The sequence below is a fragment of the Panthera tigris genome, chromosome E2, assembly GCF_018350195.1.
Source record: "Panthera tigris isolate Pti1 chromosome E2, P.tigris_Pti1_mat1.1, whole genome shotgun sequence".
NCBI lineage: Eukaryota > Metazoa > Chordata > Mammalia > Carnivora > Felidae > Panthera > Panthera tigris.
The window spans coordinates 27,124,499-27,268,677 of record NC_056674.1 but is presented as its reverse complement, the minus strand read 5'-3'; the positions used below and the strand labels follow the sequence as shown (position 1 = coordinate 27,268,677).

General features: G+C 41.8%; 1 protein-coding gene and 2 long non-coding RNA genes across 5 annotated transcripts; 2 read left to right on the top strand and 1 right to left on the bottom strand.

The window, feature by feature from the left end:
* Positions 1-29,156: 29,156 nt before the first annotated feature.
* LOC122234302 lies at positions 29,157-52,640 on the bottom strand. 2 transcript variants are annotated; one of them, XR_006212067.1, is made up of 4 exons: positions 49,352-49,923; positions 48,078-48,117; positions 47,068-47,152; positions 29,157-29,383 (listed from the first exon to the last, which is right to left on the bottom strand). It is a non-coding gene; the product is annotated as an uncharacterized LOC122234302 (long non-coding RNA). The 2 variants fall into 2 exon arrangements; XR_006212068.1 differs by lacking the exons at positions 48,078-48,117; positions 49,352-49,923 and adding an exon at positions 52,600-52,640.
* An 11,304-nt stretch (positions 52,641-63,944) lies between these two features.
* Positions 63,945-66,797, top strand: CBLN1 (cerebellin 1 precursor). The gene is made up of 3 exons (XM_007096915.3): positions 63,945-64,208; positions 64,350-64,469; positions 65,746-66,797. The coding sequence occupies exons 1-3, from the start codon at positions 63,945-63,947 to the stop codon at positions 65,941-65,943; spliced, it is 582 nt and encodes a 193-aa protein (XP_007096977.2). The 3' UTR covers positions 65,944-66,797.
* Positions 66,798-93,680: 26,883 nt separating this feature from the next.
* On the top strand, positions 93,681-118,038 carry LOC102958997. 2 transcript variants are annotated; one of them, XR_006211903.1, is made up of 6 exons: positions 93,681-93,771; positions 97,078-97,234; positions 98,939-99,072; positions 101,349-101,479; positions 110,635-110,707; positions 117,672-118,038. It is a non-coding gene; the product is annotated as an uncharacterized LOC102958997 (long non-coding RNA). The 2 variants fall into 2 exon arrangements; XR_446903.2 differs by lacking the exon at positions 101,349-101,479.
* The last annotated feature ends 26,141 nt before the right edge of the window (positions 118,039-144,179 follow it).

The following is a 144,179-nucleotide window of genomic DNA, read 5'->3' as shown; positions in this document are numbered from 1 at the left end:
TGACACTTCCCACTCCCATGATATAAATGAGGAAATATGCAGACTGGCTAGGAGCTGGTGGTGTTTGGAGACCCCTCTTGGAGTCAGCTGCTGTGTGGAGCAGAAGCACCCCCAACCAATAAATGGGTATTGACTTGCATTGGCATTAATGTCTTCTTGTATTGACACCAGTATTTTATCAAAACTTGCCTGGGGGGGAACATCCGTCTTCATAATGGCTTAAAATAGAAGATATTGCAGGGTGGGTGTTCTGTCTACACAGTATAGACCTCTGAATACAAATATAGATGTGTAATCAATATTTCATCATCAAGCCATGACTAGCTATCAGTGTTTTGCAAAAGAACCTCAAGATGAATATTGAAGCACAATAATTTTGAAATGCATTTTTTTTTCCATTTTAATAAGAGCTGGGGGCTCCCATTGGCTATGCTGTGTGGGGAGCAGAAAAAGACCCCTCTGTAGGAGGGATATGGGGGACAAATTTGCAGACCAGAAGGCTGCATAGGCTTTGCATAGGCAATTGTGGATGCACCCAGAGCCTGTTCATTCATGTACCCACATCCAGGCCCTCTTTGACCCTATCACTTCCATGTACCCTTCTGCTAACTCCACTGTACTTTTTCCTCCAGTGGTCAGCAGGTGCCACTCTTGTGCTCCTAGAGCCATTTTAACTGTAAAAGCTGAGAGCTGGGAGGAGGCTTGGGTGTTTATATTCCCCTGGGGTGGCCCTTAGGAGAAACTGAGGAGTGGGATTAGGAAAGGCCAGCCCCCTTGCCACAGGGAGGACAACTAAGGAGAAGTGGCTTACACTCCGGAGTCCCCTTGGGGATCAGGTGGAAGTTTCCCCAGGGGGCATCAGTTAAGCTTGCCCCTGTGCTTACTTTCTCTTTTCCTTGCCTCCTTTAGCTTCCTCTTATTGGTCCCCCTGGGAGCATTTCCATAACACAGCACATTCTCCTGAAGATATGTCTCCAGGTCTGCTTCAGGAGACTCTGACTTAAGACATACCATTCATTCCACACTTATTGAGCATTTACTATGTACCAGGCACCGGAGTAGGAGCAAAGCCACAGGGTATATGTCTCTGTCAATTTTGGTGCTTTAGGTGGGCTATAAAGAAAGGGACATTAAATAGTAACTTATGATCTCACATGGATGGGAAGTCGGAGGACTCCAGAAATGGCTGATACAGTAGCTCACTGGTGTACAGGGCCCAGGTTCATGCATTTCTGCTCAGCTTGTGTGGGGTTGGCCTCGCTGGGAGCAAGTGGCTGCAGCAGTTTCAGCCATCACATCCAGACACGACAGCATCCAGAGGAAGAAGAGAAACCACCTCTTCCTGTGGCTTATTTTAAAGCAAAGACAATTTCCTTAGAAGTTCCTGCCTCCCTAGAGGAACTACCTTTGTGTCATGGGCCTGAAACGAGTCATATACTCCTTCTTGAGCCCATCACTGTCAAGGGGGTGGAATTGCCCTTGGGCCAATCAGGTCCACCCTCAGACTTGTGGCTCAGGGTGGTTTCTTCTGAGGCCCAAGGGATATTTGAGGGGGTGACCACTGAATGCAATTGGGGTGCTGTTAGAAGGAGGAAGGAGGGTTGATGTCGAGTGGGGAACTGCCCACTGCTTCCTCCATCACTCTGCCCTCCTCCCTTCTTTCCTGGCACTCTTCTGGCTACCACCTGACATTCTTTCATCCACTTATGTGATTTGGTTTGTTGCTTTTACTACACAGCAGCTCCCTGAGGACAGCAATCTGTCTCTTCTGCTCACCACTATGTCCCTATGAATAGCACAATGATACACACATAATTAAGCTCAATAAATACTTGAGAAATAGGCATATGGTAATAGGGAAGGAGATGAACAAATGGGTGAATGAACAGGTGCAGATTCACAAGACATGAAGAGGAGGCTAGGATGGAGTTTCCATTCCCTTCCTGTGGGCAGTGTCCTGTGATGATGGCAGGGGCAAGGGGCCTCTCCTTGACAATGGAGCCCAAGGATGAAGCAGGAGGGGGCATCCTTCCTGAAGCAGCAGCTTTGGGTGAGAAAGACTGTGGTTCTGATAGTGAATAGTTTGTTGAGCACTTATGTGGAGATGCTGGGGATGCACCCAGGAAAAGTGCAAGGTGTTAGGCAAGCATTTATGGGGATCTAGCGTGGGGCTCAGGGCCAGGGCCTCACACTGAGGTGTGAAGGATCAGTGGGTGTTAACAGGTACCTGGATGTGGAAATGGTGGACAACGCATTGCAGGCAGAGAACAAAGCAGGTTGAGGCCTGATGTGGGGTCCAGGCTTGTTTGAGGAAAACAAGTTTGGTGTACCTTGTGGGGTAGGGAGCATGGTGTGAGAGGTGGCAGTGAGGTTGGCAGGGGCCTATCAGGGAGGGTGGCACAGGCCATCGCATAGATGTGCACCCCGTTCTAAGGGCATCGGATGTCACTGAAGAGGTTCACCTGTCAAGTGCAAGAGGCGAGAACAGATGGCAGACGGCTAACCAGGACCAGGTGAGGGGCTATGCAGTTTCCCAGCAAGAGTGGAGGTGGCTGGGTCTGGTGCATGACAGTGGCAAAGGACAGAAAGGGGCTGATCCCGGAGGTTTTTGAGAGGCAGGTCTAGCAGCTGAGAGGCCAAAATCCTGCCCTGGCAGGGCTTCAAGGACACTTGTTCTCATCTGCTTATTGAGCAGCATATAGCAGCACCTGCCCACCAAGGGGGATGAAATCCAGGCGTTTTCAGAGGGAAGCTTTCTCCCACCCTGCATGGGGATATGAAGGCAAGAATCAAGCATAATGCAGTTAAGAAATACTATGTGATCAATCACACTAGCTTAAATTAAATGCAAGGTCCAAACATGTTGCCTAGCATTTTTCTACACCAAACAGAGGCCAGTGTGGATAACCTTCCTATCTAGAGTGTCACTCTTTGAAGCTGAAGAACAAGAGCCTTGTTATTTTTTGTGGTTAGGAAGATTGGAAGGGAAAACATAAGGGAAGTGTTTGAGGGGCATACGTTCTGGAAAAACTAACACTCTGGTCAAAATGTCACAGAAAGTGTATGGAGCTTGGAGTTGGAAAGCCTGCCTTGAATGCCAGTCATGCTACTTATTAGCTGTGTGAACTTGGGCGGGTCACTTGGCTTCTCTGGTTCTTCTTTTCCTCATGTATAAGGCAGAGATGATAATAATTGCTTCTGAAGGTGACTATGGTATAAAATGAGAGCATGTTGGTGAAAATGCTTTGTCAGCTGCAAAGCACTCAAATGTCAGGGATCATCGAGAAAGTATTTTTAAGCAAAGAATTAAAACAAATTGGGTGACATTATTGAATTAGGGTTAATTTTGGAGCGTTATGTAGGAGAATGTCTTTATCCTTACGAGATGCATGCTGAAGTGTAAAGGAGTGAAATGTCAAGACGTGTAAACATTTAAATGGTTCAGCAAAACCCAAAATCGTACAGGTTAGTGAATTAGCTATACATAGCTGACCCTTGAACAACTCAGAGGTTAGGGGTACCAACCCCCGGTGTAGTTGAAAATCCACGTATAACTTGTGATTCCCCCAAAACTTAACTACTAATAGCCTATTGTTGACTGGGAGCCTTACTGATAACATAAACAGTTGATTAACACATATTTTTTACATTATATGTATTTTATACTGTGTTCTTAAAATAAAATAAGCTAGAATAAAGAATATTATTAGGAAAACTATAAGGAAGAGAAAATACATTTACAGTACTGTATTGTATTTATAAAAGAAAAAAACCCACATATAAGTAGACCCGTGGAATTCAAATCCGTGTTACTCAAGGGCCAACTGTCTATTTACATATCTATATTGAGAGGCATAAAGAAAGTGTGACAAAATATTAACCACTGGGGAATCTAGCTGAAAGATATAACTATTTTATTAAGTTATTTTTAACTTTCCAGTATATTTGGAAACTTTCAAAATAAAATGCAGAAAGAAAGTATCAATTCCAAGTGGACTGTAGATCTAAGTAGGGAAGGTAAAGCAATATTCCAGAAGGTAACAAAAAGCCATGTCTTCCTGATCTTGACCTTTAGTAGGGAAATGCAGACACTGCCAAACTGTGGTCTGGCAGAGATAGAGCAGAAGGAAGAAATACCCCAACTTCTCTCGTGCTCCCTTGCATCTCCTTCTGTGCCTTCCCTGGGCTGGAACCCCATCAAATGTTGAAGGGCAAAGGCTGGTTGTGAAATCTGTAGATATCAGCCTCCAAGGGCATGGAGTAAGGAGCAGGGCAGAAAAGGGCAGAGGATGAATCTGAAGGGCCAACTGGAGAATTACCAGTACCCCTCCTTTTGCAGGGACTGGCAGAAGCCAAAGTGCCAGATATTAATTTTCCCCAACCTTCCTTAAAACTAAGTAATAGGAAAGTGATGCCTGGTCAATCCTTCACCTATAGACTCTGTGCCAGATCTGGAAAATATTTTCCTTTTTGACTGGAGAATGTTGAATGAGGAAAAGCCAATCCCCCCTTTCTGAATTTGGATATTATTGTGTAAAAATATAATGCTAGAAGCCATGCAGCCACCATGATGGATGGAAGGCCAAGAGGGTGGCAGAGAAGCCCTTTATAAATCTGCATCCAATTTCAACATGTGTGTGTTGGGGGGCACTTCTCACACCATCGAGTAGTCTTCCAATACCAGCTGGTGTCCTACAAGCATGCAAGTCAGTTCTCACACTATCTACCTGGAGATAGCATCTAATCCCACAGGTCAGGGGCTCAGTCCCCTAAGACTGCCCCTCCCCCGCCCCACCTTAGATGCCAGTTGCACGCCCACGTTGTTACCTGTGCTTCTGACCAAGTGGCTATAGATTGGAGGTTCTGAGGATGCTCTCCATGGGTTCAACTTGTTAGAGCAGCTCACATAACTCAGAGGAACATTTTACCTGTTGGATTATTGGTTTATTATAAGAGGAGAGACCTGAACACCAGGCATTTATCTGAAAAAGATGTCTGTCCTGCCCCTTGAAGTTTCTGAAGGGCAAGAAGCAGTCAGGAAGTCACAGAAGGAAGGGGACATTTCCCCCGGTGTGGATGTATTCAGCTTTTCCCACCAAAGTGTCTCCCTTGACGATGAGTCTTTCCCTTTGCCGATCCCCAGAGCTTGAGCTCTGTGAACTGTGCCACCAATGTTACTTCCCTGGTTACCCACTTTGGTCACTAATCTGGAACATTGGTGGTTCCCAATTCTGGATGCACACCGAATTTCCCTGGGAGCTTTTACAAAGTACATTAGACCTAGTACCCCCAACCCCAGGAATCTGGGCAGGAATCAGGCATCAGTATTTTTCAAGCACCCTGGGCGACTCCAGTGTGTAGCCAGTGTTGAGACATGCTGCTTTCCTGGATGGAGCATGTTCTTAGGGGGCCACCTGCAAGGGGCCAGGCTTCTTGGTCACACTTCATTTCCGGAGAGGCTTCTGGGTCTTCATTGCTTCCCTCCTTTCACTCTCCCAGGTCACCCCTCTATTTTGTAAAATACCACCTTTCCTTTTTGTTTTTTAACGTTTTTGTCCTAATGTTTATTTTTGAAAGAGAGAGACAGAACACAAATGGGAGAGGGGTAGAAAGAGAGGGAGACACAGAATCCGAAGCAGGCTCCAGACTCTGAGCTGTCAGCACAGAGCCCGATGTGGGGCTCGAATCACAAATTGCGAGACCATGACCTGAGCCGAAGTCGGATGTTTGACTGAGCCACTCAGGTGCCCCTGTTTTTTAACTTTTAATTTAAATTTTAGATAGCATACAGTGCAACATTGGTTTCAGGAGTAGAATTCAGTGATTCATCACTTACATAGAACACCCAGTGCTGATCATAACAAGCACCCTCCTTAATACCCATCACCCATGTAGCCCATCCTCCCACTTCACTCTATCAACCCTCAATTTGTTCTCTATCATTAAGAGTCTCCTGTGTTTTCTTTCCATCTCTCCTCTTTTTTCCTCCTTCTCATATGTTCATCTGTTTTGTTTCTTAAATTCCACATGAGTGAAATCATACAGTATTTATCTTTCTCTGATCAACTTATTTCACTTAGCATAATACATTCTAGCTCTATCCATTGTTGCAAGTGGCAAGATTTCATTCTTTTTGATGGCTGAGTGATATTCCATTATACACACACACACACACACACACACACACACACACTACATCTTCTTTATACATTCATCAGTCAATGGACATTTCAGTTCTCTCCATAGTTTGGTTATTGTACATAATGCTGCTATAAACATGGGGGTGCATGTACCCCTTTGAATCTGTATTTTTGTATCCTTTGGTAAATACTCAGTAGTGCAATTGCTGGATCATAGGGTTGTTCTATTTTTATTTCTTTGAGGAACCTCCATACTGTTCTTCAGAGTGGCTGCATCAGTTTGTATTCCCACCAGCAGTGCAAAAGGGTTTCCCTTTCTCCACATCCTTGCCAACACCTGTTGTTTCTTGTGTTGTTAATTTAATCATTCTGACAGGTGTGAGGTGGTATCTCATCATGGTTTTGATTTGTATTTCCCTGATGATGAGTGATGTTGAGAATATATATATATATTTAATTTTTATGTTCATTCATTTTTGAGAGAGTGAGAGATAGTAAGTGGGGAGGGGCAGAAAGAGAGGGGGACAGAGTATCCGAAGCAGGCTCTGAGCTGACAGTAGAGATCCAAACTGGGGGTTTGAACTCAGGAACTGCAAGATCATGATTTGAGCCAAGATCAGACGTTCAGCTGACTGAACCACCCAGGCACCTGAGCATCTTTTCAGGTGTCTGTTGGCCATCTAGATGTCTTCTTTGGAAAAATGGCTACTCATGTCTTCTGCCCATTTCTTCACTAGATTATTTGTTTTTTGGGTGTTGAGTTTGATAAGTTCTTTATAGATTTTGGATACTAACCCTTTATCAGATAATGTCATTTGCAAACATTGTCTCCCATGCCATCGGCTGTCTTTCAGTTTTGCTGATAGTTTCCTTCCTGGGTAGAAGCTTTTCATCTTGATGAGGTCCCAATAGCTCATTTTTGCTTTTGTTTCCCTTGCCTCCGGTGATGTGTTTAGTAAGAAGTTGCTCCAGCTGAGGTCAAAGAGGTTGCTGCCTGTGTTCTCTTCTGAAGTATCACTTTCTTTACAGGAGACCATGGGGGAGAGGAAGTGGGGTGAAAAGTTACAGAGAGGGAGGGAGGCAAACCATAAGAGACTCTTAAGGACTGAGAACAAACTGAAGGTTGATGGGGGGTGGGGGAGAGGGGAAAGTGGGTGATGGGCATGGAGGAGGGCACTTGGGATGAGCACTGGGGGTTGTATGGAAACCAATTTGACAATAAATTGTATTTAAAAAAATAAAATAAATATTTGAGTATGCGGTTTCTCTGAAACTGTGAGCATTTCTCAAGATTCATCCATTATTGGTAACTGTAAAATCTAAGAAGACAGTGTGGCAGCACAGATACCTGGAGGTTTGGGTGCCTGCTCTTCTGGCGTTAAAGGTGTTCATTTGAGTTTATATGGTGGATGGAAGCTTCTGTCTTCCCTGTGACGAGAGGAGTGGGCAGAGAGCATGGTAGAGTAAGGAAGGCCAGAAGCCAGGGGATGAGATGCCGCCTGCAGTCTTCCTAGCTGACTTTTGTGAAGTGCCTATTGGATTGCAAACATTGCTTTTTAAAACCTCCCAGTTTATCACCCCAGGACAGGAATGGTTGACAAATATTCTACTTAGAAGTGCCACTCTGAACAACAAGTTAGCTTTTATGAAATTACTCTTTCTTGTTCTTTGTCACTCAAATCAAGGGGTAAGGAAAAGCAAAGCTTGATCTTCAGCTGAAGAAGCTAAACCTCAATTAATTACCCAGAAAGGTCTGCCTTTTTTCCAGTCTAAACACTTCAATGCCCACCATCAAAGGCACAGGCAGGCTGAGGAAGAGATTTTCAGATCACCTTCACCAACACACTTCAGGAAATTCTGACCTTTTAAAATAATTTTAGAGGACATGTTAATTCCTTCTCTTTGACAGTTACCCTGTGGATTCTCATATTTTCCTTTCTCTCATGTCTGCCAGTTAGGAAAGACGCTATGTTTTAATTAAAATTCTTTATTTGCCTAAGGATACAATATTCAACTCCTGGCTTATATAGAAAAATAAAATCTGTTCGGCCCCATGTAGGAAAAATAATCATTTAATGAATGGTGATTGTCACTTTTTGATCAGTTTTGGGGGAGTGGGAGTGGGTAATAAATACACGCAATGTTTATCTGTTGCGTAACCAGGTCATCTGGCCTCCAGATTCCTAAAAACATTTCTTTCTGAGTTATGCACCAAAGAGAAATACTGCCATTTTCCAGTGCACGCCTACCAGCTGTTGCTATGGCTCTTGTCCTATTGCCTGCGATTTGCTCTATATGTGTCCATCCTTCTACTAGACCAGTGGGTTTCAACTTTGGATGCTTGTGAGCAATACTGGGCTTTGAAGATATGACTGTGTAAGGCCCTGGGCCAGAGATTCTGAACCAGCGAGCCCGGAAGGGGGCCCAGACGTAGATATACAGAGGACCCCTGGGTGATTCTAGGGTGTGGAGGCGGGGGTGGAGTTTGGAACCACTGTTGTTTGCCCACCAGCTCTTCCTGGTGGCAGGGAGCAACACTGCCTCCTTCACCTGGTACCCCAGCACCTGCCACGGAGTCTGGTACATGACAGACACACATAGGTCTGCTATGAATCATATCCTGGAATGAACGTGGGGTCTGGTACCACCATACGACAATATCACCCTCTTCTGATAGATTTTCCAGATGCTATGGATTAGGTAAGGAGTCTTAGATCATCAATTCTAAAAAAGCAGAATTGCCATAAAAGTCATTTGCTATGGTTCATCCTGGGCCTCCGTTGTATCACTTGCAAATATAATAACATAGCATTTAGCCCATAGAAATGAGTCAACACATTGAAAAGAAATATAAATTACTTAAAAATGCATAGCAAGAGATCCTAGACACATGAAGCAAAATAGCACAATTACCAATGTTACCTAATTATTTTCATTTGTCACAAACTGTAGAGAGCACTGCTCAGAATAGCACGATTTCTTCCACATGGCTTTCAGACGAAATCTTAAAATATGTACCTGAATACAAAAGCAGAAACCAAACTTTGTTCTTATCTCTATTTTGGCTGATTAGTTGATTGACTCATCAACTCACTCATTCCTTCCTTCCTCTTGGATCTTTGAGCTTCTTTGTGCCAGGCACTGGGATATGATGGCGAATTCAGGCGACGTGTGCCTGATCTCGTGGAGCTTATACTCAAATGTGGGAGTTAGACAAGAAACAAGCAAGCAGAGAGCATGCATTTTAGATTAACAGTAAGGGCCATGATGAAAACAAAGCAGGAGGACCTAACAGCAAGGGGCTGGGAAACGACTTTGGTCTGCTAGTCAGGGAGGGCTTCTCTAAACAGGCAACCTGGCAGCGGAGGTCTGAGTTTCTGAAGGCAGACTGTACTGGGCAGACAGACTGCAAATGCACTGGTCCTGAGGCAGCAAGGAGCTAGCAGTGTGAACAACAGAAAGGCCAGGGGATGGAACTTAGCATGAGAAGAAAGACCAGTAGGAAATGTAATACAGAAGCCTGATCACCTAGGGCATTGTGGGCCATGATGAGGACTTTGGATGCATGCAATTAAAATGGCAAACCATCAGTTTTCACTTTAACAGAATTGCTACCACAGAAGAGGGCAATAGTGAGATGATTGATAGAGTTTTTCTAGCTGTGGAGAAGCGGTTGCATTGGGTCATGCCAATAGAAAGAAATAGAAGGATTCTTTTATTCTTTTTTTTTAATGTTTAATTTTTAAAAAATGTGTCAGGATTCTTTTATTCTTGAGAATTATGATAGGTGTTGAGGTATTAGCCTAATTCATATGAATGAGACACTCTTATGCCACCTCCCCCAGGTAGCCATATGGCTTGTCTTCTCTCTTCATTTAAAAGTCTGTTCACATGGGCGCCTGGGTGGCTCACTCTGACTCTTGGTTGGTTGGTTAAGTGTCTGATTCTTGATTTCCACTCAGGTCATGGTCTCACAGTTTGTGAGTTCGAGTCCTGAGTCAGGCTCTGCTTGGGATTCTCTCTCTCTCCTCTTTGCTCCTCCCTGCCTCAAAATAAATAAATAGATATTAAAAAGCAAAACAAAAAAACCCCTCTGTTCACATATCACTTCCTCAAAGAGGCCTGACCTCACTACCACTCATTGTTCTCAATGCTCTTCTCTTGTTCCTCACAGGTCTTACCATGTACTGGATATTATATATCCATATTATTATATATCTATATCTGTATATTATAGATCATTTCACAATTCTCCCTCCCCACCCACATATAAGCCCCCGAGGCTGAAGGCTTCATTTATTTTGTTTTCTGCTGTGTTCCCAACACTCAGCACAGCCCCTGGCACACAGCACATGCTTCACAAACACTTATTGAATGAATTTGTTGGAATAAATGCTGTTGGATTTTGCTGCATTTATATGGGCACAAAGCACCTGGGAGCACCCCAGTGTTCCTGGGCTTCTACTTCCCAGGCTCATTCATGTCCCTTCTAATCTTTCTGCCTTAATCACTTTAAATGTACTGACAAGCACAATTGACCAATTAATAGTGCTTATGCTCGTTACATCATTTGTAATCCATGATGCTCTTTCTATTTGTAATGGCCTTTCAATTTTTCATGACTCAAAATGGAGGACATACATAATGAATACAAATAGCAAATTGATTAAATGTAATGCATATTCTACTGCTTGCTGGGTTTATGCCTGTTATTAATGACAGAAATCCAGCAAATTCTCATGAAAACACTGATGACATACAACCTTTAATGCAAGACGCTGGAGCGCTAGGGGTCCTAAATTTTCCTAATTACAGAGCAGCAGCAGACACTAATTTCCCAGACGGCAACCTTTGTAAATAAGAACATCAGCATCACTGCTTTGTCCAAGTCCTTTTTGCTGAGCACAAAACCCATCATGCAACCCATTTTTACTTCACCAGACTATTTGTGTTGTGTTTCAAAAAAAAGATACACTTGAGAGATTGCCTTATGAGCAAAGTATAAAGGATGCCACTTGTGCAAAATCAAATTTATTGTCTACTCAGGGATTGCATGTATTTTGGAATGCTAATATACTGTGATACAGATTTCACAGAACTTCAGCTGGTGTGCTGAGCATTAAAGCATCACAAAGGTGATAAAGCAAAACAGGAAAGAAGATAGGGATAAGTCTGAAATGGAGAATATGGTAAAAGAGATGCTTTTAAGAGATCCACCTGGTTAAATGGCAGTCTTGGTCTCAGACTGCCAAAGGATGAGCTGGCTTGCAGTAAGAGACCATGTGAACCAACCTGTTTTCCCCATTAGCTACAGAACCTTATAGGAAGCAGGTGTTTTCTCTGACACAATGGTGGGTATGGTGGCTGGCTCTGCTAGGTGGGTATGAGAATAACAGCAAAGCACTCATCTGATAGACCTGTAAAGAGAGTGGATGAAGTGGATAGAAGCATTTGCTTAGGTCCACCCATGCTTGGAAACCAGAATTCACAGCATGCTGGATGCTAGAAGCCAGTCTGCTGCTACTAAAATCTTCCTCCCCCAATCAAATTGGCTGTCTTGCAGACGGAAGGTTGAGTGAGTGAATGAGTGATTATGGTCCTTGCCCACTTGCCAATAGTCTAAACCTTGACAGGTCTGTGTCCATGATAAACCGTGCTCTCAGTGGGTAGAATTTCAAACCCAGGGGAAGCAATGGTCTGCTGATTGTGCCCTGCCAATACGGGGCCCAGAGTGGTTTTGACAAAACCTAATCTAGGCTTAGCAGATGCCCTTCTGCCTTTACGGTGTGTATACCATCTTAGAGGAGACCCAGGCTAAGGATCTAAGAGCCAAATGGTTTCTGGGGGTAATGGAGGGAGCCTGGGGAGGTGATGGGAGACATGAGACAGAGAAGGGAAGAGAGCCAGGGAAAGGGGGGCAATGGGAAGTCGGTGACCCCAGTGGGTGACTCAGAGGGAAACTCTGGAAAATTGTGCAAAATGCATGCCTTGGAATTCTCTCAATCAAGGTCTGAAGGAACTGGAGTATTTATACCCATATACCTGGTAGTTGTTGGTTAAGGATGTCCCTAAGGAGATCCAAACTTTGTAGGTATTTTCAGCCTCCCATGCTTATGGACAAAGTGGGCTGTCTGACAAAGGCACAGTGAATGTAAGTACAGCCCCCAAAGAAACTGCTTAAAAGGTCACCCCAAGGGTTTAGGACTCACTCTAGGATATACAAAATCCATACCTCGCCCCAGACTTGGAAGATTTCACCATTACTCATGATAGAAATGTCTGATTAACCTGTCAAATGGGATTTGAAAGGGGAATGAAATTAACAGTCTCTCCTCGCTGAATTTTCCACTGTATGGAGATGGCAAGACAGAGTCCTTGCTGAAATTTAAGAAATGCACATCCCTCCTCCCCCACTGTCATATGTCTGTATGAGAGAATAAAGACTTCACAACTAGTTCTAAAAAAAGAGCCAAACTTGGAAGAGAGATACACTCACAGACCACAAGTAAGAGACAAGACTAAGGGAGGGAAGGTCAGAGAGGAATGGGGATTTACTTTATTATAATTTGAAAAAAAACACAAAATGATCTTTGGCACCTTTAAACATTTTCCCTGGCTGAAGCCTGAGGTACACATATCTGCGCTGGACCATTCTGTCATATGGATCTGGTTGTCAGATGGGGCCTCATTTCACACTGGAATTTACCCTGTAAAGCCAAAGAATTCCTCAACATTTATACCTTTAATATCTCAGTTGTGAAAATCCTTTCTTCATACTAATATTAGTAAATATTAATAAAATCATAATGATTAGCATTTATTTAGTGCTTATTATTTGTGAATTATTTTGCAGGTATTAACTCATTTAACACTCATTACAAATGTATGATTAGCTTTATTTCTCTTATTTTACACAGAAAGAATCTGAGGCCCAGAGAGATTAAGTGACTAGCCTGAGATCACTCAGCAAGTGGACCTGGCATTTGAAACTAGGTCTTCTGACTCCAGAACCCACATCTCTGCCTTTTCTTTCTTCTTGGTACACTGATTACTTGCTTTGATAATCAAATGTTTTTAACAAACATAAATCTTGTTTTAATTGCTTATATCCCAAGGATACGACGATTTGATGATATTTTACTCCATGGTAAGTATAATACCCTCACATGAGGAACATCCTGGAACAGAGCCCATTCAAGGAGGGAAGAGACTTCAACTTCCCAAGGGCCACGTTAGTCTTCTCCACCATCATTCCCTGGTCACTGTACTAGCAAAACCTTTCCACTGTGTTCTCACACTCCAAAACACCTGTCCCCTAAACCTGTGGACACTCATTAGGGGATTCATGAAATCAGTTTTGTTTGCCTCTCTTGGCTCCCAGATGAGACTATTCAACCACTGGACCCCATATTGAGTAAGAGTATGAAACATGCAAATAGCACTTCTTTCTTATTAGCTTTTATTGGCATTTACTAAATAAAAGAAGGATGTGATTATCAATGCAACCATTGCTTAGAAAGCACTTGAGCCACTGCTTAGATTCACATTTACTATCATGTGATTCTGAGTCTAAAAAGCAACTGACATTTTTTTTTCCAGTAAGGCTTATAAACACAGAGCTAGAGAGTCCTCTTGTGCTTCTAAACATCAATTTAGGAGAAGATGAGAAGGAAAAGCTCATGCCTGAACAATGTTAAAAGCTTATGGTTTGCTTTTCCACAGTGTTTCAATTACAGTGTAAGTGTGTAGATGGCATAAGCACGTATGCACATAAATGCTATTTGCTAAATTCAAAAGACAGATGATTTCCTCACTTCTAACACTCAGGGATTTATAAAGATAATGTCTCAAGAGCCGGCAAAATCCGCTACTACACACACATAAAAGATAGTCTCTTATTTCCCCAAATATTTTGAGAATTCGTCTAGAGAAGGACCACAGTAGAAACTACCACGGTTTGGATAAAATGGTAAAGGTGCACCCAGTTCATGTATACAGGTGCATGTGGCTGTGGTGTGTGTGTGTCCATAAGTAAGCAATTTTTTAAAGTTTATTTATTTATTTTTGAGAGAGACAGAGACAGCATGAGCAGCGGAGGGGCAGGGAGAGAGAAAGAGAGAGAGAGAGAGACAGAGAGAGAGAGAGAGAGAGAGAGAGAGAGAGAGAGAGAGAGAGAAAATCTCAAGCAGGCTCTGTGCTGTTAGCACAGAGCTCGATGCAGGGTTCTCACTCACCCTGGGAGATTATGACCTGAGCTTAAATCAAAAGTCAGACACTTAACTGACAGAGCCACCCAGGTGCCCAGGAGACTAAGTAATTTTAAGCAAAAGCATTCAAGAATTTCATCATTCTGCTTTGACTTCCTCATGTTCATGGTAAGGAATACCAGCAGCTTCAGAAGTGTCTGGCCCAAATCAGTCAGGAGGATTTGCTTAGAAACTGAGACCCATTGCAATGTGCTATTATTTAATTACACTTCATCCAGCCCTCATATACATGCTTGTTACTGCACGGGGCTGCTGTGTGATGAAGTGGAGACTGCATTACTGAGGTTCTCTTGTCAGGCACCCACAGAGCCTTTGCCACCTGTACACTGAGAACAGCGACTGCCCCACTGAGGCAAGCAGGCAGAGGTGGGTGCAGCATGTGTTTGAGATGCCCTCCTGACAGCTGTCCACATCTCCTGGTGTTGGACAAGACTGGGCTGTACTGAAATTAATTCTAGTTAGGAAATTTTTATTTTAGGCTCATCTTTGTTTCAGACTTCCTTATGAGTCCCTCTTGCCTCAAATATCCAGCTAGAAACAAATATAAGGATATTCATTGTGCACAGAAGTTACCAAAGATGGCATTAGATAGACTGAGATGACAGAATAAAAAAATAAATCAATATAAATTTCAAAAAGCCATTAGCTGAGTCATATAGTAACAAAATAAAAGTCAATCATTTACTCCTGATTAAACTTTCTTAACAACTTCTTAATAATCTGGACAATGAGGGACACCTGGGTGGCTCAGTTGGCTAAGCATCCAACTCTTGATTTCAACTCAGGTCTTGATCTCATTATTTGTGAGATCGAGCCCTGTGTTGGGCTCTGTGCTGACAGGGTGGAGCCTGCTTAGGATTCTCTCTCTCCTTCCATGCCCCTCCCCTGCTCTCTCTGTCTCTCTCTCTTAAAATAAAAATAAAAAAAATAATCTGGACAATGAGATGCTAGGACAATCATGACTCAATGATGCTAAATAAGCAAACAATATCAACTATTATTAAACTAAGTACACAATAAAAATCATATCATAATACAAAATACAGAATATAAATATAAATTATAATAGCAAATGAAATAATATAATAGGGGCCTCTGGGTGGCTCAGTCGGTTGGGTGTCTGACTCTTGGTTTCAGCTCAGGTCATGATCTCACGGTTGAGAGATTGAGCCCCACATCAGGCTCTGAGCTGGGTGTGGAGCCTCCTTGGGATTCTTACTCTCTCTCTCCCTCTGCCCCTCTCCCCCACTCTTTCTCTCAAAATAAATAATATAACAGACAAATAGACTTAACAATTGGAAAAGGATAGTAAATTAGAAGTATGTCTCTAACAACCAGAAATAATGCTGTAAGCCTTAGATACCTGTGAAATTGGAATACTGTAGAAAATAAGGATGTTAAATTAGTGAGAATGGAAAACATATTGGTGGTGTTAAAGTGTGCCAGGTAATAGCCACCTAATAAAGGTGACAGATATGCCATTATGATGGGAAATCCTTAGCATCAACGTGGTGGTGGGGAGGGGACAGTTAAGAAGCAGAATTTAAGGTGGAATTGAGGAAAACAAAAGGTTTTGACTAAAGGAAAGGTGAAGGTTCCAAGGAAAAAGTCTTGGTAAACATGACCCAGTGAAGTAAGTAGGGAGACAGGAATCATTGCCACATAAAAAGTCTAGAAAAGGAAATTAAGAAAGGTTCTTTTACCTTTAATATTCAATTGATTTCTCCAAAGGAAGACTATTAAAGTAGGAAATATTTTGATAAAACAGACAGTAGAGTTTTTACTTCTTGGTGAAGGCAGATTAGATAAAATCCTAAAAGATGGAGTAAGGTTTTATTCTTATTTTATTCTATTTCACCTCATTTTATCTTACTTTTATTTACTTATGCTTACATAATACTATGTATCAGACACCATTTAAAGAATTTCATAAGCAATAACCATTTGAATCTTCGTAATAGCTGAGAATGTACTATTACTAGCCCATTTTACATAAGGTACACTGAGGCTTGGAAAGGTCAAGTGACTTGCCCAAGGTCATATAGCTAGTAAAAGATGAAGCTGTACACAGGCAATCAGGCTCCACAGTTACTTGAGACCACTATGCTATGCTGCCTTTATAAGCCAAGGAACAAATTTCTCAGATTAGAAAATGATCAGGATTAATGGCCAAGAACAAAATTCCCCCAAGTGTTGTGGACACATTCTACCAAAACAATGTATGAAAGTATTTTATTTATTTATTTACTTGTTTATTTATTTATTTATTTAAATATTTACCTATCTTGAGAGAGAGAGAGAGAGAATGTGCTAGCGGGGGAGGGGCAGAGGGAGAGAGAAACTCAAGCAGGCTCTATGCTGTCAGCATTGAGCTTGACACAGGGCTTGACCCCATAAACTTGTAAGATCATGACCTGAACCAAAATCAAGAGCTGGGTGCTTAACCGACTGAGCCACCCAGGTGTCCCTGTAGGACAGCATTTTAAAGAAGTGCTTCCTGTCACAAAGGCAGAAGCAGGTGCTGATGTTAACATATCCCAAAAAAGCTGCAGCCTAAAAGAATAATGTCCCGAAGGGTAAACTGCATTTCCCTACAAAGCGCTTAACTGAAAGCACCCGTACCTTCAGTCTCAACTCCTTATATCTGCAACCTTACCATTAACAACACCATTCACTCATTCATTCATTCAACAAATATTTATAGAGCTCCAATTTAGCACTAAGATAATCCCAAAATGAATGAGTCACAGTTTCCACTCCTCAAGGAGTCCATTCAGAAATTGCGACTTTGAATAAATAATTACAAGGACATTAGCTTGTGTTAACAGAGGCTCTAATACCACAAGCAGCAGCATCCTTTTTTTAAAATATGAAATTTATTTTCAAATTGGTTTCCATACAACACCCAGTGCTCATCCCAACAGGTGCCCTCCTCAATACCTATCGCCCACCCTCCCCTTCCTCTCACCCCCCATCAACCCTCAGATTGTTCTCATTTTTTAAGAGTCTCTTATCGTTTGGCTCCCTCCCTCTCTAACTTTTTTTTTCCTTCCCCTCCCCCATGGTCTTCTGTTAAGTTTCTCAGGATCCACATAAGAGTGAAAACATATGGTATCTGTCTTTCTCTGTATGACTTATTTCACTTAGCATAACACTCTCCAGTTCCATCCACGTTGCTATAAAAGGCCAGATTTCATTCTTTCTCATTGCCACATAGTATTCCATTGTGTATATAAACCACAATTTCTTTATCTATCAGTTGATGGACATTTAGGCTCTTTCCATAATTTGGCTATTGTTGAAAGTGAGCAGCATCCTTTTAAATGTGTAGACTGTGCTTCTGGTTCAATACAGTGGAATAAGTACCTTCATTATTTCCTCTCTTGATTGAAACCCCACTATAATGAGAGTAAATGACAAATTTCTACTTCTAGCCAAAATGGAATAACAAGGACTTGATTTACCCTTGTACCTAAGACAACTTAGAAAAATGGATAAAATGTAGGAAACAATAGGATTCAAGTTACTAGACATTAGTCAGCAAAAAACTAGTGATCCTTGAGAACAGGGAAACGAATCAGGAGAGCCTGTGATTTCCCAAGCTTACTGCCTGGACAGTGGAGCGGGGGATTCCAGACCATAGCACAAAGAGGGTGAACCCAAGTGGAGCCAGGGGAGTCCTGGAGTTGAGTGGATGCAGATGAGTATAAGAATTGACCTTGGCAGCTAGAGTTTACGGAGAAGAGTACCAGAGGGAGAGCTGCACACAGAGAGAATTCCAGAGATTTGAACATAGTCCTCCTTGAGTACTCAGCTGAGGACATAAAAGTGTGTGCATGGGAAGACACTACCCAAGGCCAAGTGAAAACCCATATAAAAGTATAGAGAATCCGAATTGCTTATACAGGCCTGGGAATAGTGCCAATTCCTAATCACTGAGATTGGTAAATTTCAAGATTCATGGCACCTTGTGTTCATACACAGAACAGTTTGCCTCAATTGTGGGGAATAATTACCCTCAAACAAAACACTGCTTTGATCTCACCTACCAAATATTTAAAGCAAACTACAATATCTAAGATAAAAATTGCATTGGATAGGGTTAGTGGTAGATGAGAGACTGCAGAAGAAAATATTAGTGAATTTGAAAACATGGCAATAGAAAACATTCAGAACAAAAGACCAGGAGGAAGAGAATTTTACAAAATGAGCAGAGTAGCCGTGAGTTGTGGGATGACATCAAGCCACCTAATACGTGGGGATTTGGAGTCCCTGAAATACAAAAGAGAACGGTCAGGACAGAGGAAAGTGTTGAGGAACTAACTCATGGCTAAAAATGTCCAAATTTGATAAAAACAATGAAACCACAGATCCACAAAGCTCAATGAACTCTGAGCACAAGACACGTGAAGAAAAAGACAGCAAGGTATATCTCAATCAACTTGCTTAAAACCAGTGATAAGAAGATCTTAGATAAGGGTTCCTGGGTGACTCAGGAACGTTAAACATTAAACATTCATTAAACATCTGACTTTGGCTCAGGTCATGATCTCACAGCTTGTGAGTTCAAGCCCCGTGTTGGGCTCTGTGCTGACAGCTCAGAGCCTGAAGCTTGCTTCAGATTCTGTGTCTCCCTCTCTCTCTGCCCCTCCCCTGATCATGCTATGTCTCTCAAAAAATAAACATTAAAAATTTTTAAATAAAAATAGCAGCTTCAGATAAATAGACACATTATATAGAAAGAATCAAAGGTTAAGGTTTACTGTGGCTTTCTATATAGAAATAATGCATGGGAGAAGACCATGGAATCACATTTGAAAAGTACTAAAAGGAAAAAAAAAAACCCTGCCAACCTAGAATTCTGTATTTAGTAAACCTATCTTTTTTCAATGAAAGGGAAAACAGAGACATTGAATGGGTTGGGCCTCTGCAGGTGAGTGGCTGAGGGTCCAAGAATGCAGGTGAGGCCCTTTGAGGCACGGTATCAAGAAGGGGGCCTGGCCATCCACATCTCTCCCCTGCATAGATCTCTACAGCACCCATGCTGTGACCTCTACAGACGACTGGCACATGGAAACAGGAAGATTTCAGTAGACTTGTGCCTTCCCGGAGCAGGTAGGAAGCCTCTGGCTGTAAACAAGACATTTGCTTTAATCAGTCAAGTGTTCTTACAGAATTCTTAAACTCAGAAATGTTTTATCTTGAAGGAAATGAAATGAAATGGCACCAAAACCAATGCCACCATGGTCAACAGCACCAAATCAGGCAGCACCAAAGCCAGGGACCTAATGTACAAAATGGCAATTATGCCAGTTTGGCATACTTCATATCCTTATAAATGAAAATTTATGTATTTAAGACCCCAGTCTTCATCATGTAGAATGTGTTCAAGAGGTGGTTTCCAAAATATGTTCAGGCTTTATTTTTCAAGTGAGTATTCATGATCAAATAACACTAACCATAGATATGTGTATTTAGTATGTATCAGGGTCCATTCAAATGCTTCACATGTGATTTAATCCCCATAATAATTCTACAAAATAGATTCTATTATTGTTTTCTTTTTATTGCTCTATTATCATTTTCTATGTGGGGAAACTGAGGCACAAACTGATTAAGCCACTTGCCCAAAGGTTATACAGCTTTTAAGTGGCATGGTCAGGATTTGAACCCAGACAGTGTGATTCCAGAATCCATGGGCTTAATTACTGTGTTAAGTAGTATATATAAGTACTATAAATAAATACATATTTTATACACACACACACATTCTAGAACTACTATGTATACTGTTTAACTCAGTTTTTAAAAAATAGACTTTACTGTTTTTTATGAATTTTAATTTCAGGGAAAAATTGAGTTAATGTACAGAGTTCCATGTACCCTCCTACTCCTCCTTACCCTATTATTAATATCTTACATTACTGTGGTACCTTTGCTACAATTGATAGGTCATTACTGATATATTATTAACCAAAGTCCACAGTTTACATTAGAGTTCGTTCTTTGTTTTGTACATCCTATGGGTTTTCACAAAGGTATAACAGCATGCGTCCATCATTCCAGTACTACACAGAATAGATTCACTGTTCTAAAAATCCTCTGTGCTCTGCCTATTCATCCCTACCCCCTCACCAACCACTGATCATTTTACTGTCCCCATAGCTTTGCCTTTTCCATAATGTCATATAATTGGAATTATACAGCATGTAGTCTTTTCAGATTGACTTCTTTCACTTAGCAGTGTGTTTCAGGGTTCTTTGTGTCTTTTTGTGGTTTGATAGTTCATTTCTTTTTATTGCTGAATAATATTCCATTGTTGAAAGTACCACAGTTCATTTATCTATTCACTGTAGAAGGATATCTTGGGTGCTCCCACGTTTTGGTAATTATGAATAAAGCTGCTATAAACATTCATATGCAGGGTTTTGTGTGGACATAAGTTTTCAATGCATGGACACTTCACTCAGTTTTATAGCAATAAAATTAGACATTATAATTTCAAAAAAGGTAAATAGAGACTTTTTCAGCTATACAAAAGTTAAAATAACTCATTACTAGCAGACTGCATTAGAAGAAATGTTAAAGGAAATCATTTAAGAGGAAGGAAAATGATATTAGATGGAAATGAGAATTTACAACAAGGAGAGAAGAACAATGGAAATGGATACACACACACACACACACACACACATCATAATTTTTAAAATCTCCTTAAAAGATAACTGTTTAAACAAAAATAATAATATACTGTGGGGTTTGTAACACTTATAGAGGTTAAATGTATAGTAATAAATGAACAAAAAGTTGGCGGGGGGGGAAGAAATATACTATTTCAAGATTTTTATACTATATATAGTGGCATAAAATCACTTGAAAGTGGACTATGGTGGGCTAAATATGTATCCTTATAAACTCTGAAGGAACAAGTAAAAGAGCAAAACATAGAGTTATAGGTGATAAGCCAACAAAGGACGTAAAATAAAATAATAAAAAATAATTAATCCAAAATAAGGAAAACAGAAAGAAGCGAAAAAAGAAGAGATGGGGCACATAGAAAACAAATAGCATTTAAACCTAATCACACATGTCATGTTAAATATAAATGGTCTAAATGCCACAATTAAAAGACAGAGATTATCAGATTAAATAAAAAAAGGAAGACTTGACTATTGCTTATAAGCAACACACCCCAAATATAATGGTACAAGTAGGTTAAAACTAAAAGAATAGAAAATATATCATACTCAGATCAAAGGAAAGCTATATTAACATTAGAGAAAGGAGATTTCAGATCAAAGAGTATCACCTGGGATGAAGAATGTCATGTCATAATGAGAAAAGGGTCAATTCATTAAGAAGGCATAACAATCACAAACCATAAATGTCTATGCACCTAATAACAGACCTTCAAAATACATGAGACAAAACTATTATAACTGCAAGAAGAAATAGACTAGCCATAAATGTAGTCAGATATTTCAATATTCTTTTCTCAATGATATATAGAACAAGTAGACAGAAAATCAATAAGGAAACAGAAGATCTAAACAACCCTATCAAACAACTTATTTAATTGACATTTATGGAACATTTCACCCAACAACAGAATACACATTCTTTTCATGAGCATATGGACATTTACAACAATAGACCATATTGTGGGCTATAAAACAAGTCTCAGTAAATTAAAAAAGATTCTATGCATATTCTATGATCATAATGGAATTAAATTAAAAATCAGCAACAGAACAGTCCCTGAAAAACCCTTGAATATTTGGAAACAAAACAATATACTTTTGAATATCTCATGGGTCAAAGATCAACTGGAATTTAGAAAGCATTTTTAACTGAATGAAAATTAAAATAATATAGACTTTGGAGGATGCCACTAAAGCAGTATGGAGGGGGAAATTTATAGTACCAGCTGCCTATATTAGAAAAGAAGAAAAGTCTTAGCTTTCCCTGTGAAAACAACAACAACAACAACAACAAAAACAAAAAAAAAACACCCCAAAAAACAAAAAAAAATCTTAAAAAATAAGAGCAAATTAAACTTAACTATATAGAAAGAAGGAAGTAATAAAGACAGGAACATAAAATAATGACATAGAAAAAAGGATAACAGAAAAAATTCGATGAGACTAAAAGCTGGTTCTTTGAAAAGATCAAGAAAAATGATAAACCTGCAGTCAGTCTTATCAGGAAAAAAAGAAAAAGAAGACAGAATTGCAGATAACAGGACCAAGAGAAGTGGCATCACTATATACTCTACAGAGACTAAAAAGATAATAAGGGGAATATTGTGAAGAACTTTATGCCAACAAATTTGATAACTTAGATGAAATGGACAAATTCCTTGAAAGACACATATTATTACCAAAGCTCGCTCAGGGAGAAACAGATAACTAATAGCCCTATATCTACCAAAAGAAAGTTTTAAATAAAAAAAAATCTTCCACAAAGAAAACTCCAAGCCAGGTGGCTTCATTGGTGAATTATATCAAATATTAAGTTAGAAATAATACCAAGTCTATACAACTTTTCCAGGAAACTGCAAAGGAGGAAATATTTTCCAATTTATCATAAAAGCTCAGTATTGCCCTAATACTAAAACTAGACAAAGATATTGCAAGCAGACAAATATCCCTATGAACTTATAAAAATTCCAAGCAAAATTTTAGCATATCAAATCCAACAATATATAAAGAGTATAATATATCATGAAAGGTTTTATCCCAGAAAACAAAGTTGATTTAACATTTAAAAAACAATCAATGTAATTCACTATGTTAGCAAGCTATAAAGAAAAACCATATGGTCATCTTAATAGATGCAGAAAAGGCTTTGAAAAAATCTAACATACATTCATTTTTAAATTTTATTAGGTTTTAAATTTTAATCCCAGTGTAGTTAACATAGTGTTATATTAGTTTCAGGTGTACAATATAGTGATTCAACACTTCCACACATCACCTGGTTCTCATCACAAGTGTACTCCTTAATCCCCATCATCTGTTTAACCTATCCCCCCCACCTCCCTCCCCTCTGGTAACCATCAGTTTGCTCTCTATAGTTAAGAGTCTCTTTCTTGTGTGTGCTCTCTCTCTCTCCTCCTTTGCTCATTTGTTCTTTCTTAAACTCTGCATATAAGTGAAATGATATAATATTTGTCTTTCCCTGACTGACCTATTTTGCCTAGCATTATTATTTTCTAGCTCCATCTATGTCATTGCAAATGGCAACATTTCTTTCCTTTTTATAGCCGAATAATATTCCATTTATATATATGCATATATATTTATTCCATTCCATATATATAATATACATATATAAATATTCCATTCCATATATATAATATATATGCATATATAATGGATATTCAATTCCACATATATAATGTATATGCATATATATATATATAATGAAATATTATATTCCAATCCATATATATATATACCACATCTTCTTTATCCATTCATCAATCGATGGGCACTTGGATGCTTCTGTATCTTGGCTATTGTAAATAATGCTGCTATAAACATAGAGGTACATGTATACCTCTGAATTAGTGTTTTTGTATTTTTGGGAATGTACCCAATAGTGCGATTACTGGATTGTACGGTAGTTCTATTTTTAACTTTTTGAGGAACCTCTATACTGTTTTCCACAGTGGATGCACCAGTTTGCATTCCTACCAGCAGTGCCAGAAGGTTCCTTTTTCTCCACATTCTCAACAACACCCATTGTTTCTTGTGTTGTTGATTTTGGTAATTCTGACAGGTGTGAGGTGATATCTCCTTGTAGTTTTGATTTGCATTTCCCTGATTACGTGTGATGTTGAACATCTTTTCATGTGTCTGTTGGCCATCTATATGTCTTTTTTGGAGAAATGTCTGTTCATGTCTTCTTCCCATTTTTAAATGGATTATTTGTTTTTTGGGTGTTTAGTTGTATAAGTTTTTATATATTTTAACATACATTCCTGGTAAGAGCTCTCAATAAGTAGCAATTAAACGGGAATGCCCCCAGTATGGAAAAGGGTATCTACCAAAAACATATGCTAGCATCATACTTTAATGGTAACAGACTGAATGTTCCTCCCAAGACCAGAAACTAGACAAAGATATCTACCCTTACACTTCTATTAAAGAGTACCCTGGGATTTCTAGCCAATGGATGAAGTTAAGTAAAAGAAATAAAAGGCCAGACTGGAAAGGAAGAAGTAGTAAAACTGTCTTTATTTACAGATGACATGATTGTCTATACACAAAATCCAAGAGAATGTACAAAAATGCTATTATAACCAATAGGTGAGTTTAACAAGGTTGCAAGATACGGTAGCATTATGCAGTGTCAATTGTATTTACATATGCCAAAATGAATAATCAGAAATTAAAATGTAAGAAAAGATACCATTTATAACAGCATCAAAAGATATGAAATACTAAGAAATGACTGGAGATAACTGAACTGATATCTTTACAAAAGTCTGAAATACTTGGGCATAAATCATGTGTATACATAATGACAAAATTTCAGAACCATAAAAATGAAGGATCCTGTAAATTTCCACAGGGACTAAACAGATCACCTATAAAGGACTGAGAATCTGACTGGCATTAGACTTCTCAACAGCCAGGGAGCCTGGGTGGCTCAGTCAGTTAAGTGTCCGACTCTTGGTTTCCGCTCAGGTCATGCTTTTGCGGTTTGTGAGTTTGAGCCCTGCGATGGGCTCTGTGCTGACAGCATGGAGCCTGCTTGGGATTCTGTCTCACTCTCTCTCTGCCCCACCCCTCCTCACATCTCTCTTTCTCTCTCTCTCTCAAGAATAAACAAACATTAAAAAAAATATTTCTCAACAGCCAAAACATACCTGAGACAAGAGGAAAAGAGGAGGGGTGATGTTATTAAATTCTCATCCAACACAGCAGAAAGTTGATAGGCAGTGTTTAAAGATCATGGGGGAGGGTAAGGGGAAAAAAAGTTACAGAGAGGGAGGGAGGGAGGCAAACCATAAGAGACTCTTAAATACTGAGAACAAAGTGAGAGTTGATGGGGGGTGGGGAGGAGAGGGGAAAGTGGGTGATGGGCATCGAGGAGGGCACCTGTTGGCATGAGCACTGGTGTTGTATGGAAACAAATTTGACAATAAATTATATTTAATTAAAAAATAAAGGTGTTAAATGACCAAACAAAAGTAGGAACATATTACATAGAAACGTGGAGCTTACCACCAGAAGGCCTACAAATAGAATGGATTTAAATTGGCTGCCTCTGTGTAGGACTAGAAGGGGAGAAAGATGGGGCAAATGCAATAATTTAAAAGCCATTTTGTATTATTTATTTTTATTTTAGAGAGAGAGAGAGAGAGAGCATGAGCAGGGGAAGGGGCAGAGGGGGGGGAGAGAGAGAGAATCTTAAGGAGGCTCCACGCTCAGCACCGAGCCCGATGCAGGGCTTGGTCCCATGACCCTGGGATCATGACCTGAGCCGAAGTCAAGAGTCAGATGCACAACTGACTGAACCACCCAGGCACTCCTGTATTACTTATTTTAAAAAACTATATGCATGATTTCAAAATGTTTAAAAAATACAATGGGTACATGTTAACATCTGAGCCCAAAGCAAGGTAAGCAGACTCTAAGGTAACATGGAAGCACTTTTCGAAATATGGCGATGACATCCTATGTCACTGCCAGATGCCAGTTGTTTTCTTCTTAAAATAGACATCTATTCCACTGAATAGATTTCCCATTCCCTCCTACTGTCTCCCTCCCCCCACCTTATGCTCCCTGTGAAAAACAGCATTTGCTAGGTGTGACTCTGATGGAACAGTTCTTCTATGTGAGGCCCACAGGTCTAGGACCAAGAAAAACCCAGAAGATAATCTGATCTGGATACATGGAGCAATGATCTCACACCAATAAAAGCATGCAGGCACCCAAAGGTCAGTACAGTTAATAAATTCATTTGAAGGTGATGTATTCAATCAATGCCATTCTAAGGGGATATAGGACAAAGCATGTGTTTTGGAGGAAGAGGCACCTTGGCCTCAGAATAACTAGGAAAATTACTAGGACATATCTTGCACTCTCTCCTAGACTAAGATATTCTACTTCACTGGGATATTCTAATCCATTGGCCATACCAATATTTTCCTGAATGGGGGATAGTGGTGATTCCCAACATGCTTTAGGCAGTATAGCACTGGACCTCATTTCAGTTCTCTCTCAATTCTATTTATATCAAGGATAAAATCTTAATTTGGTACCATTATGTATTTAACACCATTTCCTTTTTGTAATAGTCGCTAAATCTCCCCTTGAAATAAGACCTAGCAGACCACAGGTGCAGAGTATATCCCTACTACATAATTCTTGCGTTTGTATTTATGTTCCTGGTTACTATTTTATATATGACAAGTGAAACATCTGTGGTCATGATGAAGGTTAAATGTATCCTTTTAAATAAATTTATTTACAATCACAGAATAGGTGATTTAAGAAGAATATTAAGTAAAAAAATAGCACAGGGGGAAAGTCATTATGGCAAGATTTGTAAAGGTGGTTTCTAAAACACTGACATTTGGGGGTCACTGGTCTAACCAAAGCTCTGTCCTGGTTTAACTTCTTTATATGTCTCCTTGCAGGACAGTGGAACACGAAGAATGGCTTCATTTAGGCTGGATACCAGCAGCATTTTCTGGGTGAGAAACTCTGAATTTGTGCATGCTTTTTAATAATCTCCCAATTAAATGCAACCGTTGTGAGATATATCCCAATTTGAAGTGCACAATAAAATCCAGAATACAGCCTTGGGAGTCGTGGGCCCATAGTTTCTGAAACGTAGATGGCAGGTAAACTGCTGAGTTGGTTTTTTTTTCCTTCCCAATTATACCTTAAAAAAAAAAAAAACCAACCTCCCACATATAATTGCACTCACCATCCCTATATGTATGTTCCCTTGAACTTCAAGCCCTCAACCTAGATAAATATGTGGAAGAAAAGTTGCACATCAAAGCTAGGCTGTTGCAATGGGTTTCAATAGCAGTTACTATTCCCTTCTCACATGAGCCTCTTCTATAGCTGTGAGTGGCAGGTGGTGACAAGGTCAGCAAAGAAGACTCAACTCCAAACCTCACATGGATACGATTATTTGGAAAAGTAACCACTGTACCATGGGCTCAGGATGATAATCACAGCATGCTTACAAGGAAATTTGGGGAAAAGAAGAGCAAGATTGAGAAAAAGAAATCTAGGTCAAAAGCAATGATGACAAAAAGATACCATCAACAAATTTAAATGACAGGCCAGGTCTAAAAGACTGCAATGTATCTAGCAGGTACAAGATTACACACAGTGGGTGTATGTGTATATATATATGTACATATATATAGATACACATATGTATATGTATATGTACATGTACATATATATATATACACACACACATATATATATATATACTGTGTATGTATATGTCCATATATACATACACTCACACAAACACACAAAACTCCTACAAATCCATAAGGCAAATAACTCAATAGAATAAGCAAATCATAGGGAGGAAATGCCAATAGCCAATAAACATATAACAAGCAGCTTAATCTCATTCGTAATAACAGAAATGTACATTAAAATAAAAAACCCCACCATTTTGCACCCACTGAAGTGGCAGACATTTTAATGTCTGATAATTTTGGTGAGGATGCTGAGAAACTCAAACCCTCATACCTTGCTGGTCGGAATGTAAGTTGATGCCCCCAGTTTGGAGAACAATTCAGCCCTATCTGTTAAACTGTAAAATATGCATGTTGTGTGGCCCAGCAATCACACTCATAGGTATGAACATAGAGGAGCACTCTTGCGCACAAGAAGTCACACACTAAAGAGGCATTTTTAGTAGTGGAAAATTGGAAAAACAATTAAATGCACCTAAGATAAAAGCTAAGTGACTACACAGCACAGGCACACCACGAAATATCATGAAGCAATAAAAACAAATAAAGTAGATCTATATGGATTAACATGGAAAGATCTCCAAGAAATGCTAATTTGTAAAAAAAAAAAAAAAAAGGCAAGTTGCAGAAATATACACAGAATATTATACCGATGCAGGCGGGGGGAAAAATACCTTTTAAAAACAATCCTGTCTAGTCGCTTAACACTATTGACTTGCAGGTACTGTGTAAGAGTATGTGAGACATTTCCAAGGAGGCAGAGGAAACTGAGCATGGTTGCTGGATGGGGGTTGGGGACACTAAAGGAGAGGATGGCAAAAAGGAGCCTGGATTGATGGTCGGGATCCAAGAGGAAATTTAACTTGTCTATAATCTTATAGTTTTCCCCAGAAGTTGATACTTATGTGTTACTTGAGTAATTTAGATAACACAAAAACAAAAGTTTAAAAGAATAACAGTCATGCCCTAAGAAGCCCAACAGTACAGAGAGTGCCTTTTATCCTACTGAAATGCAGGAGAATAAGTGTCTGAAATTCATCATGTGGAAGGCCTTCCCTGTGGAGTTCCCCTCCCTCTGGAAAGGAGTCCTCTCTGTGACCTTCAGGGCTCTGGGCTCCTGGGCCACATCTCCCTCACTCAATGTGACAAAGGTTGAGGCCTTACTAATAAGACTCAAAGCCCGTCTTTGAGGAAACGCAAAATAAAGACACGCATCCGGTGCAAGAGACTCTTTCTATGCTCTTTTATTAAGTTGTTATATCCACATACAGCACTTCAGCCGCCAAAATCAAGTCCCCTAATGTGGTTTCCTTGCAATAATATTGTAAAACAATAGAAAATGGCAATAACTCCACCGTCTCCTAAGGTGGAGGTTTCCAATCTGCAGTGCTTTTCTCAGGAACTACACTTGGTCACATGCAGAGCTATTAGAAAGCAGAGCCTCTTCCTAAGTGTCTTGAAATTCATGTCCTTTTTAATTGCCCGGAATTCATGTCACTCGTGCAAAGGAGCTATAAACATACACAATCATAAAAACGCATTTAGACACCCAGAACAAAATCAATGCCATATTATTTTAGTTTATTATTCCTTGTAGAGTTCACACTGGTCTTCCTACTTTGATATTTATTTATACCAAAGAAGCGAAAGAACATAAATGCCACACTTGGGATAACGCTAATGCTAGAATTGAGTAGAATACATACAGCTTCTGCCTTAATTTAAAAAACTAAAGCAGTCTTTATGAATCAACCTCACATAATACAGGACAAAACTGAAGGTCACTGTATTATTCATTTAAAAAGGCACTGATAAAGATTAAAATGAAGGTTCATGAGATTTGAAGAAATGTTAGTTTGCATAAATGGCTTCTTCCTTCTTAACGGGGCATGAAGGGGTGGAGGGAATGATAAATAGTATAAGAAAGAATATACTTTCCCTGCCCCCCTGGGCTTTGTTATTCTTCTCTCTTTGGAACCTCTAAGCTCTTTATTTAAGAGGTCCTCTGCTATTCACAACTTTTGCTGCTCTTATGAAAAATTAATGATTGCTTTCTCTTCAACAGAAAACTGCCTTATTTTGCAGAAGATTAACAAAGAGGACTTAGTGCAGAAGTGAGTCCCTCAGCAGGAGAAGCTTCTCTCACACCAACCCGTTTATGGCCAGGGGGTGGGGGGAATACCCCGTTAGTTCAAGGATAGCGAGTAAATAGATGGTGTGCCGCCTGACACCGACTGCAGAACAATGACTACATCCTTCACAAAAAGGACGTGCCAACCAAAACAGCCTGCCCCCAACAGCAGGCTGACCCCACGCCCTGCTCACTGACTTCTTTATGCAGCACACAGAGTGCCACGCTGTGTTTGCAAAGCTATTGTGTGGCAGGCGGATTTTCTGCTAGGGGGTTAACAGGTGAGAGCAGTTATCCTATATGCAACAGCGAGAAGAAAAATAGAGAGGACGCTTTTAGTTAAGCTGCCAATGCTCAGAAAACACTTCTGAAAACATTACAGGTTTGCATCATTCTTGAATGGAGATGGTGAGCTTGTCTCAGAATGATTTACCCAGGTAAGGAGAGAGTATAGACTGCAAACATAAAGTAATTCGAGTTCATATCCTGTCCTGTGTACACATCAATCTTCATTTTAATATCCCGTGATTGTCATCAAAGGAATTTCTGGTGAAATTTCACTTTGACCATTTAAAAGTCCTACATTTTTATATCACTTTACATGTTAATTTCACTCCATCTGTAACGATAGCAATATCCTTTATAATTGAAGAAACTGAAGTGTAGGGAGGTTATGTCAATTATTGGTCAGTTAGTGGGGGGCCAGGACTCAAACTCAGCTCTGGTCACTCCTCACCTAGTGCTCTATGGTAAGCTGGTGGACGAGAGTCCACATGACTAACCAGGCATCCAGCCACCCAGGGACTGTGGGCAGAACACAGGGTTCACCAAGCTGATTCTAAATACACGTCAATGAGTGGGTTCAACTGATACACAATTTGGCATCTATATTGCCTTGGCTTTCATGGAGCTTACAGACTAGTGGGGGAGGGAGAAGTGAACAAATATTTACACCAGACAATTGTACAATTACGCTTGTGAAGGGCCACACTTTTGGGGATGTGGTTCAAGGTTATATCTTTTGTGTTTTGGTTTTTAAATTATTAATTTTACGTGTTTGGAGTAGACAAGCACTGAGCTTGGGGGGCTGAAAGGGTGTCATAGAGAATCTACGGAAGAGTTCTGGGTTAATCAGTGTTGTCAGCATTTTTTGTATTTGTAGACTTTCTGATATCACTAATGGCACATCACATGACAATTAGAGGATTTCTCTAATTAGCTGCTCTTCAGCTTGAATACAATTTTCAGAGAGCACTAAATCTACAACGTGTTTCCTCATTTATAAGAACCTTGAAAGATCTGAGAAACAGTGACAGCAGGCATCTGTAGCGTGCCTTCCCTGTGCCACCCACTGCTCTGGGAACTTCTGATGTGTGATGACGTTTATCCTTCACACAAGTCCCATGACTGGTACTATTATTACCCCGTTTTACAGATGAGGAAACTGAGAAACAAAGAATGAAAGTAGCTTGCCTAAGGTTACTGGGATTCAAAGCTGGTGGACTGCCTCCAATCTGCTACAATTTCTGCCTAAAAGGAGATGTTATTTAAAATAATTTTTAAATGTCTGAAACAATTTGCAGCATAATTATAGATAGCAGATCCAATAACTAGAAAAAAGGAGCTCTGAATAAACACTTTCCAAGAGTATACAATAAAAGGCAAAATCAATTCTCACCATAAAATCTATTACAAGGATTTTACCACTGTCAACATTTTATTATTAGATATCAAAAAAATCATTACCACAACAACACAACATTCAAAACAACATAAAAATGAACTCTGTTTCTTAAGGAAAATGCTATAAATATGCACAGGATAACATTTTTCTCTCCAACATGGCACTCAGCTAATAAATCACCAAGTCATACACATCAGTTTTTGTCTCTTTTCGTAGAACTTTACACGTGAAGACTTGGTAAGACCTGTAATCAGCTCAAGAAGAGAAACCTGTTAGAAGCCACCAGTAGAGTCTAAGACTTAATTAAAACTTTTGGATGACAGACGAAATCATAAAAAGGATAAAAGACAGGTTATAAATGAGGAGTAAATACTTGCAACATATCTGCTAAACAAAAAATGAATCGAAGTTATAAAGAACTCCTATAAACCAATGAGATAAACAACTCAATAGAAAAAAGCATAAATGATATATTCAAGAATTTCACAGGAAAGGAAATCTGAGTGGCCAATAAACACGGAAGGATGTAGAACCTCACTAGCAATTAGGGGAACACATTTTGAAACCACAATAAGCTACCTACTTTAGATGGGCAAAATTTTTGAGTTGGCCTATATCAGAAGGCTGGTTTAAGTGTAGGAAAAGAAAGGCTGTTATCACTACTGGTGGGATTATAAATCGTACAATTTGGAGGTGTTGTAGTAGTGCACAGTAAAAGGGAAAATGAGCAAATTCTGTGATCTTAGAGTTGTCTGTCCCAGAGAAACACTCACACAGGTGCACTAGAGGTATGGTTACTGCAGTATTATTTGAAATAAAGTGGACATAACTTAAACATCCATCAGCAAGGAAACGGATAACTAAACTGTGGTATGTTCACAGGGTATCACAGTTAGGGATGCTAATCTAGATTTAAATGTAACAAAAATGCACAAAGCTCAAAAACCATAATAAGTGAAAAAAGCTGCTGGACAAGATATAGTGTGATATTGTTGATATAAATGTCAAAAACTCCACACAAAAAATACGTTATTTCCAAGAATTTGCATATATATATATATATACATATATAAACACACACACACACACACACACACACACACACATATATATATATATATATATATATATATACACATAAAGTTAGTTGATCCTTGAACAATATAGGGGTTAGGGATGCCAAACCCCAGAGTCAAAAATCCACATAGAACTTTTCACTCCCCCCAGACCTTAACTGCTAATAGCCTGCTGTTGACCAGAAGCCTTCTCAGTGACATAAATAGCCAATTAACACTTATTTTGTATGTTATGTGTATCATTATATGCATACGTCATATATACTGTATTCTTACAATAAAGAAAGCTATAGAAATGTTATTAAGAAGGTCATAAGGAAAATACATTTATAGTACTGTACTGTATTTATTTTTTTAAAATTGTGTATAAGTGGATCCATACAGTTTCCAGACTGTGTTGTTCAAGGCTCAACTGTGTACACACACACACGTGTATGTACACACATATGTATACTATATATGTATATATATGTAAGACTATATAAATTACTGGAAAGATATACACCAAGTTCAGATTAGTTTCACTTTTGGGGAGTAAGGTAAGACGACTGTGGTTGGAGGGACATGTGAAGGGAGATTTAACTCAATAAGGTGTTTTTTATTTTTTCTAAAGGGAGAAACTCTTATTACTTATACAATTTAAAAAATACTATATACATTAAAAAAAAGACTGAATCAAATATGTCAGTAATTAACTCCAGATGGTGGATATATGTGTTCTCTCTTCTCCTTTTTTTTTTTTTTTTTTAAAGTTCAGGGGCACCTGGGTGGCTCAGTCGGCTAAGCGTCTGACCTCAGCTCAGGTCATGATCTTGCGGTTCGTGGGTTTGAGCCCCATGTTGGGTTCTGTGCTGACAGCTCAGGGCCTGGAGCCTGCTTCAGATTCTATGTCTCCCTCTCTCTCTGCCTCTCCCCTGCTCGTGCTCTGTCTCTGTCTTTCAAAAATAAATAAACATTAAAAAATAAATTTAAAAAGTTCATTTTCTCAATTTTCCAAAATAAAAAATATTATCATTTAAACTCAATAGAAATGTAACTTGTAATTTGCAGTGCAACCTGCAGTGTCACACTCTACCTCTTGCCATTAGCTTTTCTTTATTTTTATCTTACAAACTTGGGCTCTTCAATCCGGGCAAATTAGGATCAGAACACTTTGATCTTCCATTTTTTTTCAACAAAAAGGAAAATAATGTGTTTGGTGTTTTTTTTGTTTTTTTTGTTTTTTTGTTTTTATTTTTGTTTTTGTTTGCTTGTTTGAGAGAGTTTTAAGATCAGAGAGGCATATGTCTCACAAGTAATGGAAGACACTGTTTGGAAAACGAACTCATGGGTTGCAGCATCTTTTGGAATCCCACAAAGATGTTGCACCTTTGGATTTAGATAACAATTGCAACAAGTTGTTAAGTAGCTCTTTGTCATTCTTCCAGTCAAAACTAAGATGCACTATTGTATAGATGTTTACAGCTGAGCTGTCCAGTATAGTAATGACATGTTCTTATTTAAATTTAAGTTAATTAAAAGTAAATAAAATAAAAAATTCAGTTCCTCAGTAACACTGGCCACATTCCAAATGCTCAATAGCCACAGGTGGCTAGAGGGTACCATACTGGACCGCTATGGGTTCCAGAGACAAACTCCTTGGATCCTGGTCCCAACTCCACTACTTAGGAACTACCCAGCCATAAGAAAATTTCTTAATCTATATTTGCCTCTGGCCTCACCTATAAAATGAGGAAAATCCTAACACTCTGTTCACTGGATTGCTGTCAGGATTAAATGACTTAATGTATGTAGAGCTTATATTAACATAATAAACATCATATAAATAAGAAGCTCTTATTACTATCTTTCAGCTGTCTGACTGATGGTATCACAGTGCCACATGGGTCTCATTAGAGACCCAGAGCACCAGGACATGGCTGAGGAAGAAGCAATGTTCTAGTCAGCAGGAGACGATCCTTGTTCACCTGTGGGCCTGATAGTCGGTGTAGCTCTGAATGCTTTCCTAACATTGGGTCATAGTTTGATAAAACTTTCTGCTGAAATTCAGAAAATTTTCATTCATTCATTCATTTGCTTAACAAACATTTATTTTTATTGAGTTCATGTTGTATGTCTGGCACTGTTTTAGGCACTGGGCTATATCAGTGAACAAAACAGATAAGGGTCCCTACCCTAGTAGAACTTATATTTCTTGTGGAGAACACAAGCAATAAGCATGATATAAGAAATTATATAGCATGATAGAAGGTAAAAAAAAAAAAGTACTATGGAAGAAATAGAGGAACCACAGGAAATCTGAAGCTGGGGAGGGGTCAGGTTACAATTTTTAAGGGGGGATGGTAGGGCTCACTGAGAAGATGCCATTTGAGCAACTGCCTGAAGGAGGTGAGAGAATGGGCACTGCAGATATTAGGAAAGAGCATGCCAGGCAGAGGTGCCAACCAGTGCAAGGGCCCTGAGGCAGAAGCACAGCAGAGGCTGGAGTGGAGTGAGAAGGAAAGGGGTAAAAGAGAGCTCAGAGAGATGGGTGATGAGGAGGGTGAGCAAGTGAGTGTGTAGAGGCCTGATTGGATTAGACCAAGATGGGATCTTCCAGATGGTTCTGAGCAGAGCAGTGACTTATGTTTTAAAGGCTCATGGTGGCAACTGTATTGAGAATAGACCATAGGGGTGGAGGGTGGAAGTGGAAACAAGGTGAACAGGTCACTGCAAAAATCTCTGCAGCAGGTGATGGTCTTTGGGCCATGGTCGAAGCAGTGGAGGTTGTGGGAAGAGGCCCGATTTTGGAGTTTGAAATTATATTCTGACAGATTACATGTGGCATGTGTGAGAGAGCAGTGAGAACCTGCTGCCGTCTGTATAAAACTTACGTGCTGTCTTTATTTGATCATTTGAATCACAAGCCCAAACCCAAGATTTGTATTTGTTACCATGAGGTAACTGCCAGGAGACAATGAGTGCAAACGACGTGGGGGTAGGGTGGGGAGAAAAGTGCTTATTGTAGGCTCCTGCCTCCGAAAAAGAGGATAAACACAAATATGCAGACATTTCCTCACACTGAAAAACTGAAAGGATAAATTGTATTTTTATTTTTTATTTTTATTTATTTATTTATTTATTTATTTATTTATTTATTTATTTATTTTAATGTTTATTTATTTTTTGAGAGAGAGGGACAGAGCATGAGTGGGGGAGGCGCAGAGAGAGAGAGGGAGACACAGAATCCGAAGCAGGCTGCAGGCTCTGAGCTGTCAGCACAGAGCCCGACACGGGGCTTGATCTCTCGAACTGTGAGATCATGACCTGAGCCAAAGTCGGACACTTAACCGACTGAGCTACCCAGGTGCCCCTAAATCGTATTTTTAAATGGTTATTTATAGGGAGAGAGGGGGAAGAGAGTACAAGGAAGCCAGACTTTGTAAATTTGATTTTGCAGCCATGTAAATATTTTTATAATTATAAAATAAAATTTTAAAATGAATTATTAAAAATATACAAAACAAGTAAGCTAACTACAAATATAGCTGGTGGGTAAGCCACACAGGTAGGGACAATTCTAAGGGACTCTAAAACACAGTAATTTATGTCCCTGGTAGGATATACTCTAAAGACAGAGAGAGGAAAAAAAAAAAAAGCTTGGCTGTTTTCATTAATCATATTGTTGATTGTAGTTTTTGTATAATTACTCTGAGGCTGATTGTGTGTAGTGTGGGATGTAGCAAATTAATAATTACTCTGGGTTATTCAGAACTAGGGATTTTTGGCAGGAGAGAAGGGAGTCACTTCATGGATATAAGATCCACAAAGTAAAAACTGTTGCCCTGAATTTGAATTGGATATATCAGAATGGAGTAATCATTTTATTTTAAAAATTTTTAAATGTTTATTTATTTTTGAGACAGGGAGAGACAGAGCATGAATGGGGAGAGGGTTGAGAGAGGGAGACACAGAATCTGAAGCAAGCTCCAGGCTCCGAGCTGTCAGCACAGAGCCCAACGTGGGGCTCAAACTCACGGACTGTGAGATCATGACCTAAGCCAAAGTCGGACACTTAACTGACTGAGCTGCCCAGGTGCCCCATTATTTTTACAAACCCCACACATTTTCTGCCTTTGTCCACTCTAAACAGGAACCAGCCCAGAAGCAACGAGCTTCTATCCAGAAGCTTCTATCCACTTACTATCCAGATTTTGTGATATCCAAACAACATTCCCCTCTGAAAGGAACCCAAGAGAAATGGCTGCTTCCAGATCTGGGGCAGGATATGTACAAGATAAGCCTGGAACATACTGGAAAGCAAAGAAACTATCAAAGAGAATTAGGGCCATGTCAAGAGAACTCCAGAGCCAACTTGACTAGGTTTCCATTGGACAAAGACAGAACAATTTAAATATCAATAAATACAATAACTTTGACACACGAAACATATTTAACATATAAGCTCTTACTAATATTAACAATAAAACAATAGTAACCAACACAAACGTTCATTGGTTACCTTTGGAAGATGCAAGAGAAATAACTCGTGATTTTGACAACCAGTATGTAAAGGGAAGAAGAAACGCACTTATCCTACCTCTCCTGTATGAACTATGCCCCAAGGCAGCCAAATGTGTGAAGAGAGGGATTTTCTCTTTGGAGAACATTTCAGTTAATAAATAAGGCAATAATAGAATTATAATGTTGCCATTTTTGTAGTTCTAATGAATGAATGGACATAAGCAATAACTGTCGATGGCTGTTAACATCGCAAAAACAGAGATTATAAGACATTTCGAACTTCCTGATGCAGATATAAAACAACACCTAGGAAATGGTCTTGCTGCCCAACCCCTCCCAAAGGCAACAGCAACATCACTCCTGTATCTGATAAAGTCAATTCACAAAAATAGAGGAGACAGACAATATGGACAACGTCATCGGGATGCAATCAGGGGAATCCTAACACTATTGAACAAACATCCAGGTTTCTTCAGCAACAATGCAAAAGCCACCAAACTGAAACATAACAAAAGGGATGATGGGGATTAAAGAGACATAGCAAATGCATTCAGTGCCTGGGTCAACTTAGATTCCGATTCAAATAAACCAATGGTAGTAAGAAATAAAACGGGGGGGGGGGGGGGGGGGCGGGGCGCGTGGCTCAATAGGTTAAGCATCTGACTGTTGATTTTCGCTCAGGTCATGATCTCAAAGTTCATGAGTTTGTTTGAGCTCTCCAACAGCCTGACAGTATGGACCCTGCTTGGGAGTCTCTCCTTCTTTCTCTGCCATTCCCCCATTCTCTCTCTCCCTCTCTCTCAAAATAAATAAATTGAAAGAAAGAAAGAAAGAAAGAAAGAAAGAAAGAAAGAAAGAAAGAAAGAAAGAAAGAAAGGAAGAGAGAGAGAAAGAAAGAAAAGGAAAGAAAAGAAAAGAAAAGGAAAGAGAAAAACCACCTACTTAAAAAAAGACAATCAGGAAAATGTAAACACTAAATGTATATCTGAGGATGTAATGACATTAATTTTTTTGTTGTATTCTTTTCCTCTTAACTTTTTTAGGAGTGATAATGTTTTAGAGACCCAGGCTAGAATAATTTCCAGAGGAAATTATAAAATGTCTGGGTTTACTTCAAACTAATCCATGTGTGTAGGGGTGGGAAGTGGGGAGGATGTAGGGGATGGAGATAGAAGGGAGTAAAAATGAGACTGGGGTAAGAGTTAAAATGTATTCAACTTGGGTGATCAGCATGTGAGTATTTTTCCTTGTAATTTTCTTTCTGCTGTTGTAGCTGCTTCCTCTGATTAGAGGCTACGGCCTCCTGGAATCTTCCCACCTTCTCTTCCCCACATCCAATCTGTCAGCAGGTCCCAAAAACCCTACACTGGGAGTATATCCGAGACCTTCTTCATTCCATTCCCCAGCTACTGCCTTACTTTCCACCACCACCACCTCTTGGCTGGTCCATCTCAGCTGTCTCTAAGCCAACTTCATGCTCCATTGTACAAAGCAAGTGTAGAGAGAGTGACTGTTTCCATGTTTGGCTGGGGCTTCACCGCAGGGTTGACAAATGTGGAATTTAATGGTGAGGAGAAGTTTGCCAGACAAGATGGGGGAGGACATTCCAGGCCACTGGAACAGCAGGTGCAAAAGGGCAAGGGGGTCCATCAGCCCCATCAGTGACTGCAGACAAGAAGCAAGGAGGCATAAACCTGGGGATGAGGGATGACAAGCGCTGAGTGACAAAAGGCCTTGAATGCCAGGTTACGTTTTCCTGTTAACCCAAGGGTGACAGCCAGTCACAGAGACATTCTCTACAGGAAGTAACATGTAAGATTTGCATGTTCAAGAGAGAACTCTGGGGGCAATGCAGAGGAAGATGGGCTGGAGGGCCGGAATTTTGCAACTGAGAGGCCAGGGAAGAGGCTACTGTAACCTTCCAGGCTGAGAGAAAATAGGACTAGAGAGTGGAGTGGGAAGGTGTGCGAGGCATGTGCCAGACAAATCAGGAGATTGAGTGTGAGCAAGGAGCCTAGGTCACACACTCAGAAAGAGGACTGGGGCTTTCTGGGGACAGGGGTGGAGGTACAATGAGTTAAACCCTGCATACCTCAGTTCTGAATTGCACATGCAATTAGTGCACATCTTGGCTGGTGGGAAACCAGGCTGATGTATCCAGCAGCCAGTTGGATATTTGAGGCAGGCTGAGTAAGAGGATCTGCATGACAAAGGTTCACTATTATACACGACGTGGAGCCCGAAAGAAAAGAATGAAAAGAAGACGATTTTTATCAAACTCCACAGTAACATAGTAACAGCAAAAAAGCCATTATAGGTAGTAAATGTGGAAGTCTCCGAATAATTTTCCCAGGAAGCAGCCCAGACTGGCTTTCAACAATCTTTCACCTTCCTTCCTTCTTTTCTTACTGTTTCTTCTTTCTGTTTCCTCCTTTCTTTCTTTCCTTCCTTTTTTCTTTTTTAAATAAATATTTATGATGAGTTTATAATATGCTTGATGTAGTGTTGGGTTGCAATGATGAATAAACACGGACAGGGTAGCTGGCCGCACGGACTTTATGGTCTAGTGGAGAAGACAGACATTAAGCAAAGGATCACACAAATAACTGTTTAATTACCAACTGTGGTAACTCCTAAGGAGAGACACATGGCAAAGTGATCCACATCCAAGGGGCCACAGTGAAGTCTTCACTCAGGACATGTCAATTTCACTGAGCTCTGAATGACGAAGAGATTTTACTGGGTGAAGGGGACTGGAGCAGCCTTCCAAGCAGAGGCTCAGTATGTGCAAAGGCTCATGGGCAGGGGAGAGCATGGAGGGATGGAAATGCCAGTTGGGACTGGAGGTCAGAGATAAGGGAGAGTGTGAGTGAGGTGAGGCTGGAGAGGCAGGTGGGGGCAGGCTGTGGTGAAGAGTGTGGTTCCTTTTGAGTGGCAAATAGGAAGCTATTGAAGAATTTTAAGTAGGGAGGGGTATGAGCATTTTTAAAATACGACTCTTTCTGCCCCGTGGAGAACTGATGAAAGGGCTTCAGAACAGATGAGTGGAAGCCAGCTGAAGACGACTGTAATGATCTAGAAGCACAATAACGGTGGCTGGATAGAGATGTGGTCATGAAGATATAAAGAAATGGATGGATTTCAGAGATGCTTTTAGGATGTAAAATCTCAGGTTTTATAGGTGGTGAATAGGCTATGGGTGATGAAGGAGACAGCCACCCATGTGGGCATTCATATTCACCCTGCATGGGTATTTTACCATGGTTGTAAATAAATGAGAGGTTAAGGATCTTGTAAGAGGGCTATGGAAGGGAAGGGTCAAGGAAGTCATTGTTTGTGTCAGCCTAGAATAACTTTCTTGTCCTCTAGGAACTTAGAATCTGCTAAGATGAGCCCAGCACCTAAGCACCAGCCCATTTATAGTGCTTGGGATCAGATCAGTAGGTAGGAGAAGCAATAAAAGATACTGACTCCACATGACCTACAAGTCCAAAGAAGAGAAGGGCCTCCTGTAGGCTCAGGAGCAGCTTTCAAAATCCTTTAACACTTCCCTACAATTCATGTGTGAACTCTGTGTTCAGTGTAATACTGAAAACATGTAATTCTTGCAGTTGTAGCACATATAAACCATATGCATTGCAAATATCTTTTTAACAAAAGCATACAGGTCCAGCTGTTGGCAAGCAAATGCTCTTGGCATTTGATTCCTACAAATGCCAAAAATCATACCTAGAAATGTAAAATATTCATTATTGGTAGAGTCCTTCACCCAAACTTCTTTTGAAAATAATGAAGCAAATCCCTATTTTGGTAGGAATGTGGCAAATCAGAAAGGTACAATTATCACTTAAAATAAGTAAATGGTTGGAAGGAGCTCAGGAACCCCACACAAGTGGCTGCCATGGACACAACTCAGGTTTGGAGCTTTGCAAGTGGGTTTTGTTCTCATAAAGTATGATGCAGCGTGATGTGCGCACAGGAAACACTGTTTCAAGATCCCATCCTCAACAACCCATGGAGACATAGCTTGTAATATTGTGGTTATGAAATAGTCTTCCTTTTTCTGCCATATTGTCAATGTTGGTAGGGGGCGGGAGGGGACAAGGGATGGGGAAGGAAGTGAACACAGACAGAGGGTGACTTCTGCTCTTTGCTCTGTGTATTTCTCTATCATCTGCATTTTAAAAATAAGAATTCAGGGGGTCCCTGGCTGGCTCAGTTGGTTAAGCATCTGACTTTGATTTTGGCTCAGGTCATGATCTCAAGGTTCGTGGGATTGAGCCTGGAGTCAGTGCAGAGACCATTTGGGATTCACACTTTCTGCCCCTCCCCCCACTCATGTGCGCGTGTGCGCTCTCTCTCTCTCAAATAAAAAAGCTTTACAAATAGAATTCACTTAATGTAGTTTTTTAAAAGTAAAAAATGAATATTCTTCTGTTACCTATATATCTCATGATGTACCTCAATTCCCCTTGCTGAGGTTTCCAAGAGTATGAAAAACCATTGATTTCCATATTCTGCAAAGGAACCTATAATATACTTGAAAACAATGATGACAGTTTCCCCACCGTGTTCTTTTCCAGAGTAAATAGCCAACAACTGGTTGTTTTTGCACAAGTTACCATATGCTTTGAAAGGATTGGGGGTTATGTTGCACGAATTCTTGCAGGGGCTTACTACTGCTGGTAATGCCAGGGGCTCATTTTAATGACAATTCTTTAGAGGACTAGCTATTAATGAGGCAGAAGCAGAGATGAACAGCAGGGAATCTCATGTGCTGGGAAAATATATACATAGTATATCTGTATGAAAATCTGGAAAGGGAGAATCTTGATCTGTGTGTGTGGGTCACATGTCCCACTCTTTTTCCCCAAGTCTGTGAAGGAAAAAAAAAAAACACACACAACAAAACGGACTAGTTGGCATATCTGCTAACCTTTAATGGTACAGATTGTTGAACCATACAATAGAGCATTCTAAACAACAAGGGGAAAACAGAATCTTGTTAAGCTCAATATGAGAAGGACACTTTAAGATCATCTATCTTGTAGACTGGGGTACTAAAAATGCAAAGTGACATCCCCAAAGGAGATATTGAATAAAACGAAAAGAAAAATGTTGGTGACATATTGATTAAACCTCGTGTGCCGCATATCTCCTATTTGTCCCTCCAAATCCACTTCTGTCCTTCTCCAACATGCACTGTGTTCCACCAGACTGACAAGTGTGAACAGCCCAAATGGGCTCTCCATGCTCTGGCATCCAACTGGGGCCAATGGGAGCCTCAGCAGGTGTTCATAGGAAAGGAAGGGGAAGAGTCAGGACCATTTACAACTCTTGTTCTCTTCCTGAGGGGTTGCCCAGGGCTGGCTGTGTCTCTTTTGGATGGTGTAGGCTCCCATCAGGTGACGCTATCTCTCACTCTCTCAGTCTCTCTCTCCATCCTTCTCTCTCATCTAGTCACTACTCCTTCCCCTTGCCTCTTTAGGCCTAGGATGGTAACGGCTCTTGTTATTAGTTCTAGAATACTGCACTGTCCCTTGTGGCTTCCCTATACCTTGCCCATCCTTTGTAAATACCCCCTTTACTCAATTTTCCTCTAATCACCCATCTTGAGCATGCCGTTTTTTTTGTTTTTGTTTTTTTTTCCTGCTAAGACTCAGACTATGCTGTCAAAGGAAGCTCTTAACCAGGTCCTTGGTGTCCTAAAAGAAAGTTCTAGTAGACACTTGTCATTCTTTTTCTACTTTCCTTCAGCCCACCCCCCTTCCTGGCATCTGAGCTGTCTGGGGATTTCTCTACCTCATGGCTCTTGGTGGGTGACGGAAACCAACAACCCCATGGAAGTCACAGGCTTATTCTCCCAGCCTCCCTTGCCGCTAGGCTCAGATATGTGATCCAGGCTCAAGCAGATTGACTCCTGACATGACATGGGACAAACAGGGGCTGCAGAGAATCCATTTTTTGCTGGAGCAACAGCAGAACTGGGAGCTGCATTAATCTCCAGATGGAGCAGCTGAGTCTAGTGTCAGACTTCGGGTGCGGGTCGTGTGTCCGGTGGAACCTGCACCCAGCAGCAGCGGCCACGTGGTTCCCTGCAGAGATTTTATGTACTGCTCTGCTACCGGGGTCCCAAGTATCTGTCTCTATGGACCTTCCAGAAAGCCTGTGAGTCCTTCAATTCATTCCTTTCTTGCCTGAATGAGTCCGAGTTGTTTATATTGCTTGAAACTAAGAACTCTGACTGATCTAAAAAGCTGAATCTTTTGGACCTAAAGTTAAAAATAAATCCATGTTTGAACATTTACTCTGTTTCAATTTCTATGCTAGGTGTTGCCCAGCTAATTAAGATTGTCAATCAACACGATAAACACTCTAATGAAAGCGTAACTTTTGGGGTACAAAGGCAGAAGTGATTAATGCTGCCTGGGAAGTTGTGGAAATTTTCAGAAAAGTAGTGAACTGGGCAGGTAAGGAATGGTGATGTGAAATTGTTTGGTGTGTCCAAAGAATGAAGGTGAGGTCAGAGTAACTGGTGTGAAGCAGAGAAAAGGGTCACTGGAGACGATGCTGGAACATGAACTAAGGACCAGCTGCAAACTGTCTGAACTATACTCTCGAGGTAAGTAGGAGAAGCCATGCCAGGGACTCTGGAAGACGGGTTGAAGAGGGGAAAGAATAAAAGCAGGAAACCCACTTGGTCTCACAAAGGGCTATGACCACAGTAGAGGGATTGGGATTGAGAAAGAAGGCAGAGGCTTGAGAAACATTTAAAGAGATACAAGCAGGGGCTGCTTTCCTGCTGGGTGTAGAGAGGCAAGGAGGATCCCAAGCTGGTCTCAAAGTAGTAGTGTGAAGGAGTAGGTGGGGAGCAAAGTTTCCTACTAATATAGGAAACTCATCATGTAGTACAGGTTTGGCGTGGAGGGAGGAGAAAGTGGCATGTCCAGATCTTCTCTTATGTTAAGGATGTACTAATACATGCATTTTTATATGCTGGGATCCTGCGTCTAATCACTGCTCCAGACAAAGAAAGGATGGAGTTGCTTCCATATTGGTTGCTATCATTTGATTTCCCTGTTATTCCTGGGGCTGTTCTATTTGCTACAGGTATACCATAGCCTTAAATTGCATGATCATCTGGGATGTTCTAGGTTGGTAGTTAGGAAAATATAATTCTTTAAAAAAATTTTTTAAGCTTCATTTATTTTTGAAAGAGAGAGAGAGAGAGAGAGAGAGAGAGAGAGAGAGAAGCAGAGAGAGGGAGACACAGAGTGAGTGGGAGAGGAGCAGAGAGAGGGAGACACAGAATATGAAGCAGACTCCAGGCTCTGAGCCGTCAGCACAGAGCCTGACGCGGGGCTCAAACTCACAAACCGCGAGATCATGACTTGAGCCAAAGTCAGACGCCCAACTGAGTGAGCCACCCAGGTGCCCCAGGAATATATAATTCTTTAGAAGGACTATATGTAAGCTGTTTAAATTCCATCCACACTAGCCTCTTTCTCACTTTAGGGTACAAGCATGACCTAGATCCACTATCTAGTCCACTGCCAGACGCACACTAGAACCCTTAGGAGGTCACTGGACCACAGGATCAACAAACACTAGCTCTCTCCCTGGCCCATCTGCTGTTGACCTTCTCTGCTCCATTTCTAACCCTGATTCCTCCTGCCAACTGCAATTCTGAGAGCTGACAATGGCAAGCTTGGCTTCCTGATACATCCTTTTTAAGTAAACTTATCAACTTCAAGAACATATTTGACTCTTTCCCTGTGATACTAAGCCTCATTCCTGATAGTATTTTACCTTTGTTGTGAATAGTAAAGTTCTTCTAGTTGGTTTATTGTTAAGAAGTACATAGACATGGGGTCTGATGGATGACATCTTTAGCCTTGGATTATAAAAAGGGGCTACCACTGTGCACTTGGCTAAAGTAAACACATTTTACCAGTGAATGGCTTTCATTTATCAAATTCTCAGCCAGCACAAAAAGCTAAGCTATGTAATAAGTACTATCCTACAACACTACTCATTTCTGAAGGCACAAAATGATGACTAGAAGCTTTAGAGATGTTTTCTAGAAACCAAATATAAGAACAGCTTTGTTACCGTGTACCTACAGAAGCAGAAAATGCATAGCCCTTTATTCATTTTTGCTCCCTTCCTGAACAGTCATCTCTAAGTTGGTATTATTCTCTACTAGACCATGACCTCTTTGAGGACAGAATCAGGTTCTAATCCATATATAAATCCACACCATCAGGCATAATGAATGTTACATGATTGGGGCCAAATAAATGTTGGCTGAATTAATCAACAATACGTGATGAGAGAACTCACATTAGGAGGGGAGAGATCCTCTCAGCCATAATAACGGGGCAAGTGAGATTGCTTTGCCACTGGCAGCACTAAAGGCAGAGTCAGTGACTATTATCATGTATATGGAAATTCCAAAAGAATGGATAAACTAGACTCATGGATAAGAAAGTAGTCATCACACCCACAGTGTCTTGGAGATTTTTTTAAAAGTCATAACCATGCTACATAAGCAATATATTATGAAGGCTGAGCATGTGAATAAAACTTAGTTTTGTCATAAATTTTACGACAAAGTTAATCAGACACATATTTAATGACATGCATAATTATTTATGCAGCACTGTAATCAGACATTAATAATAAGCAGTCCACACCAATGATTCTAAGAGTCTTTACTTGTGTTCAACCAAACCAACTACTTGGCATTCCCCCTCCCCACCCCCCACCCCCGCTTCTTAGGTGTTAATCCTCTGTACCTACTATAACTATCAGTGGTGAAGGGCTTCTGAGATATGAATAATTTAATTCTAAGTGCAGAGATACTGAAACCCTTACTAAAGACTGTCACAAGCAGGTAAGGCTCTCTGCACTCCTTCTACCACCTAAAACGCCTGAAGGAGAAGCATATGGATGCTCTGCCCACAGCTACACTTCAGTGCATTCCAACTCTAATGGCTGGATCTCTGCCCTTATGAAACAAAGAAACTAAAGAAAGCCTCTATGACCCAAAGTGGTACACTGGAATTTGGGAAATAACAACCCCCACCCATAGGCTGTCACCAGTAACTAAAGGGAATTTGTGATAAGATCCTTACCCCTTATCCCTCAGGGCAAGGGGTAGTAATGCTGACGTGCTCCCACCGTTACCCAATGGGCTGCCCACAGCCCCAGATGACTTATGAATGCCCCCTTTGATGGTATTCCTTTCCTTGATTCACTTTTCTATTCTCTCACCAATGCTTCATGGAATCACCATGCATACATGCCAGTTGCACCTGAATCCTTGTCTCCAGATCTGCTTCTGGGGGACCACAAAGTAAGATAGCGCTCCAGTGATGGGGTTGCAAGCCAGATGTATTCCCTTCCTCTAAGGGCTTTCCTACTCTACACAAACACACACACACACACACACACACACACACACACACACACACACGCACACACAGATGCAACCAATCACTTCCAGGCTTCCTGGATACCAGCCATCTGCAGGTAGCAGAAGAGCTGTGCTATAAGCCTGTGCTTTTCCTGAGGGCAGCTCTCACCATGACATGGGCCCCAGGAAGATAAAAGAATGTATGATCATTTCAAGGATGGAGGATGTTCCCTGGATTCCTGAAAGTGGGAAGCCAGTGGAAGGCAAGAGTCCATCTAGCTCAAGCAGAGAGGAGAAAAGAGAGAGAGCATGAGCTGGCAGTCTCATGGCTTAGAAAAAGCTGCCTCGGGTGCTGATCTGCAACAATTATGCAGTCCACGTACCTCTCGCTAATAGGTCTACGGTGGTCCTGATGACTAGACCGACTCCCAGCTCATTCTTCTCAGAGACAGTCCAGAGTCTTTCATTCTGCAGTTAAAGAGTTGGCACAAATAGCCTTGATGAAGTCATGAAAGTACATTTATGCTAAAGTGTAAATGACTCATAGCTTCTTTTCTATTATATGGTGGGGAGGTGCTATGAACATAAGGACACTAATGAACTAAAAGGGGAAGGGATGTCCCTGACAAATAAACACCAGAGAAAGGGCAAGGTGGTGGTGACCAAGACAGCACCACTATGTACAGAATTTAGCATGGGACTTGGTACTTATACTGGCCACTAATGTACAGTATGATATGGATGTTTAAAGCATTGAAAATAAACCACTTGCTGCAATGTCCTGAGTTGAGAGGGCTAAAATCAGATCACAAAAGGGCTTACCCCTTTTTTTTTTTTATTAAAAGTTGTTTAGTTGTTAAGCTGGCTGCCATGAGGCCTAACATTTAGTTCCAATTATTAGATAAGTATCTGTTTTGAATGGTATTTGAATTACCAGGTTCTACATTGTTCTGGTTGGTAAAGTCTCCTTTGTATTTTGTAAAGAGGCGAAAATTGGTATACTGATTTATAGAACAGATATGCCATTTTTCAAAGTATATTAAGACCATGGTTCACTATAACACGGTGCTTGTTGGAATAAACCTACCAAGAATAAACTGGTTTCTATTTGGGGAGGAAACACTGAGTGGAAGAGATAGGACTTTGTTTTAGGTATTTTCCATTATCAGGTCATTCTGGTTTAAATGTCCTAGTTTAAACTGATGCCATTTTCTTTCCCTCTACTTTGCTGAATAAATGGCTGAGGACATTTCTAATTTACAGAGTTGGTTAACAAAATAAAATCTAATTTGGCAGCCAAAATCATATTAAGATTTATACGCTAAGAATTTGTAAAATGTATACACTAAATACACATATGTGACTACATTAACTTTTCTTCAAGTATGCTCACCTATGGTCTTCTCTGAGGCACAGTCTATCATGCTGAGGTCCTAACATAATATGAAAATAAGATGCATTTGGGAAAGCAAAACAAGAGTAAAACAAAAACATACCTTAAGTAAAATCTTACACATCTCCAACTCATTATTAACCAGGTTTTAAGTTTTAATAAGTTCATTACGTTAAAAGTTTAGATGTCTGGGTGGTTCTACCCCAAAACATGATCTCTGAGGGATTTCCATGTCTGTGTAATAGAGTGATCACGTGACACTTTCCCAACTCACTAATCTGAACATACAACATGAAGAAAGGTCATATTCTATCTTGTTTGAAACATCTGGGAAAATGAGCCTGGTATTTATAAGATGAGGCTCTCTGGTTGGGGTCATTGACATGTCAAGCCAATCAGCTTGCAAATGTAAAAAGAACACTGGTAGGTGCAAAGGTGGAAAGGGAAAGGGGGGCAACAGAATAAAGGATTTCTTGTTAACTGATGAGAAAGGAACATACATATCTCAATGAAATGCGATTTTTTATTTTTTCTGGATTTTACAAAGATTAAAAAATTTTATTTTATTTTTTCAATGATATTTTTTTACTTATTTTTAAATATAATTTATTGTCAAATTGGTTTCCATACAACAGCCAGTGCTCATCCCAACAAGTGTCCTCCTCCCTGCCCATCACCCATTTTCCCCTTTCCCCCGTCCCCCATCTACCCTTAGTTTGTTCTCAGTCCTTAAAAGTCTCTTATGGTTTGCCTCCCTCCCTCTCTGTAACTTTTTCCCCCCCTTCCCCTCCCCCATGGTCTTCTGTTAAGTTTTTCAAGATCCACACTGAATGTAAATGGACTAAATGCTCCAATCAAAAGACATAGGGTATCAGAACGGATAAAAAAAACAAGACCCATCTATCTGCTGTCTACAAGAGACTCATTTCAGATCTGAGGACACTTTCAGATCTTTTAAATTGGAAACTTAAATCCTTGAAATGACAAGGAAACATAAATAATTTACAAATAAACTCACTAGGTCATCAAATGCTGTTCAGTCCCCAATTGGTAAGAGCAGTGAGTACAATCTACACATTTAAGCCACTGGCTCACTTTGCACAGTGTCAATTTACTTTCAGTAAAGGTGTCAATATCAGTTTTTTAAAAGGACATGTTGGTAAACTGTACATATCTATTTGTATGTGCCATGTTGTAACCTGGTGCACAGTAAACATTCTTCCTGTGGTTAAAAAACTTGGATGGTAGAAAAATTAGAAAAATACATGACCTACTGTTAGGTGGTGACCAAGCTTAAGGCATGTCCACTGAAAGTTTAAAACCTGGATAATATAAAGTAGTTGCAGTACCAGTAACATTTCCCAAAATGTCAGATCGCAGAAGTATCACTTACATAATTGCTTGTAGTTTATTCCTTTGCTTTTCTCTTTTCTCTCTGCATCTTTGTAACAATTTTTTAAAATTGGAAATATAATTGTTGTCATGTGAACAGCTGTAGAAATGATTAAAAGGTATGGAAAAACCTAACATGAATGCCAATAATCTGTTTCTAGCAGTAATATATGTGGAACACTGTTTAGGAACAAAAGAGGAAAAAGAAGCACGAAGGGAGGAAGGTTTATCATCTTTGAAAACGTAAAAACTAAACTTCATCGCTTAATAGGAAGAAAAAGGTTTCATATTTAAAGTCAAGGAGAGCTAACTCCTAGCTGGCAACACTACCCCGCATCACTGGGGTCAGCAGCAATGACTTGCCGTGGGGCAATGTTGCAGGACAAAGTGGACAGGACTTTGGAGCTAGGGGACAGAGAATAATCCACCTCTGCCAGATGAATGATGTTGGGCAAATCAGTTAGTCTCTGCCAGACTACATTTTGTCACCCAAAAATTTGATATAACTACCCAAGAGCCTCATGTGGAGGTGAACACGTATTTCTCTGTGAAATGTTTGTTGCTGTTTAAATAGATAGCACTGTGCAAATGTAGGCTACTGTTTCATATTGCCAATTGTCAAATATGCTACTTAATTCTATCCAGCTATACAAACTAGCATAGCCTCCCAATGGTCTTTTCAATAGTTAAAGATTTATGAATAAAATGATTTTCCTAATAGGATTAACCTGAAGCTTTTCTTAAACATGTAACCTTGAGCCCACCCTACAAAATAATGCTTTGACTATAGCAATGTACATAAAGACTATCCTAGTTTCTAAGATGTCAAACATCGTTCACAAAAGAGAACTACTCTTGAAAGAGATATATTTGTTTTAGCAGGAAAAGATTTCTAGTTCTAATTATGAGTGATTTATTGACGAATGCAAACCATAGCATAAGAGGCATTCCTACGAGCGTCCTCATGTGTGGTTTGCAAGGTTAAGGAAGAGGAGAAATGACTTGATGGTACCAATGGACCTTATATCTATTTAAATATTGTTAAAGGAAAATTATCTTTTAGGCACTTAAGAAAACTACATTGGGGTGCCTGGGTGGCTCAGTCGGTTGAGCGTCCCACTCTGGCTCAGGTCATGATCTCACAGTCCGTGAATTCGAGCCCCGCGTTGGGCTCTGAGCTGTCTGTGCTGACAGCTCAGAGCCTGGAGCCTGCTTGGGATTCTGTGTCTCCCTCTCTCTCTCTGCCCCTTCCCCACTTGCACTCTGTCTCTCTCTCTCTCTCAAAAGTAAACAAACATTAAAAAAAATTTTTTAAAGAGAAAAAAAAAAGAAAACTGATTAAAATAAGTCTGAGAATGGGAAAACACCAAAACTGTAAAGAAGGTAAAAATAACCATAATCTTAACCAAAGAAAATAATAAACCAACATGTTGACATACCAGTCACCCTCTATAAATACATCTTCTAAAAATGCACCCTATAAATATACTTTTGCACCTGCTTTCTTCCCATTGAGTATCAAATATACTTTTTTTTTTTTTTGAGAGAGAGCGAGAGAGAGAGAGAGAGAGAGCACACAAACAGGGAAGGGACAAAGAGAGAGAGGGAGACACAGAATCTGAAGCAGGCTCCAGGCTCTGAGCTGTCAGTGCAGAGCCCAAGGCAGGGCTTGAACCCATGAGCTGCAAGATCAAGGCCTGAGCCACAGTTGGATGCTGAACCAACTGAGCCACCCAGGTGCACCTCAAATAGACTTTTTAAGAGCAATTGTTTGGAAATTGTCAAGTACCTGAAGAAATATGTTGCAATTGACATAATTCAGTGGCCAATGGAAATATCATGGCAAGTTCCCAACTGGTCTCATCTCACTGAATAGAAACAAATGTCCTCATTTCAAACAAGTGGGAATAACTGAACTGATTTAGGACTCTACTTCTCTTCTAGTTAAAAAATGTAGTTCCATGCAGCAACAATATTATGGGGAACAAAAGAAAAAACAATAACTGTCTAAATTTGCACTAGGGTCATTTCTTCAGATGACCAAAGACCATCTTTTTCCCAGCTCTGTGCTTCAGGCTTAAACTGGATCTCTCAGAAGCAACAACAGAATTTTTGCCAAGTGACTAGGATATAAACACCCTTTTGGTTGCACAGTGAGACATATGCTCTAAAGAAATGTGGTTCAAAATAGGCAAGTGGGTTTCTCTAGAATGAACGAGAGCCCTTGTAAGCAGCTTTGTCTTCAGAGTCTCATGTCTGCACTCGCTTGGTAACTGTTGTCTCCACAGGTAATGGCGGCACACTGTTTTCATGATTCCTTACACTAATGAACTGCTATAAATTTGTTTTCGATATTCCAGAGAGCCCTAACTTCAGCCTTTAGGCAATGCTGAGGATGCACCCTATACTCTAGTCTCACCTTTTGCAAGGTGTACTCTCAGCACTGTGGGCGATTTCCATGGGAGGATATTCTATTTAAAGAACTACTGTCCCAGCATAATACACAAAATCATTTATGAAGGTGCAAGAGACATGGGAATCTCTCAATTATGTTTACACAAGCACAATGTCAGGGCCTCCCTTCCCTGTTCCCTAAGGGGCTGGGGAGAAGAGTACTCAGTTGTGAGCAGAGAAAGACATGCAGGAAGTGTTCATGTGGTCACAGAGTGGGAAGATAGAAACTTCTCCAAAAAGCTGCACACATACACTTCCTGAGCCCAAGAGTGTGCTGGAAGGTCAGACAGGCATTTTCAGAAAGGAGGGAGGCAGGCCAAAGCAGAGAATGGTCTTAGGCTCCCTATTTTTGACCTCAAACACACATCAAATTCTTCTCTTGGCATGTTTTAAAATGGAGTACCTTTAAAACAAGGAATATTTAAAGGGTGCATTAAATTTTATTTTTAAAACCTTCCATAGGCTAAAAATAAGCAAACCACTCTCAATTGACAAAAATGTGCCAATGCAACATAAGTACCTTCACCTTACAATTACAAACAGATTCATAGCTTTTGATGTCCCTTGAATTTAAAAATGGAAATGACAACATAAATTTATAATGTTAATGATTTTCCAATTTAAATTTCAAGATAGAAATGAAAAAAATTTTAATGTCACTCAAAAAAATACCCACCGGTCAGAGTGGCTAAAATGAACAAATCAGGAAACAACAGATGCTGGTGAGGATGTGGAGAAACGGGAACCGTCTTGCACTGTTGGTGGGAATGCAAACTGGTGCAGCCTCTCTGGAAAACAGTGTGGAGGTTCCACAAAAAATTAAAAATAGAACTACCCTTCAACCCAGCAATAGCACTGCTAGGAATTTATCCAAGAGATACAGGAGTGCTGATTCATAGGGGCACATGTACCCCAATGTTTATAGCAATAGTGAAATTATGGGAAGAGCCTAAATGTCCATCAACTGATGAATGGATAAAGAAGATGTGGTTTATATATACAATGGAATACTACTTGGCCATGAGAAAGAATGAAATCCTGCCATTTGCAGCAATGTGGATGGAACTGGAAGGTATTATGCTAAGTGAAATAAGTCAGTCAGAGAAAGACAAATATCATATGACCACTCATATGTGGATCTTGGGAAGCTGAACAGAAGACCATGGGGGAGGGGAAGGGGAAAAACTGGTTACAAACACAGAGGGAGGGAGGCAAACCATAAGAGACTTTTAAATACAGAGAACAAACTGAGGGTGGATGGGGGGTGGGGGAGAGGGGAAAGTGGGTGATGGGCATGGAGGAGGGCACCTGTTAGGATGAGCACTGGGTGTTGTATGGAAACCAATTTGACAATAAATTATATTCAGAAAAATATACCCAACTCCTGAGTTGGCAGTTAATATCTTTTTAACAGTATTTCACACACGCACTCACACACACACACACACACACACACACACACACACACCCTGTAGTCTCATAACTGTGCACCAATGAGATGGGGACAATTTAGTTTTACTATTATAATGGTAAAATTCATAATGAGAACATGTTTGCCACAAAATCAAATCTCTTCCCAGATATCTTCCATAGAGGGCCAGAAGTCTTCCCAGTTTTTTCACTCATGTATACCTGATCCCTACAACAAATACCTGTCACATAGTGGGTGGGTAACGCACATTAGTTGAATGAATAAATAAATACAGAAAATAGAAATACAGTGCATGATGTGTTTGTGAAGCTGTGTGTATATTGTTATCGGGGTATATAAATAGCCTTGTTTTAAATTTGGGCATAAGGGGGGCACCTGGGTGGCTCAGTTAGTTGAACGCCCGACTTCAGCTCAGGTCATGATCTCACAGTTCATGAGTTCGAGCCCCGCATCAGACTTGCTATTAGCAGCTCAGAGCCCAGTTCGGATCCTCTGTCCCCCTCTCTCTGCCCCTCCGCAGCTCATTCTCTCTCACTCTCTATTTCTCAAAAATGAATAATAAATTTGGGCATGAGGACATCTGATGGAATACATTTACCAAAATCAAAGACATTATTGCCTGAACTTCTGTGCAGCAACAGAAGAAAAACCACTGGCAAATGGCCAGGTAGGTGCCTGGTCAACCTCAAGATGAATCTGGAGCAAGCCTGGGGCAGTGGAGGTGGCACCTGGGGTTCTAATTTGGCACTCCTCCTACCTGGACGCCCAGACAGGAGAAGCACAGCAGCACTCATGGATTGGATAGCACATGCCAGGTTCAGGCTAATCCGTGGATTATCTCATTCCATCCTTAGGGTAGATGCTTATTCTATTCCTACTTGTTTGATGAGAAAACTAAACACAGAGTTATAAAACTTATCAAAGGGCTCTTGCCTACCCACTGGAGTGGGGCTTTAGCTTTTGCATTCTGCTTTTAGAGACTACACAAGAACCACCGTGTTACATGGATTGTCTCAGGGAACCTCCCCTCCCTGGGCCCCAATCTGTAAAATGTAGGCAGCCCAGTTGATAAAAATTAAGTTTTAAGACACTCCAAGGGGAAGCCTGGGTAACTCAGTCTGTTGAGGGTCCCAACTCTTGATTTTGGCTCAGGTCATGATCGCAGGGTTGTAGGACTGAGCCTGCTTAAGATTCTCTCTCTCTCTCTCTCTCTCTCTCTCTCTCTAAAAAGAAAGAAAGAAAGAAAGAAAGAAAGAAAGAAAGAAAGAAAGAAAGAAAGAAAGAAAAGAAAGACACTCCAGGGTGTGGGCACAATGGGAGAAGGGAGTCAAAAGGTACAAACTTCCAGTTACAAAGTAAATAAGCGCTAGGGATATAATGTATAGCACGGTGACTGTAGCTAATAATATTGTATCCTGTATTTGAAAGTTGCTAAGAAAGTATATCTTAAAAGTTCTCATCACAAGAAAAAAATTATAACCACGTGCAATGATGGATGTTAACTAGACTCATTCTGGTGATTTCTCAATATGCACAAATATTGAATAATTACATTGTATACCTGAAACTAATATAATGTTATATGTCAATTATATCTCAGTTAAGACAAAAAGACACTCCAGGGTGCCTGAGTGGCTCAGTCAGTTAAATGTCCAACTTTCACTCAGGTCATGATCTCGTGGTCTGTGAGTTCGAGCCCTGCATAAGGCTCTGTGCTGACAGCTCAGAGCTGGGAGCCTGCTTTGGATTCTGTGTTTCTCCTTCTCCTTCTCCTTCTCTCTCTCTCTCTCTCTCTCTCTCTCTCTCTCTCCCCCTCCCTCCCTCCCTCCCTCCCTCCCTCCCTCCCTCCCCTGCTCATGCTCTGTCTTTCTCTACCTCAAAAATAAATAAACATCAACAAAAATTAAGGGTGTCTGGGTGGCTCGGTCAGTTAAACATCCGATTCTTGATTTCGGCTCAAGTCATGATCTCTCAGTTTATGGGTTCGAGCCCTGCGACAGGCTCTGTGCTGTCAGCGCAGAGCCTGCTTGGAAATCTCTCTAGCCCCTCTTCTGCTCTCTCTCTCTCTCAAAAATAAATAAACTAAAAAAATAAAAATAAGAAAACAATTAAAAAAAAAGACACTCTAGGTTAAAGACCCAAAATTCTGATATTTATTTATCTAAAAAGGCCATAGTGGTCTCACTGCAATATACTCTGTCATCTTGATATTGTTGGTGCATTAAATATTGGGATCGATTTCATAATAAGTAATGATGGACTATTCCTGAAATTTTATAATAGCAAGACCATAGATAGGTTTCAGTACATCTATAGTTATTTAAGAACAGTTACAGTATATAGTATGTGACTGCAACAACCAGATGAAATAGGAATCCAACCAGCCTTTCTTCTGGACCAGTAAACACTAAGATTTAATGGATATTTTCATTAAATTTATTCTAACTTTTGTTGCCACTTATGGGTCGTTCACTTGCCAAAAGTTACTTTCTAATTGCTTTATGTTTCCTAAGTAGCCTTTATACTGCTTGGGTAAGGATCGCAAAAAATACTGGGCGTAGGTGTGAAATGGATAATTAAATTAAATGGACTCAGGTACACCTGGCTGGCTCAGTTGGTACTGTATGTGACTCTTGATCTTGCGGTTGTGAGTTCAAGCCCCACACTATGCCTAGAGATTATTTAAAAAAATATAATCTTAAAAAAAATTTTTTTAAAGGGGCACCTAGCTGGCTCAGTCAGTTGAGCATGTGACCTTGGCTCAGGTCATGATCTCACGGTTTGTGAGTTCAAGTCCTGCATTGGGCTCACTGCTGTCAGTGTGGAGCCTGCTTTGGATCCTCTGTCCCGCTCTCTCTCTCTCTGTCCCTCCCCAGTTTGTGCTCTCTTTCTATCTCAAAAATAAACATTAAAAAATTTAAAAAAAATTTAATGGGCTAAAAAAGGATTCCCTCATTAGTACCTATACATTGAAATACACATTATTGTGGTTTGGTTTCAATCTGGTATTTTAAAATCTAAAATAGTACCAATTTTATACAATAACAGTAAAATCCTTATTTGTCGAGAATATTCTCAGATAAAAGTTTATAAGCTTAAAAAACAAATAGCAGTAATTGTCATACCTTCCCAATAATAAAACACATTTTAGTAAGGTTTCACCTTATAAATTTTTTAAAATATTTATTTTTGAGATAGAGAGTGCATGAGTTGGGGGAGGGGTAGAGAGAAGAGGGAGACACAGAACCCAAAGTAGGCTCCAGGCTCTGAGCCATCAGCAGAGCCTGATGTGGGGCTTGAACTCACAAAGCCTCATAAGACCATGAGCTGAACCCAAGTCCAATGCTTAACTGAGTGAGCCATCCAGGAGCCCCTAAGGTTTTCATATTTTAAAAACTCAAAATAGCTTTATAAGTTCACAAAATAATACTATTTTTTTCCTCAAGATATTAACACATTCTTGTATTGCAGCTGGATAGGATTATTTTTTGGAGATTCAGCATTTGCCACTTTAAGGAGCATTTCTTTTAATAATTTTACTTCAATATTCAGAAAACAGCATAATTACATTAAATTTAATTTTTAAAACAATATGCATACTTTTGTTTGAAATATAACAACTTTGGTAATATCACGTATCTAATCTGATTTTGTAATAAATTGGGGTTTAACATAGTGATTATCTATGATACAACCAATAATTCAACAACTAATGGTTCTACAGGAGGATAAAATGTATCAAATCTGTTGGTTCTGAAGGTGAAGCAAGGTTTCCTTCTGGTACAGTGTATCATTGAGATCCCAGGAGGAAACAGAATTAAACTCAGTTCAAATGGAGAGATTTTTAATGAAGGGACAACCTACAGAGGTGTTGGCAGGGTCAGGGGAATCAACATGAACACAAGATGCGAATAACCTAGAAACCGGCACTACCACCACCCCTCCCCCCCACCAGCCCAGCCTTCCCAAAGCAGGAGATACAAAGGGGGGAGAATGTTACTGACATGACAGCTGGAGCCCAAGAGAGCAGGAAAGGCTGCAGAGCAGGAGCTACAATCCTGAAAAGGGGAAGCTACTGCCAGAGGTTTTTGAGGGTCATTACTTCATACCACCTGCACTGAAGGGACAGAGCAGGAAGAAATACCCCAACTTCTCTCTCCTCTTCTCTCTGATCCTCTGCTTATACCTTCCACTGGCCCAAACAGAAGCCAATTGGAAGGAATCAGCTTCTAGGGGCAAAAACAGAGAAGAGGAAGGCAGGGTGTGGCTCAGTGGCAGGAGAGCAGAGCACCAGCGAGCTCAGTCACATAACTGTCACCGAGGCCTGAAGCAGAGGCGCAAGACTAAGCATGCTCCTCTGACCTAATTTCTAAGAAGTCAACCAGAAAATACCATTTTGGGAAAACAATTTTTTAAAAATATAAAAGCCCTTAACAAATTATCTGATTAAAAGTGGGCAGAGGACCTGAAAACACATTTTTCCAAAGAAGACATCCAGAGGGCCAACAGATACATGAATCACTAATCATCAGGGAGATGTAAATCAAAACCACAATGAGATAACACTTCAAACCTGTCAGAATGGCTAAAAAAAACCCCAAACCTCCTTTTCCTTCTGAATTTTCCCTCCTTCAAATTCTATTTAAACTCTTCCTTTCATTTACCTCCTGGTAACACAGAAGTCTGTGGTTCAATAAGTCCTCCAGTTAAGCAGACCTCTCTCTAACACCCCATCCTCACAGCACTCTGAGCTGCGGGAAGTCTATACTATTGTCAATGAATGCAAACTCTAGGAAATTTTCCTAAGACCTATTACGATTAGTGATACTTTTCACAAAATTTAACCCAGCCACCCACCAATGATGACAACATACACCATTTCTTTGATAAATGTCAAATGCATGTGAAGTACATACGTGAAATGTTTGTTTCAATGTTCTCTAATCTATTAATTTTATATGTATGCGTGTAATTTTTGCATGTCTTCGGATTACAGGGTAAATGCAAACTAATACAGAGACTAACCAAAGCTACCACATGAGAACTTAGGTAGCCCCACTACTAAGAAGCCTTCTGAGTACACCTGGAAGTCTTAAGTGGAGGTTCTCCAGGTATGCATCCCTGACTACCACTAAACAAGGTCCTGGAGGGCAGGAAGCATGGGTGATTCATCTTTGCCGTAGCCAGAGGTCCTAAAACAGTGTCTTGCACATTGCAGGCACTCAATAAATGCTGAATTGGCCAAACATTGGTCTGTCCCCATAACCAACCACCCCAAAAGCACACAGATAATTATTTCTTGGAAAAATTCCAACTACTGTTTGATGTTACCTATGTGACTTTTCCCTCAAGAGCAGCTTTGTAGGATTACATTATTTCCTTTTTTCCCCCCTTTGACCTTAATGGCCTGTGCTTGAACAACAGCTTCATATAAAATTACTACCAGCACATACCACAGCAGATTCAAGGTATAATTTTAAAAATGGTGCCAATATCTCTCAATTTAGAAGATACATAGTCTCTCCTTCTGAACAAGGCTAGAAAATGCATAATCTGGTATTAACATAAGAGCTCAAGATATTTTGAATATACTTTTTTTTTTTTTTTTTACGATCCAAGATTTTTTTTTGGAAAAGAATTAAAATGTTACCACAAATCTGGCCTTCATTAAAAAGCAATCTTGCATTTTCCTGCATTTAATAAAAGTGTCCAATTACAAAGTTTATTTTGTAATGTAACTTTTAACTCCTAAATAGCAAAAATATTGCATTTAGAATGAATCTGAGTAGGTGTAAAAAAAAAAAAAGACATACCCAGGAAGACAGATTTTGGTGAAATTTAAAATATTTCATACTTCGTACAACTTAGGATCATTTTCATATTTTATAGTATTGATCCAAGCTTAATTTGAAATGACCTTGACCCTTGAAATACTAAATTTAAGACTTTAGAACAAACTAGCCATTCTCTTCTTCTTTATAGGCAAATTGACTAAATACTAAGGAATTGTATGTTGGGGCCTTTGAACCATGACCAAGAGAAGAAACACTGTTTGATGTATATAAACACTAGAGAATCCATTTTGACTTAATAAAAGGATGAGTTCATTGCACATCCTGTGACAAAATATTCCCCTTTTCCTGAACATGCTCTCTTGTTCCAACAATAGATTGTATTTTCCCCAGGATGTGGGGCGATGGGGGATCAAGACAGCTGTTAATATTCATTTCTCAAAATGCACTGTGGTGGGAAATTCAGAATACAGTGAAAGGTAATAAACCTTTTACTTCACCAAAACAGAAGGCTGAATTTAGAGCAGCAGGTAAAGGACATAACAGCACATTCATCATCTGCAATCTTTTAAGTTGCCTAAATCTCTATGATACATTGAATGCTTCAGATCGATGGTTTTATAATATTTTACCAATAGTTCAACACCTGAAAAACCTTAGCAGATTAAAGTCTTAAATTTCAAATATGACCTAACTCGATCTTTTTTATTTTTTAGACCTTCTCAAATTTCCATTTCTTTTTATTAATTGATAAACGATAAAGAATTTTAGGTGCTTATCCACAAAGAAATGAAATTTTCACCTTTTTAGGAACCTAAAAGATGAATAGAAAAAGCCAATTCCAATATAATGTTGTCAAAAGAATATTTTGGAATAGAATGTGACAATTACTTATTTATACTTATGTGGCTCTACCATTCAAAGTGCATCCGCGCTTCAAAGCTAAACCTTCAGTAACATCATGGTTGATAGCATCTAATTTCATGTTTAGCTGAGGTCTTAAAGATCCAAAAGGACCAAGACAAACATATCTATTATTCTGGCTACTGTATCCATCTTCATCACCATTGTTTTGGGGTGAAATACATTGCAGCCAACCCTCTGAGAGAGACTAAAATAGACATACGTTGTTTTTGCCTGCCAGCATCCCTTCTGTAATTTTTCTTTGGAGAATGTCCCTATCCTAGACAATGTGGGGCTAACAAACCCCTTTTCAGAGGAAGACACCTGAATCCAAGTTGTCAGGAGAGTGGTTCATTCTCCATGCCCAGACAGGGGCTAGCACCTCAGATTGTCCTGAGACTTTTGTTGCAAATATTAAACAAAAAGCACTCTTTCTTTCTTGCTAGGACTAAGTTGGCAGTAGCATCTAAGGGGCCATCATATGGAAAAGACTTGTCTGAAAATGAAGCCAAAGCCAGAAATAAAAGATCATAATAACTTTGGTAGATCCAACCATATTTCCACTGGCAAGATGTACCCATTGGCTTTCTTGCATTAACCACATAAACTCCTTTATACTTAAGACAGTTTGAATGGGTTCTGTCACTTGCAGCTAAAAGAATTCTAAGTCTAAAATGTGACAATGCTAAAAATAAACATGACTGCTTTTGAGGTGCTTAATGGATCTCCCTCCCCTTATATATTATCTCCTTTGATCCTCACAACTCAGGAAATATTTATTAACATTAAATTAATATTCATTATTTTTTGAAAATATACTATGTGGAAGAGGGATGGAGAATGCCAGAGGAGTGAGGAGGTTAGATACCTCAAAGCATTCAACAGATATTCATCAAATGGAAGATTAAACATTATCTAGCAAAGCCAGGGTGCAATTGTTGCACTAATCCCTCAGTGATAAATTAGGAGGCTCTTGAAGTAGCCTGGGCCAGAAAGATGAATGCCAAATAGGCAGCCCTATGAGAATCATTCAAACAACAGGACATAGAGATGGAATCAAATTAGATGTGGGGGTCCCAGGTGGGTGTGGCTGTTGTCATTGAAATAGGTGAAGAAGGAAGGCACAGAATTTGGGAGGCAAGGAAGGAGACAAAGTGTGGGTCAGTTAAACATGCCTGCAGGGTGTATAAGCAAAAAGGTCCAACAGGCATTCAGTATGAAAGGCCTGGGCTGCAGAGAGGCTGAGATGGGAGATGCCAGATGGAGCATCACCAGCATAGGGATGGCAGTTCAGGCTTGGGCACTGACCTACTATAGCCTCACCATGAAAAGAAGAGGAAAGGGCTGGCGACCAACCCCCTCCAGGTAATCTCAGTCCTGCTTGTGAGCGCCATAAAAGCTGGCTTTCCCCGACAGAGCCGGTACTTAAGAAATATCTGTGCGATGACTGACTGAAGAGTGTACCGTTGGTTCTACACGAGCGCTTCTCCAGGGACCCCCTACCCCCTCCCCCACCGCTTCCAGCTATACTGGATGGCCGCTATATTGCATGGTGTCTCGTTATTCACCTCTCACCTCCTAAACTAGTTCATGCTCTCACATTAGGTGTAATCGCAGCTGGCAACGCTTTCTGGGGATGTCTCAAAAAGATCGTAGTTGAAAAAATATTTTTGTGTCATTTTAATTTAAAGTAAAATTGTTGCCTCTTTCCCCACCCTTTCCTTTTTCTTGGCGAGCCCAGTGACCCCGGTGGTCCTCCAAACAGAGGCGGGGGTCGGAGCTGGGGGTCCCCCAAGGTAATTCTTTAGACAGCTATCAAAGTCTCAAAAGAAACAAAGGCTGAGAATCTGAAAGGTGTGGCAATTGGCGATTCCAAGACAGGTTTCCCCGCGTGGGGGAACGAGTACCCCAGGGGCAGGAGACCCTGCGGGCAGCGAGCCCGGATATCCAAAGGAAGTGTAGGCAGTCCGCGCCTGCAGGTCCCAGCGCTTGCGCCTGGCTGCAGCCAGCCGAACGTCCATTCTGGCTTGGCTGAGCACTCAGGTTCAAGGTCGCACGGGGGTGACCCGAGCGCCAGGTACCCCGATGGCCAGCATCCCAACCCGCCTCTGCTTAGGGTCCGGAGCTGGCACTTCTGCTCTGGACACAACCGAGAGGTCCGTTCGCCCTTCTGCTTCCGCCTGGTTAACTGCAGACTTTCATCCCTCAGGTCTCCGCCTGCCGGCACCTCGGGCTGGAACGCGCCCTTTTCTCTTTCTCCGCAGCTCCCCTCTGCCTGCCACTTAGCAAAACTGCATTTTTACTTCCCTGTTTGAGATTACGTGTGTGTGTAAAGTTCTAAGTCAATAAGTGAGGCAAAAATTCTTGTAGGGTCATAATTACTCATGAAAAATCGCCCATACATCACAAAATTTGGTGTCTACACTCAACGCTGATGTGCAGGAACGTGTGGCTAAAACAAGTAGTAAAGGTGCACAATATATTGAAAAAATACGGATGCAATATATAAATTGTAAGTGCAAAAGAGAAAATGGTATCAGATAAATGAGCCTGCGTGCGACGCCACTGTACTAGTTACTGCCTAGTGTGCTACACTCTAAGAGTCACCAAGGCGGGCCTCGTCTGTTTTGGCTCGCCACGGCATCCTCAGCGCCTGGCCCAGTGCCTGCGACTTCGTACACGTTCAAAGATCTATTCCGAAAAAATGAAGGAAGGAAGGAAGGAAGGAAGGAAGGAAGGAAGGAAGGGTGGGAACCCGTGGCCGGCAGACAGGGGGGTTGGAGAGGGGTGCAAGGGAGGCTGGGTGAGCTCCATCCCGGGGGCCGAGGGCTGCGGAGCCAGGTGCTGAGGCTGGCGTGGGATCCGGTGAGCCGGCCTGGGACCGCGGCACCTGCGCCTCCCCGGGAGGCCACGGCGCAGGCCCCGCCCCGCCCCCGCCCCGCCGCGCACGCACGCGCCCTGCAGCCGGGTCGCCCGGCTGGCTCGCTCGCCCAAGCTCACCCGCGCGCTGGCTGCCCCTCGCGCCTGCGCCCGCTGGGGGGCGCTCCCCTCCCGCCCCGCGCGCCGACACGCGGGCGCCCCCCGCACGGCTGATTCCATTCCCAACCTGGGCGCGCGCGCCACCTCCTACCTGCGGGCCGGCGATTGGAGGCGCGCGGAAGGGCTGAGAGGGCTGAACAACACCGCGGCCTGAGGCGGAAAGCGAAAGAGCTAGCGGCCGCGGCGGAAGGTCCGGGCACGGGCGCGCGCGCGCCCGCGCGCGCCCCCGGCCCTCGCTCCCTCAGTCGACTCCCGGCCAGAGCCCAACCCTGCTGCCGCGCGCCGCCCGCCTCGCCGCACCTAATAACAACGGTGCCCGGGGTCAGGTGGCCGCGCGCGGACAGCGCCTCCATTGGCTCAGCGGGGAGCGCGGCGCATTAGGATTGGCTGGGAGGCGGAGCCTCGGCCAGTGGGAAGGCGGAGCTGTGGAGGGAGGCGGGCTGGGAGGCAGCGGGGGCGGGGCCAGGCCGTGGTCCGCGCCTTTGTGCCCGGCGCGCGCTCTCCGCCCGCTCCGGCTGCAGCGCCGGCTGCATCAATAATTCAGAGCGGCGGCGGCGGCGGCAGCGGCGGGTGCGAGCAGGAGGCGGCGGAAGCAGCGGGGACCGAGCGGCAGCGGCTATGTATCCAAGTGCGGCTGGGCAGCCGCGGCACCCCTGAGGCCCGGGAGGGGCTCCGGGAGCATCGCGTGGGGGGCACGCTTGCCACGGAGTGCAAAGAAGACCAGTAGTGTCCAGAGCGGCATCTGCGAAGCTGCGCACGGAGCTGAGGAGGGGGCTTCGGAGTGGGGTTGGGGCGGGGGGGCGGCTGGCGCAGGCAGCCCCCGGGGTGGGGGGCGGGGTGGGCGCCGGCGCCGCGATGCTGGGCGTCGTGGAGCTGCTGCTGCTGGGGGCGGCGTGGCTGGCGGGCCCGGCCCGCGGGCAGAATGAGACAGAGCCCATCGTGCTGGAAGGCAAGTGCCTGGTGGTGTGCGACTCCAACCCCACGTCCGATCCCACGGGCACAGCTCTCGGCATCTCTGTGCGCTCCGGCAGCGCCAAGGTGGCTTTCTCTGCCATCAGAAGCACCAACCACGAGCCGTCCGAGATGAGTAATCGCACTATGATCATCTACTTTGACCAGGTGAGCGCTCCATCAGATTGGCTTGCGAGGGGGAGAGGTGGAGGGTTGATGTTCGATCCACTCCAAGGCTCTGCGGAGCCTCGGGAGCAGGAGTTCGGGACTGACTCTTGTCTACTTCCCTTCGTTCCCGTCTCATTGTAGGTACTAGTGAACATCGGGAACAACTTTGATTCAGAACGCAGTACTTTCATCGCCCCGCGCAAAGGGATATACAGTTTTAACTTCCACGTGGTAAAAGTCTACAACAGACAGACCATTCAGGTCAGCCGCTGCCTCAGGGTCAGGCCCCGGGCCGGCAGAGGGCTATTACCTGCTGGAGTGAGCGGGCCCTATGGGGGTGGGAGATAGAAGGGGCAGCTGCATGTGCCTGGGGTTGCTTGATGGACGAGTAGCAGGGCCTCATAGTTCTGTGGCTTGGACTGTCTCTTGTTTTCTTCTCTCGCCGGCTCTTGGAACCTAGTCCTCTTCCCACACAGAGTTTCCTGCCTTCGCCTTCTGGGCCCCTCCAAAGAGGTTCTTCCCCTTTTCCTACGGGATACCAGGGATTTCCCGTAGCGGTTGCTGGTTAGCATCAAAGACAGTTCCTCTTTCCAGAAGCTTTCTGCGACCGTTGCCTTCAGCTCCACAGACCGTATCCTCATTCTCTGTCCCAGCTCGGAAGCCTGGACTCCTGTGCGCTTGCCTTTAGCACCACGCTCGGGCCGGGATGGGAAGGATGCTCCTGGTATCCCTTTGGAGACTCTGGGTTTTTGAAGTACCGGCGGGCGCCGAGCCCAAGCGTTTGAAGGGTGGAGAGAGCAGGGGGTGGATGTAGTGCTGCTCCCCCCTCCCCCGGGCTCCAGCTGTGCCCATGTCAGCACTCACCGTCCCTCCAGGTTCCCAAAGGTGTCCAGGTTTCCTTTGGGCAAAGACAAGAGCCAGGATGCACGGCTGGGGAGAGGGCACTGGGCCTTTGGCTGCTGATGCCACCGCAAGGGCAAAACCAGGCGGTGATGGCATGGCCGGTTCTGGGGATGAAGCACAGAGTGCAGCCCTGGCAGAATTTCTCATCAGTCCGAAGCCTTGCCCAGCTTCCCTACCGTGTCTCCACTGTGTCAGGCAGCTAGGACCGGGAGGAAGCAGGGTTTGGTTTGCCTTGGTTCTCCCGGAAACTCCAGTTGCCCGAGTTTCTCTTTGAAGCAGGGTGGGGCAGGGGGTAGGGGTGGGGGTGGAAGCGAACGTCTTGGGACACCAGAGCTGCCTATGGGTTCGTTAAGCTGGATAAAAGAACGCAGTCAGGCTTTGCTTGGCGCGCTTTAGGAATGAAAGCAACTCCCATTTGGGGGGCAGACCCTTCCTGTCACCCAGATTGGCTGTTTTTCGCCCCACTGGTCCCTCAGCAGTAAACTGCAGAGCCCCCTTTTTAAACCACCCACCCCCTTCCACCACGCTCCCAGGCCTTTGTGGTTGTTAGCCAAGCGGGGAAGGTTCGCATCTCCACTGCTGCTTAGGTACCCGCCTCTGTCGCGCCTCTGAAGTAGGCCTTTCTCTTTCCCAGGTAAGCCTCATGTTAAACGGGTGGCCGGTGATTTCAGCCTTTGCTGGTGACCAGGACGTGACCCGGGAGGCCGCCAGCAATGGAGTTCTCATCCAGATGGAGAAAGGCGACCGAGCATACCTCAAGCTGGAGCGGGGGAACTTGATGGGGGGCTGGAAGTACTCGACCTTCTCCGGATTCCTGGTCTTTCCCCTCTGACTGGCTCATCACCGTAATGAAGGCAGGGAGAGGGCGAAGGCAGGAGGAAGGCAGGAGGGGGAATGAGAAGACAGCACGACAGGAAACTTCCTACATGGTCCCCAGCTGTATCCGGGTAAAAGGTGTGCACCGGCCGCTGGTCGGACAACTTTGTCCGTTTCCTCATTAGGAGAAGCAAATTCTGCTTAGCTCTGCGCACTCCCATTTCCAAAAATAAACTCGCCTCCCCCATTCTGGTTGAAGTAATCAAGAAAGAGAGACTGCCTTGTCATTGTTTCTTACCCCCATGTTCATGTTCCCTAAAATTTATACAAAAGAAACTTTGTATTTCACTGTATAACGTGAAATATCTTCCTCCTCAGCCCCCTCGGAATCTTTCCACCTGCTGAAATCTAATATACTCCTCCCCCTTTTTAGTTTGGAGAGGGGAATAAGGTTTTTGTTTTGTTTTTTGAATGGGGGAGGTAGTTTTAATTTGGCAAGTGTTGCTCTTAAAACACCGCTCAAGAGTTAATTAGCTGAAGATACTTTGTGTCCTCCGCTGCTTGTTAGCAGAGACAGGACTTACCTTAGTGGTGACTGGTTCAAAAATATATATAAATATATATCATTTGTATTCAAAGAACTCTTCCCAGTGGAAACTGGCTGTATTTCCGTATTTCTATGTCCTATTCGGAGTGATCGTGAAATCTAAGGCTGCTTGATGTTCTGATGCTTGTCAATGCCCTCGTGTTCTGTGACTCCACTAAATGCCAGGAGGTTCTTCCGGACGCTTCCTCGTCCTCTGTAACATACGTGTGAATAGCCAAGATTTAATTTTGCTTTAACCCAATAAAGTTGAAGTGGGACTTTTATTTTTCTGAAACAGCTTTCTAAACTCCGCATCTTCCCCAGATGCGAGGTTTGGGGGCGGGTTGTGGCAGCGCAAGGCTGAGAGGCGCCGGGGACTTGGTGGGAAGGCCTGGGCGCGAGGGCTTCTAGCGAAGGCGGCCTGCGCTCCTTTTTTTTTGCGCCAGGCCTACAGCCAGCCCGCATTCGCCTGTGCTCCCTGCTTTGGCCAAAATCTTGCCTGGCCAGGAGACACTACCGGCCTGGAAGCGAAGTGGGATTTTTTCGAAGTCCAAATACATCAGGAATAATCCCAATTGGAGGAGTCGGCACGCTTCCCACGCCTCCGCCCCTGGATGTCCCGAACCTTCAGCCCCACATTTCCCGGAGCAGCTTTATGTTTTATACCAGCGCCTCTGAATCCCGCGTCCGTCCGCCGCCGTACTAGCCCGGCGCCCAGGACCTGTGATTGCGCTCCACGCAGGACTTTCATTCGAGAGGTTCGTCCAGGAGTTTTGATTGTATCGGAACATAATGTGAAAGCAAAACTGAAATAAACGACTTCGTTTTAAGTCTAGAAGTCTGACCCAGTGGCTTCAGCCTCGGGGAGGTCGGGCGCCGGAAAGCGGAAAGCGGGTGGAGGCCAAAGTCCTGGGGCAAGAGCCTGGGCCTGGATTGGCGCCTCTGGCTTTGGTCCTTTTAGAAGATTTTTCCTGGCCGGACATTCGGGGGTGAATTTTATTGGCTCCTAGGGGTTGGAGAGAAGGGGGTAATAATTGCACAATAAGCAACATTTCTTGTTATTACTGCGGCTCCTCTGATTGAAATTCACCGAGCACTCGGCCTTCCTTCAAATGCGGGCATGTTTCTCCTCCGCGCACAAGCCAGGGGCCGGCATCCCTTGCCGCACGCTTCGCATCCCCAGTGCTCAGGGTCCCGCCAGGGATAGCTAGAGACTTCGGGAATGAGTTGTGCTTTTCTCTTCCTGCCCAACAGTTCTCTCCCCCATAGTACCCAGGGAAGTAGGGATGAGGCGCAATCCTGAGCCTTAGAGGAATTTAAAAAGAAGCTATTCTTTTTAAAAAGGGACACTTTCAAAAATGCTTTTCTCGGCATTCTTCTAGTTGGGAGGGAGAGATCAGGGAGAACTGGAGCCTTCAGCAGCGAAACTAGCTCGACCCAACTGCTCTGTCGGCACACAGCCTGCCTGCGAGGTAGGCATAGGCGGTGCACCAGGTAGTATCCGCCTAGGACAAGGGCTTTCGGGCCACGCAGGTTGCATAGTCACAGCACCCCTAATGCACCTCCCACCTCTCTGTGGGAGGGTGGTCACCCTCTTCCCCGGGGAGGGTACCACCAAGGTGTCTGTCCAGACTTTGGGACCACCAGGCGGTGCTCCAGCTGGGTGACTTGGGCCCGTCCCTCCTCTGGCCTCAGTTTGCCCAGCTGTATAAAAACAAAGAGGATTTAAACATCTCCAAGAGCCCCTCCTACTCTGAGATTTCGTTCATCCTCTGTTACTTGAACGTGGACCTGCAGTTCTTTTACCTGGGTTTAATGAGTCCTGGCTGTTAACTTGCCCTGATCTGGTTCCTGGAGGCAGTCTCCTGAATGCTAGGCCTGAGGCTGGGGTGGAGGCAAAGAGGAAGCGTGCCTATCCAGAAACTGAGGTTCACTCAGAGCCAGCCTCTTCTCTGGGGCCTGGGAGGTGAACCAGAAGGGAGCAAGTGGACCCCAAGTGGGACAGGGAGGGGAAGGTTATCCCTTGATTCTGGGCTCCAGTTAAGGGAGGGCTCCTTCCTCCCCAAAGCATTAGAGATCCTTCTCAAACTGGCTCCAGCCACTTCTTCCTCCACCTGCTGGTCCCTTCCCTCTGCCATTTGATGAGCCCATCTCCTACTACTGTCTTCATGCCTCTGCACCTGCTGTTTCTTTGCTTCAATTTGCAGTTCTCTCCTTCTCTACTTTTCAAAATTCTGTCCTATTGGGGGATCAAAGCACTTCATGTAAGAGGCTGCCTCCTCTGGGAAGCTCTTATGTAGATACAGCACAGGCACTGCTTTTCCAAGGTTCACTATCCCCTCCTCACTCTTCCCGCAGGCCTTGCTTGGCACTGGTTGGCAAGGGAGATATCTAGGGCTGGGCCTGTCTCCTGCTCTGCAGTGGGTTCCATAGAATAGTGGTACCCACTCCAGCGAGCTCTCAGAAATGTTAAGCAAGCACTCTGGTCCCAGAGGCTTCAGGAGAAATATGGGTTTCTCCACCCCCAAACTGCCCTTATCTTCGGGTCTGAGCCCCCATTAGCCTGGGTGGAGATGTGGACAGCTTTCCCCAGGGACCTGGAGTTGGAGCTAGAGACTTCACTGGGGCTGAGCACTTGGGAGTTGGGCCACCTCCCTCACCTCTGGAGTGGAGGTGGGGGTGATTGTTACCTGTTCGAGAGGCAGGTGAATCAACCCTCAATTGAAAATTGTACCCCAGCTCAGAGGGAGCCAGATACTCTCAAATGGTGTGTTGGGGACTGAGAGGGATAGAGAAAAAAAAAAAAAAAAAAAAAAAAGGCCAGCGGCTCACTAGAAACTACATCCCTGTCCCCAACCAGAAGCTCTAGGGAGGGGGCCAGTCCTAAAACCTACACTTCACAATGGTTTCCTTTAATGCTTAGAACCCTCTAGGCCCTTTCAGATCTGGGCCCTGCCTCCTGCTTTCATCTCAGATAAACCTGATCAGAATAGAGCCTGTAGGGGTTCCAAGACCACCCTCTCATTCAGCCTTCTTCTCAGAGTCTCAGAGACTCCTCCCCTGCCCAGGTCACCTTGGTTACTTCCTCCACTCGAGCCTCGGGGAAACCCGCCTCACCCCAGACTGGGCGGAGTGATTACCCCTTCCTGGCCTCCTTTTTTGCTGTGTGGCCTCTTTTACCTCCCTCCCCCACAATCCCAACCCGCTTCCGGAGGGCTGCGATAGTGTTAGTGGTCTGTTGCGGGGATCTCAGGGAGGTTTCTAGGACCCAACGAGCCCAAACCTGACTTCCAGGCCTGGGTTTTCCAGGCGGCGCCCAGTGCCGGTGGGAGCCGCCGGTCCGCGCGGGATCGCTGGCTAGGAGCCGGGGTCACTCGTGTGTGCAGTCTCGAGTCGCGCCCGGCTTCGCCAAGTCCCGCGCGGGCCCCCTAGCTAGCCCACTCGTCCGCCGCGGCTTCCACGGTCCACACCACTAGGAGCGCGCCCCCCACCCCGAGCTGCGCTGGGGCGCTCATGCTCCAATCCCCGGCGCATCGGCTCCTAATGAGAACATAATTACCCAGATGGAGAGGGAGCCTCACCCGGCTCCTTAATCGTTGCCTTGTTGGATAGGGGGTGTATGTGGGGCGGAGCGAAGGGGCTGGACGCTCCCGCTGGTTCCGGGCGGGGTCCTGAAGTCCCAGGCCGGGTCTTTGGGCCCCCGCTGACCTAGTGGAGGGAGAGACCCCGCTCAGCGGACGCGCGCCCGACTCTGCGCTTGGCTTGAAGTGCGATCTCAGACTACTCTCCCCGCCCTACACCCCCCACCGCCTCCCTGTCTGAACAGTTTTCCTCAGCTCCCAAGTGCGGTGTCTAGGGTTTGTTCAGAGACATCTTTTGTGATAAACGCGTTCGTGAGTCTAAGCCTTCCCCCCTCGTCCCATGCAGCCATATAACTCCAGGCTTGCGCTTGGCCGAGTCCTTGTCATCCCCACTGGCTTTCAAACAAAACTGAAACTTATTACGGACTCTGCCTCTGCAGGAGGCCAGCAGTGCCCTGGAACTGGGAGGTCAAGCCTGGAGGGAAAGAGCAGATGCATCTCTCTTTGAGCCAATTTAATTCGGAAGAAAATCTTTCCCAGGGACGATTACAAAGGTCTCTCGATCTCTTCGCGCAGAGCTCCTCATTGAAGATACATCCATACCCTCTCTGAGCCTCAGTTTGCTCATATTTCAAATGGGGACAGTAATGCCTTCACAGCAGGGTGGTTGCGAAGACTACCTGAAAAGGTGTAAAAATGTTCAGCGCTGCCGCACCCACAGTAGGTGCTGAATAACTGGTGGCAACAGGGAGGAGCAGTGGACAGCTGGGGCATCACGGTATCACAGAAGCAGGACATACGGCATATCTGCGCAGATCCCTACATCCAATAAATGGTAAAACTGAAACCAGACAGAGAGAGGACGCAGAGCAAGTGAATGGTGGAGTTAGGGTCCCGTGTCCTTTCCTTTCCCTGTACACCTGGCTCCCCACCCCCTCTCGGCAACAGCAAGAACAAAGGCTTGTATTCCCTAGGTCTTTCATCTCCATCCCTGTTGCTCATATATTCGCATTGGCCTCTGTGGTTGAATATCCTCTGGTTGTGTGTCTCCATTAGGGGCATGAGCCCTGTTTACATGTCTGTGTCCCTTTAGAGGCTGTGCCCCTCTAAAGTGGGAAATGCATCAGGTTCATCTTCCTTGGCCCAGTGCCTCCCATGGTGCCTGGCACAGAAGGGGGCGTCTGTGATGGTGTTATGAGTGAAACCAAACTGTGCCTGGAGTGATTTCAGGACATGGACCCAACCAGTGAAACTCTCTTCAGGGGAACTTCCTGACCCCTTCAGTCCTCCCACCCCCACCCTCCCCAACACACTGACACCGACAGGAATATTGACATGGAAGTGTTTTCAGACCCTATGCAGGCAGAAAAACCTTCGCAGCCACCTGTGCTTGCTCTCAGCCTCTCCCATTTCACTCTGAGCTCCGCCTGTCCCCAAGGAGTCCCAGCTTTGACCCTGGAATAGCAGCAAGCAGGGACAGCAAGGAAGAGGCCAAGATTAGAAGTATGGTGGTGTTTGGACTTGTTGCCAGGTGTCCTCCCTGGGAAAATGCTTTTAATCAGGAAAATACTTCAGGCAGCAGTGAGGACACAGTGCAACTGAAATCAGGAGGGAGAATTTCATGATTATAAAGAATGGACTTGTGGTTGTGTAGTCACAGCCCAGAGCCTGGGGGTGGGGGGTGTCTTTGTTCATCTTGCTAAACACTGAAGAGGTCAGGGAGGAGGTGCAGGGGAGGGACCAGCGATTGAAGGCATTGACCCCTGCCTGACCTGAGCAGGCTCCAATCTGACCTTCAAGGCTGCCCTTGAGTACCAGCCACCTCATTTGCACAGTTGTTTCTGATCCCCTCGCATCAGGGCCTTGCTTTCTGCTGACCACCTGAACTCTCCTATTCAGATGACACCTTGACCACAACTCTGCTGGGCACTGAACTCCGTGAGGATCAGCTCTCATCTGCTATTCCCCACAGTTCACCTAGTGCCTGGCACAGTGTCAGGGCTGGTAGATGCTCTATAAATGTTCCTTGAATGAATGAGTGAGTGAACACACAAATAGGCGGGCAGACAAAGGGAGGGATTGCTGGTTTCATCATGAGTGTATCTGCTTGATCTACCAGACCGTGAACTCCACAAGGGCATTGACCTTGTTATTGGCTTTATTTGCAATCACATTCTCAGTGCCCAGCACAGTACCTGGAATAGAGTCAGCATGAAAAGTATTTCTTAAATGGATGGATGGAGGGATGGATGGATAAGGAATCACAGTACTCTGGCAATGAGACTCCTTGGACTGAGATTCTGAAGTGCAGGCTTGGCATTGTGCTCCTCTCTAAATCTCCACCATCACCCCAGACAGCCAGATGTATTCTATAATGGAATGGAATTGTACCTGTTGTCCAGAGTTGACCTTTTTAAATTTGTTTTTATTTTTATTTTTTACCATTTATTCATTTTTGAGACACAGAGATGAGTGGGGGAGGGGCAGAGAGAGAGGGAGATACAGAATCTGAAGCAGGCTCCAGGCTCTGAACTGTCAGCATAGACTCTGTCCTGGGGCTCAAACCCACAAACTGTGAGATCATGACCTGAGCTGACGTCAGGCACTTAACCAACAGAGCCACCCAGACACCCCCAGAGTTGACCTTATAACACAAGTTGTCCTTGATGCTTTTGCCCTACCCCACCCCCCAACATGCTCCTTAGAGAACAGGGACCATATTTTATTTTCCTTAAAGGACAGGAATACCCTCCCTTTCCTCCAACACCTAATGATATGATTTGGTATTGGTTGATTGGTTGTTTAATCTGGGATGAAGCCACGAACTCTCTGGAAGCCCTTAATGATGGTGACGATGGTAGTGAAGCCCGTAAGGTTTTTCTATGGTGCCAGAATAATAGCATCATATGGTGTCAACAGGAGTCACACAATGCCTGGCTAGTGAGGGAGCTGGTTCCCCCCCCCCCCCCCGCAGACCCTGACTTGTGGCTAGCCATGGGGTCTCTGGGTGTTTGTTGTAGATGAAGGGGGAATGGCCTCTGAAATCCCCTCACAGCTTTGGGTTCTGCTGCAGACCATGAGGGTGGAGTGGGCTCCATTGGTTTCCTCTCAAGAAAATCAAGGATTCTGCAAATCCCCTTCCTTCCTCAGACCCAGTGTCCAGCTGGGAGTTCAGCCCAGCAAAGAGTTCTCTAGAATGCTCTGCTAGCCAGCAGCAACCTGCTTACTCAGGTGAGGCTCCAAGAGCCTTTTCTTCCATCATCAAAAATTACTGCCTACTTTCAGGGAAACTTTCAAAGAGGGAAGAGGGAATTACTAACAAAGAAGAGACAACTGGGCATCTCATTCTCCTCATTTAAAAGGAAGCTGTGTGCTCTGCCCAGATCTGGTATTGGATAGACTCTCCTTTGTATTCTGAGAGACTCAAAAATAAACTCCCCAATGTGTACTTCTGCTGAGAAGTTCAGATGATTTTATAATGACTGAGTGGCTCCAAATATGCAGCTGATGTGGAGCCTGCTATTTTACTAACTCATCTTGATCAAAGTTGGTCAATTTAGGCCTCAGTAATGTTCCAAATGCTCCCTCTCCCTCTCCTTCTCTCTTTTTGAAGGAGTTCATTTCAGGTAGATGGATTATTTACTTATTCTGAAGATGCCAAGGGAGAGGGCATGTTAGCAATACCAATTGAGCCGTGGGTGCGGGCTTGCAGCTCATCCTTCACGTGGCATCTAGTGTCTGATGCTTTTTCTTCCTTCTCCTCTGGGCTCTCGGATGCTGGCCAAGTGGGAACTTGCTTGGCAGTTTCGCCAGCATGTGGGCCTAAATAATCTCCTGCATCAATCTGAGTGACAGTGGTGCTTTCTGAGGCTGTGAAGCTTGCAGCTCTTTTCTTTGATTGCCTAAATGTGTCCCTGTCTCTGTCATAAGAAGTTGGGGTCCAGGCTGAGGGCAGAAGTGAGTCTGTTCCTCCAGGAGTGAAACTAGAGGACCTCTAGGGTCCCATTCCAACTAGAAGCCAATGAAATGCAAGATTCTCTGGATGGTAGTTGTGTTTTTTTGAGTTTCCAGCTTAAAACTATCCCCAGAATCCTTCTTTGAACCTCAGCCCACAGGAAAAGCTATGTGGTGACTAGCTGTCAGAGCTGTGATGTGAATCTTCTTTTGGTCCCTCTTAATTCTCTCTCCTCTCAGTAGCCAGAGTGAGCTTCTCAAACATAAACTAAACCACACCACATGAATCCTCTGCTTAAAACCAGCCAGTGCCTTTACAATGCACTGTGACTCCTTATAGTGGCTTGCTGGGCTTCCGTGATCTGGTTGCTGTTGACCCCTACAACCTCATCCTCTGTTGTTTTCCTCTAGTGCAGAGTAGCTCATTCCACTGTTATCTCCTACAAGATGCCAAGCTCTCTCCTGTCTCAGAACCTTTGTACATGTTGACCCTTTGGGGGCAAGGAATACTTTTCCATCCCCATGCTTTTCATGGCTATCTCCTCTTTTAAGCCTCAGCTGGCCATCCCTGGTATTTATCTCTAATACTGAGCCGCTTCCTCTTTTACCAGTTGAGTTTCATTACACCTCCCCACCCCCCAAACGCTCATCTACATGTATACTGTCTCTCCCTCCCTGGGAACAGGGACCTGGTCTGTCCTTGGTGTTATCTTATCCTTAGCGTTTGGAACAGAACCTGGAATGGTAGGGGCTTGATTCATATATGAATGACTGAATGGCAAACCAGACATCCAATCATGTTTCCCAGAGTTCAGGGCTTCTGGTCCATCATGGAAAAGCAATTTTCTCTTTGGTGAGAAGCTCAAGGGAGCCATTAAACATGTTATCCACCAGAAGCCATATCCATCCAGAGGGAAAGCAAACTGGAAGCCATGAGGTCAAGGATTGGGGCTGGAAAATTGGTCTCTTATCATCCACAGGCCCAATGAAGGGTCTTTTGGTTGTTATTATCTGTTGTTAAAATTGCTTAATTCAGCTAGCCTTGCAGTTGAGCTAGGGAAAACTGAAGTGAACTGTGAATTATTGAATTTTTCCCACTGAAGTTATTCTGCAACAGACAAGCACAAACAAGAGAATGAGGAGGAAAGGGACCTTGGTCTGGGGCAGGGGTGAAAAGCAGCTTGGATGCTGTTCCTGGAACTGTAACTCTGCTTGGAGCAAAGATGGGCAGTGAGTTTGGGACTGAGGGAGGAGAGTGAGGGCTGGAGAATCATATGTACAAGAGAGAAGACAAGATGGGAAAAGGCAGCATCAGGGGCAAAAATGGCAGCAATGTGAGTCTAAGCCTGTTGAAAAAAGACATATGTGCTCAGCCTGCATAATATCCACCTCAGAAATATCCAGGTAGCCTGAAGTTGCCAATCAAACATCTATGCAACAATACTTAGCTTACACTCACTGCATGCATGCACAGCCCCCTGTCTTCTGGATAGTTCCTACAGAGAAACCAAGGCAGGGGCCTGCCTTGCCCATGGCTCAGCTAAAGGGAGTATAGTGCAAAGAAGGATAAGAATTTAGGATGAGGGACTTGGCTGTCTATCTTGCTTGTTTTAAACTTAAAAAAGTATTTATTTATTTTGAGAGGGAGAGAGAGAGAGAGAGCAAGCAGGGGAGGGGCAGAAAGAGGGAGACAAAGAGAATCCCATGCAGGCTCCGTGCTGTCAGTGCAAAGCCCGATGTGGGGCTGAATGCACAAACTGTAAGATCATGACCTGAGCTGAAATCAAGAGTCGGACGTTTAACCAACTGAGCCACCCAGGCACCCCTGTCTTATTTGCTTTAATCCTCTCCCTCCCACACTGTTTGGACTCCTCATGGACCAAGTAAATTTTTGTGACCTTTGAGTTTCAGCCTCCTTTATAGAACAGAGTAAGGCGTGCTGGTTAAAGAAATAGCCTTTGAATAAAGCAGGGCTGGTTTTGAGGGCTGCCTTTGTCACTGTATTCATCAGTACTCTAGAAATCCAACTCAAACTACACTTAGTGCCACCTTCACCAAAGAATGTATTGGCTTCCAAACCGAAGAATTCCAAGGATGACTGAATTCAGGTGTCGCTGGTCCAGAGATTTGCCTCTTTTCACATCTGGATTCATTCCCAGGCCCCCAAATGGGGCAATTTGACTCCAGCAGCCCCAGGGGCTCACATCTGTCTATCTAGTTTCCCAGTTAGAAAGAGAGCCCCTTTTCTCCAGAACTCCAGAAAAAAATCCGTAGCTGAAGAATATCAGACTGAATTAAGTCAGGTGCACTCTCAGATCCTGTCTCTTTAACCAGAGAATAAAATGAACTAATTGGTCAGGTATGGACCAAGGTTGGGGGTCGAGTAGGGGAGAGGCAGGCCTGTCCAGGGGCAGCTGGTACCAATGAAAGTGGAATGCATGTGGGGTGAACGAAACCAGTAGATGTCTACCACCACAGCCACCTCCTGGCTGTGTGACTGAGTAAGGGGCTTAATATCTCTGAGCTTTGGTTTCCTCATCTGTTAAAATGAGATAATCTATGGTATCTAACTCTGTTAGGATTGAGGAGGTAATACCTATGAAAGATTTAACAAGGTAAGGGTAGTAAAGAGTAGTTATTGCTCCCAAGACAAATTTTGCCCATGCACCCTGGCAAAATTCTTTAATTATATCACAAAGATATCTCTTCTTCTCTGGAGAGAGCACAAGCTCCTTGTGGCCTAACAATGCTTATTGCATTCAGATCATCTGGAGATCTTGTTAAAATGCAGATTCTACAGGTGTTGGCGAGGATATGGAGGGAAAGGAACACTTGTGCACTGTTGACGGGAATGCAGACTAGTGTAGCCACTGTGGAATACAGTATGGAGGTTCCTCAAAAAGTTACAAACAGAACTACCCTATAATCCAGTAGCTGCACTACTGAGTATTTACCTAAAGGATACAATAACACTAATTCAAAAGGATAGATGCACCCCTATGTTGATAGTAGCATTATTTACAATAGCCAAGATATGGAAGCAGCCCAAGTGTCCATCAATTGATGAATGAATAAAGGAGTGGTGTATATATATACAATGGAATATTATTCAGCCATAAAAAGAATGAAATCTTGCCATTTTCAACAATGTGGATGGAGCTATAAAGTATTGCGCTAAACAAAATAATTCAGAGAAAGATACATACCATGATTTCACTCATGTGGAATTTAAGAAACAAAACAAATGAGAAAAGGGAAAAAAGAGAGAGACTAAGCAAGAAGCAGCCTCTTAACTACAAAGAATGAACTGATGGTGAAATAGGTGATGAGGATTAAAGAGGGCACTTGTGATGAGCACTGGGTTATGTATGAAATTATTGAATCACTATATGGTACACCTGAAGCTAATATAACACTATAGGCTAATGAATTAAAATAAAAAGTTAAAAAAATACAGTTTCTGATTCTTAGAATCTGGCTTGGAGCTTAAGATTTTTCAATTCTAATACACTTTTTAGAATTGACTTTTTTAAAAAAATGTTTATTTTTGAGAGAGAGACAGAGTGCAAGTAAGTGGGGGAGGGGCAGAGAGAAGAGAGACACAGACACTGAAGCAGGCTTCAGGCTCTGGCTGTCAGCACAGAGCCTGATATGGGGCTCAAACCCACAAACTGTGAGATCATGACCTGAGCAAAAGTTGGACACTCAATAGACTGAGCCACCCATGCACTCCTAGAATTGATTATTTTTGAAGAATTTTCCAATTTTAATAGTCTTTGCAAAATTCAGTGTGATGAGTTCACAGACCACACTTGAGTAGCAATGGCATAGGACCATGGATATCCCACAGTTATTTCCGAACACCAGTCCATAGATGTGTTGTATCAGAACCACCTGCGTTTTCTTTTTCTTTCTTTCTTTTTTTTTTTTGAAAGAATTTACTGATGGCTCACATAATGTAACAGAGAGGTAAATACAAGAGGCAGAGATTGCTTCAGGCATAATTTGGTAACTAGCACCTGGTCTCTGTATCCCTTCCTTTAACTTGGCTCCTTTCATTCCTCACAGTGACATTATACCTGCAGAAGCTCCAGTCCTTTCATTGTCTCTGTCCCAGAAGTCTTTGTAAAATTCTCAAGGTATCTCATTGGCTCTGAAGGGGTCCCATGCTAACCTCTAAATCAATTTCTGTGGAAAAGCAATGCAGGCTCCGATTGGTTGGGGCTAAATCTTATCCCCCTTGGGAAGTCAATGAGGCTTCATTGAACCTCCAGGATGAAGAGTATGTGTTGTGTATGTGTGCAGGAGGATTGCCAACTAAAATTGAAAGCTAGCAGAGAAAGTCAAGTCCCATCTAGCCTCAATCCTAACCCCAGGACTCTTATATCCAACTCTCCACTCACATAGCTAATAAGCATCTCGGATATGACATGTTCAAAGGGAGCCTCTGATCTTCTCTCACCAAAGTCTGCGCCTACCAATCTTTCTTATGCCAGTTAATGGCTACCCCAATCTTGTGGTAGCCCAGACCAGAAGTCCAGGCAGCACCCTTTACTCCCACTTCTCTCTTATACCCAACATTTAATCCATCAGCAAATCCTATAGCTCTACTCTCAAAATAATACAGCAGTCAGTTGATCCAGGCCACTAGCATCTTGTCCTTGGACAGCTGTAGTCACCTGGCTTGTTTTCCAGCTTATACTCTTGCTTCCTACGTCTATTCTCCCCACAACAGCCATAGTACGATCCTGTTAATATGAGTCAGATCATGGCACTCTTCCAAATTGGTTCCCTGCTCATTTGGAATAGAATCTAAACTATTATCAGGGCCTATCGTTATGTGCCCCCCACCCTACCCCACCCAACTACTTGTCTGACCTGAAGCCATTCACCTGGGAGCTTGTTAAAGTCCACCTGCTACTTCCTGCCCAAGAGATTCTGATCCAGTAGCTCTGGGCTGTGTCCAGGGGTTCTTTATTATCCCAAGTGCCATGTGCGATTCTAATGTGCCAGTCCAGCTTTGCAAGCAGTTGCTCCCAACACCTAGCCTGGGCTAAGGCATGAAAGGAGTGAACAAACATGTGCTGAATCAGCATCTCATCTTTCTTCTGTGTGTGGTCTTCAGGCTGAAGCAGAAGTGATTGCGGAGCAGGGTTACCTATAATTTCCATAATGAAATCCGATTATACATAGTTTGTTATTTCTCTGAGGAGATCGCTTGAGAAGTGTAATTAGCATCAGCTTGCTTTGCAGGAGAAAGTGTGTCCTGCCCGTGCTGGTGTTGGCTAACATGTTTGCCTCTCCATAGGATGTCTGGGAGGCTGTTTGGTGACCACATCCTTCACTTTCACTTAATGGTGACAGCCCATTGCAGCCCACAGTGTTTCTGCCTGGCATCTGCACTGATAATGAAGGCAGCTTCACCAGAGCCCTTGTACAATCTGTCCCTGCTGGAGAGCCTGACTGCCTGACTCGTGTCATTTTAATTTGGTCCTTCACACTGCCAAAGCCACCTTGCATGCTGTCCCTTCCTGCCTGTTGCCATTCTTGGGCCTGCCCATCTCCCGAGGTGTCAGCTCCCAGCTTCTTCCTTCTTCACCTCTACTTTCTGGGCTGTGCAGCCCTAGCCCTCTTGATCTGGTCTTGGGGGCCCCTGCCCACCTTCCCCCAGCAACTACAGGCTGTGATAGGCTCTGAGTTCCCTGCTGCCCCGTTTTTGTTAGGATGTCAACTTAATTTCCAAGTGTCAGAAAATCTGCATCAAAGGCCCAAGTCCATAATCTTCTCATTGGAGACTCAACCTGGGGTTCTGAAAAGTGTCTATGGGGACACTTTGGTTGTAAGGAACAGAAATTGGCTATTTTAAGCAGAGGAGGAATTTATTAATATGCCTTATGACAGCAAAGCCTGGAGAAATAGACTCAGGAAAAGCTGGGAAGAGGGACAGCCCTGAGGGGAGGGTTTTGGGAGTAGGATCTAATGGCAGAGCCTTCGGAAGCTCACCTCCAGGATGCAAGGGTGATAGTCATTTCCATTCCCGTGTCACTAAGCTCAACATTTAACATTCCCAGAGAGAGGATTACCCCACAAGCTCACCCCTCTATGCTGCACATCATGATTGTCCATCATACCAAGGATGTTAATAACGCAGCTGAGAAAGTTCCTTAGGATGAAGCATAGCTGAAGTGTGGGCTCCAGAGCCTGTGTTCATATCCCACCTCAGCCATGTTTCATGGTGTAGCTTTCAGCAACTTATTTATTAATTTTTGTCTGGGCCTCAGTTTTCTCATCCCCAAAATGGGCATAATAATAATACCTACTTCAAAAGATTCTGATGAGGCTTAATTAAATGAATATGTGTGAAACAGTAAAAATCGTGCCAGGCACACAGTAGATATTTAATCAACATTAGTTATCATTGGGAAGACCAAAATGAGGGGGTATGGCTGCATGGATGCTGGCAGTGCAGTGATTCAAATGCTCTCTCCATGGGATTTTTGCACATCCCTCTTCAACCTCTGGCTCAGATTTCCATGTGATTTATTACCCTCTCCTCCAGTGTGGGTGGTGCCTGGTCAGGAGGAGAGAATCCTCAGGACTTGGCCCATAAGTCCCATGAACACAGAAGGATAGGTCAGGACAACATATTGATCAGCAGCATAGGCTTTCGAGTCAACTTGACCTTGTTCAAATTCTGGCTCTGCTACAAGCAACTGTGTGACCCAGGCTGGTTGTAGAGTGTGTCTGTGCTGTATAGAAATAAGGGTAATAAAAGCTTACTTCTTTGGGAGAGTCCATCCACTCAGGGTAAAAACAGTTATTCAGCCCCAACTAGGAGCCAGACACTGTTCCAGGTGCTGAGATTACAGCATGATCTAAATAGACACATCTCTGCCCTTGAGCAAATAGGCATATCTTATTCCAACTATCATACAGAGTTGCATAGTTACAAATGTTGGGTTGTGGAAGAAGTGCTTGCATAGGGAACTTTGAGCTATGAAAAGGTCTCATTTTGAGCTGAGATTTGAAGTGTGACTAGGAATGAGCTGGGCCAAGGTTGGGGGTGGGGCAGAGCTTAACATTCCAGGCAAAAGAAACAGCATGTGTGAAACCCCCAAGGTGGAAAACATCACAAGTCTGTGGGGGGATTGATAAAAGGCCAATGTTGTCCTAGGTCAGGGAGAGAAAGGGAGTCAGGCTTGCCTGGAAGGGGACACGAGTGGAGGCAGGCAATCCAGTGACGGACAGCCATCTGTGGCAGACATCTAGGCTTAGGGACAGAGATGGCTAGGACTATGGCAGTGACAGTGAGGTTGGAGAACAAGTCGATGGATCTGAGAGATATTTGGGAGTTAAATCTTTATGATTAGTGATGGATTAGGATATAGAGGTGAGGGAATGAGAGTGTCAAGGATGCTGTCTTTGATTTCTCCAATATTTCTGGATATGTTATAAGATGGCGGCATTGCCACTCCCAGAGATGAGAGCTAGATCTGGGGGCAGGAGGGGTTGTGAGGTCAGTGTGGGACATGATACATTTGACGTTCCTTTAAGACATCATATGTTTATGTCAAATAGACTGCTGAATATCAAGGTCTGGAGGCCAGAGGACAGGTCTAAGATGGAAGAATAAACTTGGCCCTCACAGGCATTAAAGTCAGTCAGGAGCCCTGAGAAGAGATGAATTGGCTGAGGGGAGACACAGAGACCATCTGGGGAAAGCTCTTAGAAAGTGTTGCCATGAGGGGCACCTGGGTGGCTAGGTCGGCTAAGCGTCCGAATCTTGATTTCAGCTCAGGTCATGATCTCATTGTTCGTGAGTTCCAGCCCACATCAAACTCTGTGCTGATAGTGTGGAGCCTGCTTGGGATTTTCTCTCCCTCCTTCTCTCTGCCCTTGCCCCACTCTCTCTCTCTCTCTCTCTCTCACAATAAATAAATAAACCTAAAAAAAGAAAGTTGTGCCATGTTTCAGACTTTAGTGATTGTTGTGTGCATGTACATGCATGTGCATGAGTGTGCACATATATGCATACATGTGTGTGCAGTGTGTGTGCTCCTGTAGCCAAATCTCTCCTCTTGAGGCTGCTGCTGTGATTGGCTTTTGGTAGAGTGGATCTCACTTCATATTTGTTCCTGTTGTTACGTAAGGAAGGCCAAGATCCAGAAGGGGCCATGCTATGGTGGGGAGAGGAAAAGGAGACAGTGAGGTATGAAGGTGGTCTTACTAAGCTCCTCTCACCTACATCCACCACACACACAACTCAGACCTGACACTTTGATTGAACTTAAATACTTTCTTTCTAAAGGCTTCTCTGTAAGAATTATGAGCCCAGCTTCCCCCGACAACACCAGGGGGATGACAATATTGGCAATGGCATAAAAGCAGAGGAGAGAGGGAAGAGCAAAAGAGGAGCGTTTATCCTGAGCAGGGTCCTGGAGCACCAGCCACCTTCTGAGCAAGACAGAGAGAAACCAAGGGTTTTAAAAATAGAACCGCTTCACTGCTTCAGGCAGGGAAAACAACCCAGACTAAAGCCGACCTTCCTGATTCTAAGCAACTGATCCCCACTGAGGAAAAGAAGGCTCCTAAGCCCCAGAGAGGAGACAGAGGGCAGCCGGGCAAGAGGAAAGGGGCTGTAATTGGACTCTAGGCCTGAAGCTTTGTCCTGAAGTGGCCAATATGTTCTCTGCCTCTGAAGAGAGAGCAGGTCCATGGGGCACATGGGGCCCTTAATACAGACAGCAGTGTCTCCAGAGACAGCAAGGCAACTGGCAATAGGGCAGGCTGTTTCTGCAAGCACAGGTTACTGTCTATAAAACCATTCTCAGAAGGTACAATTCCCCTTCGAATGATGGCAGGGTTACAAAGTTAAGGATGACAGCATTGGTGCTCTGGGGAGGCTGAGGGGCTGGGGAGGAGGTAGGCATGGAGAATGTGGCCAGTGCCTTGGTAGGGAGAGAAGATGCCAAATCCCATGGGAGCTTGAAGGAAACAGAAGGCTTCAGAGAGACTGTGACTGTGTTTTGTTTTCACTAGACTTTATTTTTTTTAGAATAGTTTTAGGCTGATAAAAAAATTAAGAAGACAGTACAGAGAATTCTCCCATACCTTCTTACCCAGGTTCCCCTATTACTAACATCTTAATGTGAATATGATACGTTTGTCACAATTAATGAACCAATATTAATACATTATTATTAACTAAAGTCAATGCTTCGTTCAGATTTCTTTAGTTTCTACCTGATGTTTTTTTCTGTTCTGGGATTCCATCCAGAATGCTGCAGTATATTTAGTTGTCGTGTCTCCTAAGGCTCCTCTTAGCTGTCACAGTTTCTCAGAACTTCTCTTGTTTTTGATGACTTTGACGGTTTTGAGGAGTACTGGTCAACTATTTTGTAGAGTGTCCTTTTATCAGAATTTTTAAAATATTTTTCTCATGATTAGAGTGGAGTTGTGGGTTTTTAGGAGGAAGACCACAACAGGGAGTGCCTTTTTAATTATATTATATCAAGTGTACCATCAACATGGTTTATCACTGTTGATACTGACCTTAGTCACCTGTCTGAGGTAGTGTTTGTTAGGCTTCTCCAAGGTAAAGTTAATCTCCTTCCCCTTTTCAGACTGCATTCTTCAGAAGGAACTCAGTATGTACAGCCCACGTTTAAAAAGTGGAGAGTTATTTTTCCTCTTCTTGAGAGCTGAGTATGTATCTATGTGAATTATTTTGAATTCTTCTGCAAGAGGGATTTGTCTCTTCTCCATCATTTACTTATTTATTCAATCATTTATATTGGTATGGGTTCATGGATATTTACTTTATAGTTGGGTTACAATCTAATACTGCTTCATTTTATTGCTTTTATCACTCCAGCTTTGGTCATTAGAAGCTCTTTCAGTTGGCTTCTGTCTCTTTGACATACCCACTTCGATATATATTTTTAACTTCCTCACTTTTTTTTGGCATTTGACACTCATCTTGGACATTTCCTACCCCAATTTCTTTAAGGAGCTCTGGTTCCCTTGTTGGAGAATGGTATTAGAAACCAAGATCTGGGCACCAGGTGTGCTCGTTGCTACTGGGGTGTCATTGATTCTGGGCCTTTCAGCTAACAGAGCTAGAAAATGTATGTATGCATACTAACCCATGCATATACCATATTTGTAACTATTTCTATGGGTAACCATTTGTATCTACCTTAAACAAAGAATGGGTTCATAGGGATCTGTTATTCAGGTGGATCATTCTGGCCTTCTCCCTTTGCTTATATGTAAATTTCCACACTAACAGTGAGAACCTTAGCTCCTAACACCCAACATATACTTAGGTGTTTGATTCCAGTATATGTTCATAGTGGTGTCTGAATTATTAACCTACAGTATCCGTATAGGAAATGGCTTTATCAAGTAGAGCACAGGTCTTATGTGAAGTTCTTCTTGCCTTTGGTCTTACAGACACCACTCATTTCCGAAGTTACTTAGGTCCCTGCTCTTCTCTGAGGTTGTTCCATACATTTGTAATACATGTAGACTCTCTTGTCACAATCTATATTCCTTCCTGTGATTCCCCCAACCTCCTAATTTTTAAAATTGTATACATTAAAGTTTACTCTTTGTGCTGTTCCCTTTTATGAGTTTTAACAAATGCATAATGCCATGTATCCACTGTTAAAGTATCATACAGAATACTTCCACTGCTCTAAAAATTCCCTGTGTTTTATATATTCATCCCTTTCCTCTACCCTCCCCCAACCCCTGGGAAAACACTGACCTTTATACTGTCTCTATAGTTCTGTCTTTTATAGAATATTGTATAAGTGCAACAATATAGCATGTAGCTTTCTCAACTGGCTTCTTTCACTTAGCAGTATGTATTTAAGGTTCCATGTCTTTTCATGCTTGACAGCTCATTTATTTCTATTGATGAATAATATTCCACTGTATGAATGTAGCAGTTTGTTTATTCATTCACCTATTGAAGAGCATCTTGGTTGCTTGTAGCTTTTGGAAATTATGAATAAAGATTCCATAAACATTGGCATGTGGGTTTTTGTGTGGACATACATTTTCAAATACTTAGGTATACCAAGTAGGACAATTGCTGGATCATATGGTAAGATCATGTTTGGTTTTGTCAGAAATTGCCAAGCTATCCTTCCAAAGTGGCTGCACCGCTTTGCATTTCTACTAGCAATGGATGAGAGTTCCTGTTGCTCTGCATCATGATGAGCATTTGGTATTGTTAATTTTTGTGGAGTTTAACCATTCTAATAGTTGTGTAATGGTACCCAATTATTGTTTAATATATAATTCAGTAATGGCAAATGATGTTGATCAGTTTTTAATATGCTTATTGTCCATTTGTATGTTTTCTTTAGTGAGATATATGTTTAGATCATTTGCCTTTTTTAAAATTGGGCTATTCACTGCATTATTTTTGGGTTTGTAAGTTCTTTGTATATTTTGTATATTTTGGATGTCCTTTATTAGGTATGTGTTTTGAAAATATTTTCTTCTGATCCATAGCTTGTCTTTTTATTCTGCTCACAGTGTCTTCAGAAGAGAATAAGCTCTAAATTTTAATAAAGTCTAACATCAATTTTTTTCTCACATGGGTTGTTCTTTGGGAGCTGTATTTAAAAACTTACCACCAAACCCATAGTCACTTAGGATTTCTCCCCATCAATTTTTAAAAGAAGTTTTACAGTTTTGCACTTTATATTTAGGTCTATGATCTATTTTGGGGTAGTTTTTGGAAAGGGTGCAAGGTCTCTATCTAGATCATATTTTCGCATCTGGGTGTCCAATTGTCCCAGGATTATTTGTTGAAAAGATGATTCTTTGTTGACTTGCCTTTGCTCCTTTGTCAAAGATTGATTTACTATATTTGTGTGGGTGTATTTTTGGGCTCTTTATTCTGTTCTACTAATCTATGTGTCCATTCTTTCAACAATACCACCTTGTCTTCATTATTTCAGCTTTATAGTAAGTCTTAAAGTTGGGTAGTGTCAGTTCTCCAACTTTGTTCTTCTTGTCAGTATTGTGTTGGCTGTTATGTGTCTTTTGCCTGTCCATATAGACTTTAGAAACATTTTGTCAATATCTACAAAATAGCTTGCTGAGATTGCATTGAATCTACAGATCAAGTTGGGAAGAATTAACATCTTAACAATACTGAGTGTTACAATCTATTTACATGGAATATTCCTTCGTGTATTTAGATTTTCTTGCTGTAATTAGTTTTGTAGTTTAATGCATATAAATACTATTCATATTTTTAGATGTATAGCTAAGTATATTTTTGAGTATTTTAAGTGGAATTGTGTTTTTAGAAATTTTTTTATTTTTATTTTTTTCAGAATTTTTAATTTAATTTTTTAAAAATTTACATCCAAATTAGTTAGCATATAGTGCAACAATGATTTCAGGAGTAGATTCCTTAATGCCCCTTACCCATTTAGCCCATCCCCCCTCCCACAACCCCTCCAGTAACCCTCAGTTTGTTCTCCATATTTAAGAGTCTCTTATGTTTTGTCCCCCTCCCTGGTTTTATATTATTTTTGTTTCCCTTCCCTTATGTTCATCTGTTTTGTCTCTTAAAGTCCTCATATGAATGAAGTCAGATGATATTTGTCTTTCTCTGACTGATTAATTCAGGTAAAGGGTTAGTATCCAAAATCTATAAAGAACTTATCAAACTCAACACCCCAAAACCAAATAATCCAGTGAAGAAATGGGCAAAAGACATGAATAAACACTTCTCCAAAGAAGACATCCAGATGGCCAACTGACACATGAAAAAATGCTCCACATCACTCATTATCAGGGAAATACAAATCAAAGCCACAATGAGATACCACCTTACACCTGTCAGAATGGCTAACATTAACAACTCAGGCAACAACAGATGTTGGCGAGGATGTGGAGAAAGAGGATCTCTTTTGCATTGCTAGTGGGAATGCAAGCTGGTGTAGCCACTCAGGAAAACAGTATGGAGGGTCCTCAAAAATTAAAAATAGAACTACCCTACAACCCAGCAATTGCACTACTAAGTATTTATCCAAGGGATACAGGTGTGCTGTTTCAAAGGGAAATATGCACCCCAAAGTTTATAGCCGCACTGTCAACAATAGCCAAAGTATGGAAAGAGCCCAAATGTCCATTGATGGATCAATGGATGAATGGATAAAGAAGATGTGATTATATCTTCTAAGCAGAATTGTGTTTTTAATTTTAAATTCCAATTGTTCATTGCTAGCATATAGAAAAGCAATTGATTTTTGAATATTAGTCTTGTAACCTGAAACTTTGCTCATGAGTTCCAAGAGTTTTTCTATTGATTCTTTGAAATTTCCTACATAAAAAATGATGTCATCTGCAAACAAAGACTGTCTTATTTCCTTTTTTCCAATCTGCAAAAATTTATTTCCTGTTCTTGTTTTATTTAATTAGCTAATACTTCCAACACAATGTTGAATAAGAGTGATGCAAAGATAATATAAAAACAGGAAGGGGGACAAAACATAAGAGACTCATAAATATGGAGAAAAAACAGAGGGTTACTGGAGGAGGTGGGGAATGGGGGATGGGCTAAATGAGTAGGGGGCACTAAGGAATTTACTCCTGAAATCATTGCTGCACTATATGTTAACTAATTTGGATGTAAATTTGAATAAATAAATAAATAAATAAATAAATAAATAAAGAGAGAGAGTGGTGAGAAGAAATATCCTTGCCTTGTTCCCAATCTTAGGGGGAAAGCATCCAGTTCTTTTACCACTGTGTATAATTTCAGCTGTAGGAGTTTTGTAAATGTCCTTTATCAAATTGAGAAAGTTCTCTATTCCTAGATGTTGAGAGTTTTTATCCTGAATGGGTAATGGATTTTTTCAAATGCCTTTTCTTGATCAATTGGCATAATCATATGATTTTTTTTCTTCTTTAACCTATTGATGTGGCTCATAGAGAGGCTTGGGGATTCTAAAAATGAGAGGGATTATTTTGACTGATTTTTGAATGTTGATCAAAGCTTGCATACCTGGAATAAATGCCATTTGATTGTGGTCCATAAGTTTTTAATACATTGTTGGATTCAGTTTGCTAATATTTTATTGAGAATATTTATATCTATGCTCATGAGAGATATTGGTCTGTGGTCTTTCTTGTAATGTCCTTGTAGGGTTTTCATATTAGAATAATGCTGTTCTCATGGAGTGAGCTAAGAAGTGTTTTTCCTCTCCTTTTGTTTTCTGGAAGAGATTGTAGAGAATTGAAATTACTTTTTTTTCCCTCAAACATTTGGTAGAATTCACCAGTGGAACTATTTGGGCCTGGTGCTTTCTTTTGGAAAGGTTATTAATTATTTATCAAATTTCTTTGTTAGATGCAGATTATCTATTTAGATGATCTATTTGTCCTTGGGTGAGTTTTGATAGCTTGTGTCTTTCAAGGAGTTGGTCCGTTTCATCTAAGTTATCAAATTTATGGGCATACCTGTTCTTCATGATTCTCCGTGATGTCCATGGAATCAGTAGTGATGGTCCCTTTTTATTTCTATTAGTAGTTTGTGTCTTCTCTCTTATTTCTTGGTAAGCCTGACTAGAGATTTATCAATTTGGTCAATCTTTTCAAAGAACCATATTTTGGTTTTGTTGATTTTTTTCTATTGTTTCTTTTTTATTTACTTCTAATCTAATTTTTGTTATTTTTATGCTGCTTTCTTTGGTCTTAAATTGCTTTCTTTCTATAGTTTCCTAATGTGGAAGCTTAGATTATTGATTTTAGATATTTCTTCTTTTCTAATATATTCTACAATTTATTAAACTATAATGTTTTAAATTTCTCTCTAAATACTACTTTTGCTGCATTTCACACATTTTGATAAGTTGCATTTATACTTTAATTTAATTCAAAATGTATTTGAATTTCTCCTGAGACTAGTTTAGCCTATGTGTTATTTAGATGTGTGTTACTTCATGTCCAAATATTTTGGGATTTTTAAATTATCTGTTATTGACTTATAGCTTAATTTTATTGTTGTCTGAGGACATATTTTGTTTGATTTCTTTTTTCTTTGAAGTATAGTTGGCACACAATGTTACGTTAGTTTCAGGTGTACGATAGAATGATTCAATAAGTCTATATGTTATGCTTTGCTCACCACAAGTGTAGCCACCGTCTGTCACTATACAACACTATTTCAATACCAATGACTATATTCTCAATGCTGTACCTTTCATCCCTGTGACTTATTCTTTCCATAACTGGAAACCTGTACCTCTTGCTCCCCTTTACTCATTTTGTCCAATCCCCCACCACCCTCCCCTCTGGCAACTACCAGCTTGTTTTCTGTATTTATGGGTCTGTGTCTGATTTTTGTTTGTTTTCTTCTTTAGAGTCCAGTGTAAGTGAAATCATATCGTATTTGTCTTTCTCTGGCTAATTAGCTCACTTAGCATAATATCTTTAGGTCCATCCATATTGTTGTAAGTGGCAAGATCTCATCTTTTTCATGTCTTAGGAATATTCCAGTGTGTGTGTGTGTTGTGTGTGTGACATCTTTATCTACTCTTCTATCAATGGACACTGAGGTGGCTTCCATTTCTTGACTATTATAAGTAATGCTGCAATAAACATAGGGGTGCATATATCTTTCTGACTTAGTGTTTTCATTTTCTTTGTGTAGATACCCAGTAGTAGAATTACTGAATCATTATGGTAGCTTTATTTCTAATTTTTTTGAGGAACATTCTATTTTGCTTGATTTCTATTTTTAAAGTTTGTTAAGGAGTGTTTTATGGCCCAGAATATGGTGTATTTGGTGAATATTCCATGTGAACTTGAGAAGAATGTATAGTCTGCTGTTGGATAAAGTTCTACAAATGTCAATTAGATCAAGTTCCTTGATAACACTGTCTGGTCAACTATATCCTTACTGAGTTTCTGCCAATGTGATCTATCAATTACTGAAGAGCATTGTCAAAGTCTTCACCTATTAGAGTGAATATATCTATTTCCCTTTGGAGTTTTATCCATTTTAGCATCATGTATTTTGATGCTCTGTTGTTAGGTGCATAACATTAAAGATCATATCATTTGGGAGAAATAACCCCCTTATAATTACATAATCCCCTTATTTATCTCTGGTAATTTTTCTTGTTCTGGATTGTGCATTATCTTTTCTTTTGATGAGTGTTAGTGTGGTATATTTCTTTTTAACCCTTTTACTACTAACCCATCTATGTCTTTATATTTAGAGTGAGTTTTGGGGGCATCTGGTGGCTCAGTCGGTTAACTGTCTAACTTCGGCTCAGGTTATGATCTCACAGTTTGTGAGTTCAAGCCCCATGTGGGGCTCTGTTCTGACAGCTCAGAGCCTGGATCCTGCTTCAGATTCTGTGTCTCCCTCTCTCTATGTCCTTCCCCTGCTCATGCTCTGTCTCTTTGTCTCTCATAAATAAACATTAAAAAATTTTTTAGAGTGAATTTTTTTTAGACAACATATAGTCAGATCTTGTTTTTTAATTCACTCTGACACTCCTGTTGTTTAATTGGTATACTTACACCACTCACACTTTAAGTATTTGATACCAATCTATCTTGTGTGTAACTGTTTTCTATTCATTGTACTTGTCTTCCCTCCCCTCTCTTTTCCTGACTTCTCTAGTTTTTTTTTAAAGCTTATTTATTTACTTTGAGAGAGAGAGAGAGCTGGGAAGGGGCAGAGAGGGAGAGAGAGAGAGAGAGAGAGAGAGAGAGAGAGAGAGAGAGAGAGAGAATCTCAGGCAGGCTCCACACTGCCAGTGCAGAGATGCAGGGCTCGAACTCATGAACCATGAGATGGTGACCTGAGCCAAAATCTAGAGTGGGGCGCTTAACTGACTGAGCCATCCAGGTACACCTGCCTTCTCTAGTTTTGAGAATTTTTTATGATTTTATTTTCTCATCTTTTTTGCATATCAATTATACTTTTATTTTTTTTATTTTTTGCACATTTATTTATTTTTGAGAGATAAGAATGAGCAGAAAGACAGAGAGACAGGGAGACACAGAATCTGAAGCAGGCTTGAGGCTCTCAGCTCTCAGCACAGAGCCTGATGAGGCAATCGAACCCACAAATCATGAGATCATGACCTGAGCTGAAGTTGGCCTATTAACCAACTGACACACCCAGCTACCCAGCCACCCCAGTTATCCTTCTTTTAAAAATTTTTAGTGGTTTCCTTAGAGTTTGCAATATGCATTTACAATTGATCTACTTTTATTTTTTAAATTTTATTTATTTATTTATTTATTTATCTATTTATTTATTTATTCATTTATTTATTTTAAATATGAAATTTATTGTCAAATTGGTTTCCATACAACACCCAGTGCTCATCCCAACAGGTGCCCTCCTCAATACCCATCACCCACCCTCCCCTCCCTCCCACCCCCAATCAACCCTCTTTGTTCTCAGTTTTTAAGAGTCTCTTATGTTTTGGCTCCCTCTCTCTCTAACCTCTTTCTCTTTTTCCTTCCCCTCCCCCATGGTCTTCTGTTAAATAACACCATTGTGACTTTTGACAACATGGGGCTTAAGGGTGTCAATCCCCCATGACTTGAAAATCTGTAACTTTTGATTCTCCCAAAACTCAACTACAACAGTCAAACGTTCTGTATGTTATATGGATTATATACTGTATTCTTATAATAAACTAAGCTAGGAAAAGAAAATGTTATTAAGAAAATCATAAGGAAGATGAGAATGGATAAAGAAGATGTAAGATATATCTTGTCATTTGCAATGATGTGGATGGAGCTAGTCTGTCTTATGCTAAGTGAAATAAGCCAGTCAGAGAAAGACATATACCATATAATTTCACTCATATATGGAATTTAAGAAACAAAATAGATGAACATAGGGGAAGGGAAAAAAAAAAGAGGGAGTCAAACCATAAGAGACTTTTAATGATAGAGAATTTTGGGGTTTGATGGAGGGAGGTGGGTGGAGGATGAGCTAGATGGGTGATGAGTATTAAGGAGAACACTTGTGATGAACACTGGGTGTTACATGTAAGTGATGAATCACTAGACAAATCTACTCCTGAAACTAATATCACATTACATGTTAAGTAACTAGAATTTAAATAAAAAATTGAAAAAAAGAAAGAAAATCATAAGGAAGAGAAAATGCACTTACAGTACTGTACTGTATTTGTTGGAAAAAAAACCACATCTAAATAGACCCTTACAGTTGAAAACCATGTTGTTCAAGGGTCAACTGTACACCACTTCCCAGGTAGTGCAGTTACCTTTTGGCAGAATATTCCAACTTCTGCCCACTAATCACTTATAAAAGTGCCATTATTGATTTTATTTACCCAAATGCTATAAACATACACTACATTGTTGGTATTATTTCCAAAACATTTATTCATTAGGTCAATTAAGAATATGAAAAATAAAAGATTTTATCTTTATTCATTCTCCAGTGCTTCTCCTGTTATCATGTGGATCTGAGTTTCTAATCTATATTATTTTCCTGCTTTCCTGAATAAATTTTTTTAATACTTTTTGCAGAGCAGATGTGCTGGTGATGAATTTTCTCAGTTTTTGTTTGTCTGAGAAAGTCTTCATTTCCACTACCTTTTAGGGGATGATGAAGGATACAGAATTCTAAGTTGGTGAGATTTTTTTTCCCCAACATAGTAAACATTTTACTCCACTCTTTTGTTGCCTGCATGGTTTCTGATGAGAAGTCCACTGTAATTCTTATTCTTGCTTCTCTGTAGGTAAGATGTTTATTCCTTTTTGGTTTCTTTCAGGATTCTGTGTTTGGTGTTCTGAAGGTTGAATATGATACTCAGAGGCATAGAGTTTTTGAGTATTTATCATGCTTAGTGTGCCCCTGAGCTTGCCAGATTATACTTTGATGCCTATCATTAATTTTGGAAAGTTCTCAGCCATTTTTACTTTAAGCATTTTTCTGCTCTATTCTCTCTTTTTGCACCTTCTAGTATTCAAATTACATGTATGTTATATTTTTTGAAATTGTTCCACAGTTCTTGGATATTCTGTTAGATGGATTTTTATTTTTTTTCATTCTTTTTTTCCCTCTTTATATTATAGTTTGGGAAGTTTCTATTGACATATCTTCAGGTTCACTCATTTTTTTCCTCATCTGTGGCCAATCTACTGATCAGCCCATCAAAGGCATTCTTCACTGGTTTCTAACATCCCCTCTTGATTCTTTCTTAGAGTTCCCATCTTACTATTTATATTACACACTTGTTCTTGCATGTTGTTTACTTTTTCCATTAGAGAGCTTAACATATTAATTATAGTCATTTTAAATTTCCTGAGGTATATGGGCTTTTACTGTGAAGTTCTATCTCAGTCTATCTAGGTGTTGGTTTTTGTTTAATGTTTGCATAAGTGTCATGGGCTTCAGATTCTTCTAGTGTCCTTGTTTCTGTCTTTCCTGTTGTCTATGGTTTTTCCAAAAATCTTCTTAAGTGGAATCTGGGACTTGCATCTATTTCAGCTAAAATTCACTATTATTACATCAGAAACCTGTTATTGTGGTGTAAGGTGTGGAGCAGGTGTAGGCATTCTATAATTTTATGATGCAATCCCAGTGTTTTAGTTTCCCTAGGCTGTGACCTTCACAAGAGTTTCTTACTTTTCTTTCTCTCTCCCTTTCTTTAGATGAGATAGGGAGTCTAGAGGGGGCTGCTGTTGGGTAAGTGACTTTCTGCTTATTTGAGATAAGGCTCTGGTAAAATTCTTGTAACTGGAGAATAAGCCTTTGTTATGGAGAATGCACTGGGCATATTTCAAAATGTTACTCCCCCCACCCCCTTAGTCAGAAATATGAGGGATTTGTCCTGGCTGTTCACCATGGGGATCTGGTGGGGTTTCTGGAGTTAAAACCCATGAAAATGTGAGGATAAATGTAAGACTGTGGCCCCCATGATTTTCTCACTCTCAAGCTAGTCCACATTCATCCACATTCATCCTCCAGAAATTCACCAAAATTTGCATTTATTTGTCATATTGAATTAAGACTCCAGTAGCTTCTGCTCCAAGTAAGCTGATTTTGGCTGTGTTTTTCTGTAGTTAACTGTCTCTCCACATTTCAGGACATCAGTTTGCCCTATAATCCCAAATCTCTAATGGGTTCAAAAAATATATTGATTTTTCAGTTTGTTTAGCATTTTTCTTGTTGTAAGGATGGGAAAGATGACATCTAAGCTCCTTATATGGCATAACTAAGACCAGAGATCCAACAGGTGACTTTTCATATGCACCCTGAAGGACTATTTCCCCAATAGTCAAGGTGATTGGTTACATGCAACTGAGAGCACATGACTCATCCAGATTTGTCTTCTTTGGGCAATGCCTCTACCTTTCCTCCTTTTATTAACACCAGAAATTTACCTACAAAAGGAAGTCATGTCAGAATGTACATTGATTGTGTTTTGACCACCCAACCATCCATTCACTCTGTCTTTTGTAACAGCCCTCATTTCTCAGTTAAAGGTGTATCTTTTCCCCTCCCCTTCCTCCAGCAGTAATATGTGTGCTTTGGGAAAAGCCGATTCCTCTACTTCCTCCAGGCATGTGACTCTTAACTGGCTGATCAGAGTCATAAGTTTCCTGGGACATAGTGATTTGTTCCTGTGATCCCCCTGGAGCCGATGGGATATGAAAGGAAATATATTGTTGTAGCTATGAGCAGGCATTATGGGATCAAAAGGGAGGAGCTTCATGACAATCACACTAACATAGAGGAAGATAGATGTGAGCAAACAGGAAAACCTTGTCCTAATGATATTGTTAAAGCTTTTTCTTCCAGCTGTGCCTGAGAATGCTTAGGTTTATAAACTTTTCACTTACAGGATCTTTTGGTTACATGATTTCCTTTTTTTTGCTTAAGCCATGTGGGTTGGGTTTACTTTTGTTGCCGACCAAAGTCTTAAGTGATATAGAAATCTACAGTCAATCAACTATATTAATACTAGAGAATAATGCCTTACCTAAAGAGATGACCTTTTCATCTTTTATGAGGATTTCAGACCTCATAAGGGGAGATACAATCCAAGTTCTGCCAAATACATGCTCACACCCCGGGTGACTGTTCCCTATTTTGTGGTACTGGAGTGAGTAGTTGTTTGCTGAAGTATCATATGTTGGGATTCTTTTCATCTCTTTGTTAATTTGCTCTTTACGCAGAGTTTACTGGGCAGTTTTCCCAGGATTCTATTCATTCCTGCATGGGATTTTGAGACAGCTGAGGTATTTCCTTGAAGATGAGTCTGCCTTTCCCTATCATTTTATATCCTTAGCCTCTTCAGACACAGATCTCCATTTAATGTGAGGTTAAGCTTACTCCTTCAGCTTTTCCTTTGAGGGAGTCAACCAGAACCATAACAAAACACCATACACTGGTGGCTTGACAACAGAGCTTTATTTGCTCCCAGTTCTGGAGGCTGGATATCCAAGATCAAGTGTTGGTGGGTTTGGTATCTCCTGTAGCCTCTCTCCTTGGCTTGCAGATGATCACCTTCTCACTCTACCCTCGTGTGGTCTTCCCTGTGTGCATACATCTCTAGCGTCTCTCCTCTTATAAGGACGTCACTCGTACTGGATTAGAGCCCTACATTTATGACCTCATTTAGCTTTAATTAGCTCTCTAAAGGCCCTGTCTCCAAACATAATCACTTTGGGGGTTAAGGCTTTGATATATGAATTTTGAGGGGACACAATTCCGTCCATGACACCACTTTTTAGCCATTCTCAGTGATTTCTCTTCATTCTGAATGGATTATAGTAGTCTTAGTCAAATAATGATCAAGAGAAGTTCTAATGTTGAAAATGCTATTAAGCAAATAGGTTAAGCATCATCTTTTTCTGCATTGAGCCAGCAGGACTTCATCTCATGGCCTACAGGGCAAATGGAAGTAGGAGATTGGCCTTTGATGGGACAGTTTTTCCTCATTGATCTTCTTCTTTTCTCTCAAGACCATCCACTCCTGTTTTCCTGTGGCCATTTAATATCCCCCAACCAGGGTTCCTGCCCCCAGAAAATGCCCCCATGTTCTCAACTGATGCACACCTGTCACTTGAGCCTGCCCTTAACTATTTCTCCCTGGGAAAAGTGATCCTGTAAATTAGTCCACACAGAAAGGCTGGTGATGGATAACTGCTTAGGGAACTACCTCTCCCAGGGGCTCATATCAGGAGCCAAATGAACAAAACCCCAGTGGTGGAGTTGGAAGCATTGTAGAGAAGCTGGTCCAAGATCTTTTCATTGTCCTTCTTATTATACCAAGAAAGGTCACTCTTACTCACAGATTCTGGAAGGGGTAGCCACAGGACAGGTAGAGACAGCTGAATAAAAGGTCACCAATAAAGGCATAGGTTTTAATTTGGACATTGGCCCTGATGTGCTCTAAAATTTTGGGAAACCCTTTTTCCCTTTCCCAGCCTCAACTTCTCCACCTTCACAATGGAAAAAAAAATCCTGTCTGGCTCAACTCTCTCAGGACACAAAGAATGAATGCCATAACAGACAGAAAAGTGTTTTAGATGGAAAATGCCATAAAATAAATTCAAGGTGTTATTATTTTAAGGTGCAAAATCAGAACTTATAAAACGAGGCATAAAAATGTCTTGGTAGATATATTTTCATTCTGGAGAAAATTAATGGCTACATCTTGGGCTTGAATTTTCTATAGAACCAGTCCCAGAATATTGGACATGGAAACACTCTTAGCGATATTTAGTTTCTCTTCTTCAGATGAAGAGTCTAAAGCCTAGAGAGGGAAGGGACTTGCTCAGGGTCACATAGCAGGTTAGGGACACATTTGGGAGTGGGAACCTGTAGTTGTGACACCTTTCCTTGGTTTTATTCTTCATTTTCATGGGGAGGGCAGAGAGTGGCAGGGCTAAAACATATGAGCCATCTCTGGACAATACGTGAGAGTTTTAAGGCCTATTTCAGCATCTAAGTGTATTGTCTCTAATGGAGATCTCTGACTTCCAGGCCCAGTGGATGCTCAAGATGAAATTCCTGCCATAATTGCTGACTTCAGCTCCTCAGAGCTATAGACTGGCTTGACCCGGAAACTCTACTGTGGGTCACATCTTCTCCACTGGTCTGGCTCCTGTACAGTGTGGCTTGGTCTGGTTTGAGTGCAGAGGTAATTGCAATATATTGAGGTTTGGTATTGTAATAAAAATAGGGGCCATTACAGCTAGCATTTATGTCATTAGTATTTAGTGGTGGTGTGTTGCAGCTTTTTTAGTGCTCATAAAACTGTCGCTGCTTGCAGATATGTCACGGCGCTGATATAAATTTAAAGGGTTGGAAATCCATAAGTCATAAAAACTAGATAGTAAATAGCAACAGAACAGGGTGGACAAGAACTGTTGCATTAGGCATGCAAATGCTTATGGATTTGCATGTCTAGTGCTTGCATTAGCATAATGAGAAGCACATTTACATTACAGATGGACTTGATTAACTAGGCCCTTGTAAATAAAGTCCACTCAGACTAAATAGAGGATGTTTGGGCTCCAGAGAAGAGATGGTTATAGGAGCCAAAGGGCAAGCAGAGCCATTTCTTGCCCTCTTCTCTTCTGGCATTGACCATTGAAAAGTTTTCAGAATCACTGATAATGCCCAGATGGGAATGCTTTTGTACTTATTTGATGTAATAATAACAGCAAACATGCACTGAGTGCTTACTATGTATTGGCTACTATTTAAACATTTTATGCATAGTAGCTCACTTAATCCTCATAATAACCCTATGATTATAATAATACCCATTTTGCAGATGAAGAAGCTGAGATACAGAAAAGATAAGGGAATTTATCAGAGTCCAACTATTAGTAAGTGGCAGAACAAGGATACAAACCCAGGCAGTCTAGCTCAAAGCCTGTCTCTTAACCACTACACTAGCTGCCTCGTATCCACTGAATTCATACAGGTATGCAGCTAATGCTATTGAAACATCTGTTACATACCAGACTCCAGGATACTGCTAAAGATAACAGCAATAAGATAAATGCTTGCTATCTTCCTAAAAAGTTCATGTAGTCTGGAGAAATTTAGAAGAAAGCAAAAATTCTGACATTGTGCTCAAGGAGCTCATAGAAGGACACAGCCTCCAGGAAAGGTGGGTCAAAAAAGGCTGCAGAGAGGATACCTCTTGGACTGAGACTTGAAGTATGTGTAGGAGTCCAAAAGGTGAGGAGTGGAGGATTAGAGCACTTGCTTAGGGAACGGCAAGCGCGGAGCCACGGAAGTGGGCATATTCTCAGACCCTAAGTCAGTTCACATGAGAATGTAGGGAACATATGAACACAAGCCAAAAAAAGAAAAAAAAAGCAGGGACTGGTCATGAGGACTTATGGGACATGATAAAACTTGGAGGGTCAATCAATCATCTGGGCCTATAGTGCTCTCCAAGTAGAAACCTGGCTCCAGGTTAGGCACTAGGATTTACAATTCAAATACGAACTCCCTATTTGGCTCCCCAATTCATGAAGTAAACCTTATTCCAAAGTCCTGTGTCTTTTCCATCATGTCATGGATTCATAAACTCACAGAGTTCGTTAGGACAACATGGCCATTCAGACCAGACTTTTCATGGTACATGAATCCTGCCACAAGCTCTTCATTTGCTTGTGAACATTTGCTTCATTTGCTTCTACCTGAACAGTTCCATCTGCAGTTGGACAGGTGAGGAATTTGAACCGGCTTATTTTGGGTAGCCCAGTTAAGTGAGAAGTCCAAGGGAGTACCTAATATTTTAGAGTGTTATCTATTAAAATTTAACTGTTCTATGAGCTCTTCTTATGGTAACAGCTCCTAAAAGTAAATATACTATTCATTCCAGGTACATTTGAATGGAAGCCTCCCATAAATGATTTTTATGATGGCAGCCAACTTGAGGAATTTTTGAGAGCTGAGAATGTTCTTTGAGTCATTCTGGGGAATCGTGATGGGATGCATTCTATTTGGTACCTCCAGGTAACGTGCAAAGTAGATTATTTTAGACTGAGTTTTCCAGTGGTCATTTTCTCCATGACCTGAAACCTTTTATTTGTCTTGATGGTGACTCTAGGGCCTTCATGAGCAGGTGGGAATTGCCATCTTGAAGTAGGCCATAGGTGTCCTGTGAGGATGCTGGTCACGGGTCTGTAACCTGTAAGTGAGGGGCAGAAAGAAGGCATGTGGGAACAGGAAGCCATGAGTGTTTTAGAATCAACAAAACCTCATGGAGAAATGTGGCAGAAATGCTCTAGGCAGAACCTCCTCAAAGGAGCAGTAGAGGCTATGTTGGAGATTCCATAGCATCATGACTCTCCCCAGTCATCTTTCACCCCTGCCCCTGACTCTGGTGAACTCTGGTGAACTCTGGCTAATGCCCATCTAGGTTTCCTCTTCTTCCAGCGAATCTGATCAGGCTGAAGTTACTCTTAGCTCGTTCTACTTTTGGTTGGCCAGGAGCTCCTCAGAAATTCCTTTTCATAGCTGGTGGGAAATCTGGGGTTGGGGCCCACAGGTCTAAGAAACAGAGTGCTCTTGCTTACTTTCTGACCAGGAGAGCCTGGTGTTCACTTCCATGGGTTCTCAGGGCTGGCAAATTTCTGAAAGCTGGACCTTCCTAGAGTCTGTGGGACAGTCTCCTCTGACCTGCCTCCGTCCTCCACTCTGAGTCCCTAGCACACCTACAAAGTTGGGTCTATGTAGTGTTGACTGAACTAGAACTGAGGGCTGAAGGCATGGTTTCCTAGGTTCTCTTTTCCTTAAAGTTGCCGGACATGTGGTCCAGTTCATGGATATACTCTTTGTGACAGTATAACCATGTGCCAAGTGACATTGTACCAGTATAGATACATATATCAATATTTTTCCTCTTGTGGGTGTATTTACATCAGTACATGTCTCTATGTGTACGTACATATATTATTCTGTGTGAGTGTATATATGTGCATGTTTATATGTATATTTCTCTCTGCAGATGTGTGTATAGGTGCTTATGTCTATGAACATGTATATGTGTACTTACACGAACCTGTGTGTACAGGTGCATCTGTGTATGTATACATCTGAAAATGCTAAAGAGTGTTAGACAGGTGCTTGGGGGCAAAGCTAAGAGACGACACTGTAATTTCTTCCCTGAAATTTTAGAGCCTCTAAGGACAAAATCCCCCTAGAGGAGGCAGCAGCCTGAGTTGCCAGCTGGGCTGTAAATCCCTTTTATGTTGCCCAAGGCCATTGTCTGAGGCACTATTCTTGGCCTGACACTCTAAGAGATGACAGGATCTCTAAGAAAGTATGGTAAGATCTAAGGGGGCTATTATCCACAGAACAGGGGAATAAAGTTTCCTCTCTCTGAACCTCCCATCCTCACTCACCATGAAATAGAAACACAGGGGCAGAGGGAAAATAATCGCAAACCTCACTGAGCCAAATTTTACATATACGGACTCATTTGACTCATGATGGCTCTATGAGGGCTATTGGTCCCAATTTCCAGATGAAGACATGAAAGCACAGTGAGTTTAAGAAACTCATCAGGATTGGATGTCAAGGCAATATGGCTCCAAATGTACAGGATGGCTTTTATACACCAAGTTCTGGGATGAACACAGAGCTGAGATTACTTGTTACCAGTGACCAGAGACCATTCTTGGCCAAAAGGACAACATAGTGAAGTTTTTATTTGTTTGAAATTCTTCCCTTCCTTCTTCATTCTTCTCTTTGCTTTGAAATGTCCACACCTTATGCTTCAATAGCCAGAGCTTCTCACTGAAGTGCCATGCTAGAACCTGTTCTCCTAGAGCCACCTCATTCCCCAATTGCTTGACTTCAGCAAGATTGCCTGTCTTGGCAGTCACACTCTCACTGACCTGCTCTCTGCTTTTCAAGGTGTTTCCATATTGAGCAAACTAATCAGTGCTAAGGTGATTATGGCTACTAATGAAATTAAATGTCTTACTTCCCCCAGACAGAATGCACTGAAATGTGCTGAAAGTGCATTTCAAGTTCGTGAAATCCAATGTCCTTTCTTAGGCTCAGAGAAGCGACCTACCTAAGGGAACAACAGCTAGTAAGATTATGTCTTGGCCTTGAATTCAATTATTCTAGTTTTAAACCCAACACTTCTTTCACTTTACCAAATTCAGGGTTTACAGTTAATCCCAAGGAAATGTGGTGATGGTGGTGCTGCAGGCACTGAGATTAGTCAGTGATGGAGATGGTCTGGTTATAATATAGGTCTCTATCTCCATTCACTATAGGTGAATAAGCTGGCTTTCTCAAGGTGTTGAAATGGGACACTTCCATGACAACTTGCTTACACCTCTCCTGGGTACTTCTCTAAGATCATGAAAATCTCAACCTGAAACGTGACCTTTTGCACAAATTCAAGGTGATAACCAGTGTCAGTCATCCAAGCATCAACATTCTTTCAAGAATAAGATACAGGAAAAGAGGATAAAGACTAACTTTTATTGTGATATTTGGTCTAAATATTGGTACAGGACTCCTGTCTGGAAAAGTCAAGCGAGAGGGCAAGTCTGATAGAGAGAACATAAACAGCAGATAAGATTTCTATTGTATACAGGATATAACTATTATATATGATTATTGTGGCAGTTCCCACCTGCCACTGTGAAGCTCTTTAGTAGCTATCCTTGTAATGTTTTATGTAAACATGGGTGTCCAAATCACCTGGTTATAGTATCCTTGATTCATTTTCTGGGTGGAGCATCTCAAAATTCATGGCAGAAGTGTCAAGAATCTACAAATCCCAATCTCTTGGGGAGAGGAAGCTGGGGGCATCTCCCAATGGTGGGTTCTCTGCTTCTCCTGAACTAAGGGCCCAGGGTCCCTACCAGGGTTTAAGGGACTCAAGGATACCAGATATCCCACTGTACAATTGGCTTTAATTGGAGAGGGTTTTCCCCTCTCCAAGAAACTCATGAGCTGCTTAAAATGACTTTCCAAATGTGTGTTGAGGCTGGATTTACGTCTGGGTTGCTGCATATTAAATGCTGATTATTAAAAACATTTGCATGGTGCTTTAACAACGATAGATTATGTATCTGTTACCTAAGTCTCAGTGAAAGCTTTATTAATTCATTATTATTTTATCAACATACAATAAACTGTTCTATTAAATCTAAACTAGACAGATATTTGGGGAGGGATCATCTAAAAGGACCTCAGCTGAGACTATCCCCAGGGAAGGACTTAATGAAGTTTCAAACAGTTAATAACCCTCAGTTCATAAATAAACCATGGGTATTTAAAGACCTGCAAAATACTGAAATAAGATGTTGAGACTCAACAAAGGAGATATGAGAGAGCACCCTTGGAATTCCCCTTCCTTAAAACTCACAGATATAGCCTCTACCTCTTGACAATATTTATTGGGCGCCTGGGAATATTTGGCACCCCTGAGGATGTTCAGATTAACTCTGCTCTTGGTCCCAAATTTACTAAGAAAATGGGCAGAGGCAGCTTTGAAACAATATTCTCCTTCTCTCAAATAATCCACTTTTGGCTTTAAAAATATTTTGGTCTGAGAGGCGAGAGAGGAGAAAGAGATTCTGTCTTAATATGAGACATGATAGTTCCTTGACAATCCTGTATGGTAAATCAAAAGTCAAATCTCATGCCTGCATGCTCTGGAGAAAGGACCAGCCACACCATTTTCAGGGCCCAGCGCAAAGTGAAATGAAGATCTCCTTGTTCAAAAGATAATTAAGAATTTTAAGATGACAAGAGCAGAACATTAACTCAAGCACAGGGGCCCTTCTAAACGTGGGGCCCAGTGTGATGACACAAGCTGAATGACATAAGCTGGTCCTAATGTGGATGGCTTCTTGAACAGGGTAGATGGAGGTATAAGAAACAAAGTATCCAAGGTGGGGAAGTTTGGTGTTCCACTGGAACATAGGGAGTGCAGAGGTTTGAAACAACCATTGTAAGCAGAACAGTGAGCCTATAGCAATAAGTTGGAGGAATATTAAGAGGTTTAGATGTTGGGTAAAAGGGGCAGGAAGCTATGAAAAGTTTTAGAGTGGAGCAAGATGACCTCAGAAGTTCAAGGTTACTGACGGTCGAAAGGCCAAGGACTGACTCAGTTGGGAAGGTTTCTTCACATTGCAGTGGTCTCTGCTTCCAAACTTTTCATTTTGGGGGCACTACTCAGAGCCAATACTTGGCTTTTTTTCTTTTCAGTTTGTAGTTCCTTGAGTGGTGAACACTAAAGTAGGACTTAGCCCTTCTTAAAGTTGGTTTCCCTGAAAGAAGAGCCTGAGGCACAGAGTTGTGTGTAAGTAGTTTAGTTGTGGGGTGATCCAAGTAAGTAGAGTGAGAAAGCAGGAAAAGAGAGAAGAAAAGCCGGTAGAAGATGTATCACTGAGTGACTTACCACAGTGGGTAATGGGGGTTCAATTTCACTTGGGGACTCTCTGAGGAATGGTGCAGAATGCACTGCAGAATTGTCACTCTGACAAATAGGAAGCTGAGGCATTTGTCCAGACTCTCATGCCACATAGGTTGAGGATGTCCTTTGGAGTTATTATCTAGCATATACTTTGGGGCTACACGTGTCAGTCGCTGAGGGATCTTCATGGATTTAGATAATATTTGAGGATAGAAAGAAATAGAGATTTGCTGAGACACAGTTGAGATAGGATGCTGGCTGTGTGCTCAGAGATGCTCCCACAGCTGCATGGAACTCAGGTGGGCCTAAGGCATTTGTCTGGGATACATAAAATATTTTTAATAAGCTCCTTAGCCACTGAAAAGTTTCTGAATGTCTTCATGGCCCCATCTACTCAGAACTCAGTCTCTGGGGACCCATAAATGAGTTTTTGGGGAGCAGTCGGTTGTCCTTTCTTATGCCAATTACATAGGCAGAGTCTGTGTCCTAGATGGTCACAACTTAAAACATAGGTAGACCAGAAAGCTTCCCTGGATGGTACATGGGCCTCTCCTTCCTTTGGATGTCTGGAATTCCACCTCTGACTTCTCTGTGAGAGGATTATCTTCTACCAAAACCTTCGGTGGGAATGGCAGCATATGAATGCTGGACTCCTGGCATAATGGGCTGGAAGACAGACACATGAATTTCCCAATGACTAGCTCTGAGGCCAAAAATCATGACTTAAGAGTACAGGTTATGGAGAGGGGCAGACGTGGGTTTGAATCCTGGTCCTGTCACCTGTTAGCTGTGGAATTTTGGGCAAGCCAATCATTCATCTATGTAGCTCTTAATTAGTTAAGTAGTTACTGAACATTGACTCTATTCCAGGCATGGAACAAATCCACCTGGAGTTTCCAAGTTAGAGGAGGAAATAGACAATAAAAGATAGGAAAATAATGGATAAAAATGAATTGTTATAAGTCTATAAAGGTGAATCGTGAAATGATAGGGTATGGCGGGGATGGAGAAGGTGAATAAACTATGAAGATAGTGTAATAAGGCTGGGTTTCTTTCTTTTTTTTAAATTTTTAATGTTTTTATTTTACTTTTGAGAGACAGAGAGAGAGAGAGAGAGGGAATAAGTGGGGGAGGGGCAGAGAGAGAGAGAGGGAGACACAGAATCTGAAGCAGGCTCCAGGCTCCTAGCTGTCAGCACAGACCCTGACGTGGGGCTCGAATTCATGGACTGTGAGATCATGACCTGAGCCAAAGTCAGACACTCAACTGACTGAGCCACCCAGGCACACCAAAGCTGGGTTTCTTAATGGAATAAAAGGAGACAACATGGGAAAAGCAGAGGTAAGAGCTTTCCAGACAGATAGAACAACATGTGTTATGGCCAGGAGATAATAAAAAGCTTGCATATTTGCAGAGCCAAGAGGAATCCAGGTTGATGAGACCATAATAAATGAGGGGAGGATGGTCATTAGATAAAATTGCAGAGGGAGGGAGGGGATAGTTCATGTTGGGCATTGTAATCCAAGTAAAGGACTTTAGGTTTTATATTACAGATAAAGGGAAGTCACAGAAGTACTTAAATCAGAAGAATGATGTGATCCAATTTTTGGTTTAAAAAAGATCACTCTTAACATAGTGAAGTAACTAATTTGCTGGAAGGCCAAGAGTAGCCATGGTGAGACCAATTAAGAGGATTTCATGGTATTTAAGAGCTGACAATAGTAGTGAGGATGGAGGGAAGTAGGTAGAGTTGAGGAATATTTGGGAAGTAGAGTAAACCAGAGTTGCCAATGGGTTGGATGTCAGGGAAAGATAGAAGTTTCAGTGATGATTCCCTGGAGAAACAATGGTGTCATTTATTGAAGTGAGTAAAAATGAGATAAGAACATGTGTGAATATGTGTGTGGGAGATCAAACAGTTGGACATTTTGAGTCTGGGTTGTCTATATGGTGTGTAGGCTGAGATGGCAATTTGTTGTTGGCTCTTTGGGTCTAGACTTTGATGAAGACACTTTGATTGGAGACTAAACTTGAGAGTCATGGGCATACAGATGCTTTCTGAAAGCCTGAGAAAGATGTAATCTATAAAGTGGGGAAAGAAGATCTATCTGCAGTGGGGTGCCTGGATGGCTCAGTCAGCTGAGTGTCTGACTCTTGATTTTGGTTCAGGTCATGATCCAGGCTCTGAGTTGGGCTTCATGCTGAGCATGAAGCCTGCTTGGGATTCTCTCTCTCTCTCTCTCTCTCTCTCTCTACTTCTGCCTTTGCCCTTCCCCTGCTCACACACACACACACACACACACACTCTCTCTCTGAAATATATTTTTGTAAAAATGAAGATCTATCTGTAAAGTCAGACACTGCTCAAGAAGCACAATTACTTCTCCCCTCTCACATGCCTGTTTTCCTTCCATCATGGGAGCTAGTTGGGTGGCCCCCTGGAGGCTTTCACAAAGGCCAGAGTGAGGGACACAGCCTCAGAGTCATGGAATAGAACAGTCTTGACATAGCTCTAGTTACAAGCTAGCCTCACATAAGCCTCTTATTCCTGAGCAACATGATGCACTGGGTTGTGCTAGAAGACTCATAAACAAGATAGACGTGAACCTTTGACACTGAACTCATTCTCAAGGTACAGGCCACATTGATCCATCTTTCTTTCAATGCTGTGAGCTGAAGAGGAGAGGTGGGCCCTGGCGTCAGGAATCTGAGCCCTACACGCAAAGCAACTGCAAGCCCATTTGAAGTAGTTGTGACAAAAGGCCTTGGTTGCTAGGAAGAAGGCAGTGGAGAGGCTCACATAGGCTGTTTGCCAGGGTGGATTAAATACACATTGAAATATGAATCATTGGAGGCCTTTTAAAGACTGTCACCTGACATACAGAAATCGCATTTCTTTTCCAGTGGAAAATGGCAGCAAGCATCAATTGTTAGGGGATGCCACATGAATGACAGGCCTTGTACAGTGCTTTGTTCTGTGTGGAACATTTCTATTGCATAATGACAGTTTATGCACAATGTCGGCAAATATACACAGGCAAAACCACACACGTGCACGTGCGTGCGTGCGTGCGCGCGCGCGCGCGCGCACACACACACACACACACTTTGGTTATTCAACTGTAGGTATTTTAGAGCTTCCTTTGAATTATTATTGAGAGGATTTACATGGCCTTAACTGCCTTTGCCTAGCTCTGCAAAGTGTTTCTAGGACTGAAGAGTTTTCGAGCAATCATATCAGCCTCAATCATAATATTCCTTTATGTTGGGTTAAGATTCCCAGTTCTGGTTTCCAATAGACTTGGGTCCAAATTTTGGCCTTTCCACTGTGATCATGAATGAATTACTCCCTCTTTCTAGGTGTCATACATTTCCTTATTTCTAAAATAAAATTATAATATGCTGTCAGAATGTACAGGATTAGTGGGAGTGGTAAGATGTTTAATGCCCAGAGAGCACTTAGCAAAGAGCCTGAAATATGATAGGTACTCTGTGAGTGCTGTCAACTTGTTTCCTAGACTCTGACTTGCAGATGAGATCATGGAGATCACTAAGGTTAAGTAAGTCACTGAAGGTCACACAGCTGTTCTGGTGTTAGAGACTGAATGTTTGTGTCCCCCACGCCCAAATTCATATGTTGAAGTCCTAACCCCCCAAGTGATGGCATTGGGAAACAGGGTCTTTGGGTGGTAAGATTAGGTTAGATCATGAGGGTGGGGTCCTCATGATGGGATTAGTGGTTTTTTAAAAAATTTTTTACATTTATTTTTGAGAGACAGAGCACAAGTGGGGAGGAGCAGAGAGAGAAGGAGACAGAATCCGAAGCAGGCTCCAGGCTCTGAGCTGTCAGCGCAGAGCCCAATGTGGGGCTCAAACTCACAAATGGTGAGATCATGACCTGCGCTGAAGTTGGACGTTCAACAAACTGAGCCACACAGGTGCCTCGGGATTAGTGGTTTTACAAGAAGAGGAAGGAAGCAAGGGCTCTCTCTCTCTCTCTTCCAATCCGAGCACAGTATTGAAGAAAGGTCATGTGAGGACAGAGCAAGGAGTCAGCCATCTGCAAGCCAGGAAGAGAGACCTCACCACGAAATGAATCAGGCTGCACTTTGATCTTGGACTTTCCATCGTCCAGAACTGTGAAAAATAAATCTCTATTGTTTAAGCCACCCCATCTGTGGCATTTTGTTATGGTGGCCTGAGCAGATGAAGACATGTGGTAAATCCCAGCTGGAATTCATATTCTGGCTCCAAATCTAGGTACAAATCTCAGACAAGTCCTGGAAATGGGCTCAAAGCACTTGCATGCAGAAACGCAATTGGGAAGCAGGACTATGTTTTGCCTTATTCTGGGCTTTCTTCTTGCTTTCCCTGGGGTTCTGCATGGTAAGATGTATGGTTTCCTGACCCAATGTCAAAATGCCCAGATTATCAGGCTTGGATATAGCATTTTTACTCACTCAGCATTTACTTGATTCACATTTATTTTTCCATTCACTTATTCTTTTAGTACATTTTTCATTCAACCTTAAATCACTCAGCATTTATTGAGCACCAACTCGGTGCAGGATCTTTGCAAAATAAGTGAAATGTAATCTCCTTGCAAACTCTGTGTGTCAGATGGCTTTGGATGTCCTATGTAACATGTTCAGGGCATGAGGCATTTCCTCCCCATCTGCTCCCCTTCCAAAACCTTGCACCATATACACACCAGATCATGCCATGAATGCAACTTGCTTCCTTTCTGGCATCTGGCTCATTTCTGCAGCCTCTGGACTATGACTATACATACCAGTGCCTGCCCTTCTTGCCCAGCTTTGCCCAGATCCCTGTATTTGTTTCCTATCGCTGCTGTAACAAATTATCACAAACTCAGTGGCTTAAAACATCACAAATTTGTTGTTTTTCACTTCTAAAGATTAGCTGAAGTATGACAAAGATCTCACGGTGCTTAATTCAAGGTGTTGATAGGACTGTATTCCTTTTGGGAGGCTCCTGTGAATAATGCACTTCCTTGGCCTTTTCCAGCTCCTAGAGGCCACTCACATTCCTTAGCTCATGGCCCTGTCTCCCATCTCCAAAGACTTCAACATTGTCTCTCTCTGAGTCTTCTGTAGTCACATCATCAGGAAGGTTCTCTTCTTTTAAAGATTCATATAACTAGATTGGGCTGTTGGATAAGGAGATAATCTCCTTTTGTCAAGATGTTTAACCTTAGTCCCATCTGCAAAGTCCTTCTTTGCCATGTAAGGTAACATATTCACAGGTGTCAGAGTTAAGGCATAGGCATCTTTGGGGGCACATTATTCTGCCTACCACATGCCTCAGCAGATCTCTCTGCGCAGGGCAAGCACTACCTGATGGGTTCAGAGCATCTGCCAGGCTCTGGCAGGCCTGCAGGAGGGTTTTATGTCCCAAGCTAAGAAGAGCAATAAGTGTTAAGTTCAGGTTCAGCGCAATGGATGGAGGCTCTCCAGTCAATCAAATTATAGTTCAATCAGTTCATTTTAATCACTCCTCTGGAGAGAAGTAAAACTCTGCATTGAGGAATACACAGCAATTTTATTGATGACAAGTTTAATTGTTTCATTTTTCCTTACTGTCTCTAACACAGCCGACTTTTAATCAGTGGGAGCTGAGATTCTAATGAAGTAAAGTCCACTTTTCCGCAGTTCACAACTAGCTGGAAATAATTGGGCTGAGACTCCCATCCAGACACTGCAGAGCCGCTGGCATTTTCCTGAAAACCAGGCTTAATTGCTTTGCTGATGTTGTTAAGTAGTCCTGAGGGGGTGGAAGTAGTAATGCTGCCCACATATGCTGGGAAACAATACCCCAAAATGTCTTAAAAGGGTCCACAAAGTCTGTCCAACTGGTAGCGAGGAAGAAAAAATGAACTGGAGTGTGTTTTCTGCAGGCAGGGGCCTGGGGGAGTATGTGGGAGCTGTGATGTGGATGGCTGCAATTTGACAAGATCAACAGCAACCGCCTTTTTCTTTCCTCTGAAAGCTAAGCAGGATTCTGAGTGCAGGGGTGTGTGTGTGTGTGTGTGTGTGTGTGTGCGCGTGTGTGCACATCTGGATTTGTGCGGTGTGGTTTCAAGGAGAGATCGAGATTTTAGGCTGCCTTTGGCCTCTGAAGGGGGCAGGGGGGGGCGCGTAATGGAGGATTCTAGTGGATATTGTCTCAGCCCTGAGAGGTGGCAGGGAGATTGGCTAGTCTGGAGAAATTCTAGGATCACAGATACAAGGCTTGGAAGAGTCAGAGAGATTCCTTCCTTATCCCCCACAAAGGCCCACTATTTTACTTGATGGATGGTGATGATAATAGCAATAGCTGCTAGGTTTTTTTCGCTTACTATGTGGACAGAGATTTGGGTTATGCTCTCTTTTATTCCTCATAAAAACCAATAAATAAGGTGCTATTATTATCTCCTATATTCAAATAAAGAAATCAAAGCACAGAGAACTCCCAAAGTTTGCCCAAAGCCATAGAGTTGTAGGATTTGAATCCAGATCTGCAAGACACTAGAATCGATTCTCTTAGCTCTTATATCACATTTTTTTCAGTCCTAACAACAACATTAAAAATAGATAATTTTTTATTGAACATTACATGTTCCTGGCCTAGTACTAAGCACTTTCTGTATCTTATCTCATATAATCCCAAGAGCAACCCTAGAAGGCATGTTCCCACTTAGAGAACAAGAATAAGGGAATTGAGGTCTGGAGTGAAGGACACTATCAAAGGCCACTCAACTGGGACTCAAATGTAGGTCTGTCTGCTTTGAGAGCTTGTGATTTTATAACACAGCACTTTGCTTGGGAAAGGGTCTAGGTACTGAATGAAGATTGATATTAGTGTTTTCTCAATCTATCCACTTAATTAATTCTATGGTTCTGGGTCTGGCTGAGATGGCTCAGGACTTGGGCATCTCTTTAGACATCTGAAGAAAGAGAGGGATGAAGCCCCAGAATCCTCACCTAATGATCACGGTTTTGGAAACCCAGGTTCAGTTACTGCTTCTGACACTAGACTTGGGAACACAATTTAACTTTGGTAAGCCTCCATTGTATTGTCTGTATTTTGTGAAGATTAAGTGAGATCATGTATTTATTCTTTTATTCCAGAAATTTTTATTGAGCTTCTTACTCCGTGCCAGGAACTGTTATAGCCCTAGGAATGCAACAAGAAACAAGGCAGGTAAAGTCCTTGCTTTAGTGGAACATAGATTCTCATTGAGAAGTCAGATAATGAATAAGTAAGCAAGTCAACAAAGAAGAGAATTCTTGCTTGTGACCAATTCTACAAAAAGTACGATAGCAGAGGGAACCCCTAGGAGTGAAGGAGTGTAGGTGGTCAGGGAAGGCCTCTGAAGAGATGATATGGGACCTGAATTACTTGCTGGAGTCAATCATGCAGACATCTTGGGGAATAGCCTTTCAGGCAAAGGTGATTAAATGTGCAAAGATCAGAGGCAGGAATAAGCTTGGTGAGCAGAAGAACAGAAAGAAGGTCAGAGTGGCGGGGGAGCAATAAATGAGAGAGAAAGAGGAGGACTATGAGGTTGAGAAAGAGGCAGTGAACAGATCATGCAGGACCTAAAGGAATGGGCCATGGAATTTGAAGTTAGCTTTAATGTCAGTTGGAATTCATTCCAGGGCTTTTAGTAGCAGTAGAGACAACCTCTGGTTTAATTTCTAAAAGGCATTTCAGTTGGCCTAAAGAGGCAAGTTTGGAAATAAGGAGATAAGTTAGGAAGCTTCCACTGTAGGACATCCTGACATCTCAACAAATGAGAGATTGTTATAATAATTACCATCCCAGAAAGCAGTTAGCACTTGAGGAGATACATGGTTAAGTGTATAGGTAGCAGGAGAAAAAAAGGTCTGGCCAGTCGTACCAGGTCTGTAAGACGAACATTTTGTAAGACAGGTATTCATGAATCATTATGCTTTTTAATGAATTGAAAAATGGTGAGTATGGAAAACAGAATAAAAAGGAGCCCAGATGATAAGGACAAAACACAAGTGATTGATCAGCCAGTTTGTTTACAGCAATTATGACTGTGTGATTGCAGAGTCATTTCAACAATAAGTAACCAAAAGGGGCCCTTGAATGGGTGGATCTGGGAGAAGGCAAATATCAAATTCCCACTCTTCAGGCAGAATCTCTGCATTTGCCCACACTCCCCAAAACACATTGCTGGTGTCTTGGAGTCAGAAAAAAGCAGATAAATAAACTTGTGAAGAAGGTTATGTGAGGTGTGTGTGTGTGTGTGTGTGTGTGTGTGTCTGGGGAGGGGGGAGAGAGGGAAAGAGAGACTTCTTTGCCTCATCTCAAGTCATGGTGGTATTTTTATTTGAGTTTTATTTTTCTGATGCTGTTAGATAACAAAGGGTAAATTAAAATACAATAAAAATTATAGAGGGAACATGGGAAAAGAAGAACGACATTCTCCTGGCATTTGTTTCAAGGCTGCAAAATGTAGAGTGTCTTGACAGCATAGAAAGAGATTTTTCTCCTTTAAACCAGGTGTTGGAAAATGTGCTTCATTTAAGCAAATCAATATCTTTAATTTCAGCCCGTTGCTCTGGATTTAGTGCCCGATTTCCAGGGAAATGTAGAAAGAGTCAAGCCTCATAACTTTCTGTAGTTCCTATGAAAAGAAAGCAGAAGACCAAAGGTGTCACAGTGGCTATTTTTAGAACTATTTTAACTTCTACTTCTTGGACTTCCTGTGAAGTCATAATGTGTTAAAGGAAAATAAGGTAAAGAAAGGGATAAGAAGTTCTGAGTATGGCCGGTGAAATTATAAATATTATGGTTTGAAAAGCCTCACTGATAAGGTGACATTTGAATAAAGACATGCAGGAGATGAGATGAGCCAGGTAGAAATCTAAGGGAAGAGAATTCAGGCAGACAGGGGAAAGAACACAGTTATGTGATTGGAGCAGGCTTCAGGGTTTGGGGAGTTAGGAGCCATGTGTGGCTGGAGTGGAGAGAGCAGTGGTAGAGTTCAGAGATATGAGTGGCTGGATCATGTGGGGCTTTGTGGTTCATTTGAAGAAATTTAGCTTTCATGCTGAGTGAGATGGGGAGCTCTCAGAAGGTTTGGAGCAGAAGAGTGACATGATCTACCTTACATATTGACAAGATTTCTCTGATGCTCTGTCAAAAATTTCTCAAAGTGGAGCAAGCTAGAATCAGGGAGAATGGAGGGATCATGGTGGGATGGACCAGAATTTAAACCAGTGAGGGGCACCTGGGTGGCTCAGTCGGTTGAGCGCCCAACTTCGGCTCAGGTCATGATCTCACAGTTTGTGGGTTCAAGCCCCGCATCAGGCTCTGTGCTGACCGCTTGCTCAGAGCCTGGAGCCTGCTTCAGATTCTGTCTCTTTCTCTCTCTGCCCCTCCCCCACTCATGCTTTGTCTCACTCTGTTTCTCAAAAATAAAGAAATGTAAAAAAAATAAAATAAAAAAAGGTTTTGAACCAGTGTGAGTGGCAAGAAGTGTAAGATCTTGTTGTTTCGTTGAAGTACAATCAACAAAATTTGCTGATGGGCTGGATGAGGATATGGGAGCACCAAGCATGGGGATCAAGAGATTAGGAGTCTAGTCAGGACATACAGTTTGGAATATCTTTTATACATACAAGGGGAGATGTTGCAGAGGCAGTTTTATAGATAAGCCTAAAGTTCAGGATAGAGGTCCAGTCTGGAGATACAAATTTGGGGGTTGTCAACATTTAGGAAGTTATGAGACTGCATAAGCCCAGTAAAGCACTGAGGATATGTATTAAAGAGAACTTTAAAACTGGGTTTAGAGGTCTCTTTTTAATTTAATTGTCTTAATTATGGGAGAATTAAGGCAATTGAAGGAGATAAAGGAGTGATTGAAGGAAGAAACTGCTGATTCAAGCTCTCATGTTGGATTTACATTTCTGCAAGTGTTTCACTTTTTTTCATGCAGTAATGCCAGGGATCCACCCATCTGTCCATCCATCCATCCATCCATCCATCCATTCATCCATCCATTCTACCTTCCACCCGTCCATCTGTCCACGCATCTATACATCCACCCACCTGTCCATCCATTCATCCATCCATCCATCCATCCATCCACCCATCCATCCTACCTTCCTCCCGTCCATCTGTCCATGCATGCATGCATGCATCCATCCATCCATCCTACATTTTTCTTTCATGATATATGTGAAAAAGCACACAGCATTTTACAAAAGAGATTCGCAAATGAACTTTGTCTCTATTCACCTAGCCACCCAACTTCCTTGGTCTCAGTCTCCCCTTTAATCAACTGAGAGAATGGTCTAAAATGTTAGTTTTGGACATTGTAGAGATGTTAAAAAGCATGCCTACTCTGATGTTCTATGGTTTCAGGGCCATCAGAAAATTTGAGGGTCCTTTTCTGAGTTATCTAACACAGATCCAATTGGATAAATATGGCAAGAATTGCTCTTAACTTCTTACTACTTTATTTCTGGTTGTTCATGAAAGGGCACACATACAAAATAATACAAATCCTCTGAGTCCACTGCTTCAAGGTTCCCAAGTCCATTCTCATCCAAATTCCTTGAGCTTCTCTCTGCTCTGAGGATGACTTTGCTGTATTGAGGTGCTGACATGCAGATGTTGAAAGGTTTGCTGAACAGGCAGTTTGGGGAGCAGAGTGTCACATTGTCCAGGGGCAGAGCACAGGCAGTTCTCATTGGGACCACTTGCTGATGGATGCTCGCCAGTTGGCTCATCTCTTCTTGTGATATTGTTATTTTAGAGACAAGAAAAGGCCAGCAGGTTTAAAAAATATGTATCTTAGAAGTTGTCTTTGTCATCGGTCAAGTTGCGACAGCCCTTATCCATATGCATGGTAGAATACTAACTTGTCTCTAAGTTCAATCTCCTAGTGTCTCTTTTGGGCAACAGAAGTTCTTCCACAGACATAGACCAAAGACCCTTATCACTACCCTGCCCCAGATATTTGACCACATTTAAGGCTTAGAACTTGGATTTGGGTTTTTTTCTTGGGATCTTCTTATCCCAGGTTTACTCAGTGATAAGAATCATGTTATCTTTATGTGAACTTCTCTCTGCCCTTCAAGCCATCTGCTCATTGCTAGTACAAGTTATTAACATTGATGACCACACCCAACATCTGGATATATCAATCTTAGCTTGGGTCACCTTGATGGCTCCAGTTATTGGTAATGTGTTTGAAGCTTTGGCATGAACCAGGGAAGGCGTGCCTAAACATTGGCCATTGGCTTCCAGGCAGATACTGGGCCTCTGGCCATGAACATCTTTATTTATTATCTTCCTTTCAACTCTCTCAGGCAAAGCAGTTGTCATAATAGAGTAGGTGCAATTTATTTTGGTCTTGGCAAGGCACTGCCCCCCTTCCCCAGGCTTTCATCTTCTTCCTCCCTCTTTCTTTGACATTATTTGTCAAATGATCCAAAGGTAATTTTTAATACCTTTGCATCACATTGGAGCTAAGTTCTGCTGGATTATTAATGATTAAATATTTTCTAGTCATCCACCTGCACAGTCTGTAACAAATTATCCCAAAAAGCAGATTAATTCCATTACGATTTTGAATAAGAAAATGACAAGAGAATGCCCTGCAGTCTTTAGAACTGAACAGTTGCTCCAAAAATCTCTCATATATCTGGAAAGTTGTTGGTTTTATAAAAGACTTGAATCTGTCCTTCAGAGGTCATTTAGCAGGTATTTATTGAGGTCCTGTTGGATATTAGCCTGGTGTGGGGTACTGAAAAACCTGGTTAATTCTTAGAACCACATGGGGAACTTTGTAGAAATGTTCACCTCAGATTTACTGAATCAGGGTTTTCATAAGTGGAGCCCAGAAATAGGTATTTTTGGAAGGCTCTCCAAGTAATTCTGATGCAGCCAGTCTATAAAACTGTTTTGGAGTCTCTGCCATGGAGGATGTAAGAAGAAGGGAGGCAGACTTCTTACCTAAAGAGGGTTTATAATCTCATAGGGTTCTGGGATTTACCCAGGATGCATTATCAAGTAATGGAAGCCATTTATAGTTTAGGATGAATGAGTTTGCTTCTCAATAAGATAATAAAAATGTTTTGTAAACTGTGAGTCACTATTAGAAACAGTTCAGAAGAGAGAGAAGACTTGGGATGGTTTTATGAGGACATAGGTGAAAAATAAAACTGCCCATTGAACAGAAGTGGGGTGATAAGTAGATAAACTTTCGATTATCCAAGTGCATGAGGAATGGAGATTCTGATCAATTGATCTATATCTATCTATCTATCTATCTATCTATCATCTGTTGGTTTTTATGTCAATCTAATCTAATCTATCTGGATTTGGTTATTAAATTGGTTTTGATTTTGTTACTAATGGACTTTCTTGCACACATGAGGTGAACAAAGGTCAGGCATCCTGTTTCAGTCCTAGCTCTGTTTTGCCTGCTTTCTGACTTTCTGAATAAGTCTTCCCATCCCTCTAGGTCTCAGTTTTCCCGTCTGTGAAAGAGAAGATTAGATTTGATGACCTCTAAGGTCAATTCCCACCCTAACATTCTACGAAAATATGAGTCCACTTTCCTGCCTTAACAACAGTCCAGTGGCTGTAGTAGAATCTTTCTTTCATACCGACGGATCCAGCAGGACCTTAAGTCGTCATCCTGAATGTTAGCTCCCATTTATTGAGAATCAAGGTGGGAAATTGAGCACTGAACAATCTATGTAAGTTTATTTGTTCTAAAAAGACTAAATGTTAGCTCTGAACTCATTTGTATCATCTGCTTCTCTCTCTCAAGTGATAGAGGGAGCAAAAATACTAATATCTTGAGTAATTATAGTGAATGGATGTTATACTTAATTTGTAAGGCATTCTACTCATTATTATCCATAGTAATGGAGAGAGCACTCTCATTAACAAATAAGAGCTTCTTGAGCACCTATTATTGGGCAAGTCTCATGCTAATTCATATTCATTTGTGTACACCAAATTGGAATGCTCTGGAAATTTTATTTGTTTCAATCTTGCTTTTGTCATTATGTCAAATAGACAAGTGGTAAGAACCAGCTGTGTTCCCTGAGCCACCCAGTATGATGGCTTTGGGTTTGTAGTGGTAAGGGAGCTTCAGGATGGGTATTGGGCCATTTTCTTTAATGTCTTCCATGTGGGCTATTCCCAGTAGCTCATTTATGCCTTTGGTCTAGCTACCCACACACTAGAAGGGATCCTTTTTGCCTGACCAAACCCAGTTACTCCTTATCACTTAAAATCTGTACCCTTTAAGAGTCTCCCTGGCTCGTTTCATCCCCCTTGTCTCAGATCTCACTGTACTTTCTGCTATTTACTGAGCACTTAGTGGGTGCCAAACACTCATCTATATAATATTACTTTACCTCTAATGGAAGCAACGGGATGTTATTCACATTTTTCAGAAAAGAAAATTTAGAGACACTAATCCATTTTTATGGGATCCCATAGCTGTTAGGAGGTGGGGACGAGAATGAAATGCAAATCATTGTGAGTTTTGGCCCCTTCACTCTCCTGCCACCTCTTAACTGGACCCTCATTTTCCCAATAACTTCAGGCATCTCGAGTTTATATTGAGCCTGATCCATAGGAGTTCGGCATACATGAGAGTCACCACTCATATTTGTCTGTCCTCCAGCTCTGAGTCAGTGTTGGTCCAGTACCTTTCTTAGCAGACACTTGTAGAGTTAAATGAAAGTAGTACATTTCACCCTTCCAGCTGGTGCCTTGCCTTAAGGGCTGGGACAGGAATGTGTGGAAGTCTTCTGAAGCCCATGCCCTGCCTCTCTCCTACCAGAATTATTGGGATATTGGCCCCAGGCATCCATTGATGAGAAGCCTAGGAATGAAAGCACCAGCTCCTGAACACAGAGAAATTAAGGACCTGTCTCTTAATAGGAAGCAAATTATTGCTGTCTGTCTTTGTGTGCAATAAAGAGGGTGGGTGGGGAAGGGAGTGATCATTTCTTTGAGTAAGAAATAAGACATCAGAGCTTATCCAAAAAATTATCTCCTTTTTTCCTATAGAATTAATCTAATCATCTAAAGAAAATTTTACTTATTGGGGACAAATTATTCTAATGATTCAATAATGTCTCTTTTTCTATTTTTTTTCCAGATAAAAGAAAGACAACCCTACTATGGAGAGGAAATTAGCTACAGATATTAAAAGGCCGAGTACAGCTTCTTTGAGCCATGAGCTTTCTAGCAGATATTTATGATTTGATCCTATGCAAATGTGAAACGTCTGTGGACAGGCTGCTTTAAAGATCACTACTAGCCCAGCAACTGCAAAAATGTTGAAAACAGCACTTTAAGTACTTTGTGTTTGATGTTAAGTTATTGCTAATTTTTTTGGATCTGGGGAAGTTCCATTTCCAGAAATCAGATACAGTATTATAAGAACACAAGGGAATCATTTCCAGCACTATTTATATAAATGTAAGGATTCAACACAAATGCAAATTAAAAACTGCCTCCTTAGAGTTTGCTTGATTGTGTTCACAGAGAAGCAACCACCTCAAACCTGCTAGGGTTTTTGCTTGTTTTGTGTTTGCCATAGAAATGAACGCTAGACCAATTGTGCATCAGCTGCCTGAAAAATGCACTGGGGCTTTATTTTGCATTCAAGACAAACGATGTCTCTTTTGTTTTGCATTTAAAATAGGAATGTTGCATCAATAACCCCAGACTAACCTCACCCAGTACCTGCAAGGAGAGAGGGGAAGGCCAGCATAATTGAGTATGTGGCTTCACCTCTAAACAAGGCACAAGGGCAAATGTAGTTTTACCCTTGTGAGGAGTTTCTGGAAGGAGATGGTATTTTTTTCCTTATGCGTGACTGCATTCCTTGGTTGAATTCTGTGGCTTCATGATGCGGGCCAACAATTTAGAAAGTGATCTTAAAGCCATGGTAACAGTGGAGAGGCTGTCAAGAGCCACAGAGAATCTTGACCTGGTATACAGTAAGACTGAGGGTGTTTCAACTGCATGGCATCTGGTTACAGATCATCTCTTTACATCCTGTGACAGCACTGTCTGCTAAGAAAAATAGCTTGGTATCTCCTTCCAGCAAGTGAGAACCAGGGGCCCAGAGAGGTGAAGAGACTGGCTTGCAGTTCACACAGCACATGTTGAGGGTCGTGGGGAAGGGGCTCTCTGAATTAGCACTGAGGTCATGTTGCTGGAGCCTCCACACCTCCGCTCCACTTTGCCTGGTGTATAAAGTAGTAGGCTTCCCTTTACCGTTATTTGCTTGGGGGTGTGTTTTTCACTCTTAAACTCAATGGCCTTGAATCTCTAGAGCGTCCTGGATAAAACCTGATAAAAAGTGGGATCAAAGGGTGGTGACTGGGAGATATGGTGGATAGATTTTGGCTTTATGATCAGGGAGATTTGGGTTGCCTTTTGTACAACCTTTGGTAAGATATGTAACTTCTCTGATCTTGGCACTTTCATCATTTAAATGGAAACAATAAATGCGTATCTCAGAAGAAACAGAATTATATACATTAAATATACAGTAGTCAATCAATTCCATACTGTGATTTTCTTCAATGGCTTAATCCAAGGGACTTGGATGATGACAAAATTATAATCACCACAAAGGCAACTTTTGGGGTGTTATTGGATGCTCACATCCTATCTCATGGGTGGCTGCTTCTTTCCACCTCAGCTGAGGCATAAAAAAAGAATTTCACAATGGGGGAGACTGTTGGTGATCCTTGTTTAACCCAGCTTCAGTTTGTGTATGGGCTCATTGAAGGTCAGAGATAGGAAGGGAAACACAGAATATAAGTGAGGGGAGAAAGAAGGAGGAGGCAGATGTATGGGACAAGGTCCAGTTCTGCAGGGCACAGTGCATAGGTTAGTTCTGCACAGGAGCACTGGGATGAGGGGTGGACAGCACCTACCTCTTCGATGGCTGTGAGTGCCTGGATGATGTGTGTCTTGTTAATTGGCACAAAGGTGCCACATGAGCTGGCACAGCCCTGCAGAGTACCCTTCCTAGAGTCAGAAAATTTGGGTTGGGGGGGGTCTATGCTCTGCTGGAGTGATAATATCCCCTCTTTGGGACTCAGTTTTCTTTTTTTGTAAAGTAGAGTGTGGTTTCCTCACAGTTCACAGGGCTGTTAGAGAATCAAATGAGTTACTGGATAGAAAAGATGCATGGCACATGGTAAAATGCTCAGGATGTCTACAGCCAGCCTTGGAGCCTTCTCTTCCTTTGGACTTCATTCTATCTTCCTTGAAACCTAACCAGCTTAAGCTCTTGTCCTGACCTGACTCAGTGATTCTGAAGTTGCCTTGCTTACATCTGATATCTTAGTATTCAAGTCTGTGCTTCCCACGTTTGGTGATTCCATTATTGAGGACTCTTTGGTTGCAAGTGACAGAAAACCAACTCAAGTTGACCTGAGTCAGGGGGAAATGGGAAAACACCCATTTATTCACAAACTGAGAATTTTGAGGTTCATGCTGGTTTAATTTCCATCCCTCAGCTTTACTTTCACCTTTTAAACTTCATTCTCAAGCAGGCTGTCACCGCTTTAGGTGGTGGCCAAGACATGTGCACGGTAGACTTGGGCTTGTGTTCTATCAGCTTGGCAACCTGTTTGGGAAGAAGAGAACCTCTTTTCCCAATAATTCAAGCAAAAGTGCCAGGATTGAATCTCATTGGGCCAGTATAGGTATTGCCTGTCTTTTGAAAGTTTGCATTACGCTACTTTACTTTTTATAAAACACCGAAAGAAATCCAAAGAAGAGTTTTGCTTTTATGAGAAAAGGCAAAAAGCGAAAATAGTGTTCAGCATTTGTTTTGCAGTAAGCTATTATAGAGACCGCACACATCCCAAGCAGCAAGAGCTGCACCACCAAGTTCCTTTCCAGGGAACTACACTCAGCCTCCAGTCACCATGGCTTTGAACTGTATCTATGAGCATCTGTGCTTTATCTCAGTTTATTTTGTGCATCTGTTAGCAAGACACGTCCTAAGGTTTCAGAGAAACCTATGGGACTTTTTTTGGGGGGGCATGGGAAGCTTCAAAAAGTTTTCCATATAAATTAATGGTAATTGGTTCTTGGCTTTACATCATTTCAGCTTTTGAAAGGTTTCATAGGAACATTCCACTTTTGGACAGTGGGGGAACCCGTACTGGTCACCTGTCTTGTCTGAACTAATCACTGTGGCCAGGAAAATGGAATATGCTTTTTGACTAGAGATGAGTGATATTTACCCCTCTGGAGCAGATTTAGGGTCATCTGCCCCTATACCACACGTACTGAGTAGTGTGTGTGTGAGAGAGAGAGACAGAATGACAGAGGAAGACAGAAAAAAATTCTTCTAAGGCTAGAAATTTCCTTAAAATACAAATGTCTTAAGTTTTAACGACCTGTAAGTCTCCAAAGGAAAATAAACTTATTGACTAGGTAAACCAATCAGAAGATAAAGGACCATCAAGCGTCTAATGAGGTTTTCTTCTCACAGATCGGCTTCACTCCTGCCATACTTAGAGCTCACTCCAGCACTTGTCTTTCTTCTTCCTCCTTTTATTTTGTTTAGAATTTTTTTTTAATTTAATGTTTATTTATTTTGAGAGAGAGAGGGCAGACAGAGAGGGAGACACAGAATCCAAAACAGGCTCCAGGCTCTGAGCTGTTGGCACATAGCCTGATGCAGGTTTTGAATCCAGGAACCGTGAGATCATGGCTTGAGCATAAGTTGGGTGCTTAACTGACTGAACCACCCAGGCACCCTCTTCTTCCTCCTTTTAAATTGCTCTCTTCCTGCTTCTTTGATCTCTCTCTGCCTCTCTCGATGTTCCTTCTCCTAAGGCTCCTGGGAGAAAGACTGCTACAGCAGGTACCCCAGCTCACTTGGTTCCCCACAGGGCTTCTCCCTCTCTCTGGGGGAGACGAAGACCCCCATGAAAATCTCTGATGTCAGTCTGAGGAACAGTTTCCTGGCTTTCACCCACCCTCTCTCTGAGACTCTGACACTCCCTTTCTAACCCAGGGTCTTCCTGACCTCAACCTTAGAAACCTTTTCTTTGTTCATCACTTTCTCCCCAGTTACTATCTGAATAGTCTGTTCCCCTTGCAGAAAAAGTTTTCAAAGCAGTTATTCATAACTGCCATCATTTCTTTCCTACCTCCTATTCTTTCTTCAACCCATGAGTGCTCAAAATTCCACCCCTACCGTTCTATGGAAACAATTCTTGTCATGTTTTCTAAGCCAGTGTTTCCCTCCTCATGACACCTAACCCAGCCTCTCTTTAAAATGCCATTGATGATTAGAGAGATACAGTTGACTTCTCTATCCTAGAGCACTTGGCTCCCTGGTGTGCCTTTGACCTTGCTTGCTATTTCCCCTTAGTCTATCTGGCTGGTGCTTTGCATTGGAAGACTCCAGAGATCAGGTCTTGACTGTCTTCTCTATGTAAATACATCTCCCTAGATGCTCTTATTAACAACTATATGCTATGGCTCCCAAATCTCTGTCTTAAACCTAGAATTCTCCCAATGTAATTCACGTTTGTATTTCTGAACACTTTATTTATATCTCTACATGAATGTCTAACAGCCATTCCCTGACTTACTTCTTCTGAGTCATCTCACATTAGTAAAGGCCATGGACATTCACCAACTTAATCCAGGCTCAAATCTGGATATCATTCAAAATTCTGCCCCGCCCCCCGTTTTTGACAACCCCATGCACCAGCACACTGTAACAAATAACTTAAAAATGTGGAAGTGGCTTTGGAATTAAGTACTGGACAGAACCTGGAGAATTGTTAGGGTTTTCTTTTTCTGCATGTGGGTTTTTTCCCCCTAATTTTGTTGTTGTGGTAAAATATGCATCACATAAAATTTCCCATCTTAATATTTTGTAAGTGTACAATTCAGTGTTATTAAATACATTCATGTTGTGGAATCATCTCCAACATCCATTTTGTAAAATGGAAACTCTGTAACCATTAAACAATAACTCCCCATTCCTCTTCCTCAACCCCCAGCCCCTGGAAGCCACCATTCTACCTATGTCAGTGACCTTGATGATTCTAACTATCTCAGATAAATGGAATCATATAGTATTTGCATTTTTTTGTGACTGGCTTGTTTCTCTTAGCATAACATCCTCAAAGTTCATCCATGTTGTAGCATGTATCAGAATTTCCTTCCTTTTTAAGATTGAATAATATTTCATTGTGTGTATATATCACATTTTGTTTATCCATTCATTAGTCAATGGACACCTGGGTTGCTTCCATGTTTTAGCTATTGTGAATAATGCTGCTATAAACATGGGTATACAATATCTCTTTGAGACTTAGCTTTCAATTCTTTTGGGAATATACCTAGAAGTAGAATTGCTGGATCATACAGTAATTCTATTTTTATTTTTTTGAAGAACTGCCAAACTGTTTTCCACAGCAACTGCAATATTTTACATTTCTACCAACAGTGCACAAGGGTTCAGATTTGTCTACATCCTCACCAACATTTTTTTTATAAAAACCACCCTATTGTGAGGTGGTATCTCACTGTAGTTTTGATCTGTATCTCACTGATTAGTGATGTTGAACATCTTTTGTGTGCTTATTGGCCATTTGTGTATGTTTTCTGGAGAAATGTCTCTTTAAATCCTTTGCTCATTTTTTAGTTATTTTGTTGTTGTTGCTTTTAGGGATCTTTTATATGTTTTGGATATTACTCCTTAATCAGGTATATTATCTGCAAGTATTTTTTCTCATCCTGTGGGCTACCTTTTTACTCTGTTGATAATGTCTTTTGTGCACAAAATTTTAAATTTTTCATGAAGTCCAATTTGTCTATTTTCTCTTTTGTTTTCTGTGCCTTTGGTATCAATCCAAGAAGTAATCACCAAATCCAATGTCATGAACCTTTTTTCCATGTTTTCTTTTAAGAGTTTTATTTTAGGTCTTACATCCTTTTGAGATAATTTTTGTATATAGTGTTAGATAAGGGCCCAACTTCATTATTTTGCATGTGGATATCCATTTTTCCCAGCACCATCTGTTGAAAAGAACTTTTTTTCCCCTTGATTTAATGATTTTGGCATTCTTGTGAAAAACACTTGGTCATATATGCAAGGATCTCTTTCTGAGTTCTCTATTCTATTCTATTGATTCTATTGGTCTGTATGTCCTTTTTAATGCTCGTACACTCTTTTGATTACTGTAGCAGTGTAGTTAAGTTCTGAAATCAGCAAGTGTGAGTCCTCCAGCTTTGTTCTTCCTTTTTCAAGATTGTTTTCACTCTCTGGAGTCCTTTGAGATTTCATATGAATTTTGGGGTGGGTTTTTGTATTTCTGCAAAAAAAAAAAGAGTCATTTGGATTTTAATAGGGATTATACTGAAGCTGTAGATCACTTTGAGTACTATTGACAATTTAATAATATTAAATCTTCAATCCATGAACATGGGATGTGTTTCCATTTATTTATTTCTTCTTATTTTTTTAAACGAAGCGTAATTGACATACAATGTTAGATTAATTTCAGGTATACAGCAGAGTGATTCAAACTTTGTATATATTGCAAAAGGATCACCTCAATGAGCCTAGTTACCTCTAACACTATACATAGTCAATACAATATTATTTTTAAAATTTTTTTAAATGTTTATTTATTTTTGAGAGAGAGACAGAGTGTGAATGGGGGAGGGGCAGAGATAGAGGGAGACAGGGAATCTGAAGCAGGCTCCATGCACTGAGCTGTCAGCACAGAGCCCAAAGCAGGGCTTGAACCCACAAACTGTGAGATCATGACCTGAGCTGAAGTCAGACGTTCAACCAACTGAACCACTCAGGTACCCCCAATATTATTGACTATATTCCCTATGCTGTACATTATATCTCCATGACTTCTTTATGTTATAAGTGAACGTTTATATTTCTTGATCCCCTTCACCCATATCACCCCTTTCAACCTCCCTTCCCTCTGGTAACCACCAATCTGTTCTCTGTATCTATGAATCTTGATTTTGTTTTGCTTTTGTTTTTTTTTAGGTTCAAAATATAATTGATACATGGTATTTGTCTTTCTCGGCCTGAATTATTTCACTTAGCATAGTTCCCTCAAGATTCATTCATGTTGTTGCAAATAGCAAGATTTAATTCTCTTTTATGGTTCAGTGTTTAATTTTGTGTGTGTGTGTGTGTGTGTGTGTGTGTGTGTGTATCACATCTTTTTATCCATTCATCCGTCAATGGACACTTAGGTTGTTTCCATTAGCTTGGCCATTGTAAATAATGATGCAATGAACATAGGAGTGCATATGTATTTTCAAATTAGTGTTTTCATATTTTTCACATAGAGACGCAGAAGCAGAATTGCTGGATCATATGGTAGTTCTATTTTTTATATTTTGAGGAACTTCCATACTGTTTTACATTGTAGTTATACCAATTTACCCTCCCTCTAACGCTGCAAAGGGTTCCCTTCTCTCCACATCCTTGCCAACACTTGTTATTTCATGTTTTGTTGATATATTATCACCTGCATTCTGACAGGTTTAAGATATCTCATTGTGGTTTTGATATGTATTTCCCTGATACTTAGTAATATTGAACACATTTTCATGTGTCTGTTGGCCATCTACATGTCTTCTGTGCAAAAATGTTTATTGAGAATCTTTGCCCATTTTTGATTAGATTATTTCAGGGTTTTTTGTTGTTGTTGTTGTTTTGTTTTGTTTTGAGTTGTATGAGTTCTTTATGTATTTTGGATATTAACCCCAAATTGGATACATCATTTGCAAATATCAAATATTTAGTAGGTTGCCTCTTCATTTGTTGATAGTTTACTTCACTGTGCAGAAGCCTCTTAGATTGATGTACCCATTTGTTTCTTTTCGCATTTGTTGCCCTTGCCTTTGAAATCAGACCCAAAATCAACATTGCTGAGACATATTGTGAAGCTTAATGCTTATGTTTTGTTTTATGAATTTTATGGTCTCAGGTGTTGCACTCAGGTCTTTAATCCATTTTGAATTCATTTTTGTATGTTGTGTAAGTGGTCCGGTTTTATTCTTCTGCATGTAGCTATTTTCCCAATACCATTTGTTGAAGAGATTGTCTTTTCCCCATTTTATATTCTTGCCTCCTTTGTTAAATTAATTGACTATTTTTTGAGGGTTTATTCTGGGCTCTCTATCCTGTTCCTTGGATCTATGTGTCTGGGTCTATGTTAATACTGTTTTGATTAGTATAGTTTTGTAGTATAGTTTGAAATTGGGGAGCACAATTCTTCTGACTTTGTTCTTCTTTCTCAAGATTGCTATTGCTTTTCTGTGGTTCCATCCAAATTTCAGAAATATTCTAGTTCTGTGAAAAATGCCATTGGTATTTTGATAGGGATTGCGCTGAATCCATAGATTTCTTTGGGTAGTTTGGAGATTTTAATAATATTAATTTTTCCACTCCATGAGGACAGAATATTTTTCCATTTATTTGTGTCTTCTTCAATTTCTTTCATCAATGTCTTATAGTTTTTAGTGTACAAATCTTTCACCTTCTTGGTTAAATTTATTCCTAGGTATTTTATTCTTTTCGATACAATTATAAATGGCATTGTTTTCTTGATTTCTTTTTCTGACAATTGGTTGTTAGTGTACAGAAATGCAACATATTTTTTATGTTGATTTTTTATCCGGCAACTTTACTTAATTCATTTATTAATTCTAACAGTTTGTTATTTGTGTGGATTCTTTAAAGTTTTCTTTATAAGTATCATGTCATCTTCAGATAGGGAGAGTTTTACTCTTCCTTTCCAATTTGAATGCCTTTTCTTTCTCTTCTTCACCTAATTATTCTGGCTAGAACTTCCAACACTATGTTGAATAGAACTCATGGGGCGCCTGGGTGGCTCAGTTGGTTAAGTGTCCAACTTCGTTGCAAGTCATGATCTCGCGGTCCGTGAGTTCAAGCCCCGCATCAGGCTCTGTGCTGACAGCTCAGAGTCTGTGGCCTGTTTCAGATTCTCTGTCTCCCTCTCTCTGACCCTCTCCCGTTCATGCTCTGTCTCTCTCTGTCTCAAAAATAAATAAACTTTAAAAAAATTAAAAAAAAAAGAACTCATGAAAGTGGGCATCCTTGTCTTGTTCCTGATTAAGATCAGCTTTTAGGAAAATCTTTTAGTCTTTCACCATTGCATATGATGTTCACTGTGGATTTCTCATATACAGCTTTTATTATGTTGAGGTGTTTTTCTCTATTTCTCATTTTTTAAGTGCTTTTATCGTGAACAGGTGTTGAATTTTGTCAAATGTTTTTTCTGCATTAATTGTGATGATCATATGTTCTTTTTGCTGCATTCTGTTAATGTGGTGTATTAAACTGATTTATTTTTGTATGTTGAACTATCTTTGCACTCCAGGAATAAATTTTACTTGATCATGGCGTATAATCCTTTTAATTTTTTGTTTAATTCAGTTTTCTGGTACCTGTATTTTGTTTAGGATTATTAAATGACTGTTTATAAGGCATATTGGTCTGTAGTTTTCTTTTCTTATAGTGTCTTTGTCTGGCTTTGGTTATCAGGGTAATGCTGGCCTCATAGACTGAGTTAGAGGTGTTCTCAAATTTTTCAAAAAATATGAGAGGAATTGGTATACGTTCTTCTTTCAATGTTTGGTAGAATGTCTAGTGAAGCCATCAGATCCAGAGCTTTTCTTTGTCAGGAGATTTTTGATTACTGATTCTATCTCTTTCCTAGTTAGAAGTCATTTCCAATTTTCTATTGCTTCATGATTTAGTCTTGGTGGGTTCTGTGTTTCTAAGAATATGCCCATCTCATTAGGTTATCCAAATTGTTGGCATACAATTGTTCATAGTACTTTCATAATCCTTTCTATTTCTGTTGGTAGTAATGTTCCCACTTTTATTTCTGAGTTTATTGATTTGGGTCCTCTCTTTTGTTCTTAGTTCACCTACCTAAAAACTTGTCAATTTTGTTGAACTTTTCAAAGAAAAAATTTTTAGTTTCATTGATTTTATGCACCATTTTCCTATTTCCTAGTTCATTTATCTCTTCTCCATTCTTAACAATTTCCTTCCTTCTCATTGCTTTGAGTTTATTCTTCTTTTTCTAGTTCCTTAAGTTGTAAAGCTAGGTTGCTTATTTGAGATCTTTCTTGTTTTTTAATGTAAGCATTTTTGGCTACACATTTCCCCCTTAGCAGCACTTTTGCTGTGTCCCATAAGTTTTGGTATATGGTGTTTTCATTTTCATTGCCTCTAAGTATTTTCTAATTTCCCTTGTGACTTAGTCTTTGATTTATTGCAGTACTGTCTTCTTTTGTGTTTAGTTAATTTTTTTTGTAGTGAAATGCTTAAATTCATTTCTCATTTCCTTTGTGTATATTCTCTAGCTATTATTTTTGTGGTTATCATGGAGATTACATTTAACATACTACAGTTAAAACACTCTAATTTGAATTTATATCAGCTTAACTTCAATAGCATATATAAGCTCTGCTCCTTTACAGCTCCATTCCCACCTCTTGCAGTTGATAATGTCACAGAATTCCATCTTTATACATTGTGTGCCTAAAAAGTAAACTAATGATTCTTTTAAATGCATTAGTCAAGTCTCTTAAAATATGTAGGAACAAGATTTGGACGTGCAAACCAATGTTACAATAATACTAACTTTTAGATTAATAACTGTATTTTTTTTTCTTTAACTGCATTAATCCCTTAAATCGTGTAGAAAGCAAAAACAGCAGTTACATCCCTTGGGTAAATTCCTAGCAGTGCTATTGCTGGGTCATAGTGTAGATCTATTTTTAATTTTTTGAGGAACCTCCACACTGTTTTCCAGAGTGGCTGCACCAGTTTGCATTTCCACCAACAATGCAAGAGGGTTCCCATTTCTCCACATCCTCGCCAGCATCTATAGTCTCCTGATTTGTTCATTTTAGCCACTCTGAATGGCATGAGGTGGTACCTCAGTGCGGTTTTGATTTGCATTTCTCTGATGAGGAGTGATGTTGAGAATCTTTTCATGTGCCTGTTGGCCATCTGGATGTCTTCTTTAGAAAAGTGTCTATTCATGTTTTCTGCCCATTTCTTCACTGGATTATTTGTTTTTCGGGTGTGGAGTTTGGGTACCCAAGGGATATAGGAGTGCTGATGCATAGGGGCACTTGTACCCCAATGTTTATAGCAGCACTTTCAACAATAGCCAAATCATGGAAAGAGTCTAAATATCCATCAACTGATGAATGGATAAAGAAATTGTGGTTTATATACACAATGGAATAATACTTGGCAAGGAGAAAGAATGAAATATGGCCTTTTGTAGCAACATGGATGGAACTGGATAGTGTTATGCTGAGTGAAATAAGTCATACAGAGAAAGACAGATATCATATGTTTTCACTCTTATATGGATCCTGAGAAACTTAACAGAAGACCATGGAGGAGGGGAAGGAAAAAAAAAGTTAGAGAGGGAGGGAGCCAAACCATAAGAGACTCTTAAAAACTGAGAACAAACTGAGGGTTGATGGGGGTGGGAGGGAGGGGAAGGTGGGTGATAGGCATTGAGGAGGGCACCTGTTGGGATGAGCACTGGGTGTTGTATGGAAACCAATTTGACAATAAATTTCATAATAAAAAAAAGAAAAATAAATTCTCCATCAGAGATATTACTTATCCCTGTTTTGCTTTAAAAAAAAGAGCAGTTACAAAGCATTCTTACAATAATACTAGCTTTTATAAGCCCATGTATTTAGTTTTACTGATATTTTTGTTTCTTCATCCAGCTTCAAGTTACTGTCTAGTGTTCTTTCATTTCACCTTGCAAAACTTCCTTGATCACTTCTTACAGGGAAGATCTAGTGGTGAGTCTCTCAGCTTTTGTTTATCTGAGAATGACTTAATTTACCCCTCACTTCTGAAGGACATTTTTGCTGGATAAAAGATTCTTGTTTGATAGTTTTTTCTTTTAGCACTTTAAATACATATGACCACTGCCTTTGGGCCTCCAAAATTTCTGATGAGAAATCTGATATTCTTATTGAGGAATGCTTGTATGTGATGAACCTGTTCTTTCTTGCTGTTTTCAAGATGGTCAGTTGTCTTTGGCTTGGAAGTTTGATTATAATGTATCTCAGTGTGGATTTGAGTTTATCTTACTCAGAGTTTATTGAGTTTCTTAGAAGTTTATGTTCATGGCTTTCCACAAGTTTGGCAAGTTTCCAGCCATTATTTCTTCAAATATTCTCTGTTCTTCTCTCTTTCTCTCCTTCTGGGATTCCCACAATGCATATGATGGTTCATTTGATGCAGTACCATGGGTTGCTTAGGTTTTGTTCACTTTTCTCCATTCCTTTTACTTTCTATTTCTTAGACTTGATATTTTCATTATTCTGCATTTAAGTTTGCTGACTCTTCTTCCTGCTCAAATCTGCTTTTGAAATTTTGCTAGTGAATTTTTCACTTAAGTTATTGTACTTTTCATTTCCAGAATTGTTTCCTTTTAGATTTCTATTTCCATTTTGTTAATCGATCACTTTCTTGACTTTCTGTATATCTTCCTTTAGTTCTTTGAGCATCTTTATGACTGCTGTTTTAAAATCTTTGTCTAGTATACCTGCCATACCAGGCCTTTTCCAGGGACAGTTTCTATTGCTTTCCCCCCTTTGAATGGACCATACTTTCCCGTTTCTTTGTATGCCTTGTGACTTTTTATTGAAAACTTGGCATTTGATTCTAATAATATGGCTTCTCTGGAAATAAGAATCTCCCCTGTCCTCTGCATTTGCATTTATTGATTGATTGATTGATTGATTGATTGTAAGAGAGAGAGTGTGCACACATGAGCAGGCGAGGGGGAGAGAGAGAGGGAGAGAGAGAGAGAGAGAGAGAGAGAATCTTAAGCAGTCTCCATATCCACTGAGGCTCCATCTCACAATCATGAGATTATGACCTTAGCCAAAATCAAGAGTTGGACCCGTAATAAACTGAGCCACCCAGCTGTTTTTGTTTTGTTTTGTTGTAGCTGTCTATATGTGAAGGCTCATCCTGGGGTGTAAACTTAAGGTCTTCTCGGGTCTTTTCTGAGCTTTTCCCTAGGCATGTGCAATCACTTTCTAATTTTCTCCATAAATGCAGTTGGTTTTGAGTGTCCTGGTCTTTGATGTCTGGCTCCTAAAGGGAGGAAAAGAGAAAAATACAGGCAGTTAAAGGGCACCAGTCCTTTAAGTCACATGGAATTCAAGTCAACCAAATGGGGAGGGGTTTGATACAATGACAGGAGGTGCAATAACAATGGCCACCCTCTTCTTTGTCTGCACCTCTGTGATAAGCAGCAATAAGCCATCAGAGCATAGATCCCCAATATTGAGTAGATAGGGCTTTTTTTTCCTTTCATATCTACTCTGGCTTCCACAAGCCGCTGGCAAGTTGCTCCAGGGACATGAGCTGCCTGTTATGGACTAGAGGTGAGTGAAGGGTTGTGCTAAATGCTGAAATTGACTGAAATTAACTGCAATTGACTATTCAAGTCTTCCCTCTGGAAGCTGCAAGCCTTCAGTAGACTCCAGAATTGCAAAAGAGTGACATGAGACAGATTCTGCCATTTCAATTGTCATCTAGGTGGGGATTCAGATTCCTCATTCTTCTTATTTACCATCTTCCCAGAACCCTCTGAGGCTGGAAGAGTTTTGAGGTTCATGATAGAAACAGCCTAGACTGTCTTTAAGAGACTGCTGCTAGAAATATAAATGATCAAGTTGTTTCTGGTGAGGTCTCAGAGGGAAATGAGAAACATGTTATTGGAAACTGGAGGAAAAGTGATCTTTGTTATGAAGTGGCAGAGAGGTTGGCTGAATTGTGTTTTGCTGCTTTGAGAGAATTATAGCTTACAAGTGATGAACTCAAATATTAAGCTAAGGAGATTTTTAAGCAGTGTTGAAAGTGTGACCTGGTTTCTCCTTGCTGCTTACAGTAAACTGTGAGAGAAAAGAAACAAGTTGCAGAAGGAATTGTGAACCAATATTTGAAGATCTGGAAAATTCTCAGCCTTATCCATATTACAAAAACTGGAGAGAAAAAGAGTGTGACTGGACAACCACTGGCTAAATTATATGTGTGACTTGTAGATTCAATCAACCATCTCAGCAGAATTGCTGCCAGCTTGAACTGAAGAGGACAGAGATAGAATGAAATGTAGGAAGATAGTCCCACTTCCGCGATTCTATAGGTTATGCGTGGAAGTATTTTACTGACTTCACTTCCATGATATATCCCCAATCTGTTTACCTCTCCACTTCCACTGCTATTACTCTAGCCCTACCTAAAGTCGTCTTTTGCTGGAATGACTTTAGCAGGCTCATAAATATACTTTATGCTTACACCTTGTCTCTCACCCATCTTGATCCATTCTTTTTTTTTTAACGTTTATTTATTTATTTTGAGAGAGAGAGAGAGAGAGAGAGAATCCCAAACAGGCTCCTCATTGTCAGTGCAGAGCTCTGAACATGGGGCTCAATCTCATGAACATGACCTGAGCTGAAACGAAGAGCTGGATGCTTAACCAACTGAGCCACTCAGGTACCACTTGATCCATTCTTTATGCAGCAGCCAGGATACTCTTTTATGAATGTATATCATATCAATCATATCATGTCATATCAATCATATCATATCATTTTCCTGCCTGAAACACCTTGATGTCTTCTCATCATGTGTAGTATAAACCATGGCCTCTAAGGTTATATATGTGGGTGCCTCTTTGGCAAAATCTCTTACCATCTTTCCCACCTTGCCTCTGCCTCAGCCACACCAGCTTTTATCCTTGTGGTTGTTATTCTTCAAATAAGCCAGGCTTCCTTTTGCCTCAGAGCCTTTGCATTTTCTGTTTCCTCTGCCTGGAAAGTGCTTTCCCCAGAAGTTCATATCTAGATTTTTTTCTTCAAAATTAGTTCTTAGCCCAAATATCACTTCCTCAGAGAGGGCTTCCTGGACCATTAGGTATTTTTCATCTTATTTTACAGTTGGGAAGAGAAAGATTCAGGAAGTTGAACAGTATGTCTGGGGCCATGTTGCTAGAGAGTGTTGTGGAACTCCGGATGAGAGGCAGGATTGTGGCCCCTGACTCCAGGCTCTCTCTGCTTAAATACATGGAGTAAAATACAGGCACCAGTTTCACTCATCCTGAGGAAGCGGTTGGGGGGAGGGGTACTTAAGCCTCTTCTCTTGCCTCTCACTAGGGAAGGCTGCCTGACTCTGAGCCAAGCCAGTGGGATATTGTTTGCATTCCTTCTCTACCTATCTTGGTTTGATTATTATGTGACAAGCAGCTGGCTCTTGGAAGATTAGAACTCATCTTGGGCAAGTGATATGCAGAGTGCAGTGGAGCATTCTGAGTATGAGCCAGACATTAAAAAAAGAAGAAAGAAAAAAAAAACCAGCCTCTGTAATTGAGGTGGCCCATGCCATTCTCTTTGTCATGAAGGCAGACACAACCCCAAACTCCAAAGGTGGCTTAGACACCACACAACTTGCTGGTCCACCTGAAAATCATCTTTCTCCACAGGGCACTAGCTGGTTCCTTGTGCTTCTAACATCAAAGCAGAAAATGCTCACAACATGCACCCCCCCCCCATCCCATCACTCAGTCAAGCCTGGGCCAATCACCACACCAGTATAGGCCTGAGACCACTGCCTTGCTCCCCTTCCCCCCTGCTTCCACCTTCCGATCCCCACCTCTTCTGTAAAATACCATCCAAATACCACCTCCTCCAGAAAAATTCCCAGTGTGTTGGCCTTTAGCTTGGATTCTGATGTGATATGTTTTCTCACTCTGTTTCCCAGCCCCACGGGCTTCACCATGTGCTTGGGAGGTTCCCCACTCCCCAGTGCTAGAAACTGGCAGATTGTGACAGGTCTTAAAAACTCACAGGGGCCAGAAGATAAATGGGCAAAGCTGTTGGGATTTTGTCCACAAGGGTAAAAGTGCACAAGTAACAGAGCATTCCTCCACGGGAGGGAAAATCTCTGGCCCCGCAAAAGGGGATGAAACTGTGGAGCTTGCCTGCTTTGATGTCCTAAATCCTACTTCAGCTCAGGACTTGTCAGAAGCAGGATAGCTGCTGGCGGATTTTATCCAGCACATTTCTCCATTCCCCCATCATGAGTCACTGGTCTAGAATCAGCAGCCAGGAATGATAGAGCTGTTCAATATCATGGATTCAGGGGCCCTGATCTCGGCAATCATCTTCCGGCACATCTTCGGCTCATTTCAGGCCTCATTGAACTGAAGAAAAAAGAAAGGCCCTTCTGAGCACTGGTGAGGCCAGTACTGCTCTGCCTGACTACCCTGGGAAATCTCCAAGGGCATGGCCCCAGTGCCAAGACAGCCAACTACATCCAAGACATATGCTCCCATGAAGGAATTAACTCATACATCCACTCATTCATTCATTCAATCATTCATTTCTTTTTCATTCTTTTTTTAAGGGCCTGATGAGGGCTTGGCACTGATACAGGGATAAGCAAAAACCAGATTGTCTTCATGCTTTTATGGGACTTATTGATCAGTGGAGGAGATAGACAGTGATGAAATAATCACACTAATTAGTGTTTTATCAGGAACTGGAAAATCTCTGTGAAGGACAGGATACAGTCCTCTAACAGTACATTAACAAAGGACACTTGCTGGGAGGAAAGAGGGAATTTGGAGGCTTTTGCTAGGCTCAAGATGACCACTGAAGTTAAGAGGGGCTGACCGGGATAAGAGGGGAGAGTATAAGTGAAGAAGAGTAAAGTAGGTGGAAAGAATTGGCACTTTCCAGGAACTAAAGGAAGACTGTTGTGGCTGAAACAGAGGAGAGGGGAGATGGAACAGTGGGGTGTGACTCTCTAAGGCCTATAAATGGTGATTTCCTGGGGTCTGGGGTTACATCCTGGGCAGCAGACCAGGGGCCTCCCATACAACCACAGTCTTCATCATGGCAAATTAATACCCAGCAGTGGTCATTCTTGACTTACAACATCAACCCCAGCGCTGGTACAGTGCAGGAATTAATGATTGATTATGAGATGGAAATACACCTCACCCACATGGGCTTGAGAGAATGAGCACAGAACACATCACTTCTGAGTGATGGGACACCTTGTTTCATGTATGCTGCTTCCTCGACACAATGCTACATTGAAGTCTGGAATTTTTGCATCCTTTACCAAAGGCCTAGAGGTGTGTTGGGCATATAGTAAGTACTCAGATGATACCCTTGTAGACTGACAGTCTCCCTCCCCTCGTTCTTGCCACTCCCTGTATAGACCTTGATGATAACTTCAGGGTGTGTGTGTGGCAGTCACCTGAATGCATCGGAGAATCCAGAAGACTCGGATCTAGAAGGTCATGAGGGCAGTTCCTCCACATCTATCCAGCACCTTCCAGCTGCCCTCATGGACTTCTGCTGTCTCTGTCATTCATCTGCCCATGTTGTGTATTCTTTTGGGGGGTAGTGTTTCTCCCCAGCAGGCTCGGGCACCCTCAGCTATTCTGCACAGCATCTTGGCTGTTTTAGGGGTCCCAAAGTAAAGCATGAATCCTGCCCTCCATTAGTTTCACTCTGTTTTCTCTGTACTGTAATAGTTCTCATGTCAGTTACCTGAAAATCACCATAGACTCTTTTTCCTTACTCAACTCCATTTCCACTGCAGCAACAAGTTCTGCCAGTTCTGCCTCCTAAATATGTTGTGAATTTGTCCCTTTCTTTCCATCCTCAAAGCCAGAGCCTCCTCCTTGTGTTCCAGGCTGTAGCCCCTGCTCAAATCCATTCTCAGCACAGGGACAGAGAGATTGTTGAAGCATGGAAAGCAGGCAATATCACTCCCTGGCTTAAAACTTTGATAGCTCCCTATCGAATTTAGGGTAATCTCTAGATTACTGCTCCCATCCCTGACTTACCCCATCCGCCTCCAACCTCCATCCACTTCAACCATGCAGGCCATTGAGAAGCTTGCCTTGCCTTTTTCATTCCTTCCTCTCTCCCTCCCATTCTTCCTTCCTTTCCTCCCTCCCCTCCTTCCTTCCTTCCTTTTTCTTTCTTTCTCTTTCTTCCTCTTTCTCTCTTTCTCTCTCCCCCTCCCTTCCTTTCTCTCACTTTTCATTGAGGTAACACTTAACATGAGGTCTACCCTCTTAACAAACCTTTAAGCCCGCCATACCATATTGTTACCTCTAGGCACAAGGTTTTATGGTAGACCTCTAGAACTCACCCATCTTTCATAAACTGAAAGTTTATAACCATTCTTGTCTCATGATTTTCACCCATGAAATTTCCCGTTCTACAATAGTTTTCTCTTCACTCTTACCTGATGATCCTTACACATCCTTTAGGGCTTGGTTTATATGGCATTTCTTTTTTCTTGTTTCTTGAGAGACAGCGAGAGCAAGAGTGACAATGTGCAAGTAGGGGAGGGGCAGAGAGGGAGAGAGAATCCCATGCAGGCTCCAAACCATCAGCACAGAGCCCAATATGGGGCTTGAACTAATGAACCATGAGATTATGACCTAAGCTGAAACCAAGAGGCTTAACTGACAAGCCAGTCAGGTGCCCCACTATTTGTTGAATGAATAATTCTTTCAATCAATAACTCATGAATCCCATGCCTGGATGTATTTGCACCCTCTGCCCCTGGTGGTTTTTTTCTTCACAGGCATATGCACAGCCACCCTTATTATTCCCACACTTACCTGTGTTCTTTTCCATGTCCCTGATGAGCCATATCTCTCTAAAAACAAGATAATTTCTTCTTCTAATAAATGTTTCTCAAGAGGGTAGCGTGGAAAATAAAACCATGCTGAGGGGAAAGAGCACAGGCTGGGATGATGGAGACCCCCACTTACCAGCTTGACAACTCATTTTTTCTCTCAGAACCTTGTTTTTCCCACTTATCAATAAAAATGTTTTTATTTTTAATCAATCCATTCATTCTTTCATTCATCCTTGAAAAAGCTAATGCATGCACATGATTTAAAAAGGAACAAAAGTATATAGAGCATAAAAAGTAAATCCACCTCCCAGAATAAATAGTAGTCTCACATCAAGAGTGGTAAGCTGGCAAAAAATTAGGGTCTTTTGAATTTTCACAAGTAACATAAATTTATTATAGAAAATATAGACATGTAATAATGGATCAAAACCACCTAGGTGGCTCAGTCAGTTAAGCATCTGACTCTTGATTTCAACCTAGGTCATGATCACATGGTTTGTGGGATCTGGGATCAAGCCCCACATTGGGCTCCGTGCTGACAGCATGGAGCCTGCTTGGGATTCTCTCTCGGCAACTGCCCCACTTATGCGTGTGCGCTCTCTCTCTCTCTCAAAATAAATAAATAAACTTAAAAAAACACCTAGAGAACGTCACTATTAAAATTTTCATGTATATTTTTCAAGAATTTTTAGTGTATTTTTATTTTTTAGAAAAGTTTTCTAAAATATTTATTGAGCATATATAATATACCAAACCCTGCAGTAGCTGGTTTCATACACATGATCTCAATCCTCATTAAATACCGTGAAGACAGCTTACTGCTGCCCAATCCTGTGTTATCAGTGGAGTGAACCCCAGCCCAGGGACATTCAGTCATCTAAGGATAGCAAGGGGCCGAGCCAGGATCCGCACAGCTGTGCTCCATTTCAGATCCACCAGCTTCCCAAGCTGTTCCTTAGATCTTCCTGGGATCCTTCTGACCCCAGCTGGGTCCTAACTCTGCTCTTCCCTAAATTGTAAGTGGCCAAGAGAGTGGAGAGAATCACCTGGGATTGTGACTCTCCCTTCTGTTGTGGTCTGTGTGTGTGTTGGGTTGGGTTCAGGGAGAAATGTGTAGAACCGGTGTCTCATTTGGGGGGACCACTTCCTATTCTGGTCAAGGGTACACAGTGCTTAATCATGTTCCTGCGGTCAGGACTTGGGCATTTAGCACAGTAGTCAAGCTCACACCCCAGGCTGTACATTAAGATTTAATGGGCCTTCCTTATTTACACCTAAATGAGCTTTTTAACGGTTTAATTAGCAAAATATATCAGTTTGCTTCTTTAAACCTTGCCTCTCCAAGGTAGCACTTTTCAGCCACTGGTTAATAAAAGATGAAAACCTTCATTTTTCCTACCTAAGGAGGACTGCGACTGCCTCCACCTTACTTGGTCAGTCTTGGCGGTGCCTTGCAGGAGTCAAAATCAGAAAGTCAATCAATGAAGATGTTACCAACCTGGCCAGTGAGAGCGCTGTTATCTGGGACTTTTTGCTATCAGCTTCTCCATGCTCCTTTGAATCCAAATCAGATGGCTAAAATGTAAGCCTTACAGATGAAACCACAGTTCTTGAGGGGCTTTTCCTCTAATTTGGAAAATCCTGTAGAAATTCAGACAGAGGATAAGCACAGGGAGTATTAGCCTTGCCATTCAGAACTGCTTATGCACACCCTACTCAGGCGCTCTGAGCAACAGTGCTCTATGCAGTGTACCTGAAATATCTTTTTATTTTCTGAACATATCCAGAATTTTGGGGAAGTTTTACTTTTAATGACTTTAGGCACTGCCATATGTTATTCCTGTGTTATAATATTGCAAAAATTGCCACAGTTTAAGACAAAAAGTTCCTGCAATTCTATTACCTAATCAATGCTTTTCTTAGTTTATGACCTTTGTCCGCATGGTTACTTAACTTATAAACATTTGCAGTGATGTTTTAGATCATATTTTACATCTTGCATTTTTACTTATTATGCTAAATTCTTCCAGTTTGTAATGAACCTTTTTCTTTCTTTTTCTTTCTTCTTTCTTTCTTTCTTTCTTTCTTCCTTTCTTTCTTCTTTCTTTCTTTTCTTTCATACTTTCTCCTCTTGCCTCCTTTCCCCAAGCCTCCCCCTACTCCGTGAAGGAGGTAATCAATGCTAACTGCCCATAGTCTGTGCTCCCAGGTTTTTCTCCAAGCCTGGACAGATAATTACAGACACGTATACTCTTAGGTGAGGTTTTTCTTTTTTGCATTTTTCCCCCAAGTGGGACTTTACCATCCAGATTTCTCTGCAGTTTGCTTTTCCCTCCACTTAATACATTGTGGACAATAGCTATGGTTGTATTGTTAGTATTTGTTTGTCTTTCTACATTTAAGTTGTCAGTCTGCCTGGCAGTTCTTGTGGTAAATAATGTCAGACAGAAGTCTCACTTTGCTTTCTTCCAGGCATATAGTCAATCATGCCAGCTGCCTTTATTAATCAGAACACTCCAATCATTCTCTCAGCTGCCTAAACCTGCTTGGGTATTTCTAAACACAGTGCTTCAGTTAGACCCTGTGGAGCCAGGAGAGAGCTCCCCAGTTTGTGGTCTCATCAGCCTCTGGAGTCCCAAACCATCAGAGGGCATCTGGTCTGGTATGGGTATCTTGCAGATGACACATCGAAGCAGAGAAGCCAACAGAGTGGAGAGGTCAGAGTGATGTTGTAGGAAAAACCCAGGGCTTGGGGTCAGCCAGATGTGACTATAAATTCCAGTTCTGATGCCTCTTAGCTCTGGGACTTTGGGTAAATTACTTAAGCTCCTGGACACCCAATTTTCTCACCTGAGAAATGAATATTCTAATACCTACCTCATATGAGGACTGGAGGAGACATCTATACAATGCCTGACACACAGTCAGCTCTCAACAAATGACCATAATTTTTAGAGCAGCCCAAGGACATACACCAGCTATTTTTATTTTTAGTCTACTTCTCTTTCCATTGGACTGATGTTCCCCAAAATGTCATACAATTGATTCCAGGAGGACATGGAGATTGGTATTTTTATTTTCATGCAGTTTATTTAATGTAGTTGTTTGACAGTGACCTTCTATTAGTGGTGAATGATACTGTCTTTTCATTTACAGGGGAGTTATAAATTTCATTTTCAAAAACAAATGCATTTAGGGTCAAAAGATTGTTGATTTACAAAAATTATTAAGTACATAGTGATAGAGATGGTAAAGGAATATGGCAAATACTGTGCAGATGGCTTGTAAAATAGCTGAGTTTTTTGCATACCATACTTCTTCATGCCATTTCTCCTGTGTGATTGGGTAGCACCTTCTCCGGAGTGTGGGGGGGGGGGTCCAGTCTCAGCTGTAGGTAAGCACATCAGCACCTCCTGTCCGCTGCTTCTCCATGGGGTTCACACTATTCATCTTCACAAAATAACAGACCTCCAATGGCTTTTATTCTCACTGTTAAAAAGGAACACAAAAAGTTTTCAGCTCCACTAGCTCTTGGTGTGTGTGTGTGTGTGTGTGTGTGTGTGTGTGTGTTTCCTGAGTAAGCCAGAAGCTCCTGGAGGGCAGAGACCAGCCTCTTGCCCGTCTTTGTAGAGAGCTGGGCACACAGTTGATTCTCAGTCTATACTTACTGCATCAATTGAGGGATTCTTCCCTTCAAGTATTATTTGGCTGGGGGAAAACTTAGTGTTTTACAGACTTCTGTCAACATTTATAGAGTATTTATGATGGGAATGATAGAAATGTGGCATGCACGCTTTTGCCTTCCCTCTATCACTACCCCATAGCCATGGCAGACATCATAAGTTGATGACAGAAGCTTTTCTGACTGGGTCAGCCTCAGAACCCTTCCTAAAGCCTCTTTGAATTAGTGGAGCTGACATATGAGATGAAACCTTTTGGCCATCCCTGACCTACAGTGTGCTAGGGCAAGGATGTGGGGACCACAGCATAGTTTTTGACTTTGCCTAAATGTCTAGGACAGTGTCTCCTTGCATGGCCTCCCCCTTCTCACATGACACTGTGTTCGAGGGGTATATTCGGCCTGGGGCAGGGGGGCTTCTTGGAGAGGCAGCAGAGATGCAAACCTGCCTGCTAGGCTGTTGGCTTTCTCCCCATTTCATCACTCCGTGGGAGTCCAAAAGTGCCTCTGCCTGAGTGCAGTCACAGCAGGAGAAGAGGGGTGTCCATCTCACTTGCTAGGACATTGCCCCTACCCCACAGGGTGTAAGTTGTGACTGCTGTGTCAGCAAAACCTGCCAGACTGTTAATATTCAGATAACAAATGGCAAATGGTGAGGTGTGAGCCCAAGAGCACTGGAAACCCTGTAGTGACAGTTGTGAGGCAGTGTGACAATTTACTTACTCTGGGGAGGCAATGGGGTGCGTGGGGGGCATCAGCATTCATGGGAAGAAACCCCAGTTCTATTCAATTTTGTTTAGGTCAAGAGACATTCACTCAGCATGGGTGGTGCCAAATGTTGTCCAGGGCACTGGGGGGACCGTTCATTCATTCTATTAAACTCTATACCAAGCACCTACTGTGTGGCAAATAGTGTGTTAATCACTTATGATACAGAAGGGACAGAGGAGCCAAGACCCAACACATATGGGACTGACATTCTGTTGGCAAAGAAACACAAATACATATTGCAGCAGGCCAGATAGCTGAGGTTATGTCTCAACAGCAAACCAAAGATCTCAGTGACTTAACATGACAGAAGTTTATTTCTTGCTCACTCAAGCTTACTGCAGGTCCAGGTGACTCTTGAGGACAGCTGTCCCCCATGTGTTGGTTGCTCTGATATTGTGGCATCTCCATGTCAACACATGCTCCCTGGTGGCCATGGCAGAGGAAGAGAGATCAGAGAGAACTGGGCTTGACCTCTTAACTGCTGTCACTCAGAAGTGACACATGTCACTTCTGCTTATGTTACCTTGGCAAAAGTAAGTCACATAAACACTCCTAACCACCAGGAGCTGGGAAATCTGATCCTCCCATGTTTCAAGATGATGGAGGACCAGAAATACTGGTGAGCAGCAGCGATGTCTACCACGTCAGATGTGTATTTACAGGGTGGGGTGAACCTATAAAGGAAAAGAACAGAATTCCATGACATAGTGTGTATTAGCCAGCTCAGCCTGCCATAACAGAATACCACAAGCTGGGTGGCTCAGATCACACACATTTTTCTCACAGTTCTTGAGGCTGGAAGTCTAAGATCAAGATGTTGGAAGGCTTGATTTCTTCTAAGGTTTCTCTCCATGACTAGCTTCTCACTGTGTCTTCACATGATTTGTTTTTGGTTTTATTTTTTTTCTTTGCACATGCATCTCTGGTGTTTCTTGTCTTATAAGGACACCAGATTGGATTAGGGCCCATGCTAAAGGCCTCATTTTAACTTAACCACCTCTTTAAAGGCCCTGTCTTCAAATACAGCCATATTCTGAGGTAGTGGGGGTCAGGGCTTCCACATACAAAATTTGAGGAGACACAATTCAGCACATAACATAGTGTAACCAAAGAACTGAATCTTGATGAGAGGCTTGGCAAAGTGAGGTATGATGAAGGATGAGCAGGAGTTGGTAAAATGACAAGTGGGGAAAGTGTAATCAGGGAAAAGGAACAGTAAGTGCAAAGATCCTATGGCCTGGAGACTGTGCTAGGAGACCCCACAGTCTAAAGGGGAAGATGACCCTAGGATAAGACAATTTTACTCCCTGGGTGTGCGAGTATGGGGTGGAGAGGGTGGTGCTGAAGGTCAGGCAGCGGTTTGGGTTGGTAGAGAAGGTGCTTGAGCTGGATCTTGAAGAAAGAGTGAGCATCACCTGGTGAGGCAGCTGAGGTAGAACCTTCATGGGCAAAGGGATTGTCAACAAGGGGGAAATGGCCTGAAAAGTTTTAATCTCCACAACAGGTGGGGGTTCCCTGGAGGGAAAATTACAAAGTGAGAGGAGAGCAGAGGAGGCTGCAGGTGTGAGGAACCACTCCCTCCCTACCTCCCTCCCCACCCCCACCGAGGATTTGCTATGGATGGTGGGATGCTCACTGTAGGATACCACACTCTCTGACTTCCCTCCAGGAGCTGTGGTACCTACTCAGCATGTGGGTGCAGTGGAGTGAAAGCCTCAAGGGGGAGGGAGAACTGAGGAGAGGAGATTAATGGTAGTGGGCAGTGGGTAAAAGACAAGGGATTTGTTAGCTAGGAGTACATGTAAACCAGCAGAGATGGGGGGGGGGCTCCCTGTGGGTACCCAGTGTGAGCAGGTGGGATTTTTGGAACGTGGCCTCCTTGAATGCAGCACCTGTTAGGCAGACCCCTGCCAGGGGATCACAGTAGTGGCCTGACAGCTGGGCTCAGCCAGAAGTGAAACCAAACTTGGGTCTGGGGTGCTGGGCCCAGAAAGGGAGTAAAAAGGAAAGATTATCAGACATTTCCTCCTTCTCAGTTCTGCTCTGAGACAGAGCTAGCATATAACTTGACTCTTGGATGTTTGTGAAATTTCCTTCTTCAAGGCTCTTTCCATCCAGTGTACATTTCTTCTATTTTGGGGCTAGGATGAGGGCTAACATATATTGAGGATTTACTATCTTCCAGATATTATTTTAAATGTGTTGTACAGATTAACTCATTTACTCCTGGCAGAAACCCCAAGAGGGTAGGGATTCTCATTCTCTTTATATATACTTTCCATGCAATGAACCTTAGGCACAGAGAGGTTAAGTAACTTGCCCATGAACACCCAGCTAGTGAGAGAGAGGGCTGAGGTCTGAGCCTATACAGCCTGGCTCTAGATTCTCCGGAGCTTTGCCAGAGCCACAGTCTCTGGCTGGAGTTAAGGATGAGTTTGGCCTGGCAGTTGTTGAGGGTTCAAAGAAGCCCAGACAGTTCACTGTTCCATCTCCTGCTGCTTCAGAGTCAGCAAAGGACTAATTGTCTGCTGTGCTGTGACACATTGAGGTCCCTTCCTGCAAATGATGCATTGCTTCTTTGCTCAGGTGAAAGTAAGTTAAGATTCTGGTATCCATTTCAATGTGTGTGTGCGTGTACATGTGTGCATGTGTGTGTGTGTGTGTGTGTGTCCCTGAACCACTGAGAAATTCTCCAACACCAGCTAGGTGTCCTACCATTCAACTCAATTCTGATGCTACCTGCCCAGAGATGGCGTCAGATTCCCTAGGTCAAGGGCTCAGTCCCACAAGACTTCCCTCCGCTTCAAATGCCAATGGCAAGTCCAGACTGTCACCTGTGCTTCTGACCAACCGGCTATAAATCAGCGGTGCCATGCCCCCCTCCTTGGATTGGATTAATTTGCAAGATCGGCTCAAAGAACTCTGAGGAACCCTCTACTTACTCGATCACCGTTTTGTTATAAAACGATATAACTCAGGGACAGCCAGATGGAAGAGACACATGGGGCAAGGTCTGCGGGAAGGGGCGTGGAGCTTCTATTCCCTCTCCAGGCACACCACTCTCCGCCAACACCCACGTGTTCACCAGCCTGGAAGCTCTCCAGACCCCGTGCGTTTGGACTTTTTATGGAGGCTACATTATGGAGGCATGGTTGATTAAATCATTGACCGCCTGCGTGTGAACTCCGTCTCCAGCCCCTCTTCCCTCCCCCGAGGTCAGCGTGGGTGGGACTGAAAGGGCCAACCTTCTAATCACGTGGTTGCCTAGGCGGTCCACCACCCCCAGCCTTAGGTGCTTTCAAAAGTCACTCATTAACATGACAAAAGACACCATTCCTGCTTTCAGTACTCAGAAAATTCCAAGGGTTTTAGGAGCTCTGTGCCAGAAACTGGGACAGAAATGTTTCTTACTATAAATCACAGGA

What these genes read in the sequence shown, in the direction of transcription:
- CBLN1 (XM_007096915.3), top strand. Translation starts at nt 63,945, where the DNA reads ATGCTGGGCGTCGTGGAGCTGCTGCTGCTGGGGGCGGCGTGGCTGGCG. An exon ending in TGATCATCTACTTTGACCAG is followed by an intron (nt 64,209 to 64,349) that starts GTGAGCGCTCCA and finishes GTCTCATTGTAG; the next exon opens with GTACTAGTGAACATCGGGAA. An exon ending in ACAACAGACAGACCATTCAG is followed by an intron (nt 64,470 to 65,745) that starts GTCAGCCGCTGC and finishes TCTCTTTCCCAG; the next exon opens with GTAAGCCTCATGTTAAACGG.